Here is a 120,838-nt window from a genome sequence, read left to right as displayed (position 1 = left end):
TGTGGGGTCAGATTCATCGAATGATTACACACAGAACAAACCCACTGCAGAGGTCAGAGGTCATCGCTGTGACTGATTTACTGACTGGATGTTAACAGAGATACAGGTCAGCACAGAGCCATATCAATCTTTAAACCACTCTCTCTGGTGTTTGTGGGAAATGATCACATCTCTTCGACATGTTAACAAGAATGTAACACAGACACACTGCAGCAGAGTTCAGAAAATGGAGCAGTTTGTTATCACTTCAGCTCAGCTGGACTTCAAGAGTGTGAGAATATTTGAAGCATTTCTGCCACAAAAGGCAGTCTGGGTCAACCTGGTCTCACAGGAATCCGTGATATAGCCACGGTCGTGCTTAACTCGAAATCCGTGAAATAGCCACGGAATCACTCAAATTTCTGTGAAATACACACAGATTTCGCTACAATGCAGAGTTCCTACGGCTTTGTGTCCATGTTACGACCCAGACACGGCAGAACTTAATCTAGGGAATTTAGGGAGGCAACAATTAAAGCAAAGACAAAAAACTAAGGACCGTCTGCAATCGCAGGGTTTTTATTCAACAAAACACAGGTATTATAAACAAAAGGCTTTCTAAGTACTCGAACGACACGACGCCGGCCACCAACGTCCACACAGCACACACAGTGCACACCACGACCCACCAGCTGCAGGAGCACACTCCTCACTCAAATAGCCGGCCGCTGTCAATCGGCTAATCAGCTGATTGAAGCAGAGAGGTAAGGGGCGGTACCTGCAATGACAGAGAAAAAGAGAAACAAAAAGGAACAGGCCATACACACAGGCCCGTAACACCCCCACCAATAAGAAAGAAGCCCAACAACATTCTAACACCATCACACTACACACTATGTAGCCCAACAAGAAAATACTGACCATACATTAATACACTAAATGTTTTCTAATGCAAACAGACTCATGTGTCCCGCTAAGGGATGGCCTTACCCACGGGACAGCATGTCGGCCACCAGATTATCTGCACACATAATCAACCCCATCTTGCAACAGCACCGTAGGCACTAGCATCCACTGCCAGCTTGAAGGGCCTGTGGAAATCAGGAGCAGCCAGTACTGGGGCACTACAGAGAAGGGACTTAGCAATAAACACATTATTACAGTCATCATCCCAGACAAAAGGAATGGCTGGGCTACACAGTTCCGTCAACGGCGCGACCACCACACAGAAGTTTCAACAGAAACACAGATAGTAGCCTATCTTGCCATGCCCAGGAAACGCCGGAGTTCACGCCGGGTCGAAGTCTGATGCCACCGTTCACGCGCACCTTGAGACTCTGAATGATAATAAGCACTTGACACAGAGTGCGAAATACCAAGAGACCGCAGGGTCTCTTTAAAGACCTTGGAAAAGAAATTAGTCCCCTGGTCAGTTTGCACCACCCTCGGCAAACCATACGTTGTGAAGAACCTAAGCAGCGCCTTCGTCACCGCTGGTGCTGTAATTCTTCGCAACGGGACAGCTTCAGAAACACAATTGGAGACACACATTATCATTAACAAGAACCGGTTACCAGCCTTGGTTCTAGGCAACGGACCCACACAGTCAACCATAACATGTTCAAAAGGCTTACACACAGCTGGTACAGGACGAAGAGGAGCGGGGGGCACAGGCCGGTTCGGTTTCCCTACCACCTGGCAAGTGACACAACACTTACAAAACCTCCCTACATCATTCTTCATACCAGGCCAAAAAAAATGCCTGCGAACACGATGATATGTTTTACACACACCCAAATGACCTGACCACAAATGTTCATGAGCCAGCTTCAACACATTCTGGCGACCATCAACAGGAAGGACTATCTGATGGACCACACCACCATCCTCACCGATCTTCACTGCTGCACTGTCTGGCTGTGAAACCCACCTGCGCATCAGAACACCATTGTCAAGAAAATACGGCTGCTTAGATGTACACTCACTGGGTTCCTTCACAGCAGCGGCCATACATTTAACCAAAGTCTGATCTGTTTGCTGGGCAGCAATTAGGGCCTCACGATGCAGTGGCAAGGGAGCCGCCAGAGCAACAGGAGCAACAGGCTCCTCACCCTGTTCAGGATTTCTAAAACCACCGTCTGCAGAACCACCAGCAGAGGGCAGCTCATCCGGAGAGAGAACACATACGAACCGAGAATCTGCCAAACTAACCTCCTGGTCCTGGACCTGCTCACGGGCCTCAGCTCTTGTTAACACGCCAACTGTAACATCAGGAAGTTTTTTAGCTAAATCATCATGATCAGATTCTGGAATGGGTTCAGCAACAACCTTGGGGACAGGATAAACCTTACCGCCAGCTATATCGTTACCCATGATGAAATCAACGCCACCGATGGGAAAAGAAGAACGTACACCCACATGAAAGTAACCAGTTGCCAGGCCCGATTGCACATGGATTCGGTGCAGGGGTGCGGGAATGCAACCCATCTCAATTCCCCTAACCACAGCACTGGAGTCAGACTCGGTACCAGATGGCAGCACACTGGACAGAATGAGGGACTGCGAGCAGGCAGTGTCACGCAGCACGGTCACACGGCGCTGGTCCCTGGCCTGTCCAGTAAGAGACACAAAACAGTTAAATATGAAAGGCCTAAAACAGTCATCAGGCACCCCTGACACTATGACCTCCTCACCGATGGAGGTTGTAATAAGCCCCACGGCTTTTGGCGGCCTCACAACAGGCCCCTGCTTACGCTTCCAGGCAACACAATCCGCAATCAAATGACCCGACTGATGGCAATAGAAACACTGCCGATCAGCTTTGGAAGCAGAAGATATAGCAGTACCTGACACCGGCGAACCAGACCTCTGAAAACCCTCCCGAGGGGACTCACATTTCGCAAACACACTTTTGTGTGTGAGCACAAACTAATCTGCCAAGACGGCAGCCTGCTGCAAGGTGGACACCTTCTATTCATTTAGATACACAGCAGTACGCTCAGAGACACAGTTTTTAAACTCCTCCAGTAACATCAGCTCACGCACCGAGGCAAAATCGTCAGCCTTACAAAATCAATGTGAGTCTGATTGGACACCTTACGAAGATGCGAAAACGCTGTCTATAAGCCTCAGGTACCAGCTCATATGCCCGCAGAATAGCACTCTTAACTTTATCATAATTAAGACCATCCTCCACGGACAAAGAAGAGCAGGCCTCCTGAGCTCTGCCTGTCAACTTACACTGCAGTAAGATAGCCCACACATCCTGTGGCCATCGCAACGCAGCGGCAATACGCTCAAATGCGCCGAAATAATTCTCTACCTCTGCCTCGCGAAATACAGGGACCAAAGAAATGTGTTTACTTACATCAAAAGTGACAGATGGACATGACACAGGTTGAGCCTCACCTGCCTGAGTTGCACGTGCCTGCAGCTCCACCTGATGCAGCCTAACAGCTGTGTCAGCCTCCAATTTTTTTAATTCAAACTCCCTGCGAAACTGAAACTCACGCTCGCGCTCCTCTCTCTCTAACTGAAAACGAGCCAAACGGACTTTCAGCCTGGTTTCCGCTTTCGAGCCAGGAGATGACTCCACAGAGAATGGGACGAAATGAGGCATTGTGACCGGCTTCCCTGCCGTCTCCACCTCTTTCACAACAGGAGTAATCGGCTGCCCGGCCACTCCCGCCGCGCTACCCTCACCTGGAGAGGCTGCTGCCTCCGTCTGAGCATCCACAGACACCGGTAAACTAAACACCCCTTTACTGACCAACTCATCCAAAAGCACCGCTTTTAGCTCAGCCTTGACAAGAGAGTAAGAAACAGAAACACCATAATAATCCGCGATCTCACGTAGATCACTTTTCTTACATTTATCAAACACAATTAATGATGGATCAGCCACAAATGATTCAACGTCAAACGCTGCCATCATCAAACACACCGTAGCCAATATCAGCAGACCGCAAACCTAATTGCCGCTGCCTCACACACACAATAAACTGAGAACTACCAGGGACACACGCGGCGCGTATGATATCCGAGGCCGCACACACAGACAGCCGTCACGAGAACAAACTTCCCCAGATCCTACCTAACATTAACTTCACCTACCTATCTTCTGGAGCGTGCCGGGCTCGAGGCGTCTTACAGGCAACACATGAAACCCTGAGCCCTGAAACGCCAGCCCCCGTCGGAGATCAAAGTCCCCACCCGGAATTAACCCCGAAAATAAAAAGGCAAAATAACAAAAGAGCACCCGATGGAAAGGAAGAGTACAACTCAACCCAGCTGGACACTCACCTGTACAGTCTGGAGAAGCTGCCACTGACGTCACCGCTGCTGCGGGCACCAACACGCGTAGCAGAACAAAACTGATACTAAACAACACAAACTCCCCGGTACAACTGGGATAACTATCCCGGACAAGCCCCCAAAATTGTTACGACCCAGACACGGCAGAACTTAATCTAGGGAATTTAGGGAGGCAACAATTAAAGCAAAGACAAAAAACTAAGGACCGTCTGCAATCGCAGGGTTTTTATTCAACAAAACACAGGTATTATAAACAAAAGGCTTTCTAAGTACTCGAACGACACGACGCCGGCCACCAACGTCCACACAGCACACACAGTGCACACCACGACCCACCAGCTGCAGGAGCACACTCCTCACTCAAATAGCCGGCCGCTGTCAATCAGCTAATCAGCTGATTGAAGCAGAGAGGTAAGGGGCGGTACCTGCAATGACAGAGAAAAAGAGAAACAAAAAGGAACAGGCCATACACACAGGCCCGTAACAGTCCAAGTCACGTGACTTTCAAGATTCCGGAAGTCAGAACAAAAAAAATGGCGGGCAGTTCTCACATTTTTAGTTAAAAAAATCAATATTTTAACTTAGTTTCTGCATAAAAATGGATTTTGATTACATTTCTAGCGAGAAATATATGTTTTATTTTCTAAATATTCATTCAGTGAATGTACATAATCTCGTTTTCACGGAGATCTTGCCAGAAAAACACGATCTGCTGTATTTTATTTTGAAATCTCCCTGATCCTCTGTGTATTAAACGGATCAAACCTTCGCCCATTACATGCCTTGTGTCTGAGGTTGATTTGCTGATCAACATATTATTCTGTTGCAGCGGGAGACACTAATGTTGACAAAGTGACGTTATGATCTATGAGTTACGATCTACGTTTGTCCGCTGTTTTATTTTGTAATCTACCGGATGTGTGGTGCGATCTCATTGATCGCACTGTAAATGCAGCGGGCTCCTGCTCTCCTCTTTTAGTTAAAATATCTTCATTAAACAAACATTGTTGTCTTTTTTAGCATAAGCCTTCAAATATGCCCCAAGGTTAAGGTTCAAAGGTCAATATCTCAAAGCAAGAATATAATAGAACTTGATATATGTTACTCTCAAGGCCAAGATCTTTCTGGTGATGTATTGGTTTAGCTCTATGACAAAGTTTTATTGTTTTCAAATCAATCAGAGCACTCAAAGTGCTGTCTGCCTGTTACGGCACATGTCCAAGATTTGGGTTGGGGGCTTTAGGATATGCTGAAAAAATTAAAAAATCCCCCATTGAACAAGACAATATTTAAAGTCTGATGCCAAAAATGTGATTGACATCCCCTCAAACCCCTGGAAAGCCACTAATTAAGTATTTCCAAACTCCAATTTAAGGGGAAACCCTGTTTTATTAAAAAAACTACAACTCCCTAGACCTCTATGTCGACATCAGCACCGTAGTTGTAGTTCTTCCGTTTTAGGGTTGTGCTAGGGTTGTGAAAACATATTTCTACCCAATATATCGAATATCACATACTGTGTAATAAATAATTATACTGCATGTATATTATCTATGCTAAAAAAAGACAACAATGTTTGTTTAATGAAGATATTTTAACTAAAACAGGAGAGCAGGAGCTGCGGATTTACAGTGGAGCGTGCCTCAATGAGATCGCACCACACATCCGGTAGATATATAAATAAAACAGCGGATAAAAGTAGGTCGTTACTCGTAGATCGTAACTCATAGATCGTAACGTCACTTTGTCAACATTAGTGTCTCCCGCTGCAACAGAATAATATGTAAATCAGCAAATCAACCTCAGACACAAGGCATGTAATGGGCCAAGGTTTGATCCGTTTAATACACAGAGGATCAGAGAGATTTCAAAATAAAACACAGCGGATCGTGTTTTTCTGGCGAGATCTTCGCGACAACGACATTATGTACATTCACTGAGTGAATGTTTAGAAAATAAAACAAATATTTCTCACTAGAAATGTAATCAAAATCCATTTTTATGCAGAAACTAAGTCAAAATATTGATTTTTTTTTCCAGTCCGCCATTTTTTTTTTTTTTCTGACTTCCGGAATCTTGAAAGTCACGTGACTTGGACACAAACCCATAGGAGCTCTGCATTGTAGCGAAATCCGTGTGTATTTCACAGAAATTTGAGTGATTCCGTGGCTATTTCACAGATTCCTGTCTGGGTTTCCATGGCAGCAGACTTCAAAATTGTTTTTTTAATGCAAAGTGAATCCATCACTGTGCTCGTAAAACAGCAAATCAGTGTCATATGTACCAAGCAGACTTTGATTATATTTTATATGAATGATTTTTGTCTAGGTTACAATTTGTGAAAACACAAAACAAAACAATGAAAAGATACAAAAAGTAACACCAGGCTTGTCGCCTTTAAACATTCTGTACTTGTTGAAAGAAAAATGGAACAACTGAAAAACTAATGCATTAAATTATCAGTCTCCACAAAAAGGAATCTAATGCACAGGCACACAAAATCTAAATGCAAGCCTAAATACTGCTATTATGTGGAAATCATGACCAGATTAGCGAAGTGACTGACTCTGAATGTGAGGCAAGCTGGTGTGGTAGGTTTAAAATCAAGTTTTATATACTTATATAATATGCTCTGTGTATTTTATTATGTGTATTTTTATTAAATGGCATGTATCTTATTCAGTGCAGGTGCATTTCATGTATGGCTGCAAAATGTACTTTCAATAATTTCAAAGGTAAAGGTGGGTCAAATAAACACAGGACTTTTATCCAGATGTCTGAGTTTGTGTCATGTGTTTAAAGATTAGTAAACAATGTTATCTGACTTATCTAACTTCCATGTGTCACCCTTTATGTCACAAACAGAAATACCTTGCTAGGTGCGCCATTAGATAGGTAATTTATTTGGAAACGCTCCTGTGAGTATATTTGAGTTGTATATTGTCGTTGGTGTATCAGCCAACAATCAGCACTGAGCCCCGCAGTGGTACAAATTATACACTGCGAAAGTTATATATTTTTTTGTTTTCAGTGGTTTAAATTCAGAACGCTGCAAAGGTAAGAAACCTGCACTTTTCATCAAGGTTTTTTTTTCTATAACCAAACCTCCTCATTATCTCAGCAGCTGATTTGGCTGCTAAGACCCCATCTGTCTGCATACCAGCAGGTTAAATATAGCTGCATTAAATTCAGTTATATCCGTTTTCGGTAAAATGTGTGAGTCATGAAGTTGTTCACATGAAACAATCAGGAGACGGAGGAGATAAATTATACATTCAACAAAGCTTGAACAGCTTTTTAAACATTATGTGACACTTAATATATACTAATAGTCTTCGGGTGCCCCATCTCATTTGAGTTTTGTGAGCATAGTTGCATACGCGTCCCGTGTTGTTCGGTAATCTGTGTTCCGACAGCATATTACCCTCTGACTCTCCCCCCGTTGTTCCCATAGCATCGCTTTATTCCAGCTGAGCGACTCCTGTCAGTCACTGCCGACAGGTCAGCAATGCTTTGAGATCGTTAAGGCTCTGAGGCGTCCTGGGGCGAAGACTTGCACCTAATATCACGCTTCACAACCCCGTCAATACCCTGCAGTACTGCGAAAAAGCCCAGCTCAGCCTAAACACTCCCAGAACACCAAAGGACACGCATTCACTCACCCCAGTGGCTCCCGAGGTCAAAGCCACCGAGAAGAAATCAGCTGTCGTGTGTCTGCAGGGAAATGTAAGAGTCAGTCAGTCAGCAGGACAGCCTTTTAGCCAGTCATGCAGTCAGTTAGTCCAAGAGTCGCACGCGCTTGTAGAATCAAGAGTTTTTGTTGAGTTGATGTCACGAACTGTCACAGTTCACTGTTGCTCATGGCATTAGTGATCAGCTGGTTCTGCTTCTGAAAGTCATGTTATCGCTACATTTTGGTTGGCTTCTGCATGAACCCACACTACTTTCAGAAAGTTCAGTTCAAACATGATGCAACTACAGTATACTGCACACAGTACTGTGCAGTTTATTATTGATGTGATATACACAATACATTTGATGAGATTTAGTTGAATAAATCACATTCTTACTCATTCTGCCACATTCCCCCTTCCCCTAAAAGGCCGTCCACATGATCCGATCATAGGATTTCCTATAAAAAGTAAAACACTGGATAATTCCTAGGTGTTCAATGAAACTTTGCCTGTTGAAGGAGCTGTCCTTTGTGCATTTTGCAGTTGCAGTTGTGTTCCTTCTAGCCTGCATTATGTATTTAACTTCTTCATATCTGTTGTAGGGGTCACAGCTACTCCACAAGGTTCATTTGGATTCAAGACTGAATGCAGTGAGAATTGTGTAAACAAATTCTCTCCATGCTTCAAGATGGAAGTTTCTCTTTGTTCCCCAAACAAAGACAAACGACCACCACCCCCCACAGGTATCTGAAGATACCTAAAGGCGTCTCATTGGCTGAACAGGAAATACAACTTCCAGGTTGAGACACAAAAGTCTCGTGCAGCCACCCCTTCTTTCTCTTCTCTTCTCAACTCCCTGGGGGACAGCATGCCTGCTGTCCTGGTCTGCACTCCAGAAGACCAGGCCATCCCCCTCTGTCTCCAGCTCTAAGGGAAGGCCGGTGAGGCCCAAACCAAGTGGGCCCACCACCACGCTTCTAAGTTTCCTGCCTGTGATCTATACTGGACATAATCACAGAGACCCTCACCAAGCTTCTGGAGCCAACAGCAAACAACGCTACAACCACCAAAACCCAACCAGGAACCAGATTCTTCTCCAAAAGGATTTCTGCTTCCCCTTTCAACTCTGGACTCTGTGGTATAGTACTGGGCAGTTAGTAAGCAAGAACAAGTTTGTTAAGCTTTAATCAATGGTGTTGATCTGTTGTGTGTTTAAGTATATTTGTTGGGATATTTTGTGTAGTTAGATCACTTGAAGTTGTATGATTAATGTTGCTCTACATATCTCAAGTTGTACATGTAAATTAACTATAACTCATTTGATTTGCTCACACACTAATCCACATGAAATATACTTTAATTTGGCTTCCTACAACACATAGACCTTCAAGACCGCATGGTCTATTGTTCTTCAAGAACAAAAGGGCTTCCGCCATTTTGATTTATTTAAATGACCGCCTTTCGGCAGCCATTTTGTTACACATTCTTTCTCACCCACATTTCCACTGTAAATAGTCTTTTAGATTAGTTATTGTGTGTTCTTTTTGCTTTGTTTTATTTAGAATAAATATGTTTTTGGATTAATATGCTTCTCCCTTTAATGTTGCACATGAATGAGTGATTTGCTAACCTCTGCTATGGAAAGACCTCAAAATTCCTTCAACCGTTACTAAATATTAATAAGGTAATTCGATTATAATTATATTCATAATTAATAATCAATGTTCCAAATTGATAATTTGTTAACTTTATGAGACTGATTAACTATGATTTGCTATCTTTCCTCTTTCTAAGTAAAGAGGTGGTGCCCCAAAAATAACTTTAATTCATTTAAAGTATTAAATATAAATTTAGTAAATTTCTGATAGCAAAATTGATCTAAATTAGCTTTACCTCTAAATATTTTGGTACCCCTGCTGGAGGCAATGTGTATCTGAAGCAGATACCCCTACACTGTCTAATATTTTACTCTGTTTAAAAAATATTCCACTCTGCTGCCAGCAGACTTGGCGATGTTTGCTATTGGTCATGCTGCAAAAACCACATGTTTTGTGAACACGCTAATGGCTAGATTAGGAAAACCTGGGTTGATTTACCAGGTTGATAACTCCTGTTGTGTGACCACTTCATGGTTGTTCGGCTTGGTGAAGCCAGATAACAAAAATATATCTGGGGTATTCTTAATTTGCTTCATAGCCTCAGGTATTTTCCTGTTTTTCCCTTGTGTTACCTGTTCTTGACCTGCTCACCAGCCTTACCCTCTGGATTTATTTGCCTGATCAGTCGGCCTTCCTGTTGCCAACCTCTAAGGGCTTGTTCATGATAATTCTTTGTGTAAAAGTCTGTTAAAACCAAAGAACAAGGATTTTCTTCTTGGTCATTTTTGACCCACGAACAATCCTAATAAGCAATCACAGAGGACAAAAATAATGTCATTTAAAAAATATATTATTTAAACATAATATAATTTAAAAATTGTTGTACATACACATCAGGCAATATGCACGTCAAAATTTGCATTTTGCTGCACTTATTCAATGAGATGTAACAAATCAATCTTGAATCTTATGGTTGGATAGTATTTAATTTAATATTGTTTGGGCTTTTTGAAGAAAAAAGTCACAAATTGCTCTGGAATACACAAAGCAGATAATAAAAGGCAAACACAAGCCGACAATCAAATAAAATCACACAAGGGGGAAAACATCACAAGACGCATAAAATATTCACAAAAGCTTGATTATAGCATAAAGTAATAAGAGAGCAGCTCCTGTGAGCAGTTTGTCTGATCTCAATGGACAAAGAGTTGCAAAGTTTGGGAACTTTACTGCAAAGATCTGGTCACATTTGGTCAGCAGCTGAAATCATGAAATAACCAGCAGAGGGGAAGCACATGAAGAATCAATAAACCAGTGATATATATATTTTTGAGCAAGGCCATTTAATGCTTGAAAGCAGCAGAGATTCAGAGATAGCAGCTCCTCCAGCGGCAGCAACCAAAGAAGACGTGAATGCCATGCAGTCACAGTTTACATCTCTCAGGCTTCATTGTGTTTGATCAGCTTTACCCAACCTACAACACTGCTGCTGTTCTTGTAAACTTAAATGCATACAAGGTCTTACCTCCACTTTTCAAGACGGGTTGAGAGGGAAATAAAAGCACAAAGCTAACTCCTGCAACACACTGACACTCACAGATTAATGATTCTGTACAGTAACCATGTACAGAGTTGGTTCCAGGCATGTTTTTTTTTCAAAGGCAGAGACTTCCATTGATGTTTCTTAACATTATTCATGAGGAGATAGCAAGGTAAGTGTTTGGAGGTCAGCATTGGCACAAAGAAAACAACCATTTCTTCTGGTCAATAATGGAAAACAAACTGGAGTCGATAATGGAAACGAAAAGAAGCACCGCACAGAAACCCAAAGTCCTCATGTAGGAATCTACTGTCTCTCATACTGTTTCGGAGTTTGTGCAATTAACTGTGAAAAAAATAAAAACTGTGCTGCTTCCAGACTGCAAGAGGATGCAGTTTTCTAGCAGGGAAATGCTTCAGGCATCCAAATAAACAAGTACTGCCTTAGCTGTGCAGAGACCCTCATAAACAAGTCAGTCTGTTGCTGGGTAATCATATCATGCATATTTAGGGTGACCTGGAACTGAGCATTAGCATCTTCTTAAAACAGTGACAGAAGAAGAAATGCTCAAAACTCTCTGTATCATTATTGGATTCAAAAGTAGAAAAATGTACAGTGCTTAACAAATTTATTAGACCAGTGGTCACATAAATGAGAAAACATCTTCAATCATTCAAAAGCTTGTTTAAAACTAAAATGTTATTGTTATTTATTTGGCAAAAAACAAAGTGAATTCACATTTTTATAGCCAGATTTCAGCTTGCTCACTGGGCTTCTCTGAGAAGTCAGAAATGAATCAAGCAGAACATTCAACCAATAAAACTAATTTTTCTGTTCAGGAATTCAAGTAAATAACTATAATTTTACATCTTAATCAAGAAATAATAATGTGCTTTAGTGTTTTTACAGTTTTGGTAAAACAGTAAATTTGAAAATTCATGGATAACAATAATAGTATAATTTGGTTAAATAGCTTCTACATACTGGTGTATTAACCATTGGAGAAACATAGAGAATTATTTGGGTAATTAATGCTGTTCAATTAGAACAGCTGTGGCACAAACTTCTGGTCTAATACATTTGTTAAGCACTGCATACAAAATAATTACTCAAATTCAAATATTTTTTTCACAAAAGCTAGTTTCTTGAGCAGGAATTTCACCAAATATAAATTTACTAACATTGTCTTTGCAGAAAATTATAACTAACTACAATTCACCCTTCACTCAGCTGAAATTGGGCAAGAGGCGGGGTTCACCCTGGAGGTTTTCAGTCCATTATAGGGCAGACAACCATTCATGCTCTCATTCACTCCTATGGGCAAATTTAGAGTTTGTTAAACCTAGGCTGCATGTGTTTGGACTGTGGGAGGAAGCTGGAAAACCCTGAAAGAACATACAAACTCCACACAGAAGAATACATACAATATGTTGTGAAAAGTTATGCATAACTGTTTGTATGATATCTTACAAGATTGTTCTAGGTTCTGAAATGGTCGCTGTTTTAAATACGTGGTTGTGAAATGGATCTACTTGATTTGGGTAAGACACCAAAACTATTTGGTTTAGGGAAAATCAAGGTTTGGGTTAAAATAACTTCCATTTGAATGGAACTTAAATATTTATGCATATCAATGAAGATGAACAACATTTAATGTCATTTCCATCCAAGTCCAACTCACATTCAGCCTGAGTGAGAGGAGGGCTCCTAAGACACATGTTAAAATATCATCCACAGTCGCACGTTTAAAAATATTCATGAAAACTTATGTGACATGAAATGTCTGACAAAGTAATAAGAGAAGCACAAACAATGCACAGCCAAAAACAGAATCACCTTTTCTCTCAGTAAAACCAGACTAAAGATTTGTTTCAAGCACTAATCACCCACAAAATGGGTCTACATTTTAAGTGGATCGAGATTCTCTATTTGTTTTTTCCTCATTTCATGAAGTAGAAAACATCCCTTTCTCACCTTCTAAACAAACTCTCAGTCTTTTCTGTTTTGGCCGACCAGCCTGCTGGCCAAAGCCAAACTCCTTACACAGCTTGCAGCAGGTGTTGTGAATATAAAGTAGAGTGGGAGTGCATCAGTCATTGGCCAGCTTCATTTGGTATGCAAAATAAAAATGAGTTATACAAAACGAGGTCTGGCAGGAGGGTGCAGAGGGGCTCAAATACAGCTGCAAAGCAAAGTGACAAAGTTGAAGCAAAACAAGCAATTTACCAAAAAACAAAACAAAACAAAACAAAACAACACAATGTCAGAACAAAGTCAGTTGTTTCCCTTTAAAACAAACTCGATGAGTCCATCAGCTGTTTCACTTGTCAACAATGTAATAACATCCAAAATGAAAGCAATAAAATAATGGAAGTTAAGACATTTTGAAATCCTGCAGTCTGGTATGTTCTTAATAAACATATTGAGATACTTAAGAAAGTCTTTTGTATCAGAGATGTTTTTATGATTGTGGCCTGTAATGACTGAATTCAGCCAAACATGCTAAATTGCAGAAATGTTTAAAAACTGCAAATGTAAAAATATGTGACTGTTTATTAAAAAAAATGTGTGTTATCATATAGGAAAATAGACTGCAACTATAAAGCACATTTTTGCACTAGTGCTTTACAACACAACATTCATACACTGAAAACAGAAGCTGCCATGCAAGGTGTCAACTTGCCGTAGTGGTATCCTCAGGTACTCTTTTTGAGCCGCTGACTTTGCGTGTAGACGTTTGTTTTTAACTGATGAAAATGTTTTGCTGCAAACTTGACATATACCTACAAACTTTGAAGGATTTTTTTGGTGACTTCAGCTGAGTCATCCTACAGCGCACATGTTGCTAGTTGAAACAGTGTTTACAGCCACAGGACTTTTGCAGGTCACCACCCCCGTATAAAGAGCCACCATGAAGACTTAAATTGTTTGGTTAATGTTTTCACTCAGTTTTAGAAACTAAAGCTGGAAGTTTGTCAAGGAAAAACACTTATGACTGGATGAATCATGTGTCCATCCAACATGGTCTCCCAGGAATCTGTGAAATAGCCACAGATTTGCTTAACTCAAAATCCGTTCTCAAAATTCTCGTCAGTTCTGATATAACTGATGCTGTTGCAGCATGTTCATTAAACACCTCCTGTCAGTAGCTCCTAACAGGACACTGATTGATTGAACCTTCACTGGTGGTTTGAGCACACTTGAAGCATGACAAGAAGGTTTTTCATGTGATCTCATGATATTAATGTACTAACAAACAGACTGACAGTAGCCCAAAGTCAAAGTGATTTTTTGTTTTCTTTTAAGATATTTTTTGGGCCATTTTTGGGCTTTATTGATAGAGACAGAGTGAAGTGGGAGACAGAGGGAAGACATGGGGGAAAGAGCTCCAAGTCGGATTCGAACCAGTGCCTCTATGATACGTGCTCTACCAGGTGTGCCACCAGGTCATAGTGAATATGAAGCAAATTATGAAATGCTGCATTGAATAAAAAAAAGCTGCATAAATGTACCTTGGTCAGAAGATGGCAGTGTAATGGGTTGCTGTAGGCGATACCGTTAGTAAATAGTAGAAGAAGAAGAGAAGAAACTACAACAAAAAAGGGTTGCTGATCGGACAACTTTGGCCACCCACGAGAGTAAATCAAGAGAAGTCTTCAGGAATTAGATTTATTTGGACAAATTCTAATTGTCTAATTGAATTTCATATCAACTCGTCTTGACCTGCAGAGTGTAAACAGCTGATCAGTAATGAGAATTTTTCAAAAAAGACAAAAAAAAACCCTCTAGCGACTGTAAAAACTTTTATGTGCATTTTCTAAAGTTTTTGTGTTTCCATCAAGCTTTTCGAATGCAAATCTTCAAATTTGCTGATGGAAACACAATAATGTTTATTTAATATCTTAACTGTCAGCTCGGGTACTGATCTTCAGTAGCACCGACACTCTTTGCATCAGACAATCTTAACTGAGTAGAAACCTTTTTGAAATGTTAACAGTCTGTCAGAATGCAGGCTCAAAATCCAGAGATAAAAGACATGATTAGCATAGTGTTCGCTCAGTACCACTTCTTCTCTGATTCGTCTCCACCTTCCAGACACACAGATGCATAAAACATACGTTTGTACCTGCTTCTGCCTTTTATGCTTTCTAAAATGTTTAGAACAACTACGGCTCCAGTACAATGCAGACGGCACTGGTCGGTGCCTCTGCACCTTCTTCACACACAAGCTTGCCTTATTCACATGCTGCCTGACTCTCTGCTCCTGAAAAGCCTGTCTGACATCCCTGTGTGGCTGCATGGTAAGTCATCATGGCAGATAAAACAAGCGCAGTGACAGGATCCAGGAATAGTAATATTAACTGTGATAATACTGATAAAGACTGTGGCGTAATCTCTTTCTTCACTCTGCAGAACTGAGATATTTACACAGCATTGTATGTGAAAACCCAATTTGGACAGAGAAATTACTTTTCTCACCTTGCTATTGTGTGGTGGTTTTCAAATGACTGTGTGGTGATTCTGCCAGATGTACAAAAAAAACATCTGTCCTTTCAACAGGAGACAGCATCAGCCCTCTCTAATATGTGTTTTTGTTTCATCACAAAGGATGAAAGTGGTGAGAAAAAAAAACTTTCTGAAAGTTTCTTTGTCTAAAAATACTAAATGTCTTACTTCCACACGGAACTCAGTAACAAATAACTGAACATTTAGGAGTTGCATGGACATAAAATATGTTGAATTTCATTTGATTTGTTGATTCCTCTTCTTTGGGATTTTATGGAAGCCCTCATACATTGCTTTGGATTGCTGCAGAGATTAATTTTATCACAACAAAATCACCAACAAACACACAACTAGTGATGGTCCACTGACACTTGAAGCTCCGACACATCTGCGGTAGCTCATGAAGCAAACGTCCCGAAGCACTGTGCCGAGGCGTGGTTTGGTCACGTGACTCGTGACGTTCGAAGCACTTTGCTGCTTCGAACGTCACGAGTCACGTGACTGAATCACCAACACTATTGTGGAAGTGAACCGCTACCTCGCTGATCTCTTTCCCCACCCACCCATGAACCTCTTTACCAATGAACCCCAAACCATTCTTTGCCAAAATCCATAATATAATCTGTATTTGCACCAGCCCCATGTGAAAATGTATGAATGTAGCAGCACCATTTAAATGTTTCATAGCACAAAAGTGAAGTCTATATAGGGTAACAGACAGGTCAAATAAGAAACATGGTCTTCAATAGTTAATGTCTTTATTATTACTAGCAATATTATTATTTATTTGATTTTCTTAAGCTTTTTTTTTTTTTGGCATTTTTCATGCAGTAATAGATAGAAAGGGGGAGACAGAGGGGAGGACATGCGGCAAAAGGACCTCAGGCTGGATTCGAACTCGGGTCCGCCGCAGCAAACCTGCCTTACAGGTGCGCGCTCTACCAGTGTGAGCCACCGGGACGCCCCACTACTAGCAATATTGTTGTTATATCGACTCGAAACATACAGTCAACTAGTGTATTTGAAAACAAATCCATGAACTGATCAATGACACGTTCGATTGCACTTCATTTTATTGACCACTAGATGTCCTACTGGAGCACTGTGTGTCATTGAAGCTTCGAGTAATGAACCATGTTTTGTAAAAAGTGTCGAAGCTTCAACAAAGCCTCGATCAGCCATCACTACACACAACCAAACAAACACATTTTCTAAATGAGAGATCCCAATCCCCCCATGTTGTGGTGGAACTTGGTACATTCTCATTGTCCACTTCCTGTATTTAGTAGCTCTGCTTTAAGGCGCTCATCTTTTGCTCCAGTACATAAAGGAAGTCCATCCAACAGCAGCAGAAACCAGCAGTACTTTCAGCATCGGTAACTCAAAAAAATACATGTTAGAATGACTGAAGCATAAAACAAAGTAAAATTCTTAAAGAAGTTAACTAAATTTGTGCACTACAAAAAGAAACAAATAGTAATAGTCAAACTGAGTATGATGAATGAAACAAAATTTTGGCACCTTTCTTTAGATTCTGCCTTTGCAGTTTTGGTCACATTTAAGTCATTTTTATTCTTTAGTTTTAGTCGATGACAGCTTAAAACTTTTCAGTCCAGTTTACGGTTGATGAAAAGTCTTTCATACTTAGCATACTTCATACAAAGCACTTGTGTCCTAATGGACTCAAACTTAACCCACGACACATGTTTCTTGACTTTATCCTTGCTTGTGTTGTGTTAAGCAGTATTCAGCACACTTAATAAGGAGAAAACTAACTACAGAAAAACTAAGATATGTGCACTTTCCCGGTCAGTCTGTAAAATCGGTAAATTACAACTTTAATAGCCTTTAAAGACTTTGTGTTTGTCATCATGTAAAGCAGCAGTTCAGGTGCCCAGGAATAGCAAAAAACTTTTTTCCAGATATATCAGTGTGCAGGTTGATATTTTCACCAAAATCTAGACTTTGGAGAATTGCAGGATATCCTGGAAATCTGCCACAGCCTCAGTTGTGCACTAGAGCTGGTTGAGGCACTGGGAGCCAATCATGTTGTCTGAAAAGTCAACATGCCACATCCCCAGGAAGGATCCGAGCTACTTCATAAATTGTGGTTATGACACAATTCAAAAGCATGGACCCACGTACTTTGTTTCTGTTCTGGCGTGACACAATTTGGTGGATGGATCATCAGGTCTCAACAGGTGTCACTGTGCTCCTCTCAGGTGGAGCTGTAAATGACAATATCGTCAAGATATGCACATGCAAAATCAGAAGTTTCTTCAAGTTTTTAAGTCTGTTTGACTTCTTCGAAGTGTTCTTTGCTGCACCTGGAACCACAGCAGACATCACAGCAGCAGCAAGGTGAGGACTGGATGTAAACAATAACAGGGTTTTCTCAGGGTGTTAAGTTATTCTGTATATACACTGCACGTTTCACCAGGAACAAAGTAGAGAAGAACCTACAATTTTCAGAGCTTTTTATTCAAGTAAACTGTCAAGGACTTGGAAAATAACATTGTTGGTGAATGTTTTTGTTTCCAATTTATGTGCGTGCTTTATTTTAAAATTCTGATACGTGTTTGCGCACTGTAACTGCATATTGTTTACGCACTGATATTGTCGTTGCCTGTTATTGTTTTTTTCATTATATTCATAATCATAACAATGTTTCCTTCTGCTTTCCAGTTCAGTCTTGAAAATAATTTAACTTTAGTTTTACCTGCGTGAATAAAGGAAAAGAAAAAGAGGGAAAAGAAACCATTTTCACTAGATTTCTTTCCCAGGACGAGGTATAATATTTTACTGATAAAACCCATAATTAGATTCTGAATGGTCATTTTAATTCCTGTCTGCTCTCTCAGTGGGATACTTTGAATTGATTTGCTGTGACTGAGTCACCGTGCTGGGGATCCCTTGCGTGACCACCGGACCTGAACTGCTGCATTACATGATGACAAACAGACTGTGAGCAGCAGCCCGGAGCCTAATGGGACCTGAGACGACTCTTTCTCAAACACAGTTAGGAGCAGAATAGTGTAGCCTGCTGTGGGTTTTTGGAGGTTTCTGGCAGGGCACAGGGTCTTCAAGTCCTTTTAATGACTGAAGCTGCTTTCACTGGAGCTGTGACAGTAGTGAGAGTCTCTCTCTCTCTCTCTCTCTCTCTCTCTCCTCTCTCTCTCTCTCTCTCTCTCTCCCTCTCCGTGTCTCTCTCACGCTCTCTCTTCCTTCCCCTCACTCTGCAGAGTGCAGCCAAACAGAAAGTAGCCTCTTGCCTCTGCTGTCATCGCCGTGGAGCCAGGCGGATGTTCGTGAGCGCTGCAGACACAGAAGTGCAACATTCAGCAGGGATCTGGAAAGTGTGGAGGAGGAGTGGAGTAAAGAGGAGAGGAGAGGCACACTGTCTCCCTCCTTCACCCGTTGGGCTTTTCTGCAGCATCCTTCCACTTCATCATGGATCCCTGGAGTAAAAAAGTCTGGGGGATTATTACGCAGGTCACCCTGATACTTTTCAGCTTGAACGGGGCAACACGAGGAGGTGAGTGCAGAGAGATTTCTATTTTAGGTTGTGGATCTCCTGCTGAGTGCTGATAAGTTTACATTTATCTCAAATGTTTGAAGAAGTGTTGCTCCAACTGTTAACTGAGATCATTCAGGTATTTTCTCTCTTGTAAAAACTTGTTTGTTGTGAATTTAGAAAGACAATGAGTCTTTTTCTTAAAGGCATTCAAATTCAGGGATCTCTCATGCACGGCAATATCTCATTATTGATTTCTTTTTCATACATTTTATGCATGGATTTCCATGCACTGCTCTTCAATAGGGGCAGTGGGAATCAATGTAGGATGCATGTGGGTGCAGAAGGTGAATGAGAAACACTTTCTTCTCACTCGGCATATTAAACAGTTGCCCTTGAGCAAGGCACTCAAGCCTCACCTGCTCCAGTGGAGCTGCTCGGGCTGCATGCTGAAGTATGATTGCATGAATGTGAAACAGGGCATCATTCTTATTAGATGAGGTTTTTGCAATTTCATTATTTATGATTTATTTCTTCTAAGAAGGTTTGATGCTGATGCTAGGGTTGAAAATGCATTCAGTATTATTCATAGAGGATAAATCTGACCAGTTCACCAGTCTCTGGTTTACTGCTGTTCAAAGCAAACTTTAGACCAAAACTGTGATTCTTTTTAATGTTAACTTTGTATTTTTTTTTCTGTCAAATTGATTTTTCTTCTAATTCTTTTTCATGGTGGAGTGTTTTTCAAATCCTGACAAAGTTTGCTTTTCGTGCAGTTTAGAAGAAAATAAATAATTTCACATTTGTGTCCAATTTCACAGCATATTAAACTTTACAGAGGATTGATGGTGATTTATGCACAGCATGGAAAAAAAGCAATTTTGAAAAAAGTTCTTAAAAACCCTGACTCACAAAAGCACACAGCATGATTTCTGGGTCCATGTGGGTTCTTCATCATATAGTGTGTTGATGAAAATGTCAACGGAGGAAACATTTTACATAGGAGCTGTTTGCATGTGCCAAACACTGGCCTACCAGTGACAGTTCTGCTAACAGAGTCTAATAAAGCGGGTGTCAGAGGGTAAATGTTTATTTGGAGCTGTATTAGAATGTATTCTGAGTCAACATGCCTGGGCAAATAAGATTTATTAAACATTTGTGGAAATCAAATACCACCAAGGGATTGAGTGTGGGCGGAGTGGGGACAGACAGATAAATGGTAGATATTACCACGTCAGGTTTATATTCCCCTTGACAGACAACTGCTGCTGGAGAGAAACACACTGACATTATGGGCTTTCAAAGAGTAAAATAAAGGAGATAAAGAGATTTCTTTCCCTAAAGGAAATGGTTCGGACTCAGCAGAGTGCCTATCACAACCCATAACCAACAGAAAAGAAAATGCGTCTGTCTCTCTCAAATCAATAAGTACTGCTTGAAACCCTTTTTAGCCCTCTCAGAGAGCAAACATACAGTACATCATCCACTTTATAATCTCTGATGCCCGGACCTCTAGCCACATTTTATTTGACTTTGTGTTAGTGCTGAGCCACTGCCACAGGCAAGGTCTAACTCGAGCTATTTGTCAGAGTGAAGGAAGGAGGTAAAACTGCCGTGAGAGGGCAGATGTTTCTGTTTCTGCAGCTGGGCACAGTAAACCTGCTCAGCACTAAGGCAGCAGTGGACTTATTTAGGGCAGGCAGTGGGTGGAGTGGCTTCAGAGGCCATTCTGTGACATGTTGCGTGAGCACTGCGATGGCTGAAGTCTTCATAAAGAAACAAAAGGTCCAACAGAGAGCAAGAAGACGGCACATACCACCAACGCTGCATAATACTCTAAATGCTGAAGTTAAACAAAAGAAAATGCTCAGTAGTTACAACTCTGGATCTGGATTTGCTCCGCACCTCACATTTATGTCCAATACCAATGTTAAGTGCACATGAAGTAAGTGTTTTGCCCTGTGGGCCTAATATAGAAAATGTTGGCACAAGATGTAAAAAACAGGGACTGAATGTATTATGAGGTTTGGAGAATCATCAATATTGATATTGCTGTTGGTCAATGGGATAGGGGAACTTTTTACAGTGATCTATTGTACAAACTTTTAAGTGACTGAGAATCGGTCCCACCTATAGACATCAAATTTGTAAGATGATGCAGAAAATGTACAGAATTTAGCAACCAACTACAGTATATGGGTGTATTTTGACAACTTTTTCTTAACAGGGTCCCTATAGGCACAAAATATGATGAAGAGACGAGATTATGTTTTTGGAAAAAGTGGTGAAAATGGCTGCAAAAACAATGAAAATGAATAAATGTCAATAGTAATAAAAAAACAACCTTTGCTGAATCACACTATGACATCTACACAAGACAATTAAAAGCTGACATTCAACAGAAACATTTGGAGAGGAGAAAATGAATCATGAAGCAAAGTCATGTGACATTAATAATGCAGGTGAGGGGAGGGACTGGAGCATCCAGACATCTCAAAAGGTGGGCGTGTTTGTGTTTCAAGCCACAACTTTCAGCACTCGGGCGAGTAATTGTTGAGTGATTAATTTTGATCGACAAAACATTTACCATGGAACAGAAAAACCTAAGTTTGCCTTTAGAAAACATTTCCCTGCATTAGACACAGACCTGGAGAGAGTCAGAGAGCTAAGAGGCTAATTGGATATGTATAGGAATGTCTGTAACCTTTCACTGCAGGTCTGAAGGAGAAACAGTTACTGCAACTCATTTATCCAAACCTCTTCCTGCAGGTATTTGTTGCCTAGCAATACATTACCAAACTGAATGACACTGGAATTAATTATCCTTATTTAATTATCAGCAACAGCAGAATTAAAATGGTAAAAAGGAGTGCATTTATATAATGCTTTCCTGGTCTATCGACCACTCAAAGCACTTTACAACACATGCCAGCATTCCCCCATTCACACACACACATTCATACACTGATGGCAGACGCTGCCATGCGAGGTGCCAACTTGTTCATCGGGAGCGGTGAGAGGTTCAGGGTCTTGTTCAAGTACACTTGACTGTTTGTAGCAGTTCAAATGCTGGACTCGAGGAAATCAGGTTTTAAACACAAAGGGCGAGCTTGAATAACATAAAGCTGATGGTAGAAACAACGGTGGTGGAAAAAGCAGAGGGGGCAGGCAGGAAAAGAACACAAAAATAACTGAAGCCAATATGTGTAGAAAAGGAAAACAAGCAAATAAATGCAGATGAATTGAGGATGAATCATAGAATGCATTGAAATACACAAGAGACTAATTAACTAACCAAAGACAAAAAGAAGGAGGTTGACTCAAGACATGTCATATGAGGAAAACCCTTCAGGAGGAGCCAGGAATCAAAGCAGTAACCTTCCAATTACCAGCTGACCGCTCTGCCTCCTGAGGCATGTCTTTGTTGCATTTGTTGTGAGATTGTTACAAGTGCTTTCATTTTTTCTATCCATCAATTTAGAAACATTTCAGTTATATACAGTCCTGCGTTGAATTTGGGCAAAAAATAACACGACTTAAAACTTTCGTGCAATGCATATGGCAAAATCATATTTTGCGTGCTTATGATACGCCAGTCCGTCCCCATGTTTACTCTTGTATAAGTACAAGTAAGTCTTGAGTATAAAGCACAAAAGCTGCACTTACGGAGGGTAGGAGGGGTCCAACAAACCCAGGACTCAGGAAAACAGAGTTTGTGTCCCATGTGAAGACAAAAGTAAACGATGATTTAAAAAAAACAAAAAAAAACTTCTTTGCATCACGTTTTTACGTAACTTCCAGTAGTCACATTCTCCTCATAACTGCATCGCTTCAAGGATTTACTTTTTTATACTATTGTTAATTATGCCTAACGCCTGGCGATATTTGCCCTAAACCTAGAGAAGTGGTTTTGTAGCCTAAATTTAACAAAACTGCACCCTTTTTTTCTTACAATAGCAACCTTATGATGTCCTGTCCTGTTAATTTTGGAAGTGCTCCTGTGCTTATCAAATACACGCAAAATTGGATTTTGGTGCAGGCATTGCACATAATTTGGAAGTGTAAAGTTATTTGTATGCAGATTGGTGAGACCGGGTTACTATGTCAATGACTAAGACCTTAAATATAATTCTGATGATATTTTAATTCTGGTAAAATGAATAACGTTTGTAGATATTTGTATCCTTCTGGACCAAAGTTGCCTCCATGAACACAGTGCGAATTTGTGTGCATTTTATTCCATTTGTGCTTGCAATTTGTATATAATTCTCATCTGACACACCAAAGCAGCAGCTCAATCATCACCAGTGACTACCTTCAGGTGCATTCTGCGAATGTAACAGAGCTCAGTTGCTGTTTAGTGGTTGAATTTCTTTTAAATCACCAAGTTTAGGAAAGATTTGTTGCATAAAAATGTACTTTAATGAGGTTGATCGTGGAACAGCAAAGTAGAGAGAGCTGAGCAGGACGGAGAAACCAGCAGAAGCTCTGAGCAGATGTTGAGGGAGGAGATGTACACTGTATGTGTTAACATCCGTGAAGGTGCACTGTGGAAGTGTCATCAATTAAGTGAGGAATCATTGTATGATTATAGCATGTTTAGACATCCTCTTCTTCTGCAGTCTTTAAAACAAAGTGTAGTTCTTTCTCCAACCACATGCTTTTCTTCTTCTAACCCTATGCACCTGCTCTTTAAAAGGTGCACAATTTTTCAGACAAAATAAGCACGAACAAATTCTTTGAGCCTTTTAACTCCAGCAGAATGCACAAACATGGATCTCCTGCAATTATCTGCACAATGCTCCATAATGCAAAAGCAATAATGAGAAACACTCCTCACTGCTGACATGCAGAAAGTGCTTCTGTGTCTGTTAGAAAAAAATTCACACACAACACTCAAACAGAGCACGAGACGCTTTTGGTACTCTCTGTCCCTCCAGTGTGGTTGCACAAGTCCTACGTTAGAGTTTTATCTATTCTCTCAGCTGATTTGGAGTCAGTGGAGTGGGTTTTAATCGCAGCCTAATGACAGATAATACTGCTGCACTCCTAACCTGTCTGCCCGTGCACATGAATCTGTGGGCTGGAGTTTGTGCACAAGCATGCGCATAGAGATAAGGAGCGAATAGCCACATGTGAACATGGTGAGAGGAGTGTACGAGAATGCTGAGCAGAACTGTGGTAGTGTTTTTGAGTGTGTGCACATAATGCTTATAATCGTGGTTTGTGTGCCAGTGTGTGCACATGTTATGTTCAGATAACGGATGACTCACCACTCACAGTCACCAGTCTCCAAGGAGGGAGGTTCTCAAGTTAAAACTAATGTGTCAGCTGGGGCTGCATCCAGAGAGAGAAGTGTTGTCTCTTCTTGTGTCAGGTTCATTCTGAAGCGGTTTAGAGGTGGGACTCATGATGGATGCTGAGCTGCAGGTTTTGGTGTGTTTGGTTATTCAGCAATACACTGCAGTTGTGGAATGAAATGAATGGATAGAAGTATCGTTTATTTTTGCTGACCATTATAAACACAGTGCTTTTAGCTGAAGATTTATTCTTGACACATGGGACAAAAACACACATTTTGTGGCAGTTGATAATGGTCAATCCATCCATCTATTTTCATCCATTTATCTGGTGGTATTCCTGTGGCAGCAGGGTAAGCAAAGCATTACAGAGGCCCTTCTCCCTAGTAATGTTTTCCAGCTCTAGGGAGCCCTGATGCTTTCCTAGGTGATATGGATATAAATTAGAACATCATAGAAAAGTTTATTTATGTCAGTAATTCAATTCAAAAAGTGGAAATAACACATTATATAGATCTGTTACACACAGAATGAAACATTTCATATCTTAATTTATTTAATTTCTTCTAATTAAAATGAATATGGCTTACGTTTAGTGAAGACCTAAAATTCAGTGTTTCAAAAAAAAGTGTATATTACAAAAGACCAATTTTAAAAAGTATGTTTCATATGGAAATGTTGGCCTCTGAAAGCACTCAATACTTGGTTGGGGCTATTTGAATTAAACTACTGGAAATGGACTTTCCCATGATATTCTAATTAATTGAGATGGACCTATATATAACCTCTCCAACATGTTCTGGGTCTACCCTATGGCCTCCGACTAGTTAGAGCTGACCCTCACCCCTTTCAATGTAAGGAAGTGCCTCTACTCTGACTTCCCTCTGGATGTCTGAGATCTGGATCCTTTTTAAGGAAAGCTCATGGAGGAAACTTCTTTGGGCCATTTGTACCCACAATCCCATTCTGTCTGTCATTACCCAGAGCTCGTAGGATTGGTGAAAATCAAGAGCTTGCCTTCTAGCTCAGCTCGCTCTTCTCCACAACTGGTACAACCCCCACATCAATGCTGACTTTTTCTCTTTCTTATTTTATAATAATTGAAGCCTTTAAAGGATTTTTGAAGGGAGGTTACTTACTTACTTACTTACTCGCACTCAATGTATTAACTGCAGTAGATGATGGTCTGCACGTTCTAAGTTTGGAGAACCAGGCTTGTGCTCCAGGCAGGAAACAGACTGCGGACGGGGACTGTCACAAAACTTATTTTAACCACCTAAACGGTAAAAAGGCCCACCCTAAAACTCACAGCTGTTTCATTTGGCACTACTTTTTCTCAACCATGGAACTTCCATGTTCCTATGCATAAGTGTCACAGACCGGCTGTTTTGGTCTGAATCAAACAGGACCAAGTTCCACTCATGGCAGCAGCAGCTCTTGGGTCTGCTTTACAGTGTACACAGCGGCAGCACCAGGTAGCCTGGGCTAGTTATTTGGGCTTTATCTTGGAGTCTAGGTTTCACAGAAGTTTCCCCTCTCTCTCTTTCAGTCCATTCAGTCTCCATCTGCAGAAGTTCTTCTGTATGCTCCAGGTCATAAAGATATATTTTCAGCCCATATTGAACAGAATTCCATCATCCCTGTCACAATCACTTATTTTTATTTTCTTGTAGGCCTATTTGTTGTCTCATACAAGAAATAGCTCCTTGATTTGGGCCAAAAAAGCAGATATGGGGTCCTTATGCATAGGAACATGGAAGTTCTACGGTTGAGAAAGAGGAGTGCCAAATTAAATGTGTCTATGAATAGCAACAAAAATCGGAGCGCATCTGGTTCTCCACAGACCATAAACTACTACACGGAATGCATTGACTGTGGGTACATATACAACCTCACTTCAAAGAATTATGGTTAGAGTCCATATATGGCAGCTAAAACCTGATAGGAACAAGATTAACATTGATTAAATGCAGCGAAGTTGTCAGAGCAACAGAAGTACAACTATATACACATAAAGATGAGCATTGATTGAAGGAGCTAAAGATAAATCACCCAGTTTCAACTTCTCTGTAATCCTGTCTTGGAGCACAATGCATTTCAACATATCGCTCTTTCATTTAATGACATCTGCATACTTTTGTGGTCAAAAGGAAATTGACAGAAAATAAACACAGCAGAGATCTCACCTGTGAGGGAGTGAGAAGAGAAATCCAGGCTTTTTCCTGCTGAAGTGTTCTTGAGCAAAACTCTGAATCCAAAACTCTGGCAGATGTAAGCTTGCATCAGATGGATAAGACTGTTAGAGAGTATTGTCAAGAATGTGATTATTAAAAGATAATAAAAGTGCTTTAAATTTTGTGCCATGTCATCTTCACTCTATCCCTCTTTGATGGTGTCTGCACATAGAGCTCCTTAAATCAGGGCTTTTAGATTTACTCCTTTCAGAAGATAATATTTGCTGTCATTCATACCTCTTCAGTTTGTTCAACCACAAAAAGAAATCCATCCCTGTCGCCGTGAAGCTTTAATTTGGTCTGGTTTGAACTTTCTGTGCTTGGGTTGAGTCGAGTGTTTCCTGTCAATCATTCTACACGGGAGGAAAAAAAGTCTCAGCTGGTAAAAAAAAACCAAAAAACTCTTGCATCTTGTAAAGTTCACTGTGACATCTGTGTCTTCCTCTTTAGACATTTTGATTAATTTAATAGAGTTCAGCTTGACAACAAAGAATTTGTATTTTAAAAATGTTAGTGTTAAAACGATTAAGACAAGTAAACTACAAACATGGGTTATTTATGACGGGAAGTTGCTCCCTCTGCGATTTTCCTTCAGGTTTCATCAGTGATGATGCAGCTTAATATTTGGTTCATTAGATTGTGTTTGCTTTTTCTTGATGTATAATGTCACTAAATCTTTGCTGTTCTTTAAGGCTAAATAATTTGGATTCTAACTGCAATTATGTTGAAATGAATGAATTGCAGTTTCATGATTCACAGTATTGGAGAGAAATAGCATAATCATTCATGTTTTAATTGAGAAATATATAAAAGAATCATGGTGTGATTTTCTTCAGAAAAAGTATTTAAAATACCAGGAATAGAATAGGACATGAAGCAAAAATAGTTGAAAAAAAATATCATATTGAATTAAACAAAGATTGCACCTCCTGCTATTGAGACTAATCCATATTGCATTTTCAATAAAATTTGGATTAGTTTTCTGCTCTACTGTTCTATTTTTTTTTTAAATGTCTCTGTGATGTCCATTTCAAACAGAAAATCACCATTTAATATTTCTCAATGAGTTGCATGTCTTGAGAGGAACATAAAACCTCTGAATATAATCTAATTAGTGTGAATATTTTGAGCGTTTCCCTGCGAAAACCCCACACTGTCCTTTGTGATTCATGAGACTGGAGCTAGTGCTTGTGACAGCCGAGATGAAGAGAGTGAGAGGAGGCAGAGGAGAAAACCTCTCTCATATTTCCTCTTTAGTGTCATTTATGAAAATGTGTGTTCAGAGAAGGGGAGCCATGAATGCCATCTGATGAAGTCAAGGCTACATTACGGCAGCAGCAGCCCATGGGGGTAAACCTGTAACCGTCAGTCAGCAATCAGGATTCATGAACCCAGGGACATGTGGTTAACTGGAGCCGGCTGTCTATCCATCTGAGTTTGTGACCCATTGATATTTGCTGAAGGCCAGTCCCTTTGGTGATCTGGCTCCCTAAACACAAACTCATTCATCACATGGCCCTGTCAGCACCTCAGATGACTTGAAGTTGCTTTTAAGCTCTGCTCAGTTCACGCTGCTCTGTCACTCTGCATTGCAGTGGGTCCTGGTTTGCACTGAAGAGTATCAGCACTTCAGCTTTAAGGACTCACGCAGTCATGGTGGAGATCATCCTCGCTGTTGAATTTTTCTTGAGCAAGGCTTGAGAGAACAAGGCAAGCTACAGGAGTGTTTATCTGGTATCAGATGTGACCACTCAATGAAGGATACAAGTACAAAAGATTAATATCAAGGTGACATTAAATGATTAAAGTTATAGATAAATCATAATGGCTGTCAATCCACCTCTTTTGAAAGAAGAGGAAGAATATTATGTTAATAAAGAAGATGATGGATTTGATTATGACGACGACGAAGAGGAAGAATTAAGGGGGGGGGGGGGGGGGGTGGGGGTGGAGAAATATGATAAGAATGGTGATGATTAAGATGATGATAAAGAAGATAAAGAGGTAGAAGAAAAGGAGTAGATGATGATAGAGTCTGAAGATGGTAGTGATGATAATGATGATTGTGACGATGAAAATGAAGGGGGAAAAGGAAGAGGAAGAGGAAAGAAATAGAGGGTGAATATGAAGATGATTAAAGTACTATGAGGCAATGATGATAAACTAAGTGAAGAAGACAACTAAAACTGCCCAAGGGCAGTGGTGCATTTACAGGCTGCTCAGTTGGTCCCTGTTCAAGAGTTTAGAAGTGGTTCTTCCAACTTTGGTGTGTTTGTGAGCTTTAAGTCGTAATGTGGAAACAACATGGATGCTACAAAGAAGTGTTTTATTGCTTTGTGTGCTTATTCAAGATTGTGATAGCTGTTTCCAGTCTTTGCAATGAAAAGAAAAGGAAACAGATCAGGTGAGGAATGAAATAAGATCTGGAAACTCATATTTTTGACCCCACATGAATGCAGCAAATGCCTTATCTTGCATTGTTGATAACAGTGAATATGTGTTCTCTATCATCTTACATATTTCATTTGTACGGGGAATGACCTCCCTGCTTGTCAGGGTACGTGGTCATTTCTTTAAGACACACCGGCTTGCACAGCCACACCCCACCACCATCCTATGGTAAAATTGAATGATAGAGAGTGTATGGCTAGCAGCTTTGTTTCCACTTACTGGCAACAAAGTGGTGAGTTAGGTGCCTTTCTACAGACAGCCTCCATTGTTTGCTGTTCCCTTTCTCCGTGTTTGTTTCTGCCCTGTCGCTGGTAAACCCAGTGACAGTGCTTCTGTTAAAAAGAGCTTCCTGGTTGCGGCAGGTGATATCCTTCCCCGGCATATTGCTTGCGGTTCGTGAGCTAACGTGTTCGGAGGGATTCTAGCACAGATGAAAGTCGGCTAGTGGTAATAATGTTACAGCCCTGTTATGGTGTTTCTCCCTGTCATTTCATCTGGTGCTGGTGGTTGCGTTCCATTGCTCGGGGCTTCGTGGGCTAATGAGCTCCAACCTGCAAGTGTTCCTATGACATGACTCCATGCTGAGCACAGACCTAGTCAGCTAACAGCGGACTTGCTGATTGCTAGCGGGTTAGCAATGGTTGCTACTATCCCCTTGTTGCTAGGGTAAACAAGGAAGTGCACTTCTGGGTGGCTTTGGAGTATGGCAGGCTCCCAGGGACATTCTTGTGTGGGTTGTGGAGTTATGGATGGCCTGTGGTGGAGGTCATATGATGATGATGATGATAAAAAAGGATAAAGGATCAAACATGATAATGATGATGGAAATAACTAAGAACAAGTCAACATAGAAGAGATGGGGTAGGAAAAGGAAAAAAAAATCAGTGTCACTTCAATATATCTTCTACATATCCCTTGCTACACACATTCTCTGCTCTACACATTATAAATGTATTGCCTTGCTCAAGTAGATGTAGCAGACATTATGGGTGGCTGTGTGCTCCTGTAGCTGCCTGGAATTTAACCAACAACCAGGTGGAAAGGGATTAATCACTGACATTTCTACATTTTGGCTGAACCTCTATAAAATCTGTCAAAATATTATCACTGAAACTGTTAATCTATTAAACTAACCCACAAATGTTTCTTCTTTTCTGCTTTTTCCTTTGGTAAATGAGCATGACTCTCCTTTGGTCAGTCCTGCGCATATTTTTCCATCAATGTGCAACTTCTGTATGATTGACTTGTCATTTACTGCCACTCATGCATTCAGAATTCAGCACACAACTCATCTAATATTTGAAAGTTGCCACAAACTACTTCTGAGGCCTCTGGAGGAGGCCTGGGCATAACTTAACAAAACATCTACATACTAGAGCCGTCTCCATATTCCTTTAGACTGTAAATGGCCATCTGTTTCCTCTTACACTGCATGCAGCCACCAGGGATAATCAGATCAGTTGTAGTTCCTTGGTAAATGTGAGTGCAGATGACATGTTATTGGTATTACAGACTGTGGCTGACATTGAAAACCGCAGGACAAAACTGAGTCGAAGCCAGAACTTTAAGATGCAACAGAGATAAGGTATCTGGCAAGCACTTTAATGACTGAGTTAATGAGATGGAAGAGATGGCGCAGAAAGAGCAGAGCACACCTGCAGTTTCCTTCAGTGTTTCTCAGACATTTTCCCTATTCACCTCATTTATGGCCAGGGTCAGCTACAGAACAGCAGCCCTGCAGCTGGCACTGATTCAATAACAGATCTGCAGTTTACAGTTGTACCTGCTGTGGCATCAACAGACTGATAATATTGGTTACATTTATTATAGCTCATATCATTTCAATTGTTTGTTGTTTTGTTGTTTGTGTTGCGGCTCTCATCCCGCTCTGTATCATGCATACTAAGTACACTGAGCAGAAAACACCAGGGGATTGTTTGTAATGATCATAAAATCTGTCAAAGCGCTGACAGCCATGGCTGCAAATGCACTCACTGAGATGATTAAGCATCAAAGGTTCCCGTCCTGCAATATTGAGAAATATATCTGTCTATCTAACAACAACAACGAAGTGTACAGTCTTACCCAGTCTGATCTTATGGGTCGAGTGGTGCAGCAGAATCGGATTTAGCTGAATGTGTTGAAAATGCTGAAAGGATTTTTCAAAACTGAACTTTGTAACTTTTTCAAGAAAATCAAGGTCATTGTTGTGTTTTTTAAAGGCTGTTACACTGAAAATAAAAACCCTCCTATGTGGGTTTTTATTACAAATATCCACTCATTACGGATTTGACCAATTTTAAAGTACTTAATTTAAAACAACATTTTACCCTTAAAGCATAAATACATCCTTTTTGTCTTACCTGTACATTGTTTAGCTGTGAGTGTTGGATATGTCATTAGAGATGTCTGCCTTTTTACGAATATAATGGAACTATTTGGCACCCAGTTTATGATGCTCAAAGCACCAAAAAATACATCAGAAAAACTTAACAGCAATGTCTCAACACATTCACATTTTCAGAGGTTTATGTTTCTTTCAAGACATACAATAATGACCCAGACTATTCAACAAGGTTTTTATATTCTTGATAGGTCTGGCATTTTTATTGCTGATATCTTCAACATTCAACAACCTACATCAAATCAGTCTAGACTAATATAAACATGTATTCATGCTTTTGCGGGGAATTTTCCTTTTAAAGTTAGATATCATTAAAGCAGAGCTACTTTATTAAGAACAGTTTCTGATGATGGTGCAGGGAACCCAAGACCAACTCTTGGTGAAAAATACAAGCAGCAGGAGCTGTTAAGAAGTTTTTTTTTTCAGAGAGTAAGTCTGGGTTCAGCCCTCTGTGTCAGCAGGCCTCCTCTGAAATGTGTTCATGTGTGAAACTGAATGGCTGCCAACTCCAGAAGTGCTGATCAGTTGCTTAGTCTGATCTACCTGTGAAATACAGCTTCATGAATCAATATGAATAACAGGAGAAGGAGATTTTGATCATCAGTGCAGAAACTTTTCAACAGGTGATTATGTTTGAGCCTTTCCTCGGGGCAGACGCCGTAACACAAAGCAATAATGAAGTATGACTGCAGCACTAGTGAAATGAGGCAGCCACGAGTCACTGACCTGCACCACACACACACACACACCATACACACACACACACACACACACACACACACACACACACACACACACACACACACACACCGTCTGTCTTTGATGTTTATGTATAATTTAGGCTACTGCAGTGATGGTGTAGGCTAAATGGGTGCACATGGTTGCATTGTACAAACTGGATGGTACAGAGAGCAGGTGGCCTCGACAGCATGGGTAAAGAGGTGCAGGTGCTATGCTTTGGTTTGCATTTGAATAGTTGTTTTGCAAACGCAATACAGTTTTTAAAAGTGTTTCTACCTCATTGTGCATGTTCAACCCACTGTCTCAGTTTATGGATTGTTGTTTTTTCTTACTGATGAGGTAAACATTATTTTTGTTCCTGTGATTGAAGCTAAATGGAAAAGCCTGAAGACTTTTTTCCTGTCTTGTAAAATGTGAATGAAATGAGAAAAGGAATCACCTGCTGTGACAAACATTGTGTTCATATCATTAACTTGTTGCTAGCAGCTATTTGAAGACATGTGAAGCTGGATTCAATGTTTTAATCATGAATATTTAACAGAAACCAACAACAAGCTCTGCTGCCAATACACTAATTATTGTGTTGTTTGGTTCCTTTTATTCCCACATCTCTCCAATGAAAAGGCCTTGAACTGCCATGTTCAAGGGCATAATGTCAGTAGTGTTTTTTTCTGTCAGGTCAGTGATTAAAGCCTGTAACTTCTCTTCATGAGCCAGATTCTCTAACCTTTCCAATGCTGCAGCAGTGGGAGTTTCCGTTTTCTGTCTGTAGATGAGATGAATGTTAAACCTGGAAAAATTCAGAGTAAAAAAAAAAGATTTGCAGCAGAGCACCGCCTCTTTGAAGAATAGAATTATCTGTTGGAAGTGTTGGAAAAGTGTTTCTGTAAAGTTTACATTTTAGAGCTGCTTCAAAAGAGGAAAAAGATGCAAAATTGTGATGAAGAGCGTACCCTTAGTCAAACTTCTATAAGCTTGTAAGGTGGTTGAACAGAAATTCCTCACATGTGCTTTCCAAGGTGCTACTGTTTTTCAGTGCCCTTGTCCTAAATAAGATGTGGGTGAGGCAGTGAGTACACTTAGGACATGCGTCAGTGAACACAAGAGCATCTCAAACAGGAAAGGCTAATAACAGCAAGTGCAGCCTTGAAATCCACTGTATCCACCATAGAGAGAGATTCTGTGTAGCTTGTATGTTATTTTTTCACGCTTGCTTTTTAGCTTCTCTGTGTGGTCTCTAAGTGTTATGAGCTTTTGCATTATTTGTGTTTCGAAGGAGGGAAAAAACGTTTTTAAAACCTGCAAATCTCTTTTGTAATGTTCTCAATGCACTTCTCTTAAATAATTAAGTTTGGGCTGGAGCTGGTGAATGCCGGAGCAATGCCCATTGGCCAACACTGCACTGTTGGCCGTGGTTATCAATCGGTACCAAAACAAAATTGCATTTTTATTAGTGGTTATGGCGACTACACGTCTATAATGTAGATTCATATTTAAAAATCTGAACTATGATGGAACACATATATAGTTAACAAAAAAAGTGTTAAACAAACCAGAATATGTTTTATGTATTTTAGATTCTTGGAAGTAGCCATCTCTTACTTCTTTTTCTACTACCTAATTTCAAATGTGTTGAATGAAAATATGAAAAAATATTGAATGAGATGGTGTGTCCAAATTTTTGACTGGTAGTGTGTTTTACAAAACATATCATGAACAATCTCAGATTTCTTAAGCCAAGCATGTGAAGTCTGCTTCTGTTTATCATTTACATGTGTGCATTACAACTGGTCAGAGTGATTGTATAAAGGCACAAAACTTTAAGTCACGGCTACTTGGAACAGAAAAATATGGTATTGCACTTTAAGATTAAATCAATTTATCAACATCTCAGAATTATTTTAACTCCATTTTAACTAACATTTTCACATGTGCATATAAAATCTCAAAACTCCCCATACTTTACAAACTAAAAAGGGTGCTATTAAATGTATAAGGAAGAAAGTACTCTACTCTGAATAAGACAATTTAAGAATTGCATTTATTAAAACATTTATAGTGTGTGACTTTTATGCTTTTTTTTTTACTTTCAAATTCATCCTGCGAACCGGACTGAACTCCCTAGCGGACCATACGTCTGACACCCCTGCTCGAAACCATCATAGTAACAACCCTTCAACATTAGCTGCTGTAACTTCAGAAAAGGTGTAAATCCAAACCTTCTGCATTGAAATAGCCTGTATTGTATGTGTTTTGTCCACACCCTGTATATTATCATTTACCACAAACTAAAATTGAGCTATTGGCTGATATTTTCTGACCAGATAAGAAGAAGAAAAAAAATAGAAAAGCCAGCTTGCGAGGTGTTTATGACTGTCAGGAGAAGAGCAGGAAACATTGTTTTTCAGCCTTTAGGCTGAGGCTGTGCTGATCCTCACAGCTCGGTAGCTGTTTGACAGACAGGCTCCTTTGCTCCCAGCAGAGAGGCTCGCTGGGAGGAAGTCAGACAGGTCAGAGCAGAAAATACAAGACCAGTCTGATGAAGTGCAGCTCCACAAATCACACCAAATTAATTTAGTGCCCCATCTTTGTCAGCCAGCTGAAGTCTCAAAAACCGTCAGTGAAAATGCTGCAGAAAACATTTCAATACCTTTTTTTAATCAATTCTTAATTACATAACACTGTACATATCTCGTGGGATTGCAAAGGTCTAGAGAAATGGGAGGAAATATTCACCCTTGTAGCGCTTATGCAGCATTCATTATCTTAATTAAAACATCCTAAGAGCATTGAGATAAATCATCATTACTATTATTTCTACAATAAGTGACTGAAATATCTGGAAATCCTCTAATATCTCCCTTTAAGCAAAGGATGAGGGGTTTGCTCAGAGTGCTTTCAGGCACAGAAAAGTGTCACATTGGATAAAAAAATACCAAAAATGTAAAGTGTAATGTAAATGTACATTACATGCACTATTAATGCTGCTCTTTCGTTCTCTTTTTCCTTGAAATTACATTTAAACATTAATGAGTGCATCCGTGGCAGGGGAATGGCATCCTTGCATTGCATTACTGCATCCCTACAGGTTTAAAAGTGGAAACAGGAAAAGTGTCTCATTCATATTCTTAGTACAAATATACAATTTTAATTGCGAGGAAAGCAGCTTATGCTCGTCCATGTTGAACTGGATCGTGGTTGGACAGGTTTGCAAAAAGCTTATTTATTTTAGGGTTATGGTTCATGTTTGAGGGCACACGTAGACCTTGGTTTGATTACTGCACTCAGAGATGCATGGTTTAATGGTAACATCATTGTGAGAGATGCACACTGAGCAGCACTGAACTGTGAGTGCTTCGCTCTGAACCGGGAAATTTGCTGATCGCTGTTGTTATTGAAGTGGAGAATGATGCTCATCTGCTTGATTTAATCATACATGTTGTGGATATTGTGCTTTTTCAGCATCATGGAGAAGTGGATGCTGTGGATGGAGAGAACAGAAGCTCACTCTGCTGGATAAATAATGCTTAAACATGTGCCATCAGTGTGCAGGGTACTGAGAGTCCTAAGAGGTTTATAGTCCTCTCAAACTCACAGAGCTCTGAATGTGAGAGCTGACAGGGTGGAGAAGACTAATGATTCGCAATATCTCTGTTTAGGCCAAGGGCTGTGGAGCTAACACTCCTTTAGCAGCCATAACAATCAGTCCTCTGTGTGCCTTTGAAATGCTTCTACAGTGTGTTAAAAGCGTGCTAAAACTGGTGAAGTGTGAATGTGAAAAACTACCATGTAAGGTACTTAAAAGTACACAACAGTGAGTTTCACAATGGACTGTGTGGTTTCTAGTGGATTCTGTTTAGTGTGGAAGCCACAGCAAGACCTAAAACTACCTTTAAAGGAAAGATATAAGAAGGTAGAAGGACACTCAGAGAGTGCAGGCCTATACCAAGGTCACGCCCAGCTCACAATGTAAACACACATGAAAAATAATTTGTGTATCCGCCCCATGATTCTGATCCTTTCCAAAATATAATGGGTTCCTTCTTGGCCCATGCTAGACCTTAGTTTTTCGGTAGATTTACTGCAAGCCCTCTGACCATCAGACAAACTGTCATCATGGTATACACAACTTCATAACTGAAAATATTGTGAAAGGTCAGACTTCATGATTTGTGACCTGTTTGCTCATGTTTTCAGACATGACAGGTAATGTGGACATGTTTCTATGGATAAGGCTTAAGGAGTACAACTCAAACTTTTTTTATGAGTAAAAAAAATATCACGATATTGGCAACATTCCTACGTCTTGATGTAGTGGCGTAAGGTTTTCCCATTAATTACCTAGACTGTGGCGGCCCACCAGAGTCTCATGTGTGCTGTGCTTACGTCACATTGTAGTAGTCACTCATTCCCACGACCCACACTTCTCCATCCTCCTCTGAGACGTGTGCGCAATTACTCTGTTGCATGAGCTAACATTACAGCTAACAATTAAAGTTTTGTCAATCACAAGAACATTTATTCTCCTTTGCATAGTTTCATTAAAATATGCAATGACAAGATCAGTTTATATGATAAAATAGTGGCATTAGAATGTGTGAGGCACCAAATTTGGGCTTTAATGAAAAACAAAACAAATTATTTTTCTCCTGGGGGGGTCATGCCACCGAACCCCTACATGGTTATTTTTATTATTTGCTAATACTCAAAAGTAAATGGTTTTTTTTTTCTGAACATTTTTTTATTCATACATACTAAAAAATCATATTTTCTATATATTTTTCAGTATTTTGTAATATTGTCAAAAATATTTTTAACGCAAAAATACCCTGAAATATCGTGGTATTCTTTTAGGGCCATTTCCCCCACCCCTACTTGGCTGTAGCACTGTTAGCACTGAAGAGAACAGACGAGCTGGCAGAGAGTGAGAAGCAGAGCCCGGTGATTCACTGGTGGTTGATTAGCACATGACAAGCAGCTGCTCAGGTGAACCAGAGGAAATGGGCCAGCCACGCCCTCAACTTTTGCATGTAGCTGTAAGTTTGTCAGCTGTGTGTCTGCCTGGTACTCTGTAAATAAAGAAGGCTGATTTAACCTGTCCTCAGTATCATGGCATGTAATTGTCTCATAGCTCTCACTTGTGAGCTCTGTCTTCACAGCTGTCAGCAAATCGTTTTGGTCAGGCTCAGAAAAACACAGCCAAGACTATTTTATTCCAATAAAAGGCACTTGTTGTTGCTCATGTCGCCCCAATGAGTTGTATTTAAGATATAGATTGTTAAGCCTATTTGTCGCATGCAACCAACATTATTATTACTTTTTAAAAATAATATTTCCCGACTGTTTAACTGATACTTTTGATCTGTCAAAGTTTCTAACTGTTAATGGTTAATTATTAACGTTTTTAAATGTTAAAATGTTAAAAATCATTATACAGATAGTTGTTCTGCTCAATAAGGTTTAAGTTAGTTATAGGGTTAGGTAGCTAATTTCATTGTAGCTGGATGGGATGTTTTGGAAATATGATATTTTACATATTAAATACATTACAAGTACACATTTGATTACTAGAATATTTCTTTTTACATAGTTTCATTATGTTGATGTTTGCTTTTAAAAAGAGTGAAGAGGAAGGAGAGGAAAAGGAGTGAAGGAGAAAGAGGAGTAAAGGTAAAGATATGATCACAGAGAGTACCAATTGATTCTTTCAAACAATGAGATAAAGTACAAAAAAAGAGGCAAAAAATGGGAATCAGTTAACCCAAGTTTTTAATTTTATAGTTTATTATTTATTATTAGAGATTGAAGAGCAAGAAGAAGACTGGTTGGAGCAAAATAAGGTGAGAAGAGAAAGGTAAAGTGTAAAAAGAGGAAGATTGGCAGAGATGAAAAAGTTGAGAGAAAGAAGAAAGAGACGAGGAGAGTGAAGACGAACAGACGGAGAATGTACAATTGCTCTTTCCTAGAAATGGAAATGCCATTTTAATGACAACATGATGAGAGAATTTCCATTTATACGCCCAGGTCAAGATGATAAAATGGTTCACTGCACCCTTTGTAATTTCTCTTTTTCAATTGGCAGCAGGGAGAAAGAACGGCAGTGGTAGAACATCAACAGACGGAAAAGGCATAAAGCCTCTCTGATTGCTCGTGCTGGTGTGCCCTCTGTCACCACATTCTTCAAGGATGTAGAGCCTTCCCAAGAAGAATATGATTCAGCTGTGCAGGAGGGTGTCTTTGCATACTACACAGCACAACAGATATGGAAGCGTTATGAGCAAAGCTTTCCACATGCTTCGACAAAATGTGACATCGAATTGAGTAATGCATAAGCACCATGGGCAACAACTTTGATAGCACTGAACCAGAGATGGAGATATATGATGGCAGCACATCTGTGGAAACAAAAATGCTTAATTTTGTTGAACTGAATAGACAAAATTGCAGCTGAGGTCCTGGTGGTCATCCAAAAATGTAACCTGGAAAACAAAGTTGTGGCGTTCTCTGCCGACTACACAAATACCAACTCTGGAGGACTGAATAAGCTGTGGAGGGTCAGTTGTAATTGCCATGGGTTGTCCTGCCCACATCATTCACAACACAACCAGAACAGCTTTGGATATGATTCCCCTTGATATTGAGTGCCTGCACACAATGATATTTGGATATTTTCACCGTCAGAGCAGGAGAACTGGAGAGCTTTTGTCAGGTTGTTGGACAGGTACTACATAACATTTTTTGGACAATGTTTGCTGTCTCTCCATGCTCCCAAAGAGTGCTGGAAATATGTGCCATTGAAATCCTTTTTTATTGAAGAATAAATACCCTGTTGTCCTGCAAACAGGGGGTTGTCCTGTAGCTGTGGAGTCAGCTGCAATTCCGAAGAACCTTTAGGCATAACAGATCAAAAGACATTCCAACAACTTCCAATTTTGGTCAGAGGTCTTCTGAGGGAGCTGGAAGAAAATGGTCTAAAGAGAACTTTCATAAAACATCCCAATGATTTTTCACTGCGGCTGTGAAGTACTTGCAGATATGGGGAAAGCACAAAAAAAAATCCCTTTTCAAAAATGATATCTCAGTGTGGAGGGATCCAGAAGGCAGCTGCTGCACTGCAGGAAAAGTGTCCTTCAATGTGAAAATGTGACCATCAGTGAGGATGCATTAGTCCTGTTTCCATCAACAAATTTCTTTGCGCATTTTGAAGATTTGCATAAGAAAATCTTGATGGAAACACCAAAATTAGATACAACTTTAAAAAATGCGCCAACACGTTTTTACATGCTTTTTTTCTTTCGAAAGATAGTTAATGCGGAAAACGTGAGATGGAAATGATTTTTCCGAGTAAGTTCTGAGGTAGCAAACATTTAACTCACATTACTGATCAGCTGTTTCTGCTCTGACATGAAAGAAAAATTATAATTTGCCGAATTGAATCCAATTCCTGAAGACTTCCCTCCATTTCCTCTAGTCGGTGGCCAAAGTTGTCTGATTAGCAACCTCTTTTTTTCTCTCTCTCTCTTCTTCTTCTTATGTTTACTGATGGATTAGCCTACAGCACTACATTACACTGCCATCTTCTGACCAAAGCACGTTTATGCAGCTTTGTTTATTCACTTATTCACTAAATTGCATTTTAATTTAAAAATGTCCTTAATTCGCTTCAGCTTTAATGGAAACATTGCTAGTGTTTGATGAGGTTGCTTGGCGAGCCTGCAAGAGATGGGATCACTTGAAGCTCTGGGGACACCGCATAGTCAAAATGAAGCGTGGGTGTTACCCATTTCAGAAGGAATGAAAAACCTGGCTGGATAAGCAGCTATTGTAATGTGCTTACCTGGAAGTAATGCATCAGTCAAGAGAGTGTTTCCCAAATGCAGCAGCAAGAAAAAACAAAAAAAGGCCATGCTTTTATTGTAAAAACAAACTTCAACCTCATGTTCATGGACAAGCTGGTCATCTGAAGGATTCCTTTAGATCCAGTGCACCATATTGAACCATCGTATTGGACCATTTTATTGAGAATTCCACAGCTTTGTGATCAATACTTTGGTGATGACTTTGACATGTGATTTGAGCTTCAGTGTGGGATTTGACTGCTGATAGAGGTGCATGCTGAGGGTTGTGCAGAGTCTCTTTTCATGATCAATAAAACTCATTAAATCCTGCACTGACACTGTCATTTACAAGTGAAACTTTGCTTGTATGCGATTCGATCATCTGTAATATGACCTATCATTTTATACTGGAAATGTGCCCATAGAGCTTTATTTTGTTGTGGTCAAACTTCAGTAGCAAAAAGGACAGATACGAAGATTGAACAGGTGAACAAAAAGCTGCATTAAAGCTGGCTAAACGAAAAATAACTGTCCAACTTGGACCACTTAATCAATTGAGTTTGAAAAGGCCGGCTCTCTTCAAACAAAGCGTTTATCTTTTATATAATTGAAAACAAATTAAAATTGTTAACTAATTTCTCATCTCAGAATATTTCTGACTGACACTAAGACTGGCGGACCTTATCAAAGCCCCTGAGATAAGCAGAAAGATCTAAATTTTTCACATAATTTCCTTCACTATTTCAAGTGCTCGATGTTTACAGTAGCAGTTGGGACTCAACATTTATCTCTGCTTCCTGCTGATGGTTCAGGGGAGTTTGTGCTTATCTGGTTTCAGTCAGCGACCCGAAAACAACTGCAGAAAATCAGTTTTGTCTTTTAGAAGTTCTCTGCATTTTCTGTCTCTCACTTAAACTTCTATAATTCCTCAAACATTTATACAAATGTGTGTCTCTGAGCCGCTGGGCCAGAAGGAGGTCATGCTCCTCAGGGTCATGAAATTATTTCTGAGTCAATAATAATTTATGGTTGAACTGTGATAATCGTTTCTGATCTATGCTGCTACTGCACTTCTAGTATTAATTAGTGAAGCAACCTGAACCACTGAAACAGAAAAGAGGTCACTCATCTGGTTGTTAGCTCTAATGGTCAAGTGGTTTCAGTGTTTCTGCCAGTGTTCAGAATTTAACCATGAAGTTTCCATGCACAGAAAATAACTAAAATAAACACGGCACTTACTTTAGCAGTAAATTGATTTCTGTTCCATGAAAACCATTTCTGTTTCTGCTTAATCTCCTGAAAAATATGTTACCAGACAAAGAAACTGCTTTTTCAATTATGTTTCAAGGGAAAGATATTTTCTCTCGCAGATTACATTTAATGTTTTTAACCGAGTGGTCAAGGTGTCTACAATTTGGCTATGGTTAGACTAAAAAGTACTTATATAGTATCATGGTTTTGGTTAAAATTGGTATGTTTGTTGAGAGTTTCCTTGGTAAATGTATCATGTTTTGTAGCCGATCCATCCATCCTGAATTACTTTCTAGGCAGTTATCTGCAGACTTTGATTACAATTATGTTTGTGATAAACCGAAAACAAACATAATCCAGGACAGTTTATTGCAAAACAATTGTCATAGTCACAGAGACTTATGTTAATTGATAAATTATAGTGAGATGATGCAGATAAATGTATTTTAGAAAGCTAGAAGAAACCTCTCAAACATCAACCTGGCATTCTTTGATTTTTATGATCTAAAATTCTCTTAAGCATCTGAAGTTGTTCTCCTGCCAACAATGTGTTTTTGCACAATGTGCACAGATGTTGTCTTGGAGCTTTCAGAGCTTGATATTAACATGTAAAAAAACAATGCTACAGACTCAGAACTGTATCTCTGAACTAACGTTTTTACTAATTTGCACATTTCAACTTTATATGCTTTATCAAATCATGTGATTTAACACTTGTAATACATAAATATTTCTCATTTCATTGCAACAAGTTTATTTATATTTCACTTCTAGTTTTTTTGCTTAGTTTTTTTGCTTACTTTTGCTTATGATTCTCTACTTTTTCACAGTGTCAAAGTCATTGATTAAGACTGCCATGTAAACTTTCAAATACCAGCAAATCTTCTGAGTTAAACAGCATATAGGTAGTAAAAAAAAGTTTTCTTTTAAAATCCTTCATGATTGGATACTATGTCAGGTTTTCACTATTTGACGTTTTACTCATTATCATCTTGACTTTGTATCTAAGTTATTGTCACAGATTATGTTGCATCACGCAAACAGCATACAACAATGAACAAAAGCCAGATAAAATCAAAGTCCTATGAAAGAGAGACCAAAGTCAAACCTTCTGTGTAAGTTCCCTTAACAGGCAGGAATCCAATATTAAAGCAGCGAGGCCAAGTCTGATTAAATCTCAACTAAACAAAGTAAAGACAGCTCAAGATCCTTCATTAATATAATCTCCCCAGGAGATATCTCAGCTCTCTGAGATATTTTCCTCTCAGCGATAAAGGAAACATCCATTAACAGAGGAGGGGATTCAGCTCAAGGCTCCACTGGGTCACTTCAGTTAGCAGCTGGAAGAATTTAAGTCATCATTTTATTAACGACAGCAAGCATTAAGCTCATATTTATCTGCAGTATGAGCTGACCATATATATGCCAACATACACTTGTATTGTTTTTACCAGGACTAAATGTAATACAAATTACTGTATGCAAACAAAACAAAGAACTGAATGTTTTGTATGTGTTAATGTACTGTTGGGTTCAAGGGTTGAAGTGAGGTCAAGTCTATAACCGGCAGAGTGTACTATATGGTATGAAAAGCCTCCTCTGGCATCATTGATCCACTCCTCTGACCAGTTTGTCTAATTAATGTGTCTGCTCTCTCAGGCAGTTAGGACACAATGCATTATTTATCCAGGAGGGTCTCATTAAAGCCAAAGAGCAGTTTAAACACGGCTGATAGAAGGCCTAATAATTGGGGATTGGGCTCGATAAATCTCAGACTTTCATCTGGCATGAGACAACTGACGGTTCAAGGAGGAACAACAAGGGTCAGCTGTAAGAGGCCTCTTGTGAATTGTGTCATGATTTTAAAGAGTTCCCTCTCTTCTATGATCCACAGAGGTGTGTCACAGTCCGCTGGTATCCAATCTTCTGCCATCGTCCTTCAGAAGCTCCTCGCAGTTGTCGAGCAGCCACGGGCCGGGCTTCGCTAAGCTGAACCGGAGAGAAGGTGAGTGACAGTGACTATTGCAAACCATCTTTGTGGTGGCAACTACACTACAGTGGGGGATTCTTTCCATTATGTTCTGTCTCTTTAAAAATGTGAAATCTACTGACACAGTGTGGCCCAGGCTGTTCTCATTCACTGTTCATAGTTATACCCACAAAGAGCAATGCACCTTATTCATAGATCATCCAAGAGACTGTGAGCCAGGAACTACAGTGATCCATGTTCGCTTTGTTGTTTGTTGGCCGTTTTAATTATGATGGGAGGAAAGGAAGGGTGGAAGTTAGAGAAAGAGGAAGTGAAGTGATGTAGTAGAAAGGCAAAGAAGATCTGTTTCGGGACGGAAGCATGGGTAAAGGAAGCACAAGAATTTGACATGTCCTTTGTGAAAAACAACATTTTTATTTTAAGTTACACTGTAAATAAACTGGGCTACATGGTGGTCTAATGGTTAGCACTCTTGCCCCACATCAAGAGGGTCCCCAGTTTGACTCCAGCCTGCAGCTCTTCTGTGTGGAGTTTGCATGTTCTCCCTGTGTCAGCGTGGGTTCTCACCGGGTACTCCGGCTTCCTCCCACAGTCCAAAAACATGCACTTAGGTTTAATTGGTGACTCTAAATTGCCTGTAGGTGTGAATGAGAGCATGACTGTCTGTCTCTATGTATCAGCCTTGCAATAGACTGGCGACCTGTCCAGGGTGTACCTCGCCTCTCGCCCAATGACAGCTGGGATAGGCTCCAGCCCCCCGCGACCCGAGAGCGGATAAGCGGAGAAGGATAATGAATTAATGAATGTAAATAAACTGCCATACAAAGATACATCACTTCCTGCCTGCTTAACTGTGTCTTTTAGTTACATGGTATTTATTGTAATCAAGCAGCAACCTCGGGGGCTAAAAAGTGAAGTAAATGCTTAAGTGCGTTAAACCTGCACTCTGTCAAATGACCAGCAGGGGGCTACTCCACTGGCTGCAAAAAGAAGTCGTTAGGAAAATGACTTTGACTCCGACTTATTTATTTATTTATTTATTTATTACCTCAGTAAGGTAGTGGTAGAGAGGCCTAACTCAAGATTCACCTTGTCCATATTTTATCTAGTGCAGTGTGAAGGCTGTGCATAAAACATACCACAGCTGTGTTTAAAGAGAAGTGAAGAGAAGGTTTTTAGATTAACGTAAATTACCAATTAGCATGGCATTATAATATTTGAGTGATCATGAAGGGACTGTGTGTTGTTAATAAGAGCAGGCCTTCCCTCAGGCCTTTGACATGTCAGCTCAGCCACAGTGTGATCTTTCAGCTATCTCATCTCCCCCTCAGCTTTACTCCCCACTATTCACATATAAAATTTAGCAGTTTAACATCAATAAATTATCGCTGCAATCTTGTCTTTTTTATTCTCACTCTTTTATTTTTTTAACCCCCAGTGTTGTGCATATAAAATAAGCAGTGAAAGGAAGCTCCCCCCCTGTTTCTGTTCTGATGTGTTGCTGCAGCGCTGCTCACCTCCTGATTCACTTCCCTGCAGAACAAACAGCGCACATCATCAAAGACAGCTCTCGGCTGGATTCACACAAACTGACACCTCACTGGGTGAATCATGGACGAGCAGAAAGACTGATAAAGCCACCAACAGTACAGTGGTCATTGCTTGCTTTCTGCTCTGTTTTTTAGGTAATTACCCTGCAGGTGAAAATCAAACCCTTTCCAAAAAGGTTGGCTTCTGTCACCAAAAAAAGTGTGTACTGATACAGGGGCTTTGAGAAAACACACCTCTTCGTGGTGTATTCAGGCAGGAAGAGTTGCCTGATATGCACCCGCACCAGAGACAAGAATCACACAGAAGCCCTATGATGTCTTTGTCTTCGCCACAATAGAGGATCTGAATGATTTTCACCACCTGGGAGACTGCGGGAAGCACAGCCTGCAGGTTGCTGTTGCCTCGGTGCGTTTGATGGCAAAAAGCTGTGAGCAAACACACATGCTGTGTTCCTTCACTTCAGTCAAACTGCTCGGTCTGTTTACCGATCCCAGTTTAATCTGCGTTAATGAGGATCTGATGCTTCTTAAAGGAGATCAGATGCTTCTGAATGGCAACACATAAGTTAGTTTATCTGCACGGAAGTAAAAAGAGAGAAGCAAAGAGATTAGTAAGTAATGAAACGAGACAGAAACTCAACAGGGAAGATGTGGTTTTTATCTGGCACACAAAGAAGGAAACTAAACATGCTAGAAAATAAATACAAACATTTAATAAGCTGCAAGTGTATTTAATCATAACCAGGTAGAAAAACAGCACTGACTCGTTCATACATGCTGCTGTGTACACATCTTAAAGATGCATCTCATTTGCAAGCAAAGTTCCCGATAGATATGTAATGTGCATATATTAAATGTGCATGTATAGATTATTAAGCCAGTGCAATTACACCAACTTCTCTGAGATGTAATTTGCTTTGAGAGCAACCAAAGAGCTGTCAGTATTCCCAAATACAATCTCTTGTGTTTCATAGTGGTGCTGCTTTAGCTCATTAGCTCTTATAATTCCTTGTCAATGATAACATCTTGCAGGTAACAATGCCGTATTGATTCCCTGCCTGAAATCTGAATCTAAAAAAACTCAATCAGACTGGATCGATAAATCCAATTCAGTTTTAAACGCAACAAAACATGCTAACAAAATGCATTGATGTAAAGATGAAACCGCTTTAATCCCAGAATCCCAGCTGTTCTCTGTAGAAATCACTGAATAAATTAAAACCCCCTGGTTGTTCTCGTCTTCTCCAGCTGCTGTTAACGCTCCTCATCCTCAATAGTCGTTCTCAGAGGAGACACCTCATTCAGAGTTAATTTACCAGCAAAATGAGCAGAGACTCTTGGTGGAAACACACAGCGCTGTTATAGCCTTTCTGCTTCGTCCAAACACTCTGCAGTAGTGTTGTTGCACTGTTAACCTGCAGATTAACCCATGAGAGGTAAGTGTGAAGTGACTGTTACCCAAATTCCTTAACATCCTTGATTAATCATTGAGGACTGATTGAAAGCCTCTAAAAATTTATTTATTTTTTCCTGTAATGAGAGATTTATTTAAACAAATGATGAGCTTTTTTACAGAACAACTCAAGAGCCTTTTCATTTTTAATTATTATTTTTTACTTATGTGTTGGATTTAACATTTCTGTGTGGAAGAAACTGATCTAACCTTGGGACACTGACGGTGAATGTACTGAAAGACAGAAGGGTTGCCTCATTTTTCAACTAAAACCTTGTGCTTTCAGAATAATTTAAAAAATGCTGTAGTCGCATATAAATAGTCATCATGGTGCCTTTAAATTTAATAAAGTGCCATTCATCAAAATGCCTGTGCTCCAGCGCTGCTTTATGTTATTTAATAAGTGGTCAAACATCATTCAAAACATTAAATCTACTATCTCTGTGAAATGTGCAGGCTTTTCAGAGAGAAATGAATTAAATGAGACACCGATGGAGAGCACTGAAGCAAAACATAACCCTCTCTGATGAAAAGTACCACAAATCACAAATAATTAAGTAGCCACATGCTGTTGAGTTTAGTTTTGCAATGTATGCTCAAACAAGAGTATGAAAACACATGCACAGCGGCATGTTATCTTACAAAATATGGGTACCAAAAACGATCAAAAACATTATGTTTTTGGTAAATAAAAGTAATTTTGGGCCTTGCAACATGATGTAGAATGTGACCTAGTTACGTTATTCTACCTTACATTGCTCCGGTAATGATAGCACTAGAGGGCTGCCTGACAGCAAACATCAATATGAGTTGTAATAAGCTACGTCTTGCAGAAGTAGAAAAAGTTAAATAGAAAACCCTTTCTTAATGTGAAATATTTTCAAAGCTCTTAGTGAAACTCTTTCTATCACAGAGTTTTATGAGTGTTAGAGTATATGCAGGAAATCCAGCTCCATTTGACTCAGTCTGTCTCTCTTTCTGTCTGTCCATCTGTCTGTCTGTCAGTATAACAGTGCATTATTGATGGCCAAAGGGACCTTTTGTTAGCTATCAGTTGCTCGAGGTGAAGCCGGTGAACTCTGTTGCAGTCTATCTGAACTACCAGTTTCTATCTGTTCAAAATTTTAAGGCATTTCATCACATTCATTCTGGGCAGAAAGATACTTGGGTACAACTTTGATATAGATATAGTCATCTCTTGCAGTGCAGAAGTAAGTCATCCAAGTTGGGAACTAAAGTACAATATCTGCCTTAGGAGGGGAAGTGACTCCTCTAGTGAGTATGAGACATTAGCTTTAAAAAATTAACAAATGAAAAACTTGCCTGCGTGAAAGTTAGTACAAAAAGAAAAACAGAGTTATAACCTGGAATTGTGGAGTCGATCAAGTGATTCCACATTCAATTTTGGGACTGATTCCTATAATCTGCTTCTTGGAGGAAAGTTCAGATTCAAAGCAAGCACAAAATCATTTCCCTTTAATTTTTCCCTGAAGGCTTTTGTACAACCTCTAACTCTGCTGATATCAAGTGGCTCAACTGGCTGCGAGTCCAGACTCAAAAGTTCTTCTTCTATTTTTTCTCTCTCCCTTTTTTTTTTTTTTTTTTCAGAACTTTGCTACAGATATGAATATGTTTCTACAATCTGTTACAAAGGAAGACACTGATACAGTCTGCGGTTGTCATTATTAATTGGGGATCTGTCTTCAAAGTCACCCACAAGTGAGCAGTCATCTTTTTAAAATATGGAGAAAAGTTTTGATAAAAGTTAAATCACAGCTCAGCTCCTCTAATATCAGTGAAAAAATATGACCTTTTACGACTTATTGGTCATGTAATGTTCCAGAAATGTTTTACTGCGATCTTTTTCCTGAACTCTTATCTTTGTGAGGTATATTTGGGAAGATTAGGACATTTGATCATTTTCATTTGGCTTCACAAGACTATTTAGACTGTAGGGTTAAGACTTTTTTGGGTTAGTTTAAAATATCCCTCTTGGCTGCTTTGCTTAAGGCGCTCTCCATTTTGAACCGCATGGAAATGGGAGAAAGAATGACAAACCTCATGGTGATCATCGGGGTAAGATCCAGGGATGAGGAATAAGACGTTTGGGGTTTTCACTTGCACAAAAACTGGATTCTTGCGATATCATGAGACCACACAAGAATTGCTGTATCATACATTTACATTTACAATACATTTTGTCAGGCTCCAAATTTTGAATGGGGGTGGGGGAAGAGGGGCGACTCCTCGGGCAAAACAACAATTGCAGCCACTAAAGAGGTAGATGCACGTTATTATTGATCCCACTGCAGCTACAAACAAGTCACGCCCTGCAACGCTAATATTGCTTAGCGCGGTGCATTACGTTCTGCATTACTGTGTCGTGTCGCTGCATTGGGGGTTCTTGTCACATTTGGAAGAAGTTAACAAAAATGCAACGGTAGTATTCGTAAGAAGTTGTTTACTCAACGCAAGTAAACTTACATGAGACCTTGCGTAATGATAAGTTAACCCTAACCCTAAAGTTAATGTCACCTGTTAGACGTTAGTTTTCCTAACTAACCAACCAATCAACAACCTTTACCATTTTCCCACCTATCCACACTAAATTGAACAAAACACAAGTGTTTCTGCCATACGCCGTTGAACCTCCTGGGTTTTCTAGCCCCGTGACTTCCAACCTTAGCTAAGCACCCTATTTAGAAAACTAACCTCCATACTCTTTTTAACATTAACGTTAATATATATCCTTTATTTAACCAGGTCAAGAGATTATTGAGATTAAATTTTTTTTTTTCAAGAGAGACCTGACCAAGAAGGCAGCATAAAAAGGTACATGTTGCAGCATTTAACAGTTAGTACAAACAGAACATACACAAGCCAGAAGGATATTAAGCCAGAAGGATGTGAAGCAGGGCTCTGACCAATCATAGCGTCGCAGGGTGGATCTTGTTCAGAAATGCAGTGGGATCCATAATTATGTGGCCAATGCTGCAATAGCATTCATTATATTTGAACTGAAGGTGATTTCTTTATTTAAAGAAGAGTAAACCAAGGCACTGAAGGCTTTCCTTGACCGAAAAGATGTTGATAGATGGTTCATCCAATCCCCTGTCAGGTGCCTGCCCTTTTTGCAAACAATTTCCTATGAAAAGTCTCTCACATTATTCAGTTTAATGAACTACCTGGAGCATCAGATGAGTTCGTGTTCAAGTAGAAACAACAAATGACCCCTAAGATATCGCTGGAGTAAAAGAGGTCGGGTGAAGGACTGGATGAAGAATACTAATCACCTGATGACGCATTGCATCAAGTAGAAGTTTTAACTCATGTGTGCAGTAAAGTCATCCATATAGGTTCCTGCGAGCAAAATGCCACTTTGGTATGACTCAGCACAAACACACACCTTCGGGTTAAATAATTTAATGTGTCTTCATCTTATGGTCCTCTGCCTTGCTTCTCACATTTTATGAAGGTCTGCTGTGAACTTTAATAATGTATAAAGACTGTTGACCATAAACGCCTTGGCTGCAGCTTATATTATGCACAGAACAGTCCTTAAGCTAAAGATTAAACTCTTTTGACTGTTCCAAATTAAACATCAAAGAACTAAGCTGATAAAGCATTTGTGCTCAGAGCTTTTAAACTATGGGAAAGTTTGTGTCTGAAATACATTTTGTACGATTTGTCTTCTTTTAAGAAAAAAATGTATGGATTTACTTCTTTCTTGTTAATGAAGTGATAGTATTTAAAGGATCCAGCTGCCTAGATTTTTCCACAGAGCTGCGTCTTTGTTGATGTGTCTTAATTAATTTTTTTCCTCTTTGATTTTCCAGCACTCTTAACTTACTTTCTTGGGGAAAGTGTGCTACAATTAATGCTTTTATCAGTGTTTGTTCATTCTGTTTTTTCTCAAGTATTGAAGAAATAAAAGTGAGCCCTTCTCTCTTTGGATGATGTTTATGTCCTCTTGCAGGAGCTGGAGGCTGGTCTCCTGTGAGTTCAGACGGATATCAGTGGTTGGAGGTCGACCTGGGTGAGCGGACGCAAATCACTGCTGTTGCCACACAAGGCCGCTATGGCAGCTCTGATTGGCTGACGGCCTACCAACTGATGTTCAGCGACACGGGACACAACTGGAAACAGTATCGACAGGAAGACAGTATAGGGGTGAGTGTGTTATATTAAAGCTATACCGACAGTTTTAAAGGTAGAGTTGTCCAATTAGGGAGAAAAGTGGTTCTGCAACTAAAGAGTCTTTCCACTACAAACATTTTGACATGTCACAAAAGGAAAAGCACAGGTGTTGGTAATAACAATAACAATGGCTCTGTTGTATTCAAGAGCATTCAAGCTATGACAGTGTGCCAACATGCACAATACCCTGAATCCAAATTTAGACATTTTAATAATCTAAAAAACACCTGTCCAAAAGAATTCACAAAATAGATGCTGCTATTACAAAAAAAATGTTCCTTTGTAGATTCAGACAGATAATTTTGCATGCAATTTGCTGAAAATTGATGTTTTGTGCTGATGTTTAACATCCTCAAACAATGTGTTTGTTGGACTCAAGCGTAGGTGAAAAAGCTTCGGAAACAGCATTCATAATCTCTTCAAATGAACAACACATTTGAACAATAAATAAGCCTCAAGGATAACTCTCCTCTGATGGTTTTACAGATATACCAGATTTTTTATTTTAAAAAATAGTCAACATTAGCATACTGATAATATGAGTCTGACTGAACAAAAGACAGGACAATAACAATGAGGACAATATTCTGCCATAACAAGACTGTCCTCCCCAAAAAACATTACATATAGCTCATTATGACTCATATTTCATACAACTGAATTCCCCCTCGTATGAAGTCATTTTGTTTGATTTGATATTTAAGTTTATTGTTTGGCAGCAACCTCTAGTGGATGTAATAATTGTGACAGGAGCAAAACAGGAAGTGAGGCCATGTAGTATAAAGAGTGAAAAGGTCTGCAAAGGTAGGAGATCTGCTTGGATGTATGGGTCAAACAGACACGGGATTTGAACACTGTGTGTGTTGCATATAAACCAAGTCATTTTGGTGCATAAATGTAACTCACCCTTCGACGGTTTTACAATGTTAAAACTGCAAATGTTACATGAAGGCATGAGGACGTGGCTAGAGTGTAGAAACAAATTCAGTTTGGGGTTGAATGGGTTGAAGGACGTGATGCCTATAACACACAGTTATAAAAAATACAAAAAACATCAAAAAGAAAGTATATTCTATAGAATTCATGCATATGAAATGATATGATATTATAAGGCAGTGACTGCTTCATTAACAGACCTTAAGATTCTTCCTGCAGAAAACGCAGCTCCTTCTGCAGAGAACAAACAGCATGAAAACCAAACCAGCGCTGAATACCACCTTTCCAAGAGTCTACTGTTAAAAACCAGCCATCATTAGTGTTTTCACTGTGAACTATGAAGATATCGAGGGCACAGCAGTCGCTAGAGCAACACAATTAATTGAAAAAGCTCTGCCGCTGTGCAGAATGTCACACAAACAAAATATATCTCAAGGACAACCCTCCAATTTATTCAAATTTCCCAAATCTAAAGGCATTGACTTCTCATGTAGTTGTGCAATTCCTTTTTTAAATGTTCACCTCCAGGCTCTCACTCACTAACTGTGTTAACCACATTACACTTTAGTAGGTAGAGGCTGTCAAGCATTACCTCCAAGCTCCTTGCATAGACAGAAAAGTCTCCCTATTACAGTGATGCTGAGATGAACAGCTTCAATTTAAAGTTGATGATAGGTAAGACTCTCACCGCGAGGGTAAAACTAATGTCAGGCTAAGACTCACTTCACAGAGAGAACAGAAAAGGGATTCTCACGGCTTAAAAGCTTGTTGATTTCACACTCAGCATAAATCAGGATAAATCCACAGCATGTCTCAGAAGTCCCTCTAAAGCTCTACATATTAGTCAGCCTAGTTTATTGTTGCTTTCGGGGAACAGTCGACTGCAGAGCTGCTTCATCAGTCACAATTCTTGCAGGACCTCTCCTTCCTTTAAGCTCAGAGGAGTTTGTGAGGCTGAGTAATGCTCTCTCGTTGTCTAATTTTCTCCCTTCTCTCTCATCTTCGCTCCTCTTTCTCACTTTACATCCACTGCAAAGGTGTGAAGGAGCAGATGGTGTTGGGGGTATATACCCTTGTGATCAGGGAATATAGCATCCTTAAGTGTTAACGGAGGTAAAGGGATTTGAAGTACAACATAGATTTCCCTGTAGAACAGGTGAGGATGCTGATTCTGTTAATGACTGTTATCCTGAAATGCAAATATGGGTTCTAAGTGTGCTTTCCATTAACATGTTCTCAGTTCAAAGAGTCAATACAGCTGCAAATACTCCTTTGGAGCCCCTTGCAAGGTCAGTTCATCTGACTTTGTTTTAACTTTCCAGACGATGCAGGCTTAAGCATGCAAAGAGTCTCTTGAGTGAACTTTCACGAGAGCTTCATTTAGCAAGTTCAGCTGAAGTTTGAAGGTTAAAATCCATCAATAACGCATCTAAGTTTGTCTATTATAGGGTGAGTGACGTTCAGTTGGCTTTAAAATGATTTTTTTCTCCATTTCTGTACAAGTTAATGAAGACTTTCCGCCATTTGTGACTTTCTGACATCATCAAAATGTATTTTATCAGAGCTTTTTGTGGGAAATTTGCTCCTTTCTCCTTTCTTTGCTCTCAGACTTTCCCCTCAAAACGGCACCCTCCGTTTTACTTTCCCTTTTTTCTTTCTGCAATCAAAGTCTCCTTTTGGAGGATTTTCTACCCCTACTTGGATCATATTTCGAAAGCCAATGCCTCGACTAAATGAGCTGCTGTTCTCTCCGGCCTCCTCAGCAGGAAATGGTCATTTGTGGAGGTTAGGTCTCTGTTTTCTGTCAGGCTCAGCTCTTGGAGGCTGTGAAATCAGTGAAACACAGACATATGGTTTAAGGGTCAGATGATGAGAATTTACTCAGATAAGTCAACATTTCAGATGCAAATTTCACAACAACACATAGTGGTGCAAATGTGCACATATGTTTGAGTACTGACACTATTTATGCAATACAATAAAAGTATTGCTGCTCTTAAGAAATCAATTTTTATATGTTATTGCAAGGAGTTTTTAAACAGGTTCCATACTGACTGTTTCTATAAAGGTATTGTTACAAAAATGAAAGTCCCATGTTACTTTAACTTTGCTCTTAGTTTACGATTCGAACATCTTAGTATTAATTCTGTATAGATATTCTCTGATCTTGCCCACCTACATATAGAGGTCAGAGGTCAGGATCAGATACAGACCATCACCCTGGAGCTAGTAGGAATGAAGTTATCTTTCAACAACATTCAGCTGTGTTCATTTTTGAAATACCGCATCACTCACTAAGCCATGACTGAAGCCCCTTTTTACTTAACAGTGCTGAAATTCTGCAGTTTAATTTTAGGTTTAGTGTACAGTATTTGCATTTAAATTAAAAAAGCAACAATGAGACCGGAGCCAATACACAGACTTTAGTTTAAGTGAAACACTGAAATGACAAAGGGCCATGGGAAAAGAAAATCAAGACAAAAATCAGAAGCGGAGGTAATTTAGAAGGAGCAGACAAAACGATATAAAGATTCAGACTGGAGCACAATCAAACAAGGTGGTTTACTCACATAACTATTTTACTGTGAAAAGACCTAGGCTTGCCTGAGAAAAAAAGGACTAAAATGGAGGAAATGTTTATAAGAAAAGTTGATAAAAAGGCTTAAAATCAACTTTAAGCTTGAAAGGTTGAAACGAATCCAGAAAGAGTAGGCTGCTTGGATCGCAGAGGTTAATAAATGTTATTCTCCACGGACCGAGTGTTTACCAAAGCGTCTAAAACATATAAAACTACAACAAGTGCTTCACAAATCTAATTTTCTACCTGATTGAGAAGCCATTCACCAGGAACCTGGCTCTATCTCCACAATATTCCCTTCATTAAGAGGAAAATCAAATGTATCACTTCTTACAGAAGCCTTGGGGGTTGCACTTCAGCTTCAATAAAAAGATGAAAGCGCATTCACTTATTACAAATGACTACAGTAAAGATCAAGAGGGAGAAACTTCACAGTTATCTTTGTGGTGTGAAAAGATGGACAGATGAATGGATGGAGAGGCCTGAAAGTCATCTGCTGTTGTTGTTTTTGTTGTTGTTGTTGTTGTTTTTCAGACTTTTCCAGGTAACACTAATGCAGACAGTGTGGTCCAGCACAAGCTCCAGCATCCTGTGATCGCCCGCTACGTCCGCCTGATCCCCCTGGACTGGAACCCAAATGGCCGGATTGGACTCAGACTGGAGACTTATGGATGTCCTTACAGTCAGTTTGGGGCTTTTTTATCCTCTTCTTACATCAATTGAAAAGATGACAGTAGAGTGAACACCTGATTCAACACTGACACCTTGAGAAATAACATTCTCTTCAAATTCTGCCCATTTTTAAGATTTTATTTTTTTATAAAGTCAAACAAGCAGCATTTCAGAAAAAGAGAAATCAATAAATCAGTAAATCATTGTTGGGCAAGTCACTAACAATAAGTAATTCATTACAATTACTTGTTACTTCTGTCAAATATTAATTTAATTACTTTCTAATTACTGCATGTTAAAGTAATTAATTACTAGGGAAACTCATTTTGCATTATGTTGTTACTTCAGTTCCGCTATTCACACATATTAGGTTGCTTTGACAGTTTTTTCTCTTTTTCTCCCACACTCTTTTGACAGAGTGTGGGACAAGACTGTCAAATTATATCTACATGCATAACATTATCAATATGATAAAAGTAAGTATTGGAATAGTTTTAAACTTTTCAGTAGTTGCATACATACCTGGCCATCAGTCTGTTTTTGTCTTCCCGGCTTACATACAGTGGAGCAGATAGGCACAGGTTAAAGATGGAGTAGTGGCAGCAGCTCCTTCTTGGTCAGCGTTAGCATCTTTAGGGACTAGTTTTGTAATATATTATATTATATTATATTATATTATATTATATTATATTATATTATATTATATTATATTATATTATATTATATTATATTATATATTCTCATATTCATATTTATCTTGAAGAAGAAAAATAATGTCTGTATTTCCATTTTTCAGCCACCATGTAGACTTGACAATGTATTTGGTTTTACTTGTGCCACAACCCACGTGGGCTAAGGAGTAAAAAATCTATTGAAATTAAAGTAATTGTAACGCCATTCCTGAATATCAGAAGGTAATAGACTAAATTGCACACAAAAGTAATGTCGTGGTTACTCCCACCACTAGAAATCAGCCACATTTGTTTTTCAGCAGCCATTATGACCTCAAGCGGTTTCAGGGCGATTTTTTGCTCCTGTCACATTTTACGAACTGTGGCCTTTTTTTCTCCACTGCAATATATAACTCTGTCACCTCTATGGAAACAGCAAAATCAGATCAGACTTGATTAGAAAAGAGCCACAGGAGTGACAAGTAAAGAATGGGCATGAAAAGCAAAAACAGCATGCGAAGAGAAGCAGTGAGGTCAGAGGAGGCAGGAAAGGACACAGCAGCTGTGGTCATGACAGTTATAAAAGGCCTTTTCCTGGGTCTGATGTTTCACAGAAAAAAGTTCCATTATGTTACATGAAGGCAGCTGTAAGAAGTAATTTGTCTGTGAGAAGTCAAGCCAGTGTGAAAAGTTAATCAGTTCTTCTTTGGCCCCAAACAGGATTTCTACACACTTGTCATGCAAATCCATCAATGCAATTATATTTAAAAAAAATACCCGGTACAAATCTGTGGACAAAGGCGATGAAAAAAGACAAATCCACCCACTGCACGGGTAAAACCAGAAATTTTGACAACAAATATGATATGACATTGTTAAATTACAACATGAGGGACTACAACAACTTAATGCATGAAATAATGTGGACACAAGAAAGAATTACCTGTGTTCGGTAAAGAAAGCATGTGTGTTTTGATCCATTGCTTTGGTTTGATTTAATGGTTGCTCTCAGCTAGAAAAAAAGGAAATTATAATTAGATTCTGAGGATGCTGGCAACACTTCCTTGTTTCATCCAAGAGGTAGGTAGAGGAAGAGAAAAAACTTTTGAATAATTTGAGGTTTGCGTTTCCAACGTCACTGTCAGCAGTAAAACCTTCATCGGATGCAGAAATTGATGCATCTCAGCTGACATTTCTAATTTGATGCTTCGGTAGCGACACTGTAGGCGGGAGATTTGTAGCCCAGCAACACTCAGTGCCATGATAGGCAATGTAGTGTATCATTTTCTTTTGAGTGACATGAAAAATGTTCCATGGTCTATAATCAGCTCCTCATATTCAGATATCAGCCAAACTATTAGCTTCCCTGGAAATAGTCTACATTTGGTGCATGTTTTATCACTCACTTGACCTACTTTCTAATACAAAAATGTGTTTTTAGTTCATGTATATAGGCAGAAACAAGAATAAATCCAAAATGTAACATATTGTAAACTAAACAGATGTGAAAAATAACATAGATGATGCAGGACAAGCAATAGGGATGGGAGTTTGAAAGTAACCTGCCAACTCCATTATCTATAATGTTAATGATTGATTAATCGATTAACGGCTATGTTTTTATGCATACTCCAGTATACATACTCCAGTATGCATAAAAACATGCATACATGGGCAAAATAAAAGATATTTTGAAAGGGTGACTGAAGTGATACACAGTCAAAGATAAAATTCCAAAATACATAGATCAATGAAAAATTCCATGTGATTGACCAAACTCTTAATGACCATTAATCGATCATTGATTATTATTCCCATCCCTAGTTGTGTAATCTGCTTGCACAGACAACCCGGTTGTTTGGGGGTCCGGTCTGTATATCTGGGGTAAAATTCTGCCAAAGAGTGATATTGTACATATATATTGTTGCTGTTGTTATAGGACACATTTTTAAATGTGTTTTACTTACAACTAAAATGTGACTTAAGAGTCTCAATCTCTTTAGTGATGCACTTTCTCAAAATTCAGATATTTCCCATAGTCCCAAAAGTCAGCTCTAATTTTTACTAATCTGTTCTTTTGAAAATTCATGTGTTTTTTTGTTGTTGCAAATATCTGTTGTTTAAAGTCCTCTGAGTAACGTGTGTTTGTTTTGTTTTTCAGACTCTGACGTGGTGAGCCTCGACGGCCGCAGCAGCCTCCTCTACAGGCTGAGTCCCAGGCCGAGGCAGATGACCAGGGCGAGCATCTCTCTGACATTTAAAACCCTGAGGAACTCTGGGATACTGCTGCATGCAGAGGGACAGAGCCAGCACAGCCTCATCCTTGAGTTAGAGAACGGAAAGCTTCTCTTGCTCCTCCGAAAAGGTACAGCTCTGAAATCCTCAAAAGCACGATGTCATGATTGCTTAAAGTCGTCTGAATTTTAAATCAAACCTGTAGTGTGGTGCTGCTTTTTTTCATTTAACAAGCTAAGATCATGTAATGTGTGTTCTTCTTTGAAGAAAACTTTCCAGCTAGTGCAAACATCTTTGTAACTGTTGTTTTAGGAGCCACAACTCCCACTGACTGACTATTTAAAGGATTAGTCTCCACTGAGATGTGAGGGATTATAGCACTAAACCAGGCATTTACTGCTTGTGCGATCATGCATATCATTAACCACTCTGCTCTGATTACTAGTCAGTGGTTGTGTGCTTAGAGATATCAGTAGTTTATGAGGTGGCCAAACCTTTTTTGATTTATTGCACTCCCACAGATTTATTGGTGGACAATATCATGGTGGTTGCTTTGAATTAAAAGGGTAAATCACTGATTTTACACATGAAATTCATGAGCGGTGCTACTCAGTCAATGAACTTGTTTGAAAAATATTTTAAAAAATATGCGTGTAATGACTCATTTTGTTTCCCAAAAAGTATTAGTAAAATGTGTGCAAAAATTGCTCAACAAATATTTGTAAAATGCCTGAAGAGGAAATCCAAAATATCAGTTTAATTTTTTTGAAAAAAGAAAGATTTTTAAAATTTAAAATCTATGGAAAAATGCCTGAAAAATATTCGTAAAGAACTTCTTCTTCAAAGAAATATTGTCAGAAATATTTTTAAAATGTCACAAAATAGCAGGGAAATCTTTGTAGAATGTCAGAAAATGGCTTCTGCTCCTTCCAAAGTCTGAAAAAATATATATACCCTGGAATGGGCTTCAGACAGAGAGCTCTTATCACAAAGGTGTGATAAATATATGATACAATGCTTTTAGAGTTTGGCCCGTACTAGATACTAAAATATGGATGTCTCAATGTTTGTGCAACACTAAATTGTTGGAGTGCCTTTTTTAGTCGCTGAGCTCATCTTCTTTGGTTGTATATTTTTTCATGCTGTTGATTTACGAAGTGGTGGAAAACTTACTATTCAGACAAGCGTGAGACAAATGTTTCCACTCACACCCGTTCGATTTATGTGTCACTTGGCTTTACTATTCTTTATCTCTGCAACTAAACTGCTGAGCTCGTGGCTTATGCTGCTTCTACAATCAGCTGCACTAAGTTCATCTGCTTAACGCCACATACAGTCATATTTTATAAGAAATTGTCCTCCTTGCAGACTCCTTCATCAGTTTTTTCATTTTAATATGCATAATTAAATGTCTTAGCCTCCAGCTGCTACATTTTGTGAAACTGATTGATGCATTTCAATGAACTAAACTGTATATTCTCTTTATTGTCTGAAGTGTACTGAAGGACAGGCTCTGTATCTTGTGTGAAAAGAACTTGTAGGGAAAAGTTATTATCACTCACTTATGTCACTCCCTGTCTCTGTCCACTGAGCCCACACGGTGCTGGTTCTTGTGGGAAGTGATGAGGTTGCTCTGGTAACATTTCTCTCACCTCTTTGCCCTCTGATCTCACTTTCTTCTTCTGTCTTTTCTGCTTTTATTGTTCTGCACATGTAATTAATCGCTGCGTGTGTGTCATTGCAGTTCTCTGCTCGCTTTTCTTCTAATGTTCTGCCTTCACATTGGGTTATTTACCTTCCATTGTGTTTCTTTCTTTGCATTGTTCGCTCACCTCCTTCCCTTCTTCTCTTTGGGCATTTGTCATCTAAAAATAATCCCATTTTTCTCTGTAGCTTTGTGCATCTGCTTTGAATTGCAGTGGATCATGTTCTGTAACATCAAAGTATGCATTCGTATTTCTTTGAATGGGAATTAATAATACATAATGCGTGACATGCACATTTTATGTTCGATGTTTCCATGAGCTTTTTATATTGTGTAAATGTCAGATGCATTCTCATCTGTGCTAACACAAATTCTACTGCCTGGCTGTGTGTAGCTTTCTGCCACAGCAGAATAATGCCGAGTGAAAGCTTACATCTTCAATCTTATAAATGTCACATTTTCAAGTAAGCAAGTGCTGATGGGTGTGCTTATTTACTTTGTTACTTTGTTAGTTTGTTTACCTGGTATATTTAAAGATTTATATTAGCAACAAAATGTGTTGACCTTTGTGAAACTCAGATGCATTTCTTGCCTGGCAAGATGGATCTGTGATCTTGCATGATCTTGTGATTTCCCTGAGAATCCAGCTGCCATGCAAAGTATCCTCACTTCCTCCTTCGCACCTATAATGAATTAACTTCATAGGCTGTTCCTATGAGGCTGATTATTGCTGATAATGCACATTCAATCACATGAAACGTGCAAAACGGTTGGTTCTCAATAACTTATAAATCGTTATAACAACCATTTATTTTACAAGCTGCTTCAATTACCTCTGAAGTAGCTGATGGGCAGCACAAACTAGTAACCACTTATTCATCACTAATAACCTAATCATTAAATACACCCCCAGGTGCACAAAAGAAAATAGAGTGAAAAATTATACAAAATAGAGTGAGGTGAAAATTAGCATCTTAAGCATGTTTTCTCTGGGGTTTTTGTTTTATAAACTGAAGCTAAAACTTGACATTACTAATTTCTTAGGGTTATGAAAGATGAGTGACAACAAGGTCAATTATCTCTTTCTGCTACACAAAAATGTGTGTCCCTGGTCGCTGAGCTGTTGTCAGAAGCAGCTATTTACGATTAGAATTTTGCCTCGAAGCAGATTTAGTTGCTGCATGTGCTTTTTTTTCAGTCTGTAACTTGTTTTTTGCACACTGATGGATTTGGGGGATTGTAAGTGCCAAGTTTGGTACGTCTTCAATATCTGATCGGTGTTCAGCATCAAGCTGTCTGAGAGAAGTTTGCTCCATAGCCATGAAACAATCAACTATGATGAAGTTTTAATTAATTTAAAAATGCTGACAAATACATGTTTGTCAGGCACTGAGAGAAACTGCCATGCTTTGAAGAAAGTGCTTTTTGAACATTACCCACAGGCTGCCACGATCAAGAGTTTTTTTTCCCACCTGTCACGGATATCATGAATCTATCTTGATGTGAAAAAAAAATCAAAATTGAACAGGTAAAGAAAAGAAAGGAAACTTTATTTTCAACATGCACACATAATTGAAACATGTCTTTTTTGGCTGTTCCTCCCTTCTTACATACACTCTGACATGTTCATTGTTTGGGAAAGGTCAGACACAGTGCAGGACCCAATGGGCAGATTCAGTACTTTACTCTATCGAACTAAAAAATGCAATACCAGTCTCTCTAATCTGAGGCCATTGTGCACCCATTTAAAACTTTAAAAACACACATAATTAACTCATTTGCACATTTACCTGCATTAAACCCTCATCAGTGTGTGCAGGTCTGGCCCCCGCCGTAATATCCCATTATAAGAGTTTTGTTCCCTCGTGTTGCCCGAGCAGCCTTCAGCAGCACTTAACAGAAGACACTTAGTTCCACTCTGTTTGCACGGAGCCATCCAAACGATTTGAATAAATACACTGGCTTATTAAAATACACGCGCCCTCTCTAAAAAGCTACTCATATCCCCGCTGCTACACATTGCTCAAAATGTCAGCGAATAGTTCTGCAGCTTACCGGCTCATAATTAAGATCAGTATTTTGGGAGAGTAAATATATCATGATCAATATTCCCTGGCCTTGTGGCCTCTGGCTGAACTTTTGTTCCAATGCAAGTAAAAAAACAGCCAGATGTAAATTATGCACACATACAGTATGAGGTCCTTGTACTGCGGTTGGCTGAAACGCTTGCTTGCATTTCATGCATATGCAATACTCAGTTTAAGCTCAATTTAAACTAATCTGCCCTCAATTTGCAAATTTATTTGCAAAAAAGCACAGAGTACTGCTCATGTTGTGTATGTGCACATATGAGACACATGGAAATGGCAGAAAGAGAAGAGAGAACATAGCAGGTCAGTGATCTGTTGATTTTATCCATGTGGTTAGAAAAAGGCTCAAATTCTTCCCAGAGGAGCTGACAGGAGCTGCCTGTGAAGCTCAGAGTTTCAGGTAGAAGCTGTTGAAATGGAGAAGATTGATTTGTGGTCGTATTAAAACTGCTTGAGCTGGAGGTTCAGTTTCTGTTGGAGCCTCCATCATGTTAAAGTGGACTGAAGGGAAGACTGAAGGCAGAGATATGTGAGAAAGACTCGTCTGGGCTGATTATTCTCAATATAAAATCGAGAATGTTGTACATTATTAAAAGCACTGAGAGCTTTTCTAGGACTCATATACTTTTACATAATCAAATATTACCTAAAAAAAAGGCTTCATATTGTAAAAAGTGAGATCTTCATGTTTTTTTTTGTGATAATGCAGCTTTACATACTTTATAAATACTGTGAAAGTGTCACAATGCTCATTTCATTGAGAAACTCTGCTATTAAATGTGTCGTCGGGACTTCTCTACAGTTGTGATGTCATTAAATCAGTGGAGGGATACATGTACATTTACTACAAGTACTATACTTGTGTAAAAAATTTGAGATACTTTACTTGAGTTTTTCCATATCATGTAATTTTATACTTTTTACTTCACTACGTTTAGCCGACAGCTTAAGTTACATTTCGGGTCAGAATTTACCAGAAAAACATGATACATTTAAAGTGATTAGACATTTATAAAAATTAAACCACATAACAGTATTTAAGTGGTTAAAATGCTGCTAACATACATGCATCAATAATAATAATCCAATGATATATTTAGAATATATAAAACAATCTGAGTGGGGCCATTGAATTCAGGACTTTTACTTGAGGTGGAGTAATTTCACAGTGTGGTATTAGCACTTTTACTTAAGTAAGGGTTCTGAATACTTTTTCCTCCACTGCATAAAATAGAAAGTGGCGCTACAGTGACGTTACAGTCATTACCCGGCTGCAATGATGATGCAGAGACGCCGAGCGCAGATTCAGAAGACCTAGAAATGCAGACTTGACTTTTTCTGGAGATGGGGTCAAGACATGTATAATCAGAAAAACTGATTTGTTTTTTCAACATTAATGTTCTAGTAGAAAATACAAAATACAAGTCCTGAAACAATGACTCGAGTGTGTTCCTTTTCAATGATTCCTGTCATACAGTTGTTGTCCCTGTATACAGTTACTGAAAATCAGATGCTCAGTGGACGCAGATGATGACTCACTCTGGAGGCAGTTTGTCACCTCAGCTGAGCTGGTGGGCTGTGTGTCGCGTTCAATACTGCAGTATTGACTTATTGTGTGTTGTTGTGCTCTATCCACAGTGATTTATAGGAGGGTGTCTCAGCTGTGTTCAGTCCTACAGGTTTGTAAATAAAGAGCTTAGCCTTTATCCAGGAAGCAGCGCACTCATGTCAGAGAGAAGCAGCTGTGCTGAGTATTATAGCCCACAGCTGACTCGTTCCAGTAACACAGAGACGATGACAATCTGATTAGCCGCATGGCCTGTGAGGCTCATAGGGTCCTGCGGTTTGTCACCTGTCTCAAACAAGTCCAAGTGTTTTGTAAATGGCTTCTGTTTCAGAATTCCTTTCTGGAGGTATTGCTTTGTTGTTGAAATTGCTGATTGTGTCGACTGATTTTGAGGACAGCCACAGTCATGAAAATGAAAAAAAAAAAATGAAAGGAAAGAAACGATTACAGTGTCTGCTCTGGCAGCACAGAGACAGTTTTTTTGTTGACAATTTGACAAGCCATGTCCAATAACAGAAAGTTTTAACTTTACTCTTGTTTTTTAATGCACCTTAAAAAGACTCAGAGAAGGCAGAACAGCAGTGGAATATCGATTGAGCAATCATTTTTTCTCTCTTTATTTCTTTTTTGGCTGGGCTTCTTTAACCCTTTGAGACTCGCTGGAGCTCCGGTGCCTTCTGGCTGACTTTTTGTCTTTCAGAGGCTGTCTCAGTCTTGGCATGGCCATTTCCAAAGGGTCCCTTGAACTCTGTCTTCATGATATCTGGATGAAAAGCATTTATTTGCTTTCCCCTTTACAGACATGTACACGTTATTTTAATGCAGTTTGGGATAAATAACATGCAGTTATTTCCACCTATTGTATTTGGGAATTTCTGAATGCTGGGGTCCCTTAAGTAACTTGAAATTACATAAATTGGATTTGCCTGGAAAGCTGAGACTCTTTTGGATTCAATGATTCCCAATTGTATTCATGTATGATGACGTTAGTCCTCATAGTAGTATTTCATTGTAGTGAGTTTTTGTTTTTTTCAAAACTTAACCTCACTGTTTAAAATGAGCTGCTGTGACCTCTGGGATAATCACAACCTCATGAAACTTAACAACCAAAAACTAGAGACCTAAATACATTCAGGGAATGTATGGCTTCCCTAGATTTATAAACAATAAGGGTGTTTCCTAAGTAGTTTACAGAACAATAGTAATCACCGTCTGAAAAATGCAATTCTTGCAGAAAATCAAAAAAATGTCAAGTTTTTGAAAGCAGATCACAGCATGGACTTTTCAAGGTCTTGGTGTATCAATTTGATATTTTGGAGGAATTTTAACCATTTTTATCAATTCTTGAGTGGTCAAAAAATATTAAATTTCGCATTAAATCTTAGCAACCCAAAAAGTTGTTGCAACAATTTATGGGACAGATTAGGGGACAGTAATGGCCTTCATATTCACCACTTCTATATAGCATCTCCTGTTGACCTGCCACCCCCCCCCACCCCACCCCCACCCCCCACCCCCCCACCCCAAAGCCCCACAATCCACCATGTCTCAGAGGGTAAAAGGTCTTTAAACACATTACACTGCAAAATGTTTGAACTGGTTGTGAGGAGGTTCAGAGGTTCCATATTATGCTTTTGTTTTTTGGGCTTCTCATTCATTTAATCTGAATAGATTTAAATGAAAATGCTTAAACAATTACAGCAGTCTGTCATCTAATAAAAGCCATCAATGTCTTCCGAGAAAATTAGATTTAGAGTCGCAGCGAAGGGCTGTAATGCAGCAGCAGACAGCAGATGATTAGGTGATATTGCCTTAGGGAGCTGTCTGGAATGATCTAATACAGGAACCTGCACTGTAAAAAGTAAAAAGTCTTTAAGGAGCTTTCAGCAGCTTCTAAGATCATAAAAACAGGACAGTTCCCCTTAAAAATTCCTTGAAGAAGGCGACATGAATCCTGGGGACAGTCACAGAAAATTAAGACGACCTCAGTGAATTATTCGTGATTCTGCAGACCACACAGGGGAACTCCCAAAAGTTTCTGGAAGCGCTGCAGACATGAAGGGCATATGTCGGACAAACACGTTCACATTTTATGAAGGATCTTCTATTTCTTGTCATGCCATTTTCATCCTTCCTTGGCCTAGGTGTTTGGTGATATAGTGACCACTTAAATGTTACATGCTGGCTAACCTTTTACCTTCGCCAAGGAGGTCAAGTTTTCGGCTTCGTTAGTTTGACTGTTTTCCAGTCAGAATAATCTGAAAAAAAAGTTCCTGACTGGAAAAATTCACATTCAAATCAGAACAATAACTTGTGAAGTTGATATCTTTATTTTCATGCATATACTAGAAACAGCTATCAAAATGTTGCTGAAATGCTCTAAAAAAGAAAATACTACACATCTTCTTCGTCACGTCCACGTTGTTTCTACATTACAAGATCATAAACACACAGAAATTATGGAATTATATTTGTGCCACTATCCTGAGTGAGCAATGATATATTCTGAGCACACAAAGAGATTTTGAGCACAGAAAAATATATTTTGCAAGCACATCAATTATATTTCAAAAAGAAATTACACTTGAGCAAACAAAAATATATTCTGTGCTCCATAAAAGGGTTTGCATGTTAGTTTTACTCGTAATGTTCTCTCACAAACTCTTTCCATGGTGCACAAACAGACCGCTGTGCTCGCTCGCTCCCCCCATCCCTCTCTCACTCTGCGCTCGCGTTTGTTCTCTCTGCGCGATCAGCTTGGCACACACATTACAAATGTGCCACAAAACCAACCAATCAGAGAGCTGGCGGAGGTACATCCTGATTGGCTGTTTGCTCTCCAATTAGATCGCTACTTACGTTAACCCAGAAAAAAATTAAGGAGATCGCATCGGATGGACTCGGACTGGACGAGGAGGAAATTTCGGTCAGTATTTATTATTATTATGAGTATTATCTGATGTTACAGAACTTTTTTTTAAAAACTCAGTTTAAACTGTTTCTTAAATTCATGTTATTTGAAAAATATATTAATCACAGATGGGGAGACAGACAGTCCAGCTGGTGACACAGAACCTCTTGAAGTGCCACATGTGCTCCAGTGGATGACCGGGCAATCCCACATCCCCATCCTCCCAGATGAAAAGAGACATTTCAAAATAACATGCAACTTTGACCATGAATGCAGAGAAAGGCTTGGAGACCACTCGGTTTGTTACCCAATAGTGAGTGCATGCACTCAGACTGTGACTTTTCCAGGACAGCATCTTAGCACTTACATTGAGTTTAGAAGAATCCTGAGTGAAGCAGTGCGATATGGTGGTGGATTCCACAGAGCTTAATAGCTCTAGCTTTACTCAAAACAAGAAGTTAATATGCCAATGGCTGTTTCATCTGAAAACAGACACGAGTTATGAAGTTTTGTTATTCATTTATTTGTTCTTTTTTTTTCAATACCTCATACAGGATTTTTTTCCGTGCATTTGTTGGAAAATGTTCAGAATGTTCTCCAGGGCTTCGTCATCCAGTGGACATGCGATTTCAGGAACCACAACTGCTCCATTAGAGTCATCTTGCAGTACAACACTCTCCCAGTCAATGTCTGGGTCTTGCAGTTCCTAAAGATCCAGAAAGACAAAAAAAACCCCAATATGTCAAGACTGTTTTTCAATATGTCACACTGCTGTGTGTATTTCGTTTATAAAAATAAACAACTGTCCCTGAAAAGTGTATCTGTTTATACTCAATATAGAAATTAAAACTACTGGTTATTGAACTGTTGCCAAGGATTTTAAACATGTCATGTGCCTCTCACTCATTGCAACCAACAAAGGCATCATGGTTTGTTAGTGAAAATGATCTGCATCATCTACACAAATCATGACAAGCTCATTATTAGACATAACCATGTTGTCAGGAAAGATATTCGCCAGTGTGTTCCACAGTCCAATTGCTTCTGATAATAGTCTGTCAGAAAACAAGATTGATATCAGCTTACCACACACTTTTACACTTTTAAAACAGAACTTTACAAATGCTTTATAACACACTGTGTTTATAACAAAGGCAACACAAACTACTTACATGTGGTTGTTGTTGTTCACCTGACATTATCTAATGGTGCCTAGGATAGAAAGGAAAAGTCTTCGTCAGTCACACAACAGCTAATGTCTCAAAATAAGAGGATATAATGTAAGCCCAGACAACGCAACCCTAAGTTACAATACTATAGTACAAAAACTAATAAGGTAGTTCTGTAACATCAGATAATACTCATAATAATAATAAATACTGACCGAAATTTCCTCCTCGTCCAGTCCGAGTCCATCCAATGCGATCTCCTACGTTTTTTCCAGGTTAACGTAACTAGCGATCTAATTGGAGAGCACCCAGCCAATCAGGATGTACCTCCGCCAGCTCTCTGATTGGTTGGTTTTGTGGCACATTTGTAACGTGTGCGCCAAGCTGAGCGCGCAGAGAGAACAAACCCGAGCGCGCAGCGCGAGAGAGGTTGAGTGAGAGAGGGATGGGGGGAGCGAGCGAGCGCAACAGTCTGTTGGCACCATGGAAGGAGTTTGTGAGAGAACATTACGAGTAAAACTAACATGCAAACACATTTATGGAGCACAGAATATATTTTTGTTTGCTCAAGTGTCATTTCTTTTTGAAATATAATTGATGTGCTTGCAAAATATATTTTTCTGTGCTCAAAATCTGTCTTTGTGTGCTCAGAATATATCATTGCTCGCTCAGGATAATGGCACAAATATAATTCCATACAAAATCGGAAAAAGACTTCCCAACTTGGGAAATGAGACCATCAGAGAAGCATGTGAATGCATCAATGGTCTTGGAGGAGGTCTGCATTTCTTGAGTGCCATTCAAGGTTTTGAATTGTTTCTTCATGCTCATCAGTTTTTTTTGATTGTATAAAACTGGACGATGAAATAAAACTAATATGTTTTTGCTTTGCTTTTTGCATTTTAGACTCTCCAGTTGTCTTGTTCCTTCAAACATTAGTACTGGCAAAACTCCGGTGTTTCCAAGTTGTTGCACAAATGGGCAAATTAACTTAATTTCTACAAACTAAAAGATTGTGGTTAAATATTGACTGGTAAACACGTCCTTCAAGTGACCGTTGTCTTTTCATTATTAGACCAAGATCTTTCCCAACCTTAACCAAATGCTTTGAGTTCCCAAACATAACAAAGTTTTATAATGCTTTTGTTGCTAAAAGCTAAAAGATTTTCCATCAGAACTGACAATGTATGAAAACAAACACAGTTATGTGATCATAGAACATTTCGTTGATGCGTTCAGTATCATGTTGCAAATGTGTTCATTAAATAAATTTCCCCAGCTCAGACCAGCATGACGTTTCTTTCAAAATGTATTTGCAGCTTCAGATTAACAGTATAAAAGCACCATTTGTATGCAAACGGGTTGCGATGAGAGATCAGAATGTGTATCAGTAATGACTAAATACACTTGGCTTTGCCTTCATTTCCCCGTTTCTCTCTCTCTCTCTGACATGTGCCAACATCAGTCTGCTGATCAATGATGATTAAGTACACTTCACTCTTTCCCCTCTCTGTCTGTCTCCTCCCCTCTCTACAGTCTCCCCCTCTGCTATGCCAAGTATCTGTCTGACAGATCAATGATGATTGATGACTGAACACATTTAACTCTGTCTCGCTCTCTGTCTGTCTCCCTTTCTCTTTCTCTTGAAATCTTTTCCCACACAGATGACGTTGTCTCCTTTCAAACAATATCTAATTCATATTTAATGACCGAGTGCATTTAGCTCAGTCTTCACCTCCTTCTCTGCCAACACTTTAGGGAGGCCAGAGAACCAGCAGCATTCCCCTTCATTTATTTATGCCTTTCTACCTCTTTCTCGACTCCCATTAGTGCTAATTATGTGTCACCATCTACCTTTTCTGATTCCTTCTAAACTGAAGATTTGGTTCTGAGATGTGATCCTGTGAACCGTGGCACTTTTGTAAAAGTTTGGAGACCTAAAGAGTACCTGCCCATTCGTGAGGAGTAAAATGGGATATGGGACACACTCTTATACACTGTAAAAATTAATCTGTTTAATTTACGGTAAAATACCGGCAGCTGTAGTTGCCAGAATATCCCCGTAAAAAATACAGTGAGTGGGTTTTCTACTGTAAAAAAAAAAAATAATAATATAGACTGAATAATCTTTTTATTTTAAGAGTAATGGCATCATTTTGACATTTTGGTATTTCTCCATTCATTTTACATGAAACTGTGTGTTTCCTAATTTATGACAGTAAAAGTAAAAGTTTTGTGCTATTCTTAGATTTACGGTAATTAAAAGTGTCTACTACGGTGATATACAATTTTTAATTTTATGCCCTATTTCTGATGTCATTTGACAGTTTTTTACTGTAATTTCTATCAACATTTTTTACAGTGTAGAGGGAGGCTGCTGAAAATACAAGACTAATTTATGAGAATAATATGATCAACTATGAATAAAACACCAAGGGAAAAAAACATATCTTAACCAGCGGATTATATTCAAACAAAATCAACATCTCATCATTTCGTCTATTTGCCATCATCACATCTTCATCTCACTTTCTGTCTTCCTCTTGAACTCCAGGCAGGAGCTCTTCCCCTGACAGCCAGCACCTCGTGTCTCTGGGCAGCTTGTTAGACAACCAACACTGGCACCACGTCGCAGTGGAGCATCACAGCACCCACCTGAACCTCACCGTGGACAAAAGCACGCTGTGGGTGCAAATCCCAGCAAAATTTACACACTGGGACCATGACCAGGTGTGTGTTTAGCTGTGGGACAAACACAAGAGCCACACCTGCTCAAGTTTTTTTTTCATATCATATGTTTCATGATTTCCCCGTACAGATGAGTGTGGGAGCAGCCCAGGGTCTCGTCTCTCGGAGGTCAGACAGAAATTTCCACGGCTGTGTGGAAAACCTGGTTTACAACGGTGTGAACCTGGTAGAACTCGCTAAGCAAAATGACCAGAGGGTCACCGTGGAGGTAAACTGACACAGAATTTGATGATGAAAAGCTTGGTTGTGTGATTTTCAAGTGTGCTTGCATGAAATCTGGTTGTTTTAGTCCAATATAGTTGGGGGAAATCTATTTTAGCATAACCTTAATCTTAATCTTCCCTGTGAAGGGCAAAGCATCAATTTTGTAAATTACCAGTTCATCCCCGTTTTTTCCCGTTAATTCGCAAAGTTTCCAACTTTGAAAATTCACAGATTTTTGCAACCCTTGTTACTAGTGATAATGAGATCCAAAAACACACAAGTGCAATCAAGATTGTAATCTTCAAAGATAAAGATTAATTACTTTGTTATTCCCGCAATGGGGAAATTCAATTTCTGCATTTAACCCATCCTTTTTTTACACACACAAGTGAACACACCATGCAAGGCAGCTGTGCAGGGGGTTAGGTGCCTTGCTCAAGGGTACTTCAGTCCTTGGCCTGTCTGTCCTGGGATTCAAACCAGTGACTCTTCAGATACAAGCCCAATTCCTAACCTCTAGGTCACAGACTGCCTGTGAAAAGGGGACACATTGTAAATACTCACTTTTTTTCTTAACACAGTCAGTTTTCTTGTTGCCTAGCTCAGAAAACATGTGATTCAATGCCTATTAACATTTAGGCTCCTCTTCCTCTGTCACATGCAGGCTCATTTGAATAAACCATCTGGGTATCTCCACCCATGGCTTGAGCACATGGCAGATATGGCTTTCTGACAGAAAACTTTCTGCCAAAGCTGTAGCAGTGGTATAAAGAGCGACAAAGGAGTTTGTGTCTCATGAGAAAGAGACAGGAAGAGTAATGGAGACTCTTGTTTGTTGCAGTTTATAGGTTTAGGCACCAAAATATCTTGGTAAAGTTTCGGAAAATATATAGTTTGGGTTAAAAAACACGACAACATGAACCATGTGTTAAAAAAAATATTTTTTGAACATTAAAGCATGTAAACATGTTCAAGTAGGAACTAAAAATACAGCTATGAACCTGAAAATGAGCACAATATGTCACCTCTAAGTACACAATCAGAATAAAGTGCACTTATTAATAATTTAAAAAGTCATGGAAATATCTCCTCACTTACATCACTTTCACTGTAAATGAGAAGTTAGTGGATTGCTTTCTCTCGTGCGCGCTGTGTGTGTGTGTGTGTGTGTTTGTGTGTGTGTGTGTGTGTGTGTGTGTGTGCTTGTTGATTGTGTCAAGCTGAGGCACAACATCACTTAATCTCTGCTCCGCTCTCCTCTTCAGTCTGCATTACTGCGTATCGCTTTAACTGCCCCACAAAGAGCTTTTAGATTTGATCAAGTGTCTGTGTGCTGCATACTCCTCTGAAAATAGAAACCCAGCAGGGAACCAGGGATGTAACAGATCACTGTTGGTGCCCTGGCACTGGACTTCCTGCAATTACCACTTCTCAAAACTTTGAGCCTGCATAGAGAGATGACCAACTGCTCCCAGTCCCTCAGTTCTCGCTCTTTCCTCATTTTCTGTCCCTCACTCCTTCTGCTCCCTCGTACTTCCTCGACCTTACAAAGCTGTTGGGTGACATTGGTGCCTTCAGTTTGATCTCCTGGTGCTTAATCTAAGCCTGGCTATTATCATTATGGTAATGCTTTCATGCTCTTTAAGGAGACTTGCTGATGAGCATCTCTGTGCATCAGGGCGCCTCCATGCAGCCCTGGAAATGAATTCAAATTCATGCGTTATCGTGTTTTCCCTCTTTGCCTGTAATAATTTCTCTCTCTCCATATCTCTCCTCTTCTCCATCTGTCTCAGGGCAATGTGACCTTTTCTTGTGCTGAACCCGTTTTTGTTGCAATGACGTTCACCAGTCCCCAGAGCTTCCTCTGGCTGCCGGGGCTGATGGAGCTGTCGTCAGCAGGCGTGTCAGTGGGGCTGCAGTTTCGGACGTGGAACAAGGTGGGGCTTCTGCTGACCTTTGATCTCCCGAAACAAGGAGGTGCCGTCTGGATGTACCTGAGCAAAGCCAGGCTCCATCTGCAGGTCCACAAGTCCGGCAGGGCGCCACTGGAGCTCAGTGCCGGTTAGTCTGACCTCTGACTTAATTTTTCAGTTAAATCATGGTCAAGTGATCAGTCATGGTCGTTTTTTCCAAACCACTTTAGATAAAACCAACCACTTCCATATGATGACAGCCTCAAAAACGAGCATGAACGACTTGTGATTTGTTACAAGGTAGAATTATGAGTGACAACTTTTTTTATTTCCCACCGCCACAGGGGAAACTAATTTGGTGAAAGTAAAATGATTAAAACTCAGCGCACTATTTTTTAGGGAATCTGCTAAAATCAAATCAGAGACATCACATTTCCCTTCTATTTAAATTGATTGAGATCCAAAACGCTTGAACAAATGAACCTGATGGTGCATTACATCCTGTTCTTATCAAAGTCAAAGTTAAAACATTATCAAAAAGGCTCAGTGCTTTGCTTTACATGAACAATATTACATCTTATAAAGGGTATTAGAGCCATATGTTTATACATAAATGCCAACTACCGGCACTAAAACTCTGTTAAAATAACTGAGATACTACATACTGAAAAATCCATTACCAGCTTTGGAGAGAATTATTGTTGAAGAAATTTCCATATAATCAAGTACTAGGGAGACCTTGGCCTCTGAGAAGTTGCAAGGAGGTACTGTCTGGATGTACCTGAGCAAAGCCAGGCTCCATCTGCAGGTCCACAAGTCCATCAGGGTTCTGGATCATGATGAAGATATCGTCTCTTGTTTTTCCAACCCACTTTAGATAAAACATACGCACACCCATATGATGAAAGCCTCAAAGATCATCAGTGGTTTGTGAAAATTATGAGAGAGTGTAAGTGGCTGGGTACTTTGCTGGATCAGCAAACTTTAAAGTTTGTCTTTGGCACTGTCCTCTGCTCTACTCTTGGAGAAAAAGTCCTTAAGTGGCAGGAAGTGATGGCTCATGTGTGGTTTGTAAATTCATCTTCGCAGCCCTCAGTGCTCTTACAATTATAGTTCTACACAATATTCATGCTTGCATCATTACGGAAGCTGCCATCATCCAAAAGTCCCTGTGGTTTAAAGCAGGTTGGAATCACGATAGAAACGTCCAGATGACATTCAAATTTCACATCTCAGACACTAAAGAACAGACAGAGACAAAGACCATTTACATCCTTTGAAATAAATGCATTCCTGTTCATGCTGGGCTACATTACTGTCAGTGTCTTTTTTGCAGAAAACTGACATGATGCAAAGGTTACTTTATGTATTCATTATAAGACACAGAGCTGACAGAACAGACAAAATCTAATTTCTACACATTTGCAGTAACAAAAGCTATCAAATAAAATGTCACCTTTAATCCTGAAGCCTGAAGATCAATAAAATCCATCCGTCCATCTTGCTGTAGAGTGTTTGAGCTCGTACCAGCTTCAGCAGCATTGATTTGAGGCTGAACTCGATCTCTGACCTCCCTGAGACACAAGGCAATCAAAGAGAATTTCCCTAAAGAGATCAATAAGTAGACGACTGAAATTCTAATCTTAATCTTCATGAAATTAAAATCAGGACAGTCAATATAGCGCATATTTGTATGTATACAGTGTATTGTGTCTTTATGTGGGTCATCAGGTTCAGCTCTGAATGACGGTCAGTGGCACGCTGTGGACCTGATCTCAAGACGAGGACATCTGTCCGTCTCCGTGGACGGAGGTGAAGGAGCCACTGCGCACGCCAATCCACCGTTTGTTGTCACCACAGGAGGTCAACTTTTCTTTGGCGGTAAGAGAGGGATACATAACTGAAATCATGCATAACAAGCACACGGTCTTTAGAAGGTTCCAATCGTAAGTAATATTTGTTGCAAAATACAGAAACATAGCTACTCCTGTCTTCTCCACTGATTATTCTTATTTCCCCGTAGCAGTACGCAAATGATATTGGATGCCCCAGTTCACAAGTTGACAGGATTGGTTTCTTAGGTATGTGACATATGAAACTGTGGCTGTCTGAATCCAAAATTAAGAGATTATGATTGGCACACTGGAGTTACAAGAAGGAAAAGAGCAGCCATGACGTTGGCTGCTCTTTTGGTTCATTATATGTCTTGTAACATATGAAAAATATCAGATGGGCATTTTATTTTGTTCATTATTTTTAACCGATCATCCGAGCTCAGGTCTTGGGCGTCTGGAGTCAATCCCAGCTGACCAGTGATGGAAAAAGTATTCAGATCCCTTGCTTAAGTAATAGTACTGATACCACACTGTGAAATTACTCCACTAAGTAAAGGTCCTGCATTCAAAACTTACTTCAATAAGCATCAAAATGCACTTAAAGTATCAAAAGTAAAAGGACTCATTATGCAGAATGGACCCACTCAGATTGTATTAAAGATAAACAATAGCTACTCAATAAAATTGAGACAACAGATTGCACGCAATATTATTAATTAAATCTAACTACGTTACAAGTTGAGTTAATAACAACTTAACAGGAAGTGTTCAGTGTCGATTAAAAATGGACTAATTCTATTGTGTTGGATTCATTCAAAATTCTCTTGATTAAGAAGTACATACACATAAAGATTATATTTAATGTGATCAAAATAAGTAGACGTGCATAATCACTTGACCTGAAAAGTAGCTACAGCTGGCAGCTAAATGTGATAGGTAAAAAGTATTAAGTAAAAAGTACAATATTTTTCCTCTAAAATGTAGTGGAGTAAAAATATAAAGGGACATAAAATGGAAATTCTCAAGTAAAGTACCTCAAGTAAAGGTCAGCACTTGAGTCAATGCACTTAGTTGAATTTCACCACTCCAGCTGACTGGGCAAGAGGCAGGGTACACCCTGGACAGCTCACCAGACTGTCAAATGGAGACAGGCAACCATTCATGCTCTCATTCACTCCTACGGGTAATTGAAAATCACCAATTAAACCGAAGCTGCATTTCTTTGGACTGTAGGAGGACGCTGGAGTACCCGGAGAGAACTTGCAAACTCCACACAGAAGAGCGGCAAGACAGATTTGAACACATGACCCTCTTGCTTTGAGGCTAAAGGGCTTAGCACTGCACCACTGTGACACCTCAGATATGTAAACAGGGTTATAAAGTAGATTTTCACTGAAGGGGGTCTATCTGTTGCAGGTTGCCCTGCTGAGGGGAGCAACCAGGAGTGCATTAACCCCTTCAAGGCGTTCCAGGGCTGCATGCGTCTGCTGACTGTGGACAACCAGCCGGTGGACTTGATCCTGGTGCAGCAGAGGCTGATGGGAAACTACAGTCACCTGCAGATCGACATGTGTGGCATCATCGACAGGTCAGGACTATATTTGTTTGATCATGTTTTTTAAGGGGAAGGTTAAATGCTAAAGGTTCGTTTGCCACATTTTATTACATGTGATACAGAATTGTGTGCATTAGAAAGCATTGTGAGAAAAGAGGACGTGATCATGTTAAACTCTCTTCCTTTGTAACCCCTGTTAATCTCCTTCTGAAGGCTCTGTGCCTGGTTCCCTGTAAAATGGGGTTATACACGGATTATTAGACAGCAGTGGATTGGATACAGAAGGAATTATGACAGCAGTGTCCCAGTCTCAATGTTTCCCCAAAATGTTTCCTTGCTAAGAAAACAATCCAGTTATTGTTTTTGTCCATATAGCATCATATGAGGCGCAGCTTCCTTTCTTTCTCGGCTGAAATGTGGTTTTGCTTTTCTTTGTTTCTCCAAAATGTGATTTATTTGTGAGAAGCGGCAGCAGAGTTGGTTGACTCTGTGCCTCAGCGTGTGATTGGAAAAATACTGAAATATATTGTTCCGAAGTTAGTGTCAGTGGATAGAGAGTATTGGCAGGTTTGAAGATTTCTTATTTGCCCGGTTTGCAATCTGCTTCTGCTGTTCAAATAGCTGCTGCCAGATGAACATCATCATTATTACCATCTTGCTTATGCTGATTGTTTTTTTGTTTTGTTTTTTATGTTCTGGACTCTTAATACTCTTGGAGGCCAACTATACCCATCGGGAAAACTAATCTAAAGTGGAATGATTAAAAGTTAGCACTAACTTAAATCATTTCCCAATCTATTTAAATGAATTTAGGTTAAAAACACTTGAACAAATTAACCAGATTGTGCATTATAGTCTGTTCTCAACTTTATTGGTGCATCTGTTTGCATTTAGACATGAATAGCAATCAAAGGCGGCTGAGAGTCTAGTTTGCAAAACGTCTGGTACTTTGATGAAGATGGAAAATGTTACATTTTTAAGGATATAAGACACATATTCATACAAAATGTCAAGTACCGGTATTGGATCTCTGTTAAACCAACACAGATATTGCACACAGAAAAATCCATTACCAGCGTTGGAGAGAGTTATTGTTAACGACATTTCGATATCACCAAGTACTGGAGAGACCGTGGCCTCTGATAAGTCCGTATTGCAGTAAAATGTCAAGTCAAGCTCCACTGTGTCAGTTTAATGTTGTGTTGTGTGTGAGCGATAACACACTGCTCTCAGAACATGACATTAGACCTTTTTCCAAATCATTAGAGCCCACCGGTATATGGCACACGTATTATCCTCTGAGCAGCTTTTGTTTCAATAAAATGTCAACTTGAAAAATTGATTTACCCTCCTCCAACCCCTCACCTCCAACATTCAGCTTACTTTTCCCGGAATAAGCGTCGCTTGACTGATCATCCGCATGCTGGATTTATCAGTGAACACAGGAAAAAAAGACACTTGTTCTGCAAGATGTGCATATGCATATTTGCAGATAAGGGTGGCAACAATGAACTGCCAGAATTCATAATGGCTATTTTTAAAAGCACCGGAGTAAATATATAATGCTGCACCTGCCTCCGCCCCAGCTTACTTTTAGATAAAGTGAAAGCAAGGAAATTGGTGCTAAAAACCAAACTTTAACATCTGACAATTCTGCTGAGTAAGGCTTCTTCTAACAGTGAGTAAAATATTAAAAGTACATGCTGCTCTGCCTCTCTCTTTCTCTTTCACTCTCTCCACAGTCACAATTCGCTGACCTCATTTCCCCTTCCAAATATGTTTACCCAGTCGCCGCTGAGCTCCATTCATCCCAACTTTCATCCCCTTTGTTGCTCCCTCACTCCTTCCTCTCCTTCGATCCGTCTCTCAACCTTAATTCCCTTTCCTGGATTTCTCCCTCCCTCTCTCTCTACAGTATCTCCATCATTTTGTCTCCTTTCCTCTCACTGTTTCTTACGTCCTAACCTTTTTTTTTTTCTCCTTTTGTTTTCACTTACTTGTTTTGCTTGTCGCCCTGAGCTCAGTCCTGACACTCAGCTGACATTGAGAAGTAAAAGGTCCAAGTTAACAGCAACAGTTCCACTGTGTCTTTTGGCTACCGTCCATGCTAAAAGTCATGTGAAGAAGCTGCAAGGCACTTTTACAATCAGAAAAAGAGTTCTCACAAACACACAGCTGATCAGCAGGAACACTCTCAAGTCCACAGAAGACAAGAGAATTATAAAATATTAACCTGAAAGTGTAAGCATTGTTTCCAGAGCTTTGTTCCATTAAATGGAGTCAGAAAGATGCTTCAGGTGACAGGAACATTTCGGAGTGCTTTTGCATCAGTTGTTGTTGGTGTAAAGATACAAAATGGTTCACACACACATGCAGTTACACATATTCATTCTTTGGGACTCAGTGATGAGTGACTGCTGTTGTGCAACAAAGGAAAGAAGAATAAAAGAGAGAACATTTCTGAATCACTCCTTCTGTCTACAGTTTTCTTCGTAATCCAGTCCATGCAGTCAAATATATCGAACATTTAGACATATAGGTTTTTATTATTAACAAATTCTTTGAAAAGATAAAAAACTAACAATGAAAGAAAAGTTTATTTTCTTTGTCATCCAAAAACTATTAAAAACACACAAAACAAAGCTGTAATGGCTGTAGGTGGCATGCATTTTTATTTTGATGATAAATTAGGTGGAACAGCCAGAAAACAAAAAGTAGTTATTAGATATTAAATGCAGTGAAAAGTAAAGGTGTTTAGGTCAGGACGGTGAAGTACATTTACTTTTATCTTCAGTGATCTCGCTTCAGGTCGCAGCTAAAGTGGAAAACTTTTAGTTAAAGTTTTTGTTATTTTACAATAATAAATACTATTCCATAACCTTTTTAAATATATTTTATTTTGAAGGATCCACTGCAAAGGACATCATACAGCAAGGTTATTCTAAATGATTCAGTGGAACTCAACATAGCTCCGAAAAAAACATGTTTTTAAAACATTTACTGAGAGCAAATTTATTCTTATCTGTAGCCACTTATCCTAACTAGGGTTACAGCGGCGGGAGGGGTAGAGATCATCCTTAGGTCCTCAGGTGACTGTTCAGTCACAGTCTCAGCACAGCACAGTCTCAGTAATTTAAAACTCACTTTCATAGACTTGCTTTTATCTAATGCTTTCCATCAAACTCTATTCTATTCTATTCTATTCTATTCTATTCTATTCTATTCTCTATAAAGTCAGCCTTTAACCTTTTAATTCTGTTCCTATTACTTTATTACTTTTCCTCTGTATCTGAGATTGTTTTGTGATGATGCTATCTTTTGTTTTTTTTTTATTTAAGAATTGTTTTTGGCCTCATGACATAATTATCCTTTGTGATTAACCGATCTCCATCAAAGACTTTGTACGCTGTTGTTTTTGACAGGTGCTATACAAATAAAGTTATTATTATTGTTATTATTATTATTATTATTATTATTATTATTATTATTATTATTATTATTATTATTATTATTATTATTATTATTATTATTAATCCCAGCTAGGGTTGAAAAATTATTGGAATTTCCAGTGTTGGAAACTTTCCATGGGAATTAATAAACAGGAATAAAGCAGGAATTTACTAAATTGAGGCTCATTTTACCTAATTTTTGTGTTTGATGAGTAATATTTAACTAAACATTAATGTTTTTGTTGTTCAATAAAATAAATGATTGTTCAATAAAAAAATTAAAACTTTATAAAGTTCTACTTACAAATAAATCTGATGAAATGTCATGTTTTTTTTTATTTTTAATATTTCCAAAATTTCCAAGCTTAACATCACATTGAAAGTTTCTAAAAATTTCCCAGAAATTTTCCACCCCTTTGCAACCCTAATCCCAGCTGACATTGGGCAAGAGGCGGGATAAACCCTGAACAGATCTCCAGACTATCACATGGCAGAGACACAGAGACAGACAGCCATTCCGGTCTCATTCACTCCTACGGGCAATTTGAATTCGCCAGTTAAGCTGCATGTCTTCGGGCTGTGGGAAGAAACTGGAGAACCCAGAGAAAAACCATGTTGGCCTGGGGAGAACATGCAAACTCCACACAGAACAGCCCCAGCCTTGGTTGCCTCAGGGATACAGTCTAAATGTGTCTCTCTCTCTCCGTCTTTCAGGTGTTCTCCCAGTCACTGTGAACATGGAGGCAGCTGCAGTCAATCATGGAGCACCTTCCACTGTAACTGCTCCAGCACCGGATACAGTGGAGCCACTTGTCACAGCTGTAAGGGCTCGGAGCTCTGTTGTTTAAAGGTCACACACAGTATGGAGTGTGTGTGTTTGTGTGTACATGTGTGTTTGCACATGTACACATGTTTCCTGTAATGAGACGTCACGCTGCTTTTAAGTTGAGGCCCCTGCTGACATTGTTGTGGCAGAAGGTCAGACTGAGATCAAAACGCTTTCCTGCAATCATTGTTCCATGGAAAAGAGAGGGAGATTCAGAGGAGGAGCGGGAACAAGAGAGGGAAATAAAGAGAGCGAAAAAGGTTTTTTAAAAAGTGGGACATATATAAGAAAGAACGAGATATGGATCTTCTGTAAAAGAGGCTCTTCATTAATGCTCCGATTTCAGCCACAAAGCAGAATCTTCAGAGAAAAAACTTTTAGTTTTCACCTCTTAACACTCCAGTCCTTTTGAGCTGCGTGTTTGTATTAAAGAGTACATTTCTTTCACTTTGCAGAGGCAGTGCTAAAACATAGCACACAAAAAACCTTTAAAGTGCTCATTTAGCTGTCATCTGCCAAAAGTTAAAAAAAAAAATTCATCCAAGATCCATGAGTAATGAGTCAAGATGTTCATAACACTTAAGCACCACCAGGTTTTCTGAATCAATAAACAGGAAAGAAAGATCACTTTTAATCCGATCAATACCTCACTCTTGTTCTCAAAAAAGTCAGCCAAGTAACAACTACTTTAATTCAGAGTTTTTCAACTTTTTATTTTTCTCTACACATGCACTCCAAATAACTAATACTATAACTAAAATATTAAAATATACATTCCTGTTGCCTACAGATTATGTGTTCACATGCAGAAGCTGTTTTGAGAGATTACACTATGACAGCATAAAATTTAAACTGGTCATAGTTTAAAAAAACAAAACACTTGAGACGTGTGTCACATTGGATCTGTTGTAGGAGAAAGCTTTGGGGGGAAAGTGAGATAGTTAATAAGGCATAATGACAGTTGTAAAAATATGGATAATATAAATATAAATGACTGTGCTGCTGTGTCTCTGTCTCCTCAGCAATATACGAGCAGTCCTGCGAGGCGTACAAACACAAAGGCAACACGTCGGGGTATTATTACATTGATGTCGATGGCAGCGGACCCATCAGACCACAGCTGATATACTGCAACATGACAGGTAGCTGACACACACATCACAACATGCACACATCAAAACACACCTGTGTGTCCAGTCTCTGTCTCTCTCTCTTTCATCACGCCTCTATTTCTGTCTGTCAGTCCTGCTGAGTTACATACACACACACACACACACACACACACTTCCTGATGTCTTTGTTTCTCTCCAGAGGATAAAACATGGATGGTGATCCAGCACAACAACACAGATGTGACGAGAGTCCGACCATCGCCGGGGAAGGATCAGCACTCGGCTCACTTTGAATACACATCTGAGGAGGAGCAGCTGGCAGCTGTTATTAGCCAATCAGAGCACTGCGAACAGGAACTGACCTACCACTGCAGGAAGTCACGCCTCCTCAACACACCGGGTAAAGCATGTAGACTCAAATATAGATGTAGCCTCCATGAATTCATTATGCATGACTTTTAAACTTTTAACATAAATTAAACTGTTTTTGGCACATTGGCTTCAATTTTCAGCCCCTAAAATCTGGAAACTTTCAGTTCCCTCGTCATAAAGTCAAAGTTTTCTTTAACAGATTGTTAGTAAGATGCATGAAATAAGGTCGGTGGTAACCACAAGCTTAAGCGATATTTCGTTCTATGGCATAAAATATCAATTTTGAAGCTTTTACTTGTAGCTAAATGAGACAACAGAAGGTGGTCGTGACATTAAATGTCATCTTCATTTTTGTGTTGGTGATGCTGAAGTCATGTAACAGCAGTGTATTTTTTTTTTCTTTAGTTGATTAATACATTTACACTTCAAAAATGAAGATTATCTTGCTGAACAAAACATTCAGCCTCATAAACTCTTGTTTGCCAGCTTATTTTCTGCAATAACCAAATATTTAGTTGAAAAACCCTGTTGGCCTTTTGTTGAGGGAACCAGGAGGATTATTATTTTAAAATAAACACAAAAAATGTCATGCCTGCAGCACTGTTTCAAATGAAAAACGAAGCTGAATCAGGAAATGTTTATGAGTAACTCAGAAGGAAAGAAAGCTGCTGTTGCATAGCACAGTGTCCAGATAAGTGATGAACATGGCAGTGTTTGTGTGTTGCAGACGGCCCTCTGCTCAGCTGGTGGGTTGGAGGTCCAGGTGCAGGACAGGTGCAGACCTATTGGGGTGGGGCTCCTCCAGGCAGCCAGCAGTGTTCCTGTGGCCTGCAGGAGAACTGTGTGGACCCCAGACACTACTGCAACTGTGATGCTGACCGCACTGAATGGTACAGTTTATTTACTTATATACACAATTAGAGACTATAACGCTGCTTTAAATAAATGGCTGGACTGATTTGATTCATGAGAATAGTCAGATCTGCTTATTCCCAGTTCATCAGCCGTGGTACTTACACAAAGCACCTTTTAGAGCCGTATGAGATGCACTGGGCTTTTTAACCAACTGCAGACTTTACCCACCTTAGAGCAAGTGCTCCAAAAATGATGTGAGACATAAGAAAAGAAAGAAAGCCAATAATCAACATTGACATATTTACTTTGGCTACTTATGTACATAATTTAATTTACGTAACAAACTGACTTATTTTCAGCACAATCTTTTACTAAAATTCACCACGTTTTCCATGCGTTTTCAAACTACGACTGTAGTGGAGTCTTAAAAGCACCTTTCAGATTCTGCTTCTGTAGCTCCTTCAGAGGTAGTAACAGAGGCGTTAAAAGTTAAAAGAAAGGAAGTGGACCACATAATAAAAAACACGCCTCTCACTTTAATCCGACAGTAATCGAATCTTGTTCAGCAAAATGCAGAACAACTTTGCTTGAGTTTGTAGAATCTCTACAGCGAGAAACAGCTCGACGTGCAGTTCTTCTGCCATTGTTGTTTTGAATGCACTCTGCCATCGCTTATTGTACATGTACTGCTGCTGCTCTGTTAGATACCGTCTCCTCCCACTTCATTCTGCAATGCCAGATCACAATGTAAATAGATGCCAATATTAAACCGTTGCAGAATCAGTATGAATGTCTGTAGGCAAGATGACGGCAGATCTCGTTGCAGCACTTTTGCGACACTGTTGTGGAAAATATATATATATATATATATATATATATAGTATAATAAGGGCTAGAGTTTAACGCATTGAAAGACGCAAGGCTTCCTGAGCAATCGTCCCTATGTGACGAGTTGGGAATGTGAAGTGGTTGGCTACTAAACCAAGGACTGTTAGGCAAAGTATACTAATAGTCATGTTTTAAAGGTCATCATGACTGATCCCTTTTCTCTTTACTGCTGTTAAAATAATGATGATGAATTCTGCTTTTTGCTCCCTAATGATCTCCCTTCCTCTCCCTTCCTATCTTTCTCTTCTCTTTCTTAAACGTCTTCCTTCTTCCAGTGAAAGTCTCTTTTTCGCCTCTGGTCTTTGGTTTCTTCTTTAAATTCAGCTTCTTCTTCTTCTTCTTCCACATCTTTGTCCTTTCTCCAACCACCTTCCAGGGCGAATGACTCAGGCCTGCTGACCCATAAGGAGACCCTCCCTGTCAGATCTGTGGTGCTGGGCGATGTCCAGAGGCCTGGCTCAGAAAGCGCCTACAGGGTCGGCCCTCTCCGTTGTCATGGAGACAGTAAGTCCAGTCCAGAACAGCTCAATGTCACATTGAAACACACATGCATTGTTTCAGAAATATGTACAATGTGCCAGAACAATACTGGCAGAATGATGGACATTTAAATGGTATAGAACTGTAATAATAACATATGCAGGTGCTCTACAATTGTACTTTCAAGACCATAATAATAATAATAATAATATTAATTATAATAATAATAATAATAATATAATAATAATAAATATTTTCATTATTTGCAGAAAATGTCTGGAATGCTGCATTTTTCGACAAGGAGACGTCGTATCTCCACTTTCCCACATTTCACGGAGAGCTGAGTGCGGATATCTCCTTCCTGTTTAAAACCACTTCATCCTCCGGTGTCTTCCTGGAAAACTTGGGCATCAAAGACTTCATCCGGATTGAACTCAGCTGTAAGTAAAACCTCTCTGGTTAGATGTCTAATCCGGACTTTGCTTAGATGTGAGCACAACCTGAGCAGGAAATATCGTCCTGGGAGTTAAACTTTCATCTGGATTGAACTCAGCTGGAGGTAATGCTCCTTCCTCGAACTCCACCTCAGAACTTCTCAGCCCTTTAAAAGATATATATATATATATATACTTTTCCAGCCATTTATTTTGCTGTCCTCTGGGAAATCACTGCAGTGGCATTGTTCTAGTCTACTGCAATACATTTTCTTTATAACCACCAGAGTTTATTGTTCTGTGCATCGTTGTAGTGAGCTGGTGTTGAAATCATCGTACTGTAACACTCTTTGATAGTTCACACACTGTGTGCTGTTGTAGCTGTCCCTCAGCTTTTGATAAAGCGTTTTATTTTATGTTTGCCAAAAAAAAAATCTACCATTGTAGACCAGTCGTCTATGATAACTACTACCGTCTAATATATCCCCACAAAAACCAAGGTTATGTAAGACATTTAAAGGTGCAGTGGCCAATGGTGGCATGTTTGTTGATTGAATATAAAAATACAAAGAAACACAGCTAGGAGATATTATCCTTCCCTTCATATACTGTCACACTGCTGCTACAGCAATACCTTACCTTTCTCCTGTCTTTTGCTTCACAAACACACATATAAGAACTCAGAATTCCAGTTAAATATATAAACTACATTGCAAGGAAATGACAAGAAAATAGTCTCAATACTCCAGACAAGTGTGTGTTAGATGATCCACAACAAGATTTACAAACATGTATGATTGTTTGTGAGTAATTAATGGCTTTCACAAATTAATTTCGCAATCCAAAACAAATTTCACTCAATGCAGTAAGTTATAACAATTTTATAACAATGTCAGGAGGTCATTCTACATATTTGATTAATGCATGTGTGGCAAGTGGAGGGGTGGAAAAGGATCCTGCCGACAACGCCACCTGGGGAGTTTCGCCCCAGGAGATAGTTTATATGAGATGGTTAGAGTTACTATAGGTCTACACAGGTCCGTATACCACAGGCAGAGACGTATTTGGCTAAGTAGAAAATAGTTTATTTTACAATCAATTAAAATATCACTTGAACAGTACTGGCTCGTAATTGCGTACTGGGGCCACAGAGCGGAATGAACAGGACTGTGGAGGCTACGGCGGCCCAAAATCAAATCAAGGGGAGGGGGATAACTAACCAAAAACACCCGTGACACTGCAAACACACACACTCGCAAGGGGTTCGTGAAGAAAATCCCACCACCAGGGATTGGGTCGCCGCCTGGCCCTCCGCACCTGTCCACAAAAATAAGAAAGCAAGTTATAAAATTGGCCTCCCAGTTAATATGGCCCTTAATTGCTACTTAACACACATACGTACACACAAACACACGCACACACTATACTTTAAGTAATTAAGAAAACAAACAACGAAACAGACCATCAAATAAAGGTAAATAATGTTCCTAAAACAACAAACAGTAAATAATGTTCATCAACAAATTAAACAATGAACACAAAATAAATCTTTTCAAGAATGATTAATAAACTAACAAAATCCTTAGAGTAGCAGTAGGCCCCGACACCAGCTCTGTGAAGAGCCTTAGTACATTGCTTCACCACAGCTCAGAAGAGCGGAGGAGTCAAAACGGCTTCAGTGAGCCAAAACAGTCAGAGTGAACCAAACGCAGCCAAATCAGCCAAAACAGCTCCAGTAAGCCAAAACAGCAGTGGGTCCAGGAGATGGTGGCTTTAATAGTTTCTGGGCCTCACCAGCAGGATATTACGGAGCGCCGAGAGGTCACGTGGAGACCGCGCCACAACGCCGACAGGCCCCCAGCAGGGCAGCTCAGCCCCGCCCCGTGACTCCAGCAGTCCGCCACACTGCAGCAGAAACAGCCATATCACCAAACAGTCAACACGTGATTGAGAGAGAAAGCAGCAGTGTGCGCCAATGCACCTTACCCGTACCCGTAGACGCTCTGATGCTGGGCACGCCGCACTGCGCTGAACGACAGAGATTGCGTTATGGCAAAACGCTGAAGACGCTCTGGTGCCAGCACGCCACACAACTTCACCACGCCACAGCCACCACCACGGACGAGCGGAACAGAAAGAGAGAGCGCGCACCAGGTGTACCCGGCTCCTATATATAAGGTGCGCTCCCCGCCCACAAATCAGTTCCACAGGGGGACACAGCGCCCCACTGTGAGGAGGAGTAAGCCGTGCTCCGGCCACACATGTGAAGTTTGAAATATTTAAAACTTGCATCACAAGGTGAGAAGCAACAACCTTTGCCAGTTTTAAATTCCACATGAATGCATTAAAAAGATATATGTCTTGGTTTTGGACCAGCACTTAAATGCAAAATGCATTTGTGAATTTGAGACTGGAAAAAGAGTCTTTAAACTTTACCACATGTGTCAGGTAATTTGTGCACTAACATTCAACCGTCGGCAAATAAATGCATTTTAAAAAAGTGAAATAGTTTGAGCATTTATAAGCACAGCAAGCTTTTCAAAAGCAAATGTTTTTAATTTAATGAACTTGAGGTGAGTAATTCAAGATAAATTAATAAAAAATATTCAAGTTAAGTTGTATTTAAGTGCTAATTTGTTTTATAAATGATTGCTAAATGTTTGTGCATTGTCAAATACATTTCTAAACGCCATGACTTACTAATTAATACTAACTGTAAATATTTTTTGTCAAACATGAAACTTGAATTTGTCACCAGAACTGCTAAAGTTATGAGAAATAAAAGGTCTATCTTTATAGATGGTTGTCACATCAGCAGCTTGGACATCCAGGAGTTATTGTAACTGGTTTCTATAACAACTGCTCTTTAATGTGACATTCATGTGAGCTGGTACGTTTCAGCTCGTCGTTACATCAGTGTGGTGATAAATGATTTCAGTCTGAATACATTTCTTATCACAGTTCCAGTGGAGCTCATGTGTCATTGTTTCGACAGGCTCTGCAAAAATCACTTTATCTTCCCCCCTCTGCAGATGGTGTAACTGTTACAGGGAATAGGAACTTCAGAGATAGCCTGGTCTTAGAAGTGTAAGAAGAGAAAGAAAGCAACAGTAAAGACTTTAGAGGGAAAGATGGAAGGTCCTTTGTAGATTCAGTGTGTTCAAAACAAGGCAAAGTGCTTTGTTTGTGACAATGCAAACAAGACAACAACATCACTGGGTTGACTTGGCTAGAGGGTATGGCATACTGTGCATCATTCATGGCCTTCAAAAATTAATGTCACCATCTAATTTATTCCACAAGTGCATTCATTCACACCTAAATCATTTTCCCAGCTTGGGATAAATAAAGTATATCTATCTATCTATCTATCTATCTATCTATCTATCTATCTATCTATCTATCTATCTAAATGTGAGAAGATAGAGTATATACTACTTACCAGTGTGAAATTCCACACAAATGTGCTGAAAAGAAAAAACAACGGCGGCAGATACATTCAAAAGAAAGAAGCACAGCAAGCTCAAAAATGCACTTTTTTGTCTTTGTTTTTTGCTCTTTGAAAAATAAAATCATGTAGGTGCTTCTTTTAAACAAGACCATGAATTAGGGATGAGGAGAACAGCTAACAATTGAATCATACCATCTCAGACCAGTATGCACACTCTCCTTCTCATTTCTGTCTACAGGTAGAACATGTTAAGAACAGGCTGTAGAGGAAACAAGATGAATGATTGTTAGAAGGAGCTTTCTTAAATACAAGTCTTGATTTACTTCCTTCCCTGACTCAGCCGCCACCGAGGTCCTTTTCTCCTTTGACGTTGGCAATGGTCCGTTGGAGGTTCGGGTGGTGGCTGGCTTCCCGCTGAACGACAACAGGTGGCATCGCATTCGAGCCGAGCGGAACGTTAAAGAGGCATCGCTCCGCCTCGACGAGCTGCCTGCTGCCACACAGGAGGGTCCTGTTGATGGGCACATCCACCTGCAGCTCAACAGCCAGTTGTTTATAGGTGTGTGTGTGTGTGTGTGTGGCTGTGACGCAGCAATTCAAAGCTGCTTTAACAAAGAGAAAACATCCACACCATCTGTTTGTCTGTGTATATGACTTTTGCTGAGACACATCAGCAGTTCTGGACACTTTTCCACAAACCTTCTGTCCATTTCAGCCCTCGATGAGAACCATATGATATCTCATTACTGCAGAGTGTTTGTGTTAAGTTGTTGCAATATTCTCTGTCTCTGTTGCCCTCTCACTCTGTATCCTCTCTCTCACCCACACACAACACACCACACACAAGTGGCACTGTACTGGTACGGTACATTTTCATTGACCCCAGGGAGGCTGGCGGCCTCCTGAAGAAAGCAGATAGTGACAGAAACTAAAGCCCTCAGCAGAACGCAGCTCTAAAGCTCTGCTTCCCATCCAAGTTCATGCTGTACAGGGAACATATTGCAGTGCTGTCTCGGGTTATTGATCCACATTGAAACTGACAGATTTAAGCTGGATAAATCAACCTCTAACAATCCTTCCTAAACCTTTTGGATGTAAGGTGTAGAGGCCTTCACAGACACTTAATAGACTGAGAAAACCCTCACAAATTGGTAGAAATATCCTCAGGATGATGTGGTGAAAAGTTATACTTAGTGGTCAGTGTTCTTGCAGTAACCTTGCTACACTGTTTGAACCCAGTCAATTAGTTAAGGTAGTCTTTTTCTGACAGCTCCTGATGAAACTCTAGGCTCTGATATGAACCTCATCAACTCTGCAGTCCTGGAAAGCTGTTTATCTCATCATAACAGTCTTGAGGTTGCCAGTTTGGCAGTCTGAGACAATTACAGCGTAGCAGAGCCTGAACTCTGAGGACAGTTGGAGGTTGTAATGTGAGATGTTGGAAAACAATAAACTTTTTTGAGTTTGAATTATCTCCTAGAAAGAGAAGAAAATATTTTCTTGTCACAGTGAGCCAGCCAGGCAGGACAGGAAGACTGTCAGGCAGATTGACAGCTCGCCAACATCCCAGATATGAACAATCAGCATGGTGCTCAGCTGGCAGACAGACAGCCAGGAAAAAAAAATTGAATCCTTGAATTTTTCACCTGCCAGTTTGTGTTTCATGAAGTTTCATCAGCCCATCATTTTTAAAATTCAGTATGAGAGTGGTGGCAAATGTTTGTTTCTGGATTTACAGAATATATTCAGCTGCTTATATTAAATCAGGTAGCAGTCAGTGTCCCTCTCCAGATAATTTGTTTTCCAATCATACCTCATCACAGAGAACATCGTATGAGCATTTGTTTTTTCATAAAGACACATCAGTGTTATGTAAAGCAGAGCACACCTTTCAGATCAACCTGTTGCGTTATCATAACATCGTATCATTGAAGACTTGATGTTCCTGGTGACAGATTACGCAAGAATGCTTCATGGTGTGTTTTTATTACATTCAGAAAAATGGAAACTAATGGCTGCCTGGAAAGAATGAAACTATTTTAAAAAGCATGAAACACTTTGTAAAAGGCTAGCAGTATTATGAAACACTCATGATTCTAAAGTGTAAAAAGACAGGTATGATCTGATAATGAGCTGCTTTAACCCACAACTTATAAATGATTAGCAAGAGTAGATTTTTTACAATTTTATTTCCCAAAAGGTTAAAATGTTGTCCACCTACTCTTAAATTTAATTCTGTGGGGAAATATTAAGCAACATTAAACAGTGACATTTTTGTTAAAATATCACATATTTGCACTGGAAGCATCTGCATTCACAAACTGCAACTTTCCAGTCAAAACAAGCAAAAAGGATGACTCAAATATACAACACAATAAAGGAAAGCCAATGTTACAATTGTTAATTGTTTTGAGAAAAAAGATTAATATCATATCATAGATGAATGTCTTTTAACCAGGCAAAAAAGCCAAATATTCTCTGATTCCAGCCTCAAAAATGTGAGGATTTATCACATTAATGTGTTTTGTATCAGTCAGTCAGACAAAACAAGCCATTTTAAGAAGCTAGAACATAAAGAAATAGAAGGGCAAGATGCATTGCAGAATACTGAAGTTTATTCTTTGTATTTGTGTTCAGGTGGCACTGCGTCCAGGCAGAAGGGCTTTCGGGGCTGCATTCGCTCTCTGCAGCTGAATGGCGTCACTCTGGACCTGGAGGAGAGAGCGAAGATCACCCCTGGGGTTCAGGCCGGGTGTCCGGGACACTGTAGCAGCTACGGCTCACTCTGCCAGAACCAGGGTCACTGTGTGGAGAGACCCAACAGCTTCTCCTGTGACTGTGGCCTGTCTGCCTATACAGGAGCCTTCTGTGACAGAGGTACGCAGGCTGAACTGGGGAGAAATCATCTTGTCTGCCCATCCCATCTGACAGTATCATATATATATATATATATATATATATATATATATATATATATATATATATATATATACATATATATATATATATATATATATCCTAATTTCCAACTCTCCCAATCCTTTACAACATTTTAAAAATATTTCCTTGAAATTTAGCCCAATAAAAGGTGTCCTTGGGGTTTTCACAAAAATAAAAAATAAAGCTTTCTTTTGGTTCGGTTAGTGGCTGATGCCCAAACACAGGACTCCCTAAAAACGTCGAATTTCACACAGATAAGTGTAGGTTTTAAAGGAAATGTAGCAGTGCATGAAACCTGATAAATGAGGCTCTTGAAGCAATAAATAAAGTCTATTGATTGGCTGATTATTATCGCAGTTTTTATCCTTCTATTCTACTTTTGAGTGTTTGAAAATGTTTCCGATTCATATTGTAGTTACAGAATAATTATCCATACAATTACTTGAAATGTTTTTCTATACTGATGGCATTATGGTTTATATGCTTTGATAATGTTTCTTTAAATCCTCCTAAAATGGAAAGAAAGAGCTGTGTGCATATTTTTGACAAATGCTCTAATAGAGACATTTTGTTTTATTGTTGCCATCAAGTTGTTTGAAGACGACACGCCTAGAGACTTCTTGTCATCTGAGTTATCACAGGAACACTGATTAGCACATCGGCATCATATTTGTCCAAAAATCAAAACGCCTATCTGTGTTGTCTTTTGCAGCTCGATATCTGAAACTGAAATCACAACTGCAAAACGTGGCTGCTAATTATCACATATTGTTCGTTTCACCTGTAGCTTTTTCAGTGGCATGAGCTTGTTAATTGGGTGTTGTCAGTGCTGCTGATGTGCCGTAGAGACAGTGTTTATATCACTAAAACTGTAAAAATTACTTGCTGGATGCGGAACAAAGACATATACAAATTTAAATGCAAATCAAACTTTCACTGCAAGGCAAAATAAGCTCCAAACCAAGCTTTCATTTTCGTCAAACTCAACTCTTAACAGCCAAATTCAAAAACACACATCCTACTCGTTCAGCATAACTGCTTTCCATACAGCTACATTAGAGAACTGCTGTAACTCCACTTTGTAATTAAACTCTGACATTATCACCCTCCCTGCAGAAGTTTCAGCCAGCTTTAAGTCAGTAACATCCGTCAGCTACACCTTCAAGGAGCCGGTGCCGGACGAGCTGAACAGGAGCACCAGCAGCAGCAGCAGCAACACCCTGCCCTCCTCCATCTTCTCTGACGTGACCCTGAGAGCCGAAAACGTCTCCCTGAGCTTCAGGACCAGCCAGAGTCCAGCCCTGCTCCTGTACGTCGGCTCCTACACCAAGGAGTACCTGGCTTTGCTGCTCAACAAGCACGGTGACCACTTGGATCCTCTTATAAGCATTGTATTTTGAACAAGGAATACTTCAACCATTTGGCTTTACCTTTGGCATCATCATGTGGTTGATATCTGTCTCTCCGATGAATGCAGGAGGCTTTTGTTTCTTTCTGTACTTTTCACTGTTAACTCTGCAGCTTTTGCACGAGTTGCACAAACGACTTTCTCTATATGAAGTTATATTTAAAGTTGTCAAACCTCGCGAAGCCACAGTTTTAAACCAGGCGGCAACCTCCGGGTCTGAGCAGTGAGACAAACCAGGAAGTGCCTTAAGCTGCATTCTACCGCAAATTCCAACATGGGGGCGCTGAAGGCGGCTGCAGATGCATTTAGGTCCATTCATTTCAATACAAAATGAGAAAACTTCTCACTTGATTTATTACCTCAGAAATTTTATAAGGACAAAACTATGGTCTCAATCCTTAGTAAAAAATCTTATTCAAGACAATTTGATGCTATTGGTGTGAATAATGGCCCCATTTAGAAGAAAATAGAAGATAAAGTATCGTATGATTTGGGGCGTGGCTACCTTTGACTGACAGGTCACTAACAAGACGAGCCGTCATCAGGAGAGAAGCAGAACAATGCGTATCCACGGTGACAACGTGTCAATACAGTTATATATAACGTTATATACATGTAAAAATACACTATATTTTTACTTAATGACAGTTTATTTAAACATTTCGTTCATTAAAAATGTCTCATTCAGCATTTGGTTGGACTAACAGACATTTTTCAGGTAAGTAACATACATTTTGTTTTTGTTTTTTTACTAGCCAAATCTAACATCCCAGTTACTGCTCCGGTTAATCCTAACATGAATTAGCAGTGACTTCTCTCAGTCAGGTTGAGGTGTAGAGAGGCTGTAGTCAATGATCAGATCCCTCTCGCTCCTCCACAGTCCAGATATGGTCTGCTCCCCGTATCGGAAATAAGATGGCGACATAAGATGGCGACACAAGATGACGACGAGTGTAACGCTGAACTCGGTGCCTCAAACAGGCAGTCCACAAACAGGCAGTCCACCAATGGGTGAAGTCGTGGTCACTATGTCCATTATTTATACAGTCTATGTTTTAAACATGTGGTCAATGTTGTGAAATGTAAGTACTTGATTAGGGTTTAGACAACAAAACCACACCAAAGAAAACATAATGCAGGTTAAAATAAGTATGCGGCATATGCGCCTGGAGTAGGTACCTACGTGATTACATACATAAGTTTAAATAACTCAACACTGATTTTTTGTTTCACATGAGACTTGAACAGTAGCCTCAAGTCTTGTGCTCATTTGTCAAAACAACCTTCTCCCAACAAAATGTCAATATGGAGCTAATTAGGTGCTTAATAAGCTTTTGTACCTTTTTTTCTCACTTTATTTCACTGGATGGCCCTGAATGTTCCCATATGGCAAAAGTACTAATGAAAAAGAATATATTGATGTATGAAAACTATGATTTTATCCGAGTTTGTGTTGCTTAGACGCCTCTTAGCTGTCAGAAAATGTGCTCAGATTCAAGACGTCGTGGCGGTTTGAATCATCCATAACTCCTTCTTCTTCTCCTTAGAGCAGACTTCCTGTCAGTCTTCCCCTCTTTGTCTGCTGCTTTATTTCTCATGTCTCCTTTCATCTGGTTCTCCTTTGCTGCCATCCAGTTCAGTGTTTCATCCACTTGTTGCAAGTTAAGCCTAGACAGGTGGCAAGTGGGGTCATTTGAATTGGAAAGGACAAAGAAAGCTGCTAAACCTAGATTAGCTGTAAACAGAGTGAATAGGCTGCTTTAATAACCCAGACTGGTGGGAGCTGATGGTCAGCAGATCATTAGAGACAACATGATGATCAGACAGTCGGGAGGAAGCTTTGTAAAACCTCAAGAATAACTCAGGAATAGGTTTCTTTTCATGATAAAACTTTTGTAACTTCTTTGAAGATTTACTTCATTGAGAAACGATGGACTTGGGACTTATTTTTTACATAAAATTTGAAAAACTACTGTAGGTTTTGGTCTTTTTATGGGATTTCTGTACAAAGCTATTGGCTGCCTTCTCGTTTTAAGTATCATTCTGGTTGTTTTAGTCTGTCTGAATCTGGGAGAGACATTATACTTGATTTACAAATCATCACGGTGATCACAATAACTTCTTCTACCTCTTATGTTTTTGGTTGACCTGTTTTTGTTGTTGTTCTTGAGCAGCTGTGAGCAGACAGTTTTTTAACATCCCCTTGTCAGTGCCTTTGTCTGACAAAAATTACAGCGTTGAAAGCAATGCATTCATAAACTGTTATGTAAAATCAAACCCAGAAGACAAACAAAGCACCAGTGTGAAGGAATATCGTGAAGCATATCATTGTAATTACATTGTTTCTTGCATTAAAATGGAGGGTTAGAGGTTGTTGTTGTTTTTTTAGTGGCTAACTCAAATGCCAGGAATCTCATTTATCAGATTTATGCTTAAACCAACCGTACACTCATTTCTATGCATAGAATCCTATTCTTTAATTTCTTCTTGTGCTTGAAAATATGCAACAATTAGAGCCATTCCTGACCAGACATACCAACAAACTTGAAGATGATGGGTGATTTTTGTCATTTTACTTCACAAATTGAATGTTCTGCCTCTGCAGAATGAGTAAGAGCTGCTATGCTGTTCAATAGACGACACAACAAAGACACAAGGAGGGAATAACAGCTTGTAGAGCCAGCATATTTTCACATTATACACGTTGAATTGAGGATTTATTCATACCAAAGTAGAGTTGGTGGTTTATGGAACAGTGGAAAGACCAAGATGGGTTGGTGATAGAAAAATACAAATCAAAAACTGTGAAATTAATGTGCAAAAATACATACCGTTCGCCTGCTACTGTGCCCAATATCTATGTCTATAATGTTTCGTGTTTTGAAAACCTTAATTTGACCATCACCTAAAGTAGATCAGATGTAAACTATCTGTTCATACACTCAGCTATAAGATCACGTCATTTTGATATATTATAGCTACCATAACTTTAAAGCAGAAGAAACTTAACGTAAGAAGTCTAAGTGAGTCTAAAACAAAGTCTCCTTCATTTTAGACTTGATGTAACTCCTGTTCTTCAGTAGAAATACATGGACAGGTGGAACTGTGACGCTGCAACTGTTGAAGGGCGCAAAAGTCCTGCCATCACCAAACTTTCGCCGCTTACTGTACGAGCTTCGGCAGTGTGGTCTTCGTCTGTTACCTCTGTGACTTGATAATTGCAGTTATTACAGTGTGAACAGCATGTAAAAATGGCTGTCACTTTTCTCCGCCTTTTCTTCTCCGATATGTGTGGCACAAAAGGCAAGCACTAAGTGTTAAAAGCAATTAGCAAGACTGAAAAAATATAGATAATGCACGATTCAGGAACTTTAGAAACTATCTTATTATTTCTTCTGCTCTCTATCTCTCTTCCTGCCTCTTCATTTTAGCCAGAACGTTTTTTTATCCTTGTTATATCACACTGTGGCCTCAGGATTACATACATTCCCAATTATCTTCCAAGATATACTTATATAATTTTTCAAGTATGCTTTAATATGCACTTGTTATTATGCATTTGCACTGTGAAATGAAAAACAGCTTTCCATTTCCATTCCATTTCCTGTTTCTCAGACATTACATGTTATCCATGTAAATGGAATGAAACTATCTTAAATGCCGTGAAAATGTTATAAATGAACTTGACTCTGTTCACCATTATTTGCAGTACCTGGCCCTAATTTTTCCATCTCCCTTGGTACATATAAATACATTTCTATTCAAGTAGAGGCTAGGTAGAAGGACAGATTTAGCAAAAAATACATATAGTAAGATTTTTTTGTTTTTTGCTCAAGGTAATTCGGTGGCTTTTAAAGTTATGAATGTAAAATGTTTGTTTTAAAAATTAAAATCATGAATATTCAAAATATTTGAACGGCAAATAGATAATTATATTTTGATATCATTGTTATCAATGCTGCCTAACCCTATAAAGCCCAATACCTTCATCTCATTTCTACAATCTCTATTATATATCAGAGAAACACTTTTTTTGTTTATGTACTGTACAGGCCATACAGAATATTTGAGAAATCCTGCTTTAGAAAGATTTAATTTTAAAGCTTTTATTTGTTGATTTGGAAGCCTTGTCTTTTCCTGTGTGTGATTGGTTGATTTGTGTGTACAGACATGCTGGAGGTGAGATACAGACTGGACAGCAGCAAAGACGCAGAGATCCTGAGAAGCAAAGTGAGGAACCTCGCCAACGGACAGCTACATGTTGTCACCATCAGCAGACTGGCAGACGGCGTCTCTGTGCAGGTGATGCACACACAGAAATGTTGCTCTCAGTCAGCAGTAAACCCCGGTGTTCCCAGCAGCCTCTCTGTCAGTCGACTTCAGCAGCCAGCGGGAGAAGAAAACAACAGAGACGAGCTGTAGAAAACACTCACAGATAATAAAGGCTGAGCTGCAGTGAAATAGTGGACACAAATGTGGGTTAGCAGCTGTCAAAGTGCTTTTTCTCTTTCCTTTAAAATAAGACTTGCTCTTCTAGCTCTCTCAACACAGGGCACCTGATTCAAAAACCTAATCTTTGCTTAATGATAATATTGCTCTATGTTTGCTGATGATACACTCCTGTACCTCTAACAAATCAACGTGCAATCATGAGGAAAAATCATAAAAACTAAAGCATCTTTGAGGTTACTAACTTTTTCAGCTGTGTAATTAGTTATATTATCCCAGTGCTGTTGAGGTGTCTTTTGACAAACTTATACTGAGCTAAAAATCTTTCGATTTCTTTCAGATTGACCTGAACACCAAAGAAGAGTTCAACTTGACATCTGATGTAGAATTCAATACTATCAGGTCGCTGGTTCTCGGCAGAGTGCTTGGTAAGTGAGACAGCTACAAAAACCCAGACAAGGCCTTTCAGGCTGCAGAGCACTCAGACAGAGTCATTTCAGAGAGGTTCTGCCTCATCAGACAATGAGGTATTGGAAACTTCCATCATGACGGTTGCATCCCCGGAACAGCTGTTGTCTAGACGATATAGCAGGTAAATAACAAACATAGAAATAAAATATAAATGCCAGGCACTCTCAGCGCTAAGATGGGACATAATTCAAATCGGCATTATTTAATAGGTGGTGGGTTATACGTGACTAGACATATAGATAGATTTTTAAAGTTCACCTGTTAAGAAGTAATGCAACAGGATGGTGCTCTTTTAAGCAAGAGAATAACAAATAATATAACACATTCCTTTGCTCACTTTGAAGATTATTGACTTCCTGGCTTATGACAAGGGTGGATCAGAAACAAAGGATAATAATAATGTACGTGACTTTATATGAAAAAAATGTGATACTTAAAAACAATGTTTATTACAACGGACACAACTGGAATATCTTTTAGAGGAAAAAGTGAGGTTAAGGAGATGTTTGTTTCTGATATGACAGTTTAAACCTGCAAAATAATCAAGCTACTTACTTACTGATCCCCTGATGGCTTTAATATAGAGTTATTTATTGAGTTTTCGTTATTAAGTTATTTAATTGCTGATGGATACACGAGTGTCTGTACCTAATCCCATTGCAACTTATTGGATAGTTGAGACATTTCACTCATTAACATGACATTCAACCTCATGTTAGTCCTACAGGAAAAGTCAGTAAATTACCCAAATCACAAGAGTTTATCTTCAACCATCAAACATTTCTACAAATATATTTGATGCCTGTTAGAAAGTATTTCATAGTCATATATAGTGTGTAATTGTTGGACTCAGCACAAATGTAATACTTACGTAGGCTAGAGGTTAGAGAATCGGGCTTATAACTGCTGGTTTGAGTCCCAGGATTGACAGATCAAGGGCCCCTACTGCTCAAGCACGGTGTGTTCACTGTTATGTACAGGATGTTTTGGTGTGTGTATGTGTGCAAAAACAAATCTTAATCTCATTTTAGGAACAAGCTTTACGTCTCAAGTTTCAAACTCGAAGCTTTCTCTTCTGTGCTGACAGGCTGACCACAATTGGACATGTTCTTGTCATACTTTAGGAACCTTTAATGCACAAGAATAGCTGGCACTGAGCCACGCCTATAAAAGCTTGTTCAGAATTGCAAACTGTATTCATTCTGCGGCACACGAGAATTGAATGTTTGCTCATATGCATTAAATGTGTATTGAACCATTCATCCCCTGCTTCCTCTCTGACCGAATGTCTAATATTTCCAATGGTTGTTGAGAAAATTAAGTCAGGACTGAAGTGTTGGGACCAACTGACGTGCCTCCAAAAACTTGTATTGTCAGCCTTGTTGTGACACTTTTTGACTTTATAAACTGTATCTGATTTACAAGTCTATTATATTTCACTTAGGCCAGGCTCTTAGAGTTCAGAGCAGCTTCAAACAATATAGCTTTCAAACAATATTTCACAAACAAAATAAACAGCTGCCGCTTAGCAGCTAATGCAGAATCTTATACAGCACATAAAAAAGTGCTTTTGTTGCAAGAAAAAGAAAACAGATTCTTTATTGCATCGTCCTGTTTTGTATATGCCACTTGTGTCGAGGACACTGCAGTTTTGAAGCCTGCGCTCATTATATACAGCTTGTACTGTAGTTTTTACCAGACAAGCTATTGGTCAGTGATGCATTCAAGATGTATTGATAATTCCCCTGCTGGTAATACTGCCAACCTCTGTGCTTTTATACACAACAACTTCTCAAACCTCCCAGACAGGACACAGACATCTAAAAGCCATAACGCCTTTGGAGGATGTTCTCTCGGGAGGTTATGGCTGCTTTAAAGATGCCAACCCTTTCACTTCATGCATATTGCATCTTCTTTGGATCAGTAAATTGCAGTATTATTTGTTCTGGAAAGCTGTAGCTGTACAGTGTCCAGTGCATCTGGACTTCCATACACAGTAGGTTTATTGCAGCAATGAAGTTTTCGCCTCTGATTCTCTCTGGACAAAAATACTGTTTGGAGGAGATAAAAGCAGATACTGATGATCTGGCTGCTGCATTAAATAAACTCCAGCCAAGTCAAGGAGTAGGCCTGAACAGTTTAACCTCTCAGCATGAAAGACTATTCTCCCAAAGTACCTCTGCTCTTGTTTGCTTTCTTCCTGGTGTGCCTCAGACAGATCAGACATGTAACAGAAATATAGCACCAGTATAATTTACTTTGTCATGACCCACTTATGTGTTTTTTTATCAGCACCTTCTGAGACAGACTAAGAAATAGGTTGTTAATAAGATGAGAGCCCGTGGGACTTCCATCAAATGGGTGTAGCACTGACACTGCGAACCCGCTATAAAAAGTAATGCTCGTCTTTATTGGCATACTTTGTGGTAGAATTTTTTATATCCAAGGAAAATCTATGTGATTGGATTTTCTGTGTGGGCATAAAGATTTTTAAACCTAATAAACATCATGCTGTCTCTTTTCTCTGCAGACTCTGGTGAGCTGGATCCGGAGCTGTCTCGGCTTGCCTCTCTGGGTTTCACAGGCTGTCTCTCTGCTGTCCTCTTTAACTCCATCAGCCCTCTAAAAGCTGCGCTGCTCCACGCAGACACCAGCCCTGTCATTGTTACAGGCCCGCTGGTCCAGTCCATTTGTGGCTCCACTTCAGCCAATCCCTACGCAGCAGAACCCACACACCACCTGTCAGGTCGGAGGAGAATTTGGATGCTTTTTCTTGTTTTGCAAATGTCTTGTTTTAGTACATCATTTAAAAACATATGCTAAATGGACCTGCACTTCTGTAGTGCTTTTCTAGACACTTTGCACCCACTCAAAGCGATTTATACCACAGACTGCGCTAAATCCCCCATTCACACACACATTCATACTCGTACTACCCTAAATGGTGCCACCTGCCACCATTGGGAATTCAATCACACACCGATCAACGCAGCATCAGGAGCAATTTGGGGTTCAGTATCTTGCCCGATCAGTCGACGACCACCACAGCCACCCCTAAACATTTCACTTGTACAGTCATTTCATGGTTCTAACAATTGAGCATGCAGAGTTGGAGTCAATAGGAATTGGTTGGTATGAGTTGCTTCCTTTATTGGCGTTATCAAAACCTTAGGCTCCATTTTCACTCATCCATTCATGTTTCTCCTAGCTGCAAAAAAATCAGATCTGAAAGCTACTGTAGTTTACATTTAGCCTCAAATCTGATGCAATCTGTCTGTTTTGCTGAGCTACATGTAAATCTGGGAAAACCCGGAGGGGAGTGGTAATTTACAAGAAACTGTATGGCAACTGCAGAAAAAGGCCAGAAGAAAAAGAACTGGTTTGTTTTACAATTTCTGATCAGAATGCAAACAAAACCTAAATGTTAAATGTCATAAAGGCCTAATATCTCCAGTGTTAGGTAGCCAATGAAATGTTCACTGGTTAAAAAGGCAAAATTGCAAAACAGCTCCAGAATCTTCATAGTTTAATTTTCCTTTTGCAAAAAAATAGAATTTTAATCCAAGTTTAAACTAAGATGAGAAAAACAAAAAGTCGTGTGGAGACGTTCCCTTCATAGATGCTGAACCATAGATGCTCTGAATGCTGTGTAAAGCACCATTAAAGTTAACCCCTGCAATGAACACTTGAGGGTGACTTTTACTAGATTTTTTTTTTTCAAAATTGTGCAGCCCGAGCAGTGGCGTGTCCAAGTGCCACCTAATTATCCTAAACTATGATAGACTATCTGCCCAGACAGAGGTGGGACCTTAGTGTAGTTTATTTGAATTCTGCCGTGTTGTGTTACAATTGGTTCATTAATCTTAAATTACCATTTTAAACAGAAATCGTAGGTACTGTAATGTAAGTGCTCAAGGAGGTAGAGAATACGAAAATGGTAAATTAATATTATTCCGAAGTGTTTGTGTGCACACTGGAGATGCCACTGATCTTTAATTGACAGCAGGCTACACAGACAAACTCCAGGCTTCATAATGTTTCTTTAAAAACCTTTGTCTGACCTCACAGACACTCCAGCCCTGTAACAAAGGTGTATTCAAACAATTAGAGCACCTCAAGGGGCTCAAATTAATAAATATGATTGAGGTTATCGTGGGCAGTGCTGTCCAGTTTTCTGTGTGGGTGCTACCTCTCAAACTTTACAATGGGACCTTTGGGTGTCTAATGATGTAATGACACTGGGTTAATGGTCACTCGGTGAGGAATTTAATTCTACTGGGGAATAGAGCTTCCTCTGCCATGTCTGCCCCTCATGGTCACTCACACAGAGGATTGTGTGGAGGTGTGCTATGGTTTCCATTATGTCTTATCTGCTCAGACTGATGCTATATGACTGTATATGGTTCCTGTTATTTCTCTGTTGAGCATCTCTCTGCAGTACTTTTCTCCATTTCGATTTTTCATGCCACAAATGACCTCTCTGCTCCTCTATTTTTTTTCTCTTCTTTTCATCTGCTCACCTTCATTTCTTCTTTTTCCTTCCCACCACTTTTTTATTCCCCTGTGATCATTCCTCTGCATTTGTCTTCTCTCTTTTCTTAACTTTCTCCCTTTACTTCTGCATGTTTGTATCTCTGTGCTGCAGGCCAGTCTGGATCAGTGGGAACGGGTCAGCCTTTAGTGAATGCCATCAGGAGTGACTCAGCTCTAATTGGAGGTACTGTAGCAGCAACATTTTTCACTGTCACAACGCCATTATCCTCCATCCTGAGACAGAAACTGTCTGCAAAGCAAGCAGAGTGATATAATGTACAAGAGCTCAGTTAAGATAAAACAACACCTCAGTACGAAAGAGTGTTTTTATAAAATCTGCAGGCTGTGTAGCAGTTTAAATGAAAGTTTTCACTCAAACAGCATGACTGTGTCTCAGCACACAAAGGAAACTTCAGCTAATTACAGCACAAATGACATCAACTAACATCGGTGCAGAGACCTTCTAATAGCTGAAAATTGCCTTGAGAGTCTGGAGAAAATGAGCTGACTGCACCTCTAATGAGCGAGTTAAAGCACTCCAACATTTCTTCACTGCCTGTTGGGCCACTGGCCAGTTGCTTTCAAGCAGGACTTTTATTTCATAATGTAGAGTTTCATCTTTAATTTGCATATTCGGTGTAAACCTGTCCCATTAGAAAATAAGGCTTATCAAGTCATAGAGCATTAAATTAGAGTCTGCTACCTGCATGTTAAACTACCAATGCTTAAATTATAATAATAATAATTAAACTAAAGTTAACAGTATGTAAGTCAAACTTTCATTATTTGAATGCATAAATGAGGCTTCCTTTTTTAAATAAACACTTCTTACTTGAAATAGTTGCGTTTAAGAAAAACCTTTTAGAACAGCATAGGGTACTCTATTACAACTTTGACAAATTTATTGTGTGAGGAGGCTTTTATTTTGAAGATGTGTTTTTTTTTGCTCTGGCAGATGCAACTGGTGACACATCCATGTAGACAGATTTCCATTACTCTGATTGCTTGTGGATCAATTCCACAAAGGCCGTCTGTGTTTCCGTCTCCAGTTTTGGGTAACAGCTCTTGAAAATCCAAAATTTCCAGACTTTCAATTCAGACTTATGTCAAGACGATGCCAGGCTGGTACAATTCAGGATAACCATGAAATGTCAAGAGCTCTCGAGATTTTGTGATTCCCAAAGTTTTTCTCTGTGAAATCATGAAGTTCTAGTTGAAACTTTTTTTTAAACTACGGGGTGAAATGAATGCAGCAGAACACAGATGAGCCCTCAAAGAAAACCTTGCTGCGACAATCCCAAAGTGAAGCAATAGCTACACATAAATGTCTGCAACACATTTTTAATGTCTGAGTATCCAAATCAGAGTCCAAATCTCCAGCCTGAGGACTAGAGAATTGCTGTTCACTCACGATCCAAAGGAAAGGATTTTGAGCAGTTTTGGCAAAGAAGAATTGAGAAAAAATATCCAGCTATGTAATTCTGATACAGGCCCAACCAGACAGTCCCAGAATGCATCTGCTAAATATTGGCTTTCATCTATGCATTAACTTGTTTTGCATTTGCATCCAATTCAGGATAATGGTGATTATTTTTCGCTGTGAAGAAGGTCTTTTTTTAAGTAAATCCACTGTGATTCAGATAAGGGAAATACAACTGCTCTTTAAAAAGAGAATTCTCTAACATACATCTAAAAAGGTGAGTAAAGGAAGCCCACATCCCCACTGCTGAGCCGCTGTAACGTGTACCATTCCCTCTGCCTTGCAGGTGTGATAGCCGTGGTGATCTTTGTGACCGTGTCTGCATTAGCCATAATGGCGCGAGTCCTCTACAGGAGGAAAGGGACATGTCAGAGCCAGGAAGTAAAGACAGTAAAGCCCGAAGACAGCCCGGAACTGCCGTTCACCAGCCAGACCAGCTCACAGAATGGTCCGAGCGAGAACCAGAAAGAATATTTTATCTAGGTGGAGGTTTGACCTGCTGACCTGACCAGGCAGCGCTGCAGCTGAGGAGACAGACAGAGACGGAGATGCCTTGTCAAGCCTCAGTGCTTTACACTATAAACTGAGCCCAAACTGTGGCTCGACACGAAGACTTACACAGAGCTATAACTCGTGTTCTGTCTCCTTTTGTTTGGTTTTGGCTTCTGTGGTTGTATTTTTGTAAAGACTGTATACAGATGCACAAGAACAAAGTGTTGAATTTATAATATGTCAATACTGTCAGTAGAATTGTAAATATTTAATGACGTTAAAAAAAATTCAAAAAATGCCTTTATATCAATCCGTTCTTCTCTGTCCTATTGAAATGTTTGAAATGATTAAATGAGAAACTGTTTTTTCATCGAGTTGAAAGTTAAAGAAGGTTTGTCGGGTAAATACATTTTTCCAACATGGATAATGAATGTTTGCTGTTTTGAGTGACTGAGCCAAGTTAATTGAATTTCCAGCTGTTTTTGTTGTTTTTTTGCACCTACTGTATGAACTGTGGCAAAGCAAAATGTATCCGTTCACATTGAACATTTCTCATTTTCTTAAAGTTTCACTCACAATGATTCTTTTTCATATCATTGCAGCTTGAAGCAAAACTTAACTCATATTTATTTTTATTTTGCTTGATTTCTCTTTTTCTCTGGCTTTCTCTCAATGTAGTTCTGAACAGTAAAGGTGTTGACAGATGCAGTTATTGTGGACTTTTTGTACCCAACATCAATCCAATTAAATTTATTTTCTTAATTTATCTTTTAAACATGAATATAATGTATGAGCCTGAGGCAAAATATATAAGAAATTGAGGGCAAAAAACTGGCGGACTGCTGAGGATTTCTTACATACTCATAAAAAAAGGTGCATTACAGATGCAACCAGATGAACAAACAAACAGACAAAAAATAAGAATGAACTTTTCTGTGTTGCACTTTTTTTGTTTTTATGCTGGACTATAATCAAAGGACTCCATTTCTAAGCCTGGAAAACTAAAAATGTAATATTTCAATGTAAATTTTAGCTCTGACCTGATTTTCAGAATAAGCCATTTCTTGCAAATGCCACTTGGACAAATATTAGATCTAAAAGTTAGGAATCAGGTGTGCTTAAGTTGCTTACTTTTGTGCAGAAGTGGGAATTGTTTAAGGCGTTGTCTTTGCTCCCGATCCTCAAAGTTAAATGCATATTGAGGACGGAGAGTTCATGGTCGGATACATAATGATTGGGTATCGGCTTGAGGCAGGAAGACATCTGTTAAACTAATAAATACCCACAGTGAAGACACAGAGCAGCTTTTTGCAGTGAACTGTTTACTGAATGTTACTTTAAATTGTTTTGAGGAATCAGTTTGTGGTTTTGGCTGTCAGAGGTTTGGTTTCTCTCCTGGCTGTACATCACATTATGATCTTGAGGGTATATGTTATGTCGGAGAGTTTGAGTGAATATAAAAACATTTCATCTTTTTTTCTGAGGCAGGCTTATGTTTCCTTTTGCCTTAATCACAATTTTGCACTATATTAGTGACTCTTATAGCATCTAGTTGAATCTATGAACATGACATCGATCAAGGAACACTTTTAAACACCTGCGAAAAGAAACATTTTAAATTATTTCTGTGTTAAATGAAGCAGAAACAGCACATTTTTATTACCACAAATGTGCATCTGTTCATATTTACCATTGCTTTTGCATAGGTCTTTTCTTCACCATGTGACATTTCTGATGGATATTAATATGCATCTGTCTGCAGAGACGAGATAAACTTCCCCGGCTGCTGCTTTGTGAAGCATTCGGGTGCTGGAGATGTCACGCTAATTCTTGTCATATGCCCACCTAGCCTCTCTGCGGGCTTTAATGATAACATACGGACACAGAGCTTTGAGACATGAGGAGCCTCCCACTGCCTGCCGTCCACCCTCCTCACACACACACACACACACACATGTACAAACAGTGACAGGAGTGTGATGATCCAAGTGACTGCGTGGTTGTCACCAGGTATTATTTAGAGAAGGGGATGCACCCATGCTTCTAATAACACCTCATTAGGGAGAACAACAAGAGGACGTGTTGTAATGACACATGCCGCAGCACCAAAAGGGGAAAACAACTCGGATCATAAGTCAAGATCATCACCTCAGTCATTCAGAGTGAAAACAATTATACGGGTATTATGTTCTTCCACCTAAGCCTGAATTATGTGACAACGTGCCGCCATAAATCTGATTATTAAAATTAGAGTGCAAAAGGGAAACTGACACCAGAAATTTGAGCTTCATTTGTTATGAGAAACTGTAGTCATTAGAAGGCAAATTAAACAGGCGGGAACAGAATCTGTAAGGAGCCTGGCCACGAAACAGGCACCACTGCTACATACAGAATAAAGTTAGGGTTATTCTGAGGTGAAGGTCGAGTTCAGAAACAAATTCAAATTCAGCTCTCAGTTCAAATGTGGGTGAAATGTTACTATTAAACATAAAATATTACTGTACAATTAAAATCACAATGGTACATTGACTATGTTTACATGCGTACTAATATTCACTATTATTCCAATTATTATTATTCTGAATTATGCTACAGTTCATGCAAACAGCATATTCCCCTTGGATATTCAGATTTAAGCCTTTTTCTGAATAAAGCATTTTCCTATTAAGGCATGTATGATATTGCCACTTATTCTAGTGTTAGGAGGATTCTTTGGACATACAATGCATTTACAATATGTGTCTCAGTTGTTTGGTGGGTTTATGGCCTCTTCCAAGGTTGTGGACAGGTCAGTGCATTTATATGTTGTCGTGTTGCACAAACTAACCAGCCAGCAGTTTGCAAGTTAAGGCTGAAGATTTATGCTCCCCAAAAAAAGGCCACATTCCTGGTCAGAAGGGGAAACACACCTGCTTTTAAACATTATAAAAGACTTCATATCTAAAAGGTTTTCGGATATGTGCAAATGTCACAACACTGACCCTCTCAAGAAGTTGGTTGAAGAGATGAAAGTGGGAGGTTGTGTTTGCCACAAGTGGAAAACCATTTCTAAAAATCTTTTATGTAATGCAAAGAAGCAAAATCATACATGTTTGTGTGGATTATGCACAGCTGCATGTACATAGCCATATCGTTGAAATATTGCTTTTCAATAGCCATGCAAACAGCTTAGGAGCAATGTTTTTTTTGGAATTATATATTTTTTGCATGCAACCATAGTCAGAAAAGTCTTACTATAATTTTGCTCTTGTCTCATCATTGTGCATCCCCTGCCAAACTTTTAACTCTGCATACAAACATATGCAAGTGTGTGTAATAATAATAGTAAAGTAGTAAAATCGGTAAAATACAAGTTTCGAGACCTTCTGCAGTTTGCCAGAGGTGAAGTCGTAGCTTTTGTGATAATAATACAAATAAGACTCACTGGATAACATGCGAGACATATTGTATTTATTGCAACGTTTCAGGTTCTTGACCTTCATCAGGCAAATGGTTTTCTGAAAAGGAGAAGTCATCTTAAATAGAGTGGCTGCGATCGTCACAATACACTAGACCTACTTATAAAACAAAACTGTCTGGATGTAAGTCAATTCTGTTTCATGGAGGAGTGCTTCTTTAGACTTTGCTTTATCAGTGGAGAGAGGTTTAGAGTTGTGTTTTGTGTGGAAGTCATGGTTGGTTAAGTAAAAGCTTGATAAGAACTACAGCAGCTAACACCAAAAATTATGTAAGTGGTCTGTCTTAGACCTGAATGAATAAGGCTTTGCTGCAAAATTAATAATGGAAGTATCTTATTAGGGTTCAGACATATCCTGGCTTTTACATTCTGCTTAGCCCATGCTGGTGTCATGAACATAAAGAGCAAAAACCTCATTTCATAAAGAAGTGATGATCAGAAGAGGCCTGCTTATGTGATATCATGTTGTCCTGCAAACACTATGCGGTCTGGATAATTAACAGCCGCCTGCTATCTGATTAGAGATCCCACGGGACTGCAGCAACACAAACAGAAAGAGCTCCAAAACCACTTGATATATAAACGGCGGGACAGACCTCTGGCTCTGTATCGCCTGTGCATCCATCATCATCACGCAGGGAAATGCATGCAGAATATGAATGTGACATTTATTGATGTTAAAAGACTTTTCAGCAGTTTGCTGCTGCTGGCCGTGTCACAGTCATGATCCTGCTGTCCCTCGTGTCAGCTGGCCTGTGCTGTTAAAAAGCCCCGCTGACAGCATGTATACCGCCTCCGTTTGCACACTGACAGTGCAGTCGTCAGGGGTCAGCAGCGTGAGGGCCACAGGTTGGACTGCTGAAGCGAAACTCACTGAGCTCATGACAACTTTTTTTTTGTCTTGCCTGCAGATGTGAATTGGGAAAGACACATTGGAGGTGTGACTCGCCACATGACACCGGAATCACAGGAACGGTTGCTACTTTTCACAGTTTTAGCTGTCATCACTGGAGGCTTTGTTTTTCATACAACTTTATTCAAAGCAGTGACACTGAGAGTTACCCACCTTCATCCCCCCCAAAGATCACAGCAAAGCTGTCAACCCTCTCCTCTTCCTCTTATCTCACATTTCTCATGGTGTCACTTCTGCACAGCAGCAGTCAGGAAAATATCTGCTAGATTTGGCATGCATGATGACCTCATATGAAGTAATGATAACAATAATGCCACCATATGTCAGGTATAAAGTACACTTCCACTTGTATTCGGCTTTATGAGACATCTTTTTGAACCAACTCTCAGCACAATAAACTAATAAACCATATGTGGAGAGATATTTATTCATTATTTTAATAATAAAATAGAATAATTTTTTTATTCTCAGATTTTTTTCTACAATTAATTCCAAATTACTTTTGGGTGTAGTCTTTTAGGAAAACAATGTACTGTGCATTTGTAACCAACTGTAGAGAACACATGCACCTGTTAACATTCTTGTACCAAAGTTGTTCAACATTTTGATCATTTAGATAACCCTCCTATGGGTCATAACAAACAACATAAGTAGAATATGTGGTTTTGCGGTTATGTTCTGCAGCTCAGCATGTTTCTTTTCTCACCAATCATTGGAGCAGATTGAAATGGAGCTGCAGCTCTTGCATCTTTATGCTGTTTGTCGGGACTTTCTCACATGTTTTTCTCACGCCACAATCATTTTAAAATGAGACTCCTATTCTGGGGTTAATCTAGCTGGCCCCTCTGAAAGAGCAACTTTCTGCTGTGAATTAATTTAGTAAATATTCCCAGCTGACCAGCAGCAGTTTGGGATTAATGCAATTTCACTCACAACATTAGGTGCTTAGCTGCCCATAACTCCTAATTTCAGATAATACTGAGAATGATGCATGAATGAGGATGTTGGGCTAATCTGCAATGCCACAATAACAATTCCAGAGGAGCTTTTGAAGATGACATGGAGTTCATGACTTTGATTTCAAAAAGTCTGTTTTCTGTTTTCATCCAGAAAAGTCTCTCATCAGTGGCTTTTCTTGCATTCAGTTCCACATTATTTCTCTTTTCTCTCTGCAGTAGCTCATTATATTTTTCTAAATGACTAAAGTAGCATTATTTGTCTGGGGTAAATACTTTTGAAGTGTCTTATCTGTCAGATGTTGTTCATTATTAGTCGGTCAGTTATTCAGATATTTCTACTAGTAGTGCTGCTCTGAAAACAAAAATAAACCACATGTTTGAGCCTAAATGCATTACATTTTATAGGCATAATGTTGGAACAAAGAACTCAATCAACAAGTCAAGAATTGACTTTATTTCTGAACCCTAACCCGAGCTGGCTCAGGTACAAACCAGCCATAATTAACTTCTTCAATCGTGGGAGGCCATCACCTCACCAAACCTTCCACACCTGACTCCTGTCAGCTAATTATCTCAAGCCTATAAATACACCTCTCTGTCAGCCTGGCCCTTCTTTGACAGAGTCCCACTGCTTTGCGCAGTTAACACCTCACTTGACATGACTTGGCTGTCATTAGAAAAATAGAAACAGCTTTAATGTGATACATTGTTTCTGAAGCCAGATTCTAGTTTTTCAACAAAGTAGAGGCATTGCATGTCGATTTTTCTGGTGGAAAATGAATCCCACTCCCTCTTACGCTCCCTGTTCAGCTCACTCCTCATCTCAAGCGTCTTTCTTTTCCACTTGAACTGATCCTACAGCTATCTGAGTAACTGGTCCCATCTTAACCAGTCTGTCCTTCAGAATGCATGAATATAAAAGGCATTGATTATTGAATTAAATTGGAGATCATCCATTTTCTTTCATTTTTATTTTGATTAAAAACCGGTTAGGGATTGTAGAGGTATGGTCTATTAGGTCAGTTCTTCGTCTGCTTTGCTTCACTTCACATATGCCATTGGTGAAACTTTCTTCTATTTTATTTGACTGGCTACATATAGATTATTATTACATATCTAATCTTTTACTACTTTTATCATATCATCCTCTTAATTCATAAAAATCTGGTTACAAAACATAAAGAGATCATAGCATTTGGATGCACTGTCTGGTTAATGTCTGGTAAATTGGAACCTGACAACATGTTCATTCACACTTTATTTTAATCATTTTCAATACTCAACAGCACAAAATAACCATATATATACCTGATCACATGCCAAGTTCTCATTTTCCAAGAGTTAATGTGGGAGGAGATCTGCTCTGACAATGCTGTTTAACTTCTAGAAGTCAGTTGATTTTGACTTAACTGAGTTCAACTTTACATGTTGTCAGTGGGTGTTTAGCAGAGAGAATGATCTATTAACCCCTGTTATATAATAGTTATTTTAAAGCTTGGAATGCAAAAACAAGACTCTCAAGCTATAAAGAGTTCTTGCATAATGTGCCTGTTTTGTTTGGATGATTTATAAGACGGCTGACAGACTGGAATTTAATTCCGTATTTTCTCCCACTATGTTGAAAATGTATTTAAAGATGCAAAAACACTTAGCAAAAGGACAATTTATGCACCAAGTGAGAAGCAACAAACATTTTCAAGTGATGAATTAAAAATGGGCGTTTAAGAATGTGTTTGGTTACCTTGAGAATATGAATAATGCATTGGCAAATTAAATTAATTTAAGCCCAGATGAGTTTTTCTCCATTTATTTTGTTAGACAGCTTGCCATAGCTGAGCCAACAAAGAAGGTTGATAGCAGCAGTTTGATTTCCCACCAGACTGATTTAGTCCATTTGGATTTATTGTAGTTACCGTTACTGTCCCTGCAGCAAATAAAATACACTGTTTGTATCACATTAAGTTGATCAAACCCCAGATATCTGGTTGTAATCTCTGTAACTTTAATTAAACATCATGCAGTTTGACTTTTCTGCTACTGTTATGTGACATAGCACGAGGGAAGTATTATTCTTAACTGGGGGGAAAACACTTTCAGGCACTGAGCATAATTAAAAACACAAACCTACAATGTGATTCATTATTTCATTTAGAAGACTCCCATGTTTCTGTGTTGATGATAGCAACCAGTTCATCCTCCCATTGTGGTAATAATGCTTTGGGGGGAAAACATACTAGGTCACAGTTTTAAACACATGGCTGATGTTGTGAATTAAACAAAAACTACTTGGTTATGCGTAGGCAACAAAACTACATGGTTATGGTTTGTGAAAAAATGATGATTTAGGTTAAATAAATGACTTTTGTACTTAACTAAGGGTTTAGTTGTGACATTTTTATGTATGAAAGCTTATTTACAGATAAACTTCAAACTTGAGAAAAGCACCTTGAAAGTCACGTAATAAATGGACTGTGTCACTCTTTATACTGCATCATCAGCCCGTTACTAAAGCTAAAAATGTGCAGAATAAGTTTAATATTAACATATCTGTGATGTGCAGAAACTTACAATGCCAACACAAAAATATATGTTTTTGTTTTAGTTAAGTCTTTCTCAAATGTATCTGCTCTGGAATATATCAATATACATTATATCTCAATGTCTTACTTTAAAGAGGTGAACTCTAACTGTGGCTGAGAAAGCTTTACAAACCAATTAAGTTCTCATCAGGGAGGCACTCACCTCACCTGCCTCTCCTGACTCCCATCACCTAATTATCTCAATCCTTGATATATACCTCTCTGTGCATGAAGCTTCTCACAGCTTTATCTATTTTATCACCTCACCTGTCATCACGTTGCTGTCATATAAACCAAAGAAACGTTTCAAACCACTTTTGCAACATTAATCCAAATGTGTCAAACAGACACTAAAACTCTAAAATACAAAACTTAGTGTGTCACAGTAGTAGCGTTTGCAAATGCACTTTTGAAGATTTGCATGAGAAAAACATGATGCAAACACCAAAATTCAATGAAACTGAAAATGTGCATTAAAGATTTTACGTCACTTGAGGTGGTTTTTGTCCTTTTTGAAAAAAATAGTAAATGCACTAAACGGGAGATGGAAATTATTTTTCCGAATAAGTTCTGAGCCAACATTTAGCTCACGACTGATCAGCTGTTTCCGCTCTCACATGACATAACAATTATAAGTTGCACAATTTAATCAAATGTGTGAAGACTTCTCTCCATTTTCTCTCATGCAACCTCTTTTTTCTCTCTTGCGCAATCTCTACTTCTTCTGCAGTTTACTGATGGCTGCAGCTTTGTATATTCGCTCTGGAAACGACCCTGATTCACATTTCCTTTAATGTGACATTTCAAAATTTCGCTTCAAAATTTGTTTAGACTTTAATAGAAACACAGCTACCTTCATATAGCTCCAAAGTTCAGCATATTGAAGAATTTATTGGCAAATCAAAGATTGTTAACAAAAGAGAGAGATCTTCAGTGTTTCCCTTTTAATGCTCTGCTCTGCCTAAACTTGTTTATTAAGGGCATGAAATTGATCACCTTCACATTTGAACTCACACAACCATATTGCACATTGTTGCGCTGTTACACCAACACACGGCAGCCATCTCTACTTGCGTGTTCTCATTAAAACATTTTCAACCACGTACATATTCATTAAACACAGATGGGGGGGGGGTTCAGAGTGACAGCTCTGCATGGAAGCCACCCGAGCTGCTGTTCCAGCTCAATCACAATCACCACCCACACACAGTGCTTTTTTCTCTCCGCTTATAATCAGTTTTGCGACGGTTCAAATCACACCTCTCTATCCATATTTATAGCCATCCATGAGCGAGCTGGGCTGCGTGCTAAAGGTCCTCTCCCTTTCTGTGTAATTATTCAGTCTCAGTTGGTGTAATACATCAGTAATGCTGTTTATGGCTCAAGGTCAGAGCCAGGTGTCCAGAGAGCCGAGGCAGTGATGGATTACTGTTTTCCAGATCCTTGAACTCTGCAGGACAGTGACGGATTTCAGCAAATCAAGAAACAGAGTCTCTGAGTCTTTATTGACACCTCGGAGCACCTGGAGGAAAAAATAGCCTGAGAGTTTTCCTGCGTGTGATGCTCTGATGTGGACCCTCATCATGCTGTAGGATAAATGGAGTGTCTGCTTCTGAGGAAACAGTAATCTCCTCGCTGTTAAGAGGAAAACTTTGCCCTCTCTGCCACAGTCAACCTCCATCATCTTACCCCTCCTCCGCTTCATCTAATGGCTTGTTGCTTTGTGGTTAACACATCTGCCTGAACTCAGCACTAATGTCTTTCCCCAGCGCTTCTCTATCTCAACATATATAATCACTACATTACACTCAGGTGTTTATTTTTTTAGGTTGTCAGCACATTCTGCCTCTCATTCTTACTATAGATACTGAGAGAAAAGCTGGTGCAGAGCATGGCCTGTCAGGCTTTTAACATAACTGTTGGCTGCACTGACAAGGTTTCACATAATAGTAGAAAATCAGCTGATAAGCCTGTGTGCAATATGAAATTTGTAGTGATGAACTAAGAGAATGACCAACTAAATCTGCAGTTTGACAAATTTCTCTTTTCATTCAGTGTTTAGATTGCAAATGTGGCTGTGATAACTCTCATCATAGGGGAGATATCATGATATCAATTCTGAAAAATGGATTGAAATTTGACACAAATCGAAGCAACTGAAAATTTGATGGCCGCAGTGTGGTACATGATAACATGCAGCCTATCTTTTTAACACTTATTGTTCACAATGTTTAACTGAACAAAGTGTAATTGGCAGCATTTTTAGCTCGAGTCTAACGTAAACATTTGATTAAACATGTAAATAAGAAATAACAATAAACAAATTACAGAAATCCACAGAAAACACAACAACAAGTTTTTGAAATTGTAAATGAGAGTTGTCAGGATATAAAACAGATGATCTGTAGGGCTTTACTAATTAAGACTCAATTGTTGGAAGAATGGCATAGTCTTCAGTGCTGGGAGAATAATAGTTACATTGAATTCAGACCTTATTCCCTTTTTACTCCCCCTCCTTAAAACAAATTGTAAACATTATTTGAAGAGACGTAACTTCCATTCATCACTTGCTCTACATCACTAGTGTCCCTTACATTATACTTCCGGTAATTCTGTTATAGCTATATAACAGACTGGTCCTCCTTCAAAAACGTCAATATAAGGCGTTTATATACGTTTAAATACGACTCATGTTTACGCTTTAGACTCCGCCACCATCTTGCGGATGTAGTAGTAACGTTTGACAGCAAATTTTTATGTAATTTTCATGACTCACGTCAGCCTCGTAACTGCTTCACGTCTATATACAAACATTTATTTACTAAACTGTATTTAAAACACCTAACCAGGCGGTGTTTTGCCCTAAACCTAGGTCAGTGATTTTGCAGCATAAAATCAGCTTTTTTTACAATCGCAAACAGTAAATCTATGTATAATGACATGTGTGCTATTTTTAGAATGCTCCGCTGTACAATGAGCAGACAAACTGTCTATTCTGTCATTAAGGTGGGATATTTGGTTGCTATGTAACTGCCTCACTTCTAGCAGTTACATGCATGTATTTTACTTTTTAACTATCTTTTATAAAGCCTAACCATGTAGTTTTTTGCCCTAACCTTAGGGAAGTAATTTTGTAGCCTAAATGTAACACAACTGGGCTGTTCCACAATGTTATTGGCATGTTTAAAGCGACAATTATATTTAGCGACAGTTATATTTACATCCACACAGGTGTAAGCTGAGGTTGTAGGGGTTAGAAATATAAAAATAAAGTTGCTTGAGTGTTACATTCAATTTTGGTTTGTGTATTCAGTATCAGTTGAATCTGAGTCACCTGCCAGTTTATCTGTTTGTATTGGATATTAACTCACCTCATCCAGTGTTGCTGCACTTTACTGGAATGTCAATGTATACTTTCATCTCATGTGATCCTTGTTTGTCTTTTCCCCACATCAACAAAATAAACCATTCCACCTTGATTGTACTGAAGAGCAGGGAAATCCCTTATGCACACTGAGAAGAAAGCAACTCTTTGTTTTATTATTTTTTATTGCTGGAAGGGTTTTTTCTTTCATTCAAAGTTGAGCCTGAATACATGAACACCCTGAATGTGTTACTTCAACAACCACCATCCCACACTATTTCTCAGCCTTGCTGTGGCTTGATTTTCCTTTTCTTTTTTTTTTTACTTGCATCTCAAGGGTTTTTACCAAGCACAACTCCGCAGGGCTTCCACAACATCAAGACAGCTCGATATGAGCATAAAAGTGCTGCAGATCAGAGGCAGAGTGCGAGTGGGCTGCCTTTTATTTATTTATTTATTTATTTTTCATCAGTGAACAGGTTAGTTTTAAAACAAGAGTCAGACTTACGATGCAGAAAAGTTGCACTCAGCAAAGTCTGCTGCATCAGAAGAATTGATCTTTTTATTGGCTTCTATGATAATATAGCTAATTTTCTATGCATCGTGACAAAAAAAAATATCAGGCAACTATGCCAGCACATACATCCAATCAATCATATGAATTACCCCAACTTTGTCTTTTTTTTAGCAAATATCTACTATATGGCCAAATTCAGTTCTCACCAAAATAAGTAACCCTAATTAAACACATGATGTGATTCCCTCTGAGGTCCCAACAACATCCTAATTAGTAGGAATGAATTCATTCTGTGAAAGATGGCACCTGCAGCTACAGCGAGATCCGAATCAATTCATGTGAGCTTTATTTGGTTGTTTACTCTCAACCGTCTCATCCAAAGACTACTGGGGCTTTTCATTATGCTGAAAAAGTTATTTCATTACTTTTCCTACATTGGAAAGAAAGTTTAATTTTCAGTCAGAAATGAGTTCTGCCATGTTTGTTAATCAGTGTGTTAGTACACAGGAGGATAAAGGATAAACAATAACCTCTGTTGGCTCCGTCAGCAAATCAACACATTTTCAGATATCCTCTGCTTTTGGCTGGAAAGACACAATAAGCGAAAAAAATCCTATAAAGCTTTTTTCTCAGTTTCACACTGAACAGTTATTACTTTCTCCAAGGAGGTTATGTTTTCGGTCCTATGCTCCGTCCCGATTGTTTCTGTTGTGTCTGTTTGTTGGTTAGTAGGATATCTCAAACGTGTGAGCAGATTTTAATTGGATTTGTTGGAAAGTTCAGCTGCGGGTCAAGAAGCAAGTGATTTGTTTTTGGTGTGGATTCAGAAATGGATTTCTGTGGGACATATTTGAAGATGTCGTCATGCACTTCTACATTGATTCAAATATGAAAACATCAGGCACATGCACATCTTATCTTGTCTGTCATCATTGGGTATATTGATGATTTGGATGCCAACATATGTAGAATTGTGCACTCCTGCAAGATGCAGAGTGCTTTCTTGTTTCCTTCGAATCCGAAGAAATGAGTTGTCCTCGCCATGGGTCTCTCCAGCTTGAGAGGTGTTTTTGAAACTTGACATGGTCACTGTATAAAATGAACTGCTGTGATCTCTAGGATAATCACAGCCATATGAAACTTTACAACCACAAACTAGAGACTTAGTTGATTCAGGGGATGTATCTTATTGACAATAAGGGGGTTTCTCAGCAGTTTAAATAACAGAAGTGCTCGTCATCAGACCGCTGAAGATCCCGAAATCTCCAAAATGCCAAAATTTTTAGAAATCAAATCAGAGCATGGATTTTTCTATGTTCTTCTAAAAGTCTTGGCGTGTTGATGAAATATTATCCATTCTCGATATTTAAAAAAATATCCCAAATCAGCAGCATGCACGTTGAACAAATGGTATCAAATAAAAAATTGACTTACGACTTATCTTGTCTTTCATCATTGGGGATGCCAACACATGTAGAGTTGTTTACTCCTGCAAGATGCAGAGTGATTTCTTGTTTCCTTCGAGTTTTCTTCCCCATGGGTCACCAGCTTTAGAGGTGTTGGTGGATATAAAATTTGGAAAGAGCCAAGCTAGCTGTTTCCCTGTAGCGCCAACCTTCTGAAAGGGTCTGAAAAGTGTAGCCAATGCAGAAATGCCTTAAACCTGCATTCTTTCTCAGGACACACTGTGTGTTTACCTTTGACCCTTTCACAATGTGTTTTCAGTCCATGAAAGCACACTGTGATATTTTGGCCACCTAAAATGTCCTGTTTGGTCCTAAAATAAATTCTATGGAGCCAGCTTTTGAATTATGGATGCACCTTGCTGTCTAAACCAACTAGTTAGTGCAAGCTTTAGCTGGTTTCTTTTAGCGTCGTCCTCCAAGTTACACCCTCTTGTCCAAATATGTACACTTCTGGTTAAAAAAAAACAAAACAAAATGTCAACAGCCAAAACACCAAAAAGTGACATTGTGTTGGCTACGTCCATTTCATTTAAACAATCTGTGCTCTGTTTCCTGTCTAATGCTAAGCTAAGATGATCAGCTCCTGGATAGAACACAAACATGAGAGTGGTATGAATCTTTTTTATCAAATTTTCATAGAGAAAGTAAAATGTTTCATGCCTTCTATGAGTTCACTATTTCACCAATAAAGTATTAGCTTTAATTTTCCTTTACGTCACCTACATACATCTGATTCTCTACAGCCAGTTTACATTTGTAACTCCTGTTGTACGAGTTTGTCACACATATTTGCTCTTTTTAAAACATTTTTAAACTGTTGTGGTACATAAACAAACTATGAGGTGATATGAGGTTAATTTCCTGGCAGTGACTCCTGTTGGTGTCAGATGACTGACCGTAAGCATTGAAACTAATTACAGCTTCACGTTAGCTGTGATGCATCATCTTGCTCTGTGAATGTTGTTTTTCACAGTAAACAAAATGAATGACATGAAGTAAATGGCTTCTTCTGATGGGAGGAAAACAAGCCATGATATCTGTTATTCCTCCAGCTGATACCAGCACACATTCAGGATGTCTGACGGGTCAAATTAGACCAGCAGTAGGTCTACAAATGTAAAAAAAAAAAAAAACAACACCAGAATAATGCTTAAATACAGCATTTCTACTCCATTTCAAAGGATTTTTGTTAATATTCTACAGAACAATATAATGGGTGAATAAACAATCAGTCCTGGGGTTTTGTTTTCCTCTGTGTGTAGGCGGAGGAATGTACTGAATCACTACGCTACATGCAGTCATAACTCGAGCAGCTGTTCAGTCATCAGTGTTTGAAGTGCTGAGGTGTGTCTGAGTCTCTGAAACCCACTCAGCATTCAGTCCGCCGTGGCATCCTGCTCCCCTGCGGGCTGCCAACTGAGAGCTTCCCACTTGGTCAAATCCACTGACACTGTCAGCGTGCCGTGGCCCAGTCCCAGAGTCACATGGGTAATCTTCCATCCACTGACCCCATGTAAACACAAGTGTCATGATCTGACTTCTGATTTGCCAGCCTGAACTTTGTTCCGTTCTTGTCTCTGTGCTACACAGCAACTCCACTAACCCCACACAGTTGTTCTCATGCATTATTTCCACCTCTGTGTTTGGATATTTCTGCATACTGGGCTCCCTAAACATTTTTGGAATTGCATGAACTATCACTGTAAAGCTGAGATGATGTTAGACATTAAATAGCAGAGAAAAGCATTTCTGGAAACTTGACCCAATCACTGTATACAATGAGCTGCTGTGACCTCCAGGATAATCACAGCTACATGAAACTTTACTACCACAAAGAAGAGACTAAGAGCATTTAGAAGATGTATATCTTTCCTAGTTAAATTGACAATAAGCAGTTTAGAGAGCAGAAGTTCTCGTCATTAGATCGCTGAAAATACAGAAATCTACAAAATGTCAAAAGTCATGTAACAGCATGGATTTTTCTATGTTCTTCCAAAGGTCTTGGTGTATTGATGTAATATTCTGGAGGGTTTTTTGACCCTTTTTATCCATTCTCGATATTTAAAAAATTGCCTCATTCAGCAGCATGCTCGTTGAACAAATTATATCAACTCAAAAAGTAGCATTATTGAGCATGGAAATGGGCTTCAGAAAGCAATACATTATTGTTCTAAACCCTTTTACATCTTAACTTATCACTGCCTAATACATTAGTTCCCAATCTGGGGCTCCCGACCCACATGAGAGGTTATCAAAGCTTGACAGTGGCTTGCGTTGCGAGGCATTCTTGATTTTAAGGGGTGTAAGACAAACCATTGCACAAGGATGCATAAGTAAATGTTGTGATTCTGCTGTGACCAGGCACTCTGTTACACTTCACATCTCCCATGAATCAAGGTGAGAAATAAATCAGTGTGAGGCAGGATTTTGCCAAAAAAGGAGCACGTAGCTCCAATTAGAAGTCCTCAGAGGTTGGAACAGGACAACCACGAAGCATATGGTGCTATAAGAGCCGCCACAATCCTGCTGTTGGCCTAAAAATCTCTGTCAGCAACTCTCAAATATTAAAACCCGCATTCACAATTAGAGGGAGGATCAAATCAGCACTTTCCATTTTCCTGAGCATGTCTGCGCCGGCTGCAGGAGCAGGGGCTGTGTCACTTTGCTGCACTGACTGCAAATGAATCTGAGCAGCCTGACGTGAACCAGCCAAGTATTACTTCAAGCTCTTCATACAGAATGCTGCAATTAGTTTAAAGCAGGTATAAGCAGAAATGAGCATAGTTGTCTCCTCGAGTCAATGGCAATTACTGTGACTTCACTAAATTGGAGTTTTAAAAACCCAGAGGAAAAATGGCTGAAGAGACACGGCTGATAATTTCAAGTGAGAGGCAATTAGTTGTTTTAACATGTGAGGAGTCGAGTTGAACAGTAAGACGTACCCTGAAGCATCCTCTGAAGACTGCTGTTAGGGCGGTTTAAATCCTGTGTGGCTCAGATTAGAAACCCTGAACTGATACATCGATTTGATCAATAGATCCGGCAGCCAAGGCCGTCCGTCAAAAGCAGGCAGTGTTTGAGCATGCTGCAGTGCGTCCTCGTGTTCCTTTTATCATTTTCACACGCCTCCCTTCCCTCCGAGAGGGAACACATTATGAATCCCTGATGGAAACACAAGCTTAGATCCACACACACATACAGAAACACACTCTTTTGAATGGTGCATATTCATTGTTGAAAAAGACATCGGCACATAAACAGACGTTCGACAAGCCCCTAATTCTCCACAGCTGTTTTGACTTTGTTTTGATCATTTTACAGGTCTGTGTGGTGTGAACTGATGTGTGTGTGTGTGTGTAAGAGACTTTTTTCCTGGGCTAACCTCAAAGATAACAGAAGGATATCTTATGTCATCCCATCTGAAGCACCTTTCCCCCTTTAAGTCTCCCCTTCCCGCCTCGCTCCTGCTGAACCTCAGTACTAAAACAGATATGGGAGGTTAAATTATTTGCATTCATGCTTGGCAATGAACAGAATCCGATATAAATGCTTGATTCCCTATAGATGTGTTTCACAGCTGATTGCTCTGATCCCCTCTTTAATTACCTTTTAATTACCACGGTAAACTGCACTAAACATTAAAAATTAACCTTAAGCAGATGCAGAGGAATTTGTATCCAGCTGTAGTGACTGAGAGAACAAGGAAAAGATAAGACAGTTTAACAGCCACTCATGAAGCCGGTGATCAAAGGTAAAGTCTGTGATTCAGGAGAAAGATTGTTGGTGTTTGATTGAACGTCCCACCACCACACTTCTCTGTGCACAAGCAGTAATGAAATAGTGTTATAATGTATTAGAATAACAGATTCCACCTTTAAATTACAGGCGGTGGTTTAAACAAGAAAGTGACTGATTTGCAATGACAAGCCTGGAAACGTATTGTCAGTGCCATCCATAAATCTGTATTTTTAGCCTTGGAGGCTAATATCCCAACCCGTTCTCATTAATATCCACCTGGAGTCCCTTATTTGATCATACAGAGCTCCTAGCATGGCTGCAGACTTTATTTTTCTTGCCTTTCTTTAGTTCTTGTCATGGCCAAAGAAGGAGTTATCACTGTAAGGCCAACAGGTGTAAAGATCCATATGTCAGCATGGGATGTTTGTGTTTTCCCTCCAATTTTGTCCTGGTGGAGACTGTTGAAGGCAACAATAAGGAGGCTGGAAAGAGAATATGCACATCTAGAAAAGCCACTTTCTACAAACCCTCTGCTTGCTGTGGTTGCTTTGACACAATCAATAAAAGACAACAAACACAGTTATTGCAGGACAGTGGTCTCTTATAATATTTAAATCGTCTCAGAGAATTGAATTGGCCGTTATTAGTGGTTATCATCCTAAAAGTGTGGGTGAGTAAGGTCCTGCTCCGCCTGCTGGTAGGGCAAGTAGCTATATCTCGCTATATTAACGTGTATTGTTGGGAGGGGTCGTCACAAGAGTGTGAAATCTTTTATAATGTGTAACAAGGACAGGAGACACTTTGTACAGGAGATGGCCATTTTGCTACAAAACTACTTAAAACAGATACGTGGTACGAGCGCACCAGAGACAAGGTTCACTG

General features: G+C 39.3%; 1 protein-coding gene across 1 annotated transcript; it reads left to right on the top strand.

Moving 5' to 3' along the window:
- Window positions 1–18,965: 18,965 nt before the first annotated feature.
- On the top strand, window positions 18,966–103,671 carry LOC131993476 (contactin-associated protein-like 4). The gene is made up of 24 exons (XM_059359409.1): window positions 18,966–19,146; window positions 43,239–43,349; window positions 50,314–50,507; window positions 54,583–54,730; window positions 57,553–57,756; window positions 69,623–69,798; window positions 69,887–70,024; window positions 71,814–72,081; window positions 73,665–73,814; window positions 75,185–75,356; window positions 79,487–79,593; window positions 80,621–80,740; window positions 80,910–81,110; window positions 81,810–81,972; window positions 83,202–83,329; window positions 83,575–83,745; window positions 87,531–87,749; window positions 89,828–90,067; window positions 91,247–91,492; window positions 95,707–95,840; window positions 96,328–96,415; window positions 98,989–99,204; window positions 101,104–101,175; window positions 102,758–103,671. The coding sequence occupies exons 1-24, from the start codon at window positions 19,062–19,064 to the stop codon at window positions 102,952–102,954; spliced, it is 3,948 nt and encodes a 1,315-aa protein (XP_059215392.1). The 5' UTR covers window positions 18,966–19,061; the 3' UTR covers window positions 102,955–103,671.
- The last annotated feature ends 17,167 nt before the right edge of the window (window positions 103,672–120,838 follow it).

Source organism: Centropristis striata, chromosome 20 (genome assembly GCF_030273125.1).
Source record: "Centropristis striata isolate RG_2023a ecotype Rhode Island chromosome 20, C.striata_1.0, whole genome shotgun sequence".
NCBI classification, from domain to species: Eukaryota; Metazoa; Chordata; class Actinopteri; order Perciformes; family Serranidae; genus Centropristis; species Centropristis striata.
The sequence above is the reverse complement of the archived record's forward strand: the minus strand, read 5'-3'. Positions and strand labels throughout refer to the sequence as shown.

Bases quoted from the DNA above. Each gene is read 5' to 3' on its own strand.
- LOC131993476 (XM_059359409.1), top strand. From the start codon at position 19,062: ATGGATCCCTGGAGTAAAAAAGTCTGGGGGATTATTACGCAGGTCACC. The intron at 80,741-80,909 runs GTAGCTGACACA...GTTTCTCTCCAG, and splicing joins GATATACTGCAACATGACAG to AGGATAAAACATGGATGGTG. The intron at 96,416-98,988 runs GTAAGTGAGACA...TTTTCTCTGCAG, and splicing joins GGTTCTCGGCAGAGTGCTTG to ACTCTGGTGAGCTGGATCCG.